The sequence below is a fragment of the Euprymna scolopes genome, chromosome 6 (assembly GCF_053919585.1).
Source record: "Euprymna scolopes isolate OS-2025 chromosome 6, ASM5391958v1, whole genome shotgun sequence".
In the NCBI taxonomy this organism is placed as follows: Eukaryota; Metazoa; Mollusca; class Cephalopoda; order Sepiida; family Sepiolidae; genus Euprymna; species Euprymna scolopes.
Window position 1 is genome coordinate 11,656,225 of NC_136487.1, and position 125,560 is coordinate 11,781,784.

The 125,560-nt window shown below is 34.5% G+C and overlaps 1 protein-coding gene and 1 pseudogene across 3 annotated transcripts; both read right to left on the reverse strand.

Moving 5' to 3' along the window:
* Nucleotides 1–483: 483 nt before the first annotated feature.
* On the reverse strand, nt 484–89,367 carry LOC145277510 (retinoic acid receptor RXR-alpha-B-like). Of its 3 annotated transcripts, none has more exons than XM_080128932.1 (7): nt 89,077–89,367; nt 54,736–55,353; nt 19,701–19,874; nt 14,912–15,022; nt 8,562–8,646; nt 4,694–4,881; nt 484–1,037 (listed from the first exon to the last, which is right to left on the reverse strand). In XM_080128932.1, the coding sequence occupies exons 2-7, from the start codon at nt 55,340–55,342 to the stop codon at nt 802–804; spliced, it is 1,401 nt and encodes a 466-aa protein (XP_079985058.1). In that variant the 5' UTR covers nt 55,343–55,353; nt 89,077–89,367; the 3' UTR covers nt 484–801. The 3 variants fall into 3 exon arrangements, with proteins under 3 accessions (XP_079985058.1, XP_079985059.1, XP_079985060.1); XM_080128933.1 differs by lacking the exon at nt 89,077–89,367 and adding an exon at nt 88,067–88,328; XM_080128934.1 differs by lacking the exon at nt 89,077–89,367 and adding an exon at nt 76,458–76,596.
* A 30,025-nt stretch (nt 89,368–119,392) lies between these two features.
* On the reverse strand, nt 119,393–119,505 carry LOC145278550 (U2 spliceosomal RNA; annotated as a pseudogene).
* Nucleotides 119,506–125,560: the final 6,055 nt, after the last annotated feature.

Below are 125,560 nucleotides of genomic sequence, written 5' to 3' on the forward strand. Positions count from 1 at the left end.
AACCTGTTTCTTTCAATTTTTAAACATAAGTGATGTACAAACATTTTTTTTTATATGATTATATTTATTTATTTATATTTAAAAAAAAAAAACAAACAAACAAAAAAACTCTGTTTTTGTTATTTAACATTTTCAGGAGTAAATATAGTTCTTGCCCATATTAAAAAAACAAAAATAAAGAAAACTCTGTATGATGAAATGAAAATATTACATTCAAAAAATCAATTCTTTTATTTTTAAATAAGAAAATCAAATTTTGCAAATAACCAAAGAGCAGGTATCTTATTCACCATTTTGAAAATAATTAAAAACATTTAAAACTTGGGAGATTTATGTTGCAATGCCTATAAATTCCCATTAATCACTTAAAAATGATTTTTTTTTTTTTATGTAAGGAGAATTCTGTACAACTGTATATCGGATACTAATTTAAAAACTGAATGCAGAAAACACCATGAGAAATAAAATAAAAGAAGAAAAAAATAACATTTCATTTTGTGGCTTTTATTTTTGCCTTTGTAATTTTTTTACAATTTATTTTTTCAGTGAATTTTAACACGAAATACAACAAACAGATATATTAAATGATAATCCAGTGGCGACTAATGATAACAGATCACAGTAGACAAAATGTGTACAAATTTCATCAACTTTTCTTGCGATCGGTTTTCAGTTTCAGCTGAATATTCAGTCCAGGTTTGTTTTTTTAGTGTTTTGTGATAAAAAAAAAAAAAATTTTTTTATGTATATAATAATAATAAAAAAATTCAAGACCCTGCCGTAACTAGACATTGTTTGAGATCAACTGATCATTTGTGTGACAAGTTCATTTAATTGAGAACAGCCATCTAACGTCAACGACATAAATCGTTCAGCTGCTTTGGCACTGAGGGTACGAAGTGCAGGCAATCGTAGAAGCATTTTGCCGTATCGTTGGAGATCATTGGGAAATTTCTGGGCAACATAACGACGAAGGGAATCCAAAATTTGAGTCTGCATGTTAGCGACCTTCTGTTTGTCTTGGACTCCAGAGGCATCTGCAATGTGAAAGAAACACAGGCATTAGTATGATAAGAAAATAAATAAATATATAAATATATATATATATATATATATATATATATATATATATATACACACACACACATATATATACAGAGTGTCCCAAAAGAAGCTGATGGTTTAAAAAAAAAAAAAATAAAAAAAAATAACTTTCTTAATTTTTTATATTTTTCTTTTATTTTTTCAGATCATCTAAAGTAACCCTTCCAAGGTGATCATGAGTCGTTACACTACTGAGGAGCGAATATTTATCGTAGAGTCGTATTTTTGGTTGAATGAGTCAATATCAGAAACTGAAAGAGAATTTCGACGAAACTTCAACACAATGCAATAAAAGCTATGATGGCTCGATTTCATGAGCAAGGGTCTGTATGTGACCTCCCTAAATCTGGTAGACCCCGTACAGCAAGAAGTGATGAGAATCGTCAAAAATTAGCAGAGAGTGTGGCCAAGGATCCATCAATATCAGTAAGAAGGAGATCAAGTCAAATTGGGGTCTCTTGATCATCTCTTCACACAATGCTTCATGAAGAGGGCAAATTTCCATATAAAATTCAATTGGTGCAAGATCTTCAGCCAATGACAATGGCCAATGCTATGCAGAAAGCACAAGAGTGTGAAAATGAAAATGGTGGACATTTGAGTAACATCATTTTTCATAACTAAAATTAGACCTTGTGAAAAACATACCCTAGATTAAGTTGTGTAAATAAAATTAGAATAAGTAGACTATGATATCTTACTATATCTCAAAACATCACGGAGAGGTTCATCTACCTACATATGAAAATTGATAAGCATAACTTAAATATTGAGGAAGTTAATCAAATTTAAAATCCGTCAACTTCTTTTGGGACACCCTTCTTTTGGGATTTCTGTGGAAATATATTTTCTTATAATATATACCAATCCTTATTTAAGAAGCTCAATGTAATTACAGAACAATATACAGAATAAATGACAAAAGACTATATTCCAAAATTCATGATGTTGACAATTTTATAATTTATTCCTTTAATTCAGTTGACACTGTAAATTGTAAATGTCAACTGAATTAAAGGAATAAATTATAAGATGGTCAACATCATGAACTTTGGAATATAGTCTTTTGTCATTTATTCACTATTATATATATATATATATATATATATATATATATATATTTAAAAGAGTGTAGCCATCAACAATTGTGGGTTTTTTTAAAGGTTTTCATCATATTTTTATTTTAAAATATTTTAAAATAAAAATATGATGAAAACCTTAAAAAAAAACCCACAATTGTTGATGGCTACACTCTTTTAAATATACATTTTTTCTCTCGTTGGAACTACACAACCATCACTTTAAATATATATATATATATGTGGACAAAACAGTAAAAAAGGGTTGATTGCTGTTGAAGAGTTATATGCTATATTTATTACTCAAATTTACGTATTCTATGATGTTGATTTTATCCTTTCTTCAGCAAAAATGCAGGTAATTAGGAAAAACAAACAAAATTCAAGAGAATTTAAGTAGAATCTTTTGCTATTAAAGTTATAATATTCTTAAGGCGGATTGTTAGAATGTTATAACAAGTTAAGAGAACCATCAGATTATGTTATTTTTTCATTATTTTTCTTTTATCGCAAAATATCAGAATATTTGAATTTCATTTTAAGACGTATAGTTAATTTTATTAATAAACTAGTTTTTTTTTTGTTTTTTTTTACATAAGAGTTACCACTTATCAAGGCCAGGAGGCCACTCGAGGATAAGGGTTAACGAGTGTACAGTAGTCAATGGGACAATATTGTAATAACTGGTAGCAGTGGAAATTTGGTAAATTGGATTACTTAAGGGGACGGCTCACGAAGAATTTGTTTACATTGGACTTGAAGACGACCAAATTCTGGTCAGCTGGAAAGCAGGAAAACAAAAGAGAGTTCCACAGGTGTGCAGTTCTAAGAAAAAAGCTTTGTTCATGGAATCTATGTTTAGGTTTAGGCACAGATAAAGTGTGGGGGGAATTATTGATAGTGTTTTCAGCTAGATGAGTGTTTTTCATGAAAGATTGGTGAGGGGGTCCATAGATTGGAGCTCAGATGGGCACCTGCCATGAAAATAACAATAAAGCAGAGACAGGTTTGCAACATCTCTTTTGTGGGAAAGAGATTGCAGGGAAGAGAAAAGGGCATCCCCAACTAGGTTACAAAATCTATTTTGAATTGTCAAGACAGGATAAAGTCTTTCTAGCAGCTCCTGTCCAGATGTGGTAACAGTACTCCATCCTTGGATGTACCTGGCTTTTATATAGGTAGAGAATTGCATAATCAGGTAGATATCTACTGGAGCGGTAGAAGGATCCCACCATTTTTCCAGTCACCTTGGCAACGGATTTGATGTACGTGTTCCATTTCAGATCAGGAGTAAAGGTCAAGCCCAGAAGCTTGTAAAAACATGGAGCCTCCCCAACACAAGAGCCATTCATTTCAATTGATGCCAGATGGGGACCAGAGCATTGATGATGTAAAGATAGAAGCTTGGTTTTAGATGCATTAAAAGTAACCAGTCACCTCTTTCCCATTGCACCACGTGCTCAAGATCAGAGGAGAGAGAATCAGAGAGAACTTGGTCACTTACGACCTTTGATGTGCTGCCATAGATGGTAGTGTCGTCAACATAAATGTCTACGAATGATCTTAGGATGTGATTTGGAATTGGAGGATCATTGATGTAAATCAGAGAGAGCGAGTTGGACCCCTGAGGGACTTCAGCATTAATACTGTGAGCTTCCGATTTCTGCCCATCAACCACTATTCTTATGAACCTATCAGAGAGAAATGGTTTAATAATTGAGAAAACATTTCCAGCTATACTGTAACTGGAGATTTTGTGAAGTAGACCTTTATGCCATACTCTATCAAAGGCCTTTGATATGTCAAGAGTAATTATCCTAGAAAGGAAGCCTCCATCGAGAGATTTGCTAATTCTAGGAGATATAACCATTAGCATATCTGCTGTAGATCTAGGAGAATGGAAACCATATTGCATGTCACTAGAAAGGTTATTTTTGCTGAGGTAGTTGACTACTTCTCTATTTAACACAGATTCCAGCAACTTACTCATGACACACAGGAAACTTATTGGTCTGTACTGAGAGAGAGATGACCGATCACCTGAATTCTTAAAGACAGGGCATACTTATGAGACTTATACAGAAAACAAAAAAGTTTTAGCTGTAAGGAAGACAAGTCATTTTTATATTCTTCAAATAAAAAAAAAAAACATGTTACTCCCCTTTGTCAATTTTGAGCTTTTGATCATATTCAAAAATGTTTATGGATTACCAGTCATCCAGGCAGGACTATATCGTTAAAAAAAAATATAATGGAGTACGTTATTATAGTGTCAATAACATGGTACAATAATAACAAATGAAAATTTGCTAGTCAGAATCAACGTTTGATAGCTCAGTTTAAATTCTATTTGGGTCTAACTATAAAATTGTCATAAATAAACTTTACATGTTAAGGATTTTTTCAGAAGACCATTACGATTGAAGACCATACTTGTTTTGTTATTTTTATATATAATGTGTGCGTGTGTGTTACTCTTTGCAAAATAATGACATTCTTTTACTTCTTACCTGGATACGTGAGGACAAGGGCATTGAGGATACAAAATTCGGAATGGTCAAGTTGAATACTTCGCAAACGGAGACAAAACTCAAGTGAAGCATTAATCAATTCATTACCCAACCCAACGTTGGTGTCAAAGTTTGTAGGCACCAATAATCCATTTGCAAATTTTATCACATTTTCAAGGCCCATTGATCTGCGTAAAAAAAAAAAAAAAAATACACATGCAAATAAACAAAAATAGCATCAACTAGGATTGTATAATCCAAAGCTTATAAATTCTATCCAGTGTTTGTCTAGCTCTTAACTTGACTTAAAAAAACAAATCCAATTCAAAAAATTCTAAATATTTTTCAGATCAATAAAACAAATGTTACTTTTCGAAATGTATTTCAAGGAATTACATAATTTGCTTTTTAGAACAATTCATTTTAAAATGGGTTCATTCGGAATTTTTTTTACCTTATCGATATCAGATTAATCACTATCATTGCTGATCGGACAATCTTTATTTTCCAATGTGAAAGATAATATACATACGAACCTGAAATACGATAGCGAATAATCTATTAAATTAAGTACATTAACTATATTAAAACAAATTCGTTAAACATTACTAAACTATTTTGGTTAGATGAAAGCTTTGAACTTAAAGTCACAATCTGAGGCTAGGGTTAATCTGAAAAATGTACCTAAGCCTATTAATAACCTGGAACAAATTGTTTTAATAACTTTTAAAACTAATTCAGGTTGTTATTATTAAATTTATTTCATTAAGTTTATAAATAAATATAACAAAGTTAAATAGAAAATTGTTTGACTTAGTTTTTATCTGTTAACTTCAAAAATTCAGTTGTAATAAATATAATTACAGAAATACTGATTTTATTATTTGAAAAATGTGAAAAAAAATGTTTAAATTGCTAATTTGTAATCTAAAAAGAAATAAAAATGCTGTTATATTTTAAATCCATATATAAAATAAACACTAATTTTATTTTCATAATGGTTGGTTCGTTGGTTGTTCGGTTTATTGGCCTATCAATAGCTGCATGGTCATTTAAGGCCAAATAAGTGTGTTTTTTTTTTTTTTTTATTGAAGTTTGTCTTAGTATTTTCCAGTATATCGAGGTAAGTTTGGAAGCAGTTTTGTAAAGGATTTGGGTTGAAAATTTTTTGTTTTTTTATATATAAGGTAGATTTACATTTTAGAGTAATTTCAAATAATTTAGAATTTTTTTTCATTTATATTTTCAAAGAGATCTTTAATGTCGTTAGTGCTGTAATGTTTTTGTCGTAAGGGAGCTAGGTCAATGCAGTTTTATTAGAAAATGTTTAACTGTTTAGTTTTCTTAGCAAGGTATGCATTCAGGTGTGTTTTCTCCTTTTAATAGGAATAAATGAGTGATATTTGTCTGCCCTGTTCTTATTCTTGTAATGGCCACCTTCTTTCCGGTTTAGTTTGGATTTGGGACTCCATTCTCCAAGTATATTTTCATAATAGAAAAAATTAAAAATTTTGTAAAATATATTTTACCACAAAAATCAGAAGACAATTTTTTGGTTTTACTCAAGTATGTTTTTAAGATGAACAATTTGTTTTAAAAATTTATTAAAATAAATTATTTCAAGTTATTTTATTAAGAAAACAGAAAAACAAATTACTATTTGCCAACCTTTGTAAGATTGGGTACATTTTTTTTTATTAACACTGGCTTCAAATTGCTGACGTACATTCAGACGTCATAGGTAGGTTTGAAATTTCTATATAACCATTAGTTTTTATTATTATTAACTAGTTGTATCGACCCAATGTTGACTGCTAGTTGTTGTTGCAATGGTGTTCACACAGGTTGGGTTGAGCATACACCACATCACGAATCATGCACAGTGGTCTTGAGCAAGGTTGCACAAGATGGCTACCCAAACATGATTCCATTGTTAAAGACTGACTACCCGTGGAGGAGGCTTTGACAATGACTACTTCCTGTGCATCTTGCATTGCTAACAAGCTGATCGTATCCAAACTCCATCAATATCTTAATTTTAAGTCTCTGACATTTGTCCTGTTGCAGCAACGTCTTCGATGGTTTGAGCATACAGCTCATTGCACAGAGGGAGAGCTAATCAAATAATATCACCCTCCCTACCTTCGTGATTGTGTGGCGCAAGAGAGTCTGAATAGTTGAGGACAGCAAACATCAAGGAAGACTTGCCAGCCCAGTAAATGGTGTTTTTACTTACTTTTTTTTCCCAAAAATATTCTTTTTATAGTTCAACAGATTGCATCCATATAAAAATAATTCTGGTCCAGTCAAAGTATTTTGTGGAAGGAATTAAATTGAATTACATTTTGTTGTCTTAACAATATGCTGCAATGATCAACAAGACAAACTAAATTCAAATTTTGCTTTTTAGGAAAAGAACTAGTGATGTAAAATCGAGAAAGGGACTGACTTTACTTTATATATTAGATCAAATAACCTAATATTGACTCTTAGACAAGTATTAGTAACAAAGTTTGACAAAAGATTTCATTTGTCAAAGCAATTTTCATTTGTGGGTCATCTAGTGGTAAGACAATATATATTGTAAACAATTTATTATAAACTATCTGCACCCATGATGTCCTGGTGTTACCTGGGAAAAATTGAGGAAATCAAGAATTGCAACTCTCAGAAGCAAATTGACTGTAAAGACTCTTTTCATCCAAAATGCTAAGCATTTATCCACATAAAAAACATACATATATGCATTGTAAAAAAATATATACATATGCATTATAAAAAAATGTGTATATATATATATATATATATATATATATATATATATAACCTCCTCAGTGATATGCAATATGGTTTTCATTCTTCTAGATCTACAGATGTGCTAATGGTTATATCTCCTAGAATTAGCAAATCTCTCGACGGAGGCTTCCTTTCTAGGGTAATTACTCTTGACATATCAAAGGCCATTGATAAGGTATGGCATAAAGGTTTACTTCACAAAATCTCCAGCTACAGTATAGCTGAAAATGTTTTCTCTCTGATAGGTTCATAAGAATAGTGGTTGATGGGTATATGCATAATATACATATATGTGTACATGTAATATAAATATATATGCATTGTAATATATATATATATATATATATATATATATATATATACATACATACACATTGTAAAAATATATAGATGCACTGTAATATATATATATATATATATATATATATATATACACACACATTGTAAAAAATATATAGATGTATTGTATCAATAAAAGGTGAATCTGCATAATTCATTCCACCTTTATATCTTAATTTTTTTCAGTTTATTTTGATTCATTACACCTCTGCATTACATTGCCTTCTATAAATTACCTTTACATAAAAACTAGTCTGGATGCCCGGTGTTGCCCGGGTGTTAGGCTGTGTATGTTGAGCAAAAAAAAAAAAAGAGTGGTAGTAGGTAGGCTCGAACCCATACCATGGAGGACAAAAAGAATGTGAAAAAAAAAATTTCTTTGCTGTTGCGTCCATTGCCAAACTGGAAGTGACAAAGATTTAAATTAAGGCTAGTCAATCAAAAACAGGGGACGACTTTCGGAAATATCGGCAAACAAAAGCGACCCCTCCCTGTAGAAAAGTGCCCAGTGGAGGATGAAGGAATTAATGTTTTTAGCTAATTTTTTGATATTTGTCGTCCAAAGGGTTGAACTTCAAAACGATATCAATCTTGTGAAAATCGGTCGCCTCTGTCAAAAGTTTTAGATATACAAACATACATACATCCATACATTTAAACAGACAGGTGAGATTTATATTACAGATAATTTTGTTCTTCATCTCACATTGACCAAAACCCACATAATACATACCTGTATGATAACCGAAGAACACTCAGTTCCATAAACGAAGATTTCAACAATGAAGTTTGGTCCACAACGTTCAATTCTTGAAACCCTGTCAAACAAATAAACACATGAGTTTACTTATCTTTGTTAAAATTAAAAAAAAAAAAGATTTGTCATGAATCTTAGCAAGTAAGCAGCCATTTTGAATATCTGAGAATCTTATTTTGCACACGACTTAAATCGCCAACCAATCATAAAGGACTTTATTTTACATGTTTGTAAACAAGGTTAATTCACTTAGCAGTGAATCAATTGAAACAAAATTCTTCTAGCGCCACCTAATAACTAAAAATTAATATAAACCTTTTAATTAATACAATACGTTCAAAAGAATATTTGGTGGTTATTTAGAATTACACTTGATTAAAATAAACGAAAATACACAAAACTCGTTATGAAGTACATACTTGTCACAAAACTAAGATGTCATATTCCAAAAATCATGTAAATTGATCAAGTAGTTTGTTTTTTTAAGAAAATAAAAATTTACGATTTTTAGCAATTTTAATACTAAAAGCTGATTTTGATCTCAGTAGTTCTAATTGAGTTGTCTCACCTTTATTTATGCTGGATCAAAAAACATGGCCAACCAAAAATCCGAGTCTCTCTGAGTCATAAAATTTTATTTTTTTAGTTACAAACAAAAAAAAAACTTTATGAATTTATATGATTTTTGGAATATGACATCTTTGTTCCATGGCAAGTACATATGTCAAAGATTTTTCTATATTTTTTTTTTGGGGGGGGGGAAATAAGTAATTCTAAATAAGCACTGAATATTCAATCAATTTAAAAATTGTCAAAGAAGCATGAGGAATCATTTCAACCAATCAGATGGGACCTTACTGCAGTCTCTCTTCCATCAGTGATTAAGCTTGTGCAGTATGCAACTTTTATATTCATTAAGACAATTCACCTTTTTAATTTTTAGTTAACATTTTTTTTTTGTTAATACAAAATGTCTGCCCAATAATCATCAAAATCATTTTATTTATTTTTTTGAAGATTTGGATTCTTTAAATTACTGTTCTCATCTTTAGTGTATTTTCACGTTTCGGTTAATGTAACCCCAGACCTTCATCAGGTGTATCTTGTCAAACTCTAGAACGTGCATGAAACTCTTCATTTAATCTAAGAGAATAGCAGGCTACTTGTTCCATCAGCCATGAATGGGTAGGAGTCTTAAGTAATGCACAATTATATTCTTAGTATCGTCTGCATTTAGGATTAAACCATCAACCTCTAACTGAATTTTAGTTAGTACTTTATCTATTACACCGAGATACATGCAAGTTATATCAATTGAAAAGTTGTGGAAAATAACACTAAAAATGAGAACATAATTCTGTTTTCATATCTTTTTTTAGCTCAGGAATTTTATTGTAATGAAAAACTTCCAAAAATTTTGCAGGCAATTGTTTTTAATTCATTCTTAAGAGAAGAATTAAGTAAAAGAGAGAGGGATCGTAATAAGCGAAAAAGTGAGATAATCACCAGTTTCACATGTTGGCATGTGTTGAACGTGAGAGACTATAAACCAAAGAATGAGGAAAAGAGAGAAATATTTAAAATTTATGTCTTTGTTTAGGAGATTGTAGATAGGATTGAGTGAATATCTCACTATATATATATATATATATATATATATAGTGAATAAATTACAAAAAAACTTTCGTAGCGCAAAATCAATCAATTATTATATCAATCAGTGAATCTATTATGCCCTTAACTCATCGGAAGAAATAGCAACAATCAATCCGTCAAAAGGAAATAAAGTGCGATTTGACATGATTAAAATCCGAAAATTGGAAGAGAAGCTGCTTATACCTTTTAATATGTTTCCATTGCGCCATTTTTTGAGTTTCTTAAATAAGGATTGGTATATATTATAAGAAAATATATTTCTAAGAAATATATATATATATATATATATATATATTTCAACAGGGGACTCATTCATATGTAATATATTGATGTTGGCATTCTATAGATGTTCAGTGTAAATGAAGATGCTGATATTGTAGTTTTTTTGTTAAAACTGCTGCAAAAGTGTTTATCTAAACTAGTAGGGACGCCCAGTGTGGCCTGGTTGTAAATTGCACTTGAATATATTTTAATTCTTGCAGATTTCGTATATATTACTATAATGTTCTATCGATTTTTATATATATTATAAAGTTCCGATTTCAAAAATAAAAAAATATATCCATATGATTTTGGTACATCAACCTGAATTGAAAGCAAAACTTATGAAAAAAATATATGTATAACTTGAGTTCCTTAAGCTATAATCAAAACCAAAACTTAAGAATTCTTGATAAAATTATGTTAACAAAAAATGACTTCAGTGCTATCAGCTATAATCAAAACCGAAACCAAAACTTAATTCTTGGTAAAATTATTCATTACATACATGAAAGTCCATAACAAGTAAATGACAGTCACTCAGATGTAAGTGTGACACACAAAAGAAATAACACACACGCTATCTTATTAATATATAGATTATTATTATAATTATTATTTTTATTATTACTATTATTTTCAGCATACTAAGCATTCTATTTGCCCTATTTATATTATAGTACATCCATTTATGTATATTTATATCTATTTATACATCTTTCGCTTCATATCTTTACTTGTTCACTCACTTTATTTTATGTATGGATTAGGATTAGTATATTTGTTTGATAATATGAGTAAATAGCAAGGTAGGTTATCTCAATATTCCGTAAGAATCTTCCCCTTAGTGATACAAGCAGAAAGTGAAAGATTGTTTCAGCAATCTGACCCACTAATGCACCTAAGAAGCTGATGGGCTAACTAAAACTCAATAGAATGTGCATATATAAAAATGCAATACAACCACAACTCGTCACATAAGCCTGACGAATCCTAGCATGGATGAAATGCAGAATATTCTGTGTAGCTTAATTGCTATATATATTTTATAACTTATTACCTAGCTCTACCTATGTATTGAGCACTGTTGAAGTAAATACTTCAAGTTTACGCAAAAAATTATACTTTCGTATGTTAATTTGTGATTAAATGAAGTAATCATATATATATATATAAAGGGTGACCCCAAAAAAACAAAAGAGGCCATCTAGAACATATGCTGTAGAACGGAGAAAAAAAGAAAAAAAGGCCAAAGACCCTAGTGTTTTGATGTGATGCTTTGAATATAATAAACTAGTTATGACCAAAGTTTCATTTTATTCAGACAAAACACTAAGAAACGGGGCTTAATTAGAGCTGGGTCTCGTTTTTTATTTTTTATGGGTCACCCGGTATATATATATATATATATGTGTGTCTGTATATGATTATATGTGTGTATGTATATATATGTTGTGTGTTAAAAAAAACGAATCATCATCATCATGTTGTGTGTAAATGTGTGTATGTATATGTAATAACTTCAAGGTTGATTGTTCGCTTGATTTGCTTCAAGTATCATTTGTATTTATGTGTGTGTGTGTGCATATATATGTATGTGTGTATATCTATGTACATTTATGTATATGTATATGTATGCTGATATGGATACACATGCATAGATTTAAGTGTAGGCTTTATGGTACTTGTGCACAATTTAAACAGACGTAGCTAACTGGTCGCTCGGCTTTGTTCGAAATGTCAACTGCCGGCTTTCGCAGAGTGTCGCTGACTATTAAAGTGTAACAACGCTACTCAAAGAAAATACTGAGGAAAACATTTGAATGTGATAGGATCACCAGATAAAGAAATACAATGGGAATAAAGGAGGAAACAAAGACTTGCCGTGACAATTTCTTTTTTATTCGTGTAACAATTTCTTTTTTGAGTAGGAAGGGTGGACAAGCAAGTTTTTTTTTTTTTTTTTTTTTTTGCAGCCATTTTTTTTTTGTCAACCAGGATTGATAAGAAAAACATTTTTTGTTTTCCATATTTGTTGGGTGTTTTTGAAAAGGCACTTTTTTTTATGTTTTTCATGCATTTTTTTTTTTTTTTTAAATTTTTTCTTTATTTTTTTGTAACTAATGTAAGGTAACTTGTTTTCATGAACAATTTTTTTTCTGTGAGGTGTAGCTGGGCAGCCATTTTTTTTTTTTTTTTAATTAAATTAAAGCAGTCGGATGTTTCCTTTGGATTGGGTGGACTTTTCCACAGTTACATTTTTTCTTAATCATTTTATTTGGCAATATGAAATGACATCTTCCGGCGTCTGCAACTCTAAAGTGGATATAAGGTTGTTAGGAACAGCCATTTGAGGGTGTGTTGTTTTTAAGCAATAAATTGTAAAAAAAGAATACAACTTGCTTTTTCTTTTGTTTTTCCCAGTAAGAAAAAAAAAAAAAATTATATATTTATTGCATAAAAATGAAACAGAAATTGTTACAGTGGGTTGTTATTTCTTTTTTGTTTCAATGTTTTTTTTTTCTGTTGATTTTGTTATATTTGGTTGTTTCTTTCAGTGTTGTTTTGAGTAGCATTTTATAATCAGTGACACTTAGCAAATGCCGGCGATTGATGTCGTGTTCTGGGCAAGGCCGATTGGACGTTGAGTTGCGTCCGGTTCAAGTTGAGCACAAGAACCAGCTTTACTATTAGACGCGTTAAAATACTTAATATTATTTTTATTATTATTTATGTATGTATATATATATATATATGTGCGTGTGTTTCTGTGATGTATATTTCTGTATGTGTATGGCATATACATGTTGATATGTATGTATTTGTGCAACCTCACATGCTCATGTAAATTTCCAGATTTTTTTCAACGTCTCATTTTGATTTTGATACTTCTTTGTTAACAAGAGCGGAGGACCGCTTGAAATAGAAAAAAGTAAAATATTATACAAAAAAAAAAAAAAAAAATCATTTTCATGCTTCAAAAACCTCCTCATAACCTTGAAATCAATATATATATTATAGAAGTCACTCCAGACAAGGCATGAAGCCACTTGATGTAAGGAGCTAAAAAAAAAAAAACTACTTAAAAGGTAAAAAAAATTGCCAACGATAAGTATTAGATGGAATACATTCTGAGTCAGGAAACAGCAATTCTTTCCACTTTGTCAGAAACATTGCTCATGAAATACAAGGACTAAAGAATATATATATATATATATATATATATATACACCATTTCATATATACAGGGTAGAAAGATAAAATTATCGCCCTAAAAAAAACAACACTACAGCTTTATTTTTAAACTTATTGAAAAAAATCAATTCAGGTAACTTGATTATGTAGTAGAACTGACATCTATTCAATGTAGCCGTCTTCAGCCTCAATCACCGCCTCGATACAGGTCTGGAACTGGGAGCATGCCTTTTCTACAAGCGCCGGCAGGAGTTTAGCAGATGGCATTGATTAAGCTGGCTTTGATGTTGTAGGAGGTCATGTTGATAATGTTCTCAATGTATGACCAAACAAAGTAGTCCAGAGGGTTCAGGTCGGGGGGGGGGGCAGTGAGAGAAGAGTACAAAGTTCTAGCACTGCTTCTGAAGCCAAGCCTGGATCTCTTTGGACTTGTGGGTTGGCGCTGAGTCCTGCTACTACATTCAGGGTCTGCCAGCAGCCACCTGCATCAGAGGATCACCACACTCTTCAATACATTCAGATACCCTCTGGTGTTGACTTTCAAGTTGACTTTGAAGGTGTGAGGTGGCATGATGTGGCCCTCACTTGAAACCACACCAAAGACCATAACCGTCGCCAGAAACTTTGTTTTCATCACCCTGGACACATCCGTTATTCGTGGCAATCCAGCGATGCATTTTGAGGGTACTGGCAATGGTTCTGTTGTCATAACTTAGATTGATAGAGAGCATGAGTTTTACAGTGGTGCATCTCCGATCTCACTTGTTGAACATTGTGTCACTTTCAGACATGACAGAAGGCTCCTGTCATTCTTGGGATTTGTACACAACTGACCAATTAGTAACAAAAAAAAAAAAAAAGTAAACTGGTTTTCATTAAATGGAAATGGAATGATGTCTTTTCTAGGGCGACAATTTTATCTTTCCACCAGATACACACACACACACATTAATATATATATATATATATACACATATTAATATACGCACACACACACACACTAATAAACTAATACTTCAACAGTGTTCACAACATGAAAAGAGTTTAGTAATAGAAGTATAAAAATATACTGATGGCAAGTAAGCTACACAGAAACGTTTATAATTCATTCCCCAAAGAAATCATCAGGTTAAATGCCAGGGAATGAAACACAAATGTTCTTGCCATAAGTCTATTTCTATACTTTTATACTATAGATATATATCTATACTTACCTGGTACCTTTTTGGCCCAATCAATGATGTATTTCAATTCCAAATAACTGCACTGAAGTAATTCATTTCCCGTTATGTTATTTAAAACCATCGTTGAACCACCTAGGATTTCTGAAAGATTTAAAATTTGTTTTTTTTAATTAGGATAAAAAACATGAAACTGCAAACTCATCTTCATGACACACCATAAGTTTATAAAAAAATAAAATTAGGTGATTTGGAAATACCAGGCGCTGTATGTAGGAAGACATTGATACCTTCCCGCAAGAATTGCAAAAACCTAACATCTCATCTGATGAAGATATACATGCGACTGGGTAACGCTTGTGAATTTTATATTTCTATGAAACTTCCTCCTTTGGAAGAGGCCTGTTCAATTTGCCTAGTGTGAACACTGCTTGGGTACGACATTTTGAGATAACGAATGGTTATTCATGAAATCAAGTTGCTAGTTCCACCCTTAAGATTGTTATTTCAGAGAACAAATTTACATCAAACTATGCTAAATGATTCCTGCAAACTTTGGCAATATACGGAGCAGAATGTTAGGTCTTGAAGAAAGTCGACAAGAGGAAAATTGCTGCTTTTGAATTGTGGTGCTATTGTAGACTTCTTTGGTCAGAACAAATGGTCTAACAAAAGATCTGCTCTTTGGTACAACAACTGGCAAAAGAGGACATGGAGGACAAAAAACAAGAATGTCAGACAACGTGACGGACATTAGCATGGCTGAGTTGCTCAGAATTGAGCAGAAAAGGCCAATAAGTCTCCTGTGCGTCATGAGTAAGTTGCTGGAATCTGTGTTAAATTCAGAAGTAATCAACCATCTCAACAAAAATAACCTTCTTAGTGACACTCAATATGGTTTCCGTTCTGCTAGATCTACAGCAGATGTGCTTACAGTTATATCTCATAGGATTAGCAAATCTCTCGACGGAGGCAACCTTTCTAGGGCAATTGCTCTTGACATATCAAAGGCCTTTGATAGGGTATGGCATAAAGGTTTACTTCATAAGATCTCTAGCTATGGTATAGCTGGAAATGTCTTCTCAATTATTAAATCATTTCTTTCTGATAGGTTCATAAGAGTAGTAGTTGATGGGCAAAAATCAGAAGCCCACAGTATTAATGCCGGTGTCCCTCAGGGGTCCATCCTGGGCCCAACTCTTTTCCTGATCTACATTAATGATCTTCCAAATCACATCCTTACATCATTTGTAGACATTTATGCTGACGACACTACCATTTATGGTAGTACATCTAAGACAGTAAACGACCAAGTTCTCTCCAATTCTCTCTCCTCTGATCTTGAGCACGTAGTACAATGGGGAAAGGAGTGGCTGGTTACTTTTAATGCATCTAAAACCAAGCTCCTCTCTTTACATCATCAACATTCTGATCCACATCTGGCATCAATTGAAATGAATGGCTCTCGTCTTCAGGAGGCCTCAAGTTTTGACAAGCTTCTGGGATTGACCATTACTCCTGATCTTAAATGGAACACGTACATCAAATCTGTTGCCAAGGCCGCTGGAAAAATGGTGGGATCTTTCTATCGATCCAGTAGATATCTCACTGCTGATGCAATTCTCTATCTATATAAGAGCCAGGTACGTCCAAGGATGGAATACTGTTGCCACATCTGGGCAGGAGCTGCTAGAAAGGACTTGGCCTGCCTTGATAGAGTTCAAAATAGACTTCGTAGCCTCGTAGGAGATGTCCTTTTCTCTTCCTTGCAACCTCTATCTCACAGAAGAGATGTTGCGAGTTTGTCTCTTATGTATCGTTATTTTCATGGAAAATGTTCGACTGAGCTTCAATCTATGGTCCCCCCTCGCAAAACTTTCACAAGAAACACTTGTCTAGCTGTAAACACTATCAATAATTCCCCCCACTCTTTATCTGTGCCTAAACCTAAACGTAGATTCCATGAACAAAGCTTTTTTATTAGAACTGCACGCCTGTGGAATTGTCTTCCGTTTTCCTGCTTTCCGGCTGACTACAATATGTTTGTCTTCAAGTCTAACGTAAATAAGTTCTTGATGAGCCGTTCCATATAAGTTATCAAATTTAACAAATTTTCATTACTAATGATTATTATATTGTCCAATTTCTACTGTACACTCTTTAACCCTTATCCTTCAGTTGCCTCTTTGACCTTGATAATGAGTTGATACCTATGAAAAAAAAAAAAAAAAGAAAAAGTCCAATGTGAACAAGTTCTAATTGAATCGTCCCCCTAAGTAATCCAAGTTTCAAAATTCCCACTGTTTACTATGCTAAAATCACAATGACTAATGTATACCTATTAACCCTTATCCTTGAGTGGCCTCTGGGCCTTGATAAGTGGTGACACCCTTGTAAAAAAAAAAAAAAAAAAAAAAAAAAGAACTGGAGTCAATGGTGATGATTCATGAAGAGTGCCATAGTTGGTCAGTAATGACCATTCCGAGAAAGAAAGAGAAAGAGAGAAATGAAAAGAATGTTAAATAAAATGATAATTTCAAGAAACACCCATGACGACGTTGGATAATTGTGTCATAAAACATTACTGTTACTACTGTCGTCTTCCTCTACCTCTCCATCAGAGAGAGAAAGAGATACCATTGGAAAAATAGTTGGAATCATTCTACCATTCCAACTGTCTATTCGTCGGAACGACGAAGACCATCTAATCATCCTGGAGGGGTGATGGATGACACATACTGAATTATGAAGCAAAGATTGCACAATCTCTAACCACTTCTGTTCTGAGTCGGCACTGCTTAATTCCAGTGCCAAGGAGAAGTCCTGGATGACTGAAAACAATGCCGAGATAAACGTAGAGCACATACAGCATTTGGTATTCTCGAATTGTCACGATTTTAGTATTAACCAGACTCAATGATGCTTAACTTTGGTGATCTAATGGTAGCTAATGTGTTGATGTGATTATACTGTATCTACCCCGGAAAGTACCTGACTTCTGATACAATCCTTTGTACATATGAGAATCAGATGCGTTTTAAGATGGCATATTTCGTCCTAATCTGAGGAGGTGTCCCCAGAACACTTTCTTGCCTTGATAGAGTAAATCGACTTTGCAATCTAGTTGAAGATAATCTCTTATATTCTCTACAACCCCATTTTCAGAAAAGAAACTCACTAGTCTTTCTTTATTCTTATTTTCAGGTGTTCTAATCTCCTTGATATCTGATATCCACAGTAAGAACTTTTCTTTCTACCACAACTGAAAAGAATTTTCCTTTCTTCCTGTGTGTAACTAGTAGAAATAAAGAACTTCCATGAACAGAGTTTCTTTCCAAGGACTTTCCATCGGTGGAGGATGTTACTACAGAACTACTTCCCTGCAAACTACAACAAATCGTCTTCAAATCCAATGTCACCAAATACTCGTCATAAACCTTTCTCATAAGAAATAAATTTTTTATATTCCATTCATCATTTTCAATCTTCTCATAATATTTTTCATCATTCAACTGACAATCCATCAGATTAATTCTATTGACATTATAGAATATTCCCACCACCCATAGTCATGAACTGTTAATGAACGGAGGGTCAAGGTAAAGAATTTGGAAAGATGGAAAATAAATGACAACACATCAAAGGCTGTAAATGACAAAGTTCTCTGATTCTTTCTCCTCTGATCTTGAGCGCGTGGGGGAAGAGGTGGTTGGTCACTTTTAATGCATCCAAAACCAAGCTTCTATCTTTACATCATCAACACTCTGATCCCCATCTGGCATCAATTGAAATGGATGGCTCTCGTCTGGGGGAGGCTCCACGTTTTGACAAGCTTCTAGGTTTGACCTTTACTCCTGATCTGAAATGGAACAAGTACATCAGGTCTGTTGCCAAGGACACTGGGAAAATGGTGGGATCCTTCTACCGCTCCAGAAGATATCTCACTACTGATGCAATTCTCTATCTGTATAAAAGCCAAGTACGTCCAAGGATGGAGTACTGCTACCACATCTGGGTAGGAGCTGCTAAAAACAGCCTATACTGCCTTGACAGAGTACAAAATAGACTTCGTGGATTAGTGAAGGATGCCCTTTTCTCTTCCCTGCAGCCTCTCTCCCACAGAAGAGACATTTCGAGCCTGTTTTTGTTTTATCGTTATTTCCATGGCAAGTGCTCGTCAGAGCTCCAATCTCTGGTCCCTCGCCAATCTTTCATGAGAAACACCTGTCTGGCTGAAACTACTGTCAATAATTTTTCCCACTCTTTATCTATGCCTAAATCCAAACGTAGATTCCATGAGCAGAGCGTCTTTCTCAGAAGTGCACGACTGTGGAACTCTCTTCTGTTTGCCTGCTTCCCACCTGACTACAACTTGGATGTCTTCAAGTCCAACATAAACAAATTCTTGACAAACCGCCCCCTTAAGTAAGACACTATCAAATCTCCAATACTAATTATTACTACAATACTATCTCATTGATTACTGTACACGCAATAACCATTATCCCTGAGTGGCCTCCGGGCTTTGATAAGTGGTGACCCCCATGTAAAAAAAAAAAAAAAAAATTGCAATGAAACGGACAGTTGTTTTTAGTTAACGTATTGATGAGTACCATTATTTTGTTTTAAGTTATCAATCGCTTGATTATTTTGTTGGAAAAAAAAAAAGATAATATTCATTCAAATCCTAACGCTGTACCATTACCCCCCCCCCCCCGCACATGTACGCATGCCATGCCAGCATTCTCGTGGTACACAAACATGTTGAGATACTGCAGTAGAGAATTAGTTATGATAAAAATATTTTTGAAAATAGCTTTACCTTCTGTTTTTGGGACCCTGTCTGGTGCTGCATTCACAAGTCCTTCTAATAAACTATCTGTCGTTTGATCACTTGCTACGCATCGTATTGGTCCATCAGAACTATTGCTGAATTCCTCAATTCTCCGTCTTTTATGCCGATGTTTGCCACCAGGTGTACGATCTTCTCGAACAGCTGAAATAAATAAGAATCAAATGAAAAATTTCAATATATTTTGTAAACGAAGCACATATGAGTCTGTGCTGATGATCTTTACATTTCAGTGTCAAAAATAAAAAAGTGTAAACTGTGCACGTCTTGTTGCACATACATTCGCTTGAATTAGCAAAAACATCCTAAGCCAATCAGATGCATTTATTTGAATTAGCAAAAACATTCTAAGCCAATCAGATGCATTTATTTGAATTAGCAAAAACATTCTAAGCCAATCAGATGCATTTATCTGAATTTATAAAAAAGATAAAAATTGCCGTTTTCGATCCATATGCATAAAAAGCCAGATTTTTCTTCTATAAACCGTTAAGCTAAAATCCATGACAGATCCAAGATCGACATTGCCTCAGCTCCCCTCCACCCGTGTTGAGCCTTTAAGCTGCTGCTAAGACAACTCCCTCATATGATTCTCTACTCTGATAGCTTTGTTCTGCCTTTGGAATTTCCTTCTTGTTCTCCTGACAAATACCAACATGCAGAAATTTAAATGTAATGTGAACAAACATCTTACTGCTCAACTTCCAACCCACATTGCCGCCTATAAATCTGGTCCCTATCACAATAATTATGCTTCAGTGGCAATATGTCTTGTTAGGGATAAAAAAAGCAAAAAGCAAAAAAAAAAAAGATGACATTATAAACTTAGATTACGACATTTTAAACATATGGCATAATTGCATTGACAGTGTTCCTGTCAGATCACCAAAGTTAAGCAACATTATTAATGGGTGACCATTTGGGAATAACAGTTGCTGTATGTGCTCTCCACTTATCTTGGCATTATTTGCAGTTGTCCTGGACTTTTCCTTGTCATTGGAATGAAGCAGTGCCAATTCAGGACGCGAGTCATATAATAGGCCGATCATAGAGGGAGTGACAGTTGTGGCCAGTGCAATATATAGAATTAGAAATTGGAGCTCATTATTTTTAGATTAGAAGTTGTTAGCACAGGCGGTCGTTTGTTTTTAAAAAAGTGTCATACCAAAATTAGAATTAGCGAGATGAGTGGAACAGGCAGAGCAATCGTTGACAAGGTGTGATGCGAATCACCATGTCATAGAATGATTCATGGAACGCGATTTTAGGGGAAAATTGATACGGGTTAGAAAAGTGTTTGTTTTGGAGAGAGAGAGAGAGAGAGAGAGGAGGCAGATCAGAAAAAGTCCGTCTTTGATTCTCTGAGAACATGGATCGGCAGTCACCTTGTGGAGGCGACAAGATAGAAATAAATGGCAGCTAAAACTATAACAAAATAGGGACCTTTTTTTTTTAATATAGGCATCACCACTAATCAAAGCCAAGAGGCCGCTCGAAGATAAGAGTTAAAGAGTGTACATGAAAACCATAGTGACTGAATAAAACCCATTTGTACAGGAAGAAATGAGACTTGCATCTGTTGCTAGGCATTGACAGAGCTTTTGTTCTGGATGCGATGAACACCGGGACACAAACCACTCAGGCACACGGCTAAGGGGCACGAGAGCAGGATATAAAAGGTACTCCACTTTCGTTTTTATTATCCCCCCCCCAAAAAAAAATGGTTGATGTGCCATAATTGTGAACACTGATGCAATGCGACATGCATGGTTGGTAATTGTGCAATCCTTGCTTCACAATGACATGCACAGCTACCCTTACAGTGGTTATCCATTGTCTCTCAAGACTGAATGGAGGCCGTGAATAATGACAGGTTAAAGGATAGAATCATAGAGCACGGATTGTGAAAGTTATTACATCAGTATGTACTAAGCTTGTTTCCTTCAATAACTACAAGAAACCTTCTCTACCACCAATAGCAATGGCCAAGAACACATTGCCTGAAAGTACTTCTTTTAAACTCCTCGGCCTAACGTTTACAGGGAATATGAACTGGAATAGATACATTGAGAGCATTGCCAAGGCTGCTGCAAGGAAGGTTGGCTCCCTCTATCGTGCTAGAAAACTACTAACGCCTGACAGTATCCTATACCTCTATAAGGCAACCATTTGCCCATGTATGGAGTACTGTTGTCACATCTGGGCTGGTGCATCTGCTGCTTGTCTCTCGCTCCTGGACAGGGTTCAAAAGAGAGTCGCCAACCTGATAGGTCCTGAACTGTCATCTAGGCTTCAGCCTCTGTCCCATCGACGAGATGTTGCATCCCTCTGCCTGTTCTACAAATACTTTAATGGTGAATGCTCTGACGAACTGCAAACACTTGTACCTCCCCAACGTAACTACCCCCGACAAACCCGACAAGCTACTAAGTCTCATCCCTTTACAGTAGAGATCCCTAGGTGCAAGAAAGCCTTTTACTCCAATAGTTTCTTCCCCAGAACTGCGGGTCTTTGGAACTCCCTTCCGGGATTCTGCTTTCCCAACTGCAATGATATGCAGAAGTTCAAGTGTAATGTTAACAAACATCTTTCTACGCATCTCCCTTCATAATGACCCTGCTAATTAAGTCCCTAATAGTAGCCCCCTGCTTCAAAGTGGCACTGTGCCTTGTTTGGGATGAAAATTGAATTAAAAAAAAAAAAAAGTTTATTCATTAAATCTTTTTTCTTTTTCATTAATTTCTTTCACACACACACACACGCTCATAAAAACAGAAAAACAAAAGAAAAAAGAAAAAAAAATTCTCAAAGTCAAGTTCAAGTGGTTGTTCTTATCAAAAGCAGCTAAAAGAAATATACATAAAAAATATGAAGGTCATTTCAAAAGTAAAACCTCCTTTTTTTTTTAAACTCAAAAAGTTGAAGAGCTAAAGAGTGGGAATGATACCATTAAGACGAGTGACATTTTTTGCTCCAGAATTTATTTTTCTACATAGTCACTACAATTCTCAATGCATTTTGCCAAGAATTTAATGACACATCTTTACTTCTGACATACGTCTGTGACAGGAATTGTTTTCTTAGAGTCTCACACCATCAATATCTGCAACAGAGATGAAACTTTCAGGTCATGAATGCATAAGCTTAGTCATCATAGCAATGCAATTTGCAATCCTCTTGGAAGTATTCAGGTAAAATAAAAAAGAAGAGATTTCTTTTGGAATAGTAACATTTATTGGATCATATGTTGTTTAATTTTTGAACTGAATAAATGCTTTAAAATAAGTCAAAACACTAAAACTTTTAAGTAGAAGAGTAATTTATCTTGCCTTTGATAACATTTGTTTTAAACACCTTTACGTTTTGTTGTCTATAGTAAAACATGCCTGTGATTTTTCAGAATCCTATCAACATGAAACCTCCTGAAAATTCCTACATTTTTACTTCCGTTACAGTCCTGAAAAGATTTCCATTCAAAAACTGCCAGTGTGTGTTTTTTTTTTTTACAATTATGCTTTTGAATAGTTTTTAATTTGCTTTTTTTAGTTGCACTGGTCTTCATAGGATTAACTATCTACGTGGATAATAATTCTTACTTAGTTTCATGGTCTATGACATTTTTTTTTGAAGATGTTTAAGTTTAATCGTCTTGTAATGGAATTGAAAAAAAGAATTAAAAAAAATTGTCTATCGTCTGATCAGATGTGGAAAACAAAGATATTTTTATAATGTTCAAGGGAAAAGAATTTGACGGTGATCATGTAATGACACGCACATATGTATGCGCGCATAGATAGATAGACAGACAGATAGATAGACAGACAGATAGATAGACAGGCAAATAGATAGACAGGCAGACGGACAGACAGATAGACGGACAGACAGATAGACGGACAGACAGATAGACGGACAGACAGATAGACGGACAGACAGACAGATAGATAGGCAGACAGACAGATAGATAGGCAGACAGACAGATAGATAGGCAGACAGACAGATAGATAGATAGAAAGGGTTTTAATGGAAAGAGATAATTTCATAGATAAGTTGATGTGTTATTTGGATGAGATGTGTGTGGTCAGTCAGTTGTTGACAGGCGATAACTTAATCAGGTGGCAGGGCAAAAACATGATCAGCAATCACATGGTAAGCATGATGAAAATGCGAAGCACATAAACAAAAATTTAATTATGGCCATTTCTGCTTTTGTTTCTAACTTGCCCAACAACCACAAAACAAGAATGGATCCATTCTTAAGATATGGCATTCAATCTGCACATTTAGTGTTGAAAATGCCATTTTAAATGTAAGCAGGACAAACCAATTGATTAAATTAAAATTAATGAGTGCTGAAATCAACACTAAATGAATGTTGGTATATATATATATATATATATATATATATATATAGATGGCCTAATGGTTATCGTACTTGACTCACTGTCTTTACGTTTTGGTTTCAATCTCATTTGGAGTATATTTTTTTTTAACTTACAAGTGAACTAGTTAGAAAAAAACATAATACTCGCATGCATTTTTCCCCAGTTTCGATTTTGTTACTTCATTTTTTGTTAAAGGAATTTAACGTTACATTTAATACCTATGGTATTTCTGTTTATAATGAATAAGAAATCTGCATTAATCAAAATATAATATTTATACATATTTTATGACAGGGCTACTTGCTAGTATATATATATTGCCCGGGATTGAAAGAGGATCAATGAATCTTTCATTTTATTGTTATCGAAATGGTGAAATAGTGGCTTGAGGTACTAGAAGCAGATTCCAAAGATCATTTGAAAATTTTTTAATCTACCTCTATTGCGTTTTTTTTTTTTTTTTTGTTTTTTTTACATAGGCATCACCACATTATCAAGGCCAAGAGGCCACTCAAGGATAAGGGTTAAAGAGTGTACAGTAGAAATTGGAAACTATAGTAATCATTAGTAATGAAAATTTGGTAAATTTGATAACTTATATGGAACGGCTCATCAAGAACTTATTTACGTTAGACTTGAAGACAACCATATTGTAGTCAGCCGGAAAGCAGGAAAACGGAAGACAATTCCACAGGTGTGCAGTTCAAAAACCTTTGTACTGACAGAATGGAAAAACTGTTAAATCTCTTTGGGGAACTTTAACCACCTCCCTTCTGTTTTTTGTTCCTCCTGCACTGTGCCATTTTAATAGTCTTATACTCGTTTATTGAATTAAATTCTTTATTTCAATCGTCTTTTGACACTTTAAAAATATATAAAAGGATCCTCCATTGCTCTTTATTTTCGCAATTATTTTTTTTTTCATTGCTATTGATTTTTATTCTGATGATATGATAATCGAAAGAGCTCTAGAGAGATTTCTGCTAATAGTCAAATGTGTTCATATATTTTCTATCTCCAAACACACACCTGTGTGTGTGTGTGTGTGTGTGTATATGTGTGTGTGTGTTTGCATTTTATGGAAAATCATTACATGAGTTTATTAATAAACAGGGCCAATTCTTTATCAAATGACCAATTTCGATTTAGTTCTTAATCGATATCTTGGTCGTTCATGCTGTCTGGATAGAACGTAGGCGTGATTTGGGGTTAGGGTTGAGGTATTATAAAATTTCAGTGATCCCCCACCTCCCTACCAGAGTTACAATAGCCACCAGATCCTGTTAAATCTGCCAATTTCTATTGCTTTGAAAAAGGATTAAAAAAAAAAATTATTTTATCGTTTGAAAATTGCATCCTTGTTTTAGTTTCAATTTGTAATATAAAATATTCAAATAAATCCTTTTTCAAAACTAATATGCAAATTAGTTAATCTTGCTATTTCTATCACATATAAACATTAAAAAGATGCTGCATATATTGTGTAGAGTTGAATTTCTATTTATGTGTCTCCTTACGACGGCAGAGTTAGGCATAAAGTCAGTTTTTAAAGAAGAAAATCAAGCTTCCCAAGAGGAGTACTTCGGATTGGAACAAAAATAAAAATTGCACAGTCTAGAAGGCTTTCTCCTTCATTGACTGAAGACAGAAAATTGTAGCATCAGAACAGATACTACACTTTGCTCTTATTATTATAAAGCTGATGATATGCACAAACACACTACATTCGTTAGAGTTTCAGCAAGAAAAACTAATTCAAAATACAGAAACCTTAAAAAATCTAAAATTACTTCTGGATAATAACTAAAATACGTTATAAAAGTAGTTACATAAAAAAAAAAACATGGCAGACATCTTTATCACAACAAAACAACAGCATACAAATATCAACTAAAATTAAACAATTTTATAATGTGAAAAAAAAAATGCTACTAAATAATAGGTTCATCACTTAGATGAAAGAATAACTATTTACAGAAGGAACCGTGTTACTTTAAATCAAATCAACTTTGAAAACACGTGACTACCGGAAATATCTTGCTTTTCACAGTTCAAGGACTGCGATTCAAGTTGAAAAACTTGTTGACCGATCTGTTTACTGTTCACACCATAAACATGGTAATGACCATGAACCTTTGTTCACTTTTGGCCAAGATTTATTTTTTCAGTCCAAACAAAGAAACTATAAACAAAATATGATGAATGGTTTATTATTATCCCGACAACCATAAAATCTCTTGAATTTTATAAAAACCTATAAAATCTCTGGAATTTTATTTTAAAGAATGGAAAGAAAGATCATATCTTTTTATGGAAATCGCTCCAGACAAAGCATGAAGCCACTCGATATAATGAGCTAACCAGAACAAAAAATGATTATCACAAAGACAGGAGATGCCTATTGGATTTGAAAACAAGGTTATATAGGTAGGAAGAAAAGAGTTAACAGGAATATAGTTCCACAAGCTTGTAGTTCTTGGAAAGAAGCTACTGGAATAGGAAGGCATATTACAATAAGGTATCAAAACAGCGACAAATGAGTCGGAATAAAAGAAGTACCAAATAGATCAGACAATTCTCAAGAACAGATGCCATAATAGCATTTATAGAAAAAACTGAGACCAGTAATATCACACCTGCAAGAGAAGAAAGGATAGGGCTAATCAAATTACAGATAGATTTTTGCACATTATCAAGGACCGTCAAATGGGACAGATTCACCAGCCCAAATATGACAAAAAATATTCCAGACATTTAAATCAATAAGAATTAAAAAAATTATTTGGTTGTGGCAAACTTTTTTGAGCTGTTTCTATTTTCACAGAGATTTCCATTCTGTGTGATATTTGTGTTAGCTTTATCTAACAAAAGACCCAACAATTAAATGGAATGATGAGCTGGACATTTGGATCAACTAAAAAAATTTAAATCAAACACTTAAAAGTTGTCTTTTTCAGTAGACTAGGGATTTTTATCCTCGACTCCCAAAATCAAGAGTCGACCATTCCAGTAATAATCCGGTCCCTGTTGATTTTGTGATGAGAGTTTAATTCTGTACAGTTCTAGGAGGTCCACCCTCCAAGGCCTTACCTGCTCTCTTTGAAAAGGAGTTAGTTTATTGCTAATCAGCCAAGGCGCTCTTATCAGGAAATGCAGACAGGGCTGCCTAGGCATTTTTTGCAAGTCAGAGTGCCCCTCAAATAAACTTATGGCTGGTTGGTTGTTGCGGCGTTCACTCTGAATCGGTTGAGCCGGCTCCATCCAACAAGCTCACCACATTCCATATAACAGCTGACCAGGCGCGGCAGTCAGAGGCTGTTTCCGCTACAAGTGTAAGCCATTTGTGGTTCTATCGGTGGAGCCCATAGAGGCGGGGGCCAAGGATCCTTTCAGTATCCTGTTTTACCATCCTGAGCCAGGTTTTGAGTTAACCACTGCAGTGTTTCTTCCAGTCTGGTAGTAATACTGGGTTGCTGGCTTCACGAATGAGGTCACCTGGATTTTGGTGACGCGCATGGTTGAACCAGTGAAGGCGTTTGGCTAGGAGAGATTGTTGAAAGGAGCGTACCTTGCAACGCGCCCAGACCATGTTGTTGGAGATAAATTGTTGCCGACGGACATGTAGGATGCAGTGCAGGCAGTGATGGTCAAATACCTCCAGTTTGTGAAGGTTACTTGCACACATAGGCCAGGTTTTGCAGCCATAAAGCAGAATAGTGCCTGGTAGATCCTGATTCTTGTGTTGAGCTTTATCTCCTTCTTTAGATATTTATATAGATTGACCTCTTCGAGGGTTTCTGTGTCAAGGACAACCGGCTGTCTTTCAGTTGGAGAAAAACCCGCAGTCAGAAGCTTAAAGGAAGGAAGGTAGAAGAGTCTTGCCTTTGGTAACACTTGTCGAATATTTCTTCTTTATTGTTAGGTATAGTAAAAAATGCCCGAATCTTTTTCTTTTTTAAATGAGGGGTTTAAGTTTGAATGTAGATATGATTTCCGTTTTAGTTCGGAAAATTTCTAAAAGTTTTCCTTTTATGTATTTAATCCAAGTTTTCGATAAACTTATTGTGAGTAAACTCTGAGAATCAATGGTAAAACTGGAAGTGGGATTTATAACCCATTCTGTAGCCATGAGTTTCATGTTGTAAATGAACTTCTAATAAATTTGTATTTATTTCATGTTTTATTGTCAAGAAAAAAATTGAAAGAATCATTTAGGAATTGGAAAGTAGGCTCATAATTTCCAGATACCTTCAAAAGTTAAGATTTTTCCAATTCACAATTAATCCTCTCAACTCTAATATATGTGTGTGTGTGTGTGTGTGTTTTATGTACATACACTTATAAAAGAATATTTTTTTTTCAGTATTTACTTCAGTGCTCAATACTAGCACCATTATAAAAATATACTTTTAGCAAGTAATACAGAAACACTTGTATTTTATTCCTAAGGAAAATTGTCAGATTAATTGTATCTTACTTGCCATAAGTACATTTTTCGCTACATATATAAATATTACACAGGGTTTCATACCTCTAAGAACCAATCATCAGATGTTGATTTATTTCTTACAAATATTTTAACCTAATCATCGAAACAATTGTGTTAAAATAATTCAAATAAACCACAACAGAAGAAACATTTGAACTCAGCACCTTTGGGTAACTGTAAACTTTGATACAACGTCTAGGACCACTCGGCCATATGTCACTAGGACAATTCTTAGTTGGTTTTTGTTAATGTTAAACCTATGTTGTTATTCAAGGTTTTCTCTCTCTATCAGAGGTGTCCAAATTGCATTCAGCTCTATGCTTGGTTTGCTCAGTAGGTTGTTATGTCCGAGCATGTGAGCTGTTTCTTTAAGTTTTCTCACTTTCCAACATATGGCCGAGTGGTCCTAGACGTTGTATCAAAGTTTACAGTTACCCAAAGGTGCTGAGTTCAATCCTGGACGAAGGCAGTGAAAAAGTAACATTGAAAACAGAGAATCTGCAACTATGTCCCAAAGCCTAGCTGGAGTCCAAACACGGTACCCCCGTAATAATAATAAAGGGTTGGGTTCGAGACTCCTAACAAACGGTTCCCCAGTTCGATACAAAATACCTGACGAAGGCCAGAGGGCAAAACGGCCGAAACATTGTGACAATAACAACCAAGATGAGGAAGTCAGTCCGACAATCTCAATCAGTATCAATAATGTTCAGAAAAAAATACTTCCATAAAAATATCCTTGTTATCCAAACAATCTTTAAATAAATAAAAAAAGTCACCTTTTTATTTTAATTCTAACAATATCTTCCATCTGTTTATTGAAGATTGATCATTCTTATTATTTGGATTCTTCGGACTACTGTTCTCATTTTGAGTGTTATTTTCACAACGTTTCGGTGAATGTAAACTTTGACCTTCTTGTTGAACTCCAAGAACCTTTCTGTCGAATGCAGGAATCTACATGGAATTTCAAACGGAACTCTGTATTTAATCCATGGAGGTAACATATTCATTTCGCCAGCTATGACTGGGTAGAAGTCCAAGCAATTTGGGTTCGTGGCGTAGTGGATAGAGTATTTGGTAAAATTCAATTATAAAGTTGAGATTGTAGGTTCAGTCCTCAATGTTGGTGACTACGATTGCAAATTACTTCAGATTTCTATTCAGTCATGGTTGATGGAATGAGAGCATGTTATCTCTGTGGATTAAATAAATGGTTCTGTTCCAAATTCTCAAATTTGACAGAAAGATTTCAAAGTTTAATAAGATACACCGGAAGAAGGCCAGAGATTACAATCAACCGAAACATTGCGAAAATAACACTGAAGATGAGATCAGTAATCCGAAGAATTCAAATAATATGAATAATCAATCCTCACCATAAAAATTTAGAAACGTAATAAGAATTATCACTTATTAGCATAAAAAAAACGCTTTTTTTTTCTTTTTTTTTTAAATAAAATCCTTTTATGATGTGGCACCATAAAAAAAGCACCAAATAAAATTGAGATTGATAGCAAAAGTTGGTTCAGAAATGAAACAGCTGTAAATGGCAACAGATGGTTTTTCTGAAGTAGTATTTACCAAAATATTGAGTTGATGACCAAGTGGGATAGTTTACTTATCTTCATCAGAATCATATATATATAAGTAAGTAAGTTATGAAAATATATATGGCAATTAAACTACACAGAATATTCCGCATTTCATCTTTGTGAGAATTCGTCAGGCATAAGCCTGACGAATTCTCACGAGGATGAAACGGATGTCTGATGAATTCTCACAAGGATTAAACACAGAATATTCTGAGTAGCTTAATTGCCATAAATATTTTCATAACTTACTACCTAGCTCTACTTATGTATTGAGCACTGTTGAATACTGAAAATTTTCACATAAAATTATATCTTCGTATATTAATTTATGTGATTAAATGAAGCAGTCATATATATATATATATATATATATATATATATATATATATATATTAGTTATCCACAGAAAGACTACTTTGCTATATCACAGCACTTCAGTGCAGCTAAACTAGCACTCATTTCAAATCAGGGATCAAATCTACAGCCATCTAGTTGGCTTATGGAATTGGTGATTGCAAATGATCTCATGAAATGTCTACTTAAATAAACATTTGACCATTACTTCTATAGTGCTTGAGTTTTTTTTATTTATTTACAAAGTGTTTTGCTTTAGGCTAATAAAGTAGCAGGCGAATAGCACTTTATCATAGTTGACATTGTTTATATAAACGATGAGATTTTCCTTCACCATGGTACAGTGGATCAAAGCTCAGTCTCAAAAATAATCAGATATCAATCTCTGTGAATGACTATGTATGAAATATGATACCATAACACGAATAGGCTTGCAAGATGATAATAGAGTGGAACGATAAAATTATTGCCCTAGAAAAGATGACATGATTCCATTTCTGTTTGATGAAAATCAGTTTTCTTTTTTTTGTTGCAAACCATCTACTAGTTGGCCATTGTATACAAATCTCAAGAGCGATAGAAGCCTTCTATCATGTCTGAAAGTGACACAATGTTCAACAAACGAGATCGGAGATGCGCCACTATACAACTCATGCTCTCTACCGATCTAAGTAGATCATTGCTAGCACCCTCAAAATGCATCACTGGATTGCCACGTATAATAGGGATGTGCTCAGGATCATGAAAAAGTTTCTGGTGATGGTTATGGTCTTTGGTGTGGTTGTAAGTAAGGGCCACATTTTGCCACCTCACATAAGTCGGCTTGAAAGTCAACACCAAAATGTATCTGAATGTGCTGAAGAGTGTGGTGATTCCTTGGTGCAATCAGGTGACCGCTGGCCAACCCTGGGTGTGTCAGCAGAACTCTGTGCCAACCCAAAGTCCAAAGAGACCCAGACTTGACTTCAGAAGGAATGCTACGACTTTGTACCCTTCTCTGACTGCCCCCTCCTCCCCCGACTTGAACCTGCTGGACTACTTTGTTTGGTTATATACGTCAAGAACATCACCAACATTACCTCCTACAACACCAAAGCCAGCCTAATCGCACCCATCTGCTGAGTATTCGCTGAGCTCCCACCAGTGCTTGTGGAAAAAGCATGCTCTCAGTTCTGAACCTGTATCCAGGTGGTGATTGAGGTGGAAGGTGGCTACATTGAATAGATATCAGCTCTACTACATAATCAAGTTACTTGAATTGATTTTTTTCAATAAAAGTTTTAAAATAAAGTTACAGGGTTGTTTTCTTTATCGTTTCACCTTGTATAACCCAAAGAGCTTGCCAGACAATAATATAACCCCAATGGGCTTAGAGGATAATAATATAATGCCAATGGGCTTGCCCAGATGATAATACAACCCCAATGGGTTTACCCAGACGATAATATAACCCCAATACTCTAAAATGGATGAAGCAGCAGAGTTGTAAAAGTTATGCTGCTTGTGTATGGTTGACATAGCTTTTCAAGTGAAAATGTCTTTTTACTAATATGTGCTGTACTAAATTGTGATGGAGGATGCATGGAAGTGCCCAAAAAAAAACAGTGTGTGCGTGTTATTATTAGACACCCCTTGAGATACAGAAATGCACTCGCCCAGAGCAATATAAAGACAACACTAGTAATTGCTCAGTGGCTTCATAGGTCACTCTTAGTTCATATTGGCATTACTGGTCGAGTTTATGTTAACGTTATCATTGGAGTTCATATTGACGTTGCTTTTGGAGGAGATTATTCAGTTTTCTTGCATTTTTGTTTTCGACACATAAATAGTATCAGCTATACCTAATTTATAAATAACAGATTCTACACGGCTGCCGTTGATTATAATTGTTTTCATCTTGAAAATGTGAAGGTCAACAGATGGCATTTGTGATTCTGAAGCGAGATCGAAATAACTTAAGAGGTTAATCCAAATTGCACATGGATTAAGCTTTTAATCAAACAAGTTGCGGAGATAAAATATTAATCACCTTTCATACCAATAAATTCGTTAAAACAATGGACAACTTTTGGAAGGTGCATGCAGCAAGATTTTAGCATTTCTTTTTCAATTAATATCTACAAATAATTTATTTCCTAAAATAATCTCAAGAGTTCTCTGAGAGTGTAAACCTCCACTGCAGCTATACCTGACTTAATTAATCAGTCAAGTTTCAATCTTTGCTCAATTTTTTTTCATATTTTGCACTTTAATATTTTTTCAACACTTCCTTAGGCCAAAAGCAACTCATGGATGATGGTTAGTGAGTTTTTCAGTTGGATGATGAAAAAGAACTTTGATAAATTCATAGGATGACATATATGTTTTTATTTTTTAAAGTCAGGTCCATACTGATTTGATATAGTGCTTCTGTATTTTTGAGATGAGGATTGATAATTTGTATTATTTGGATTGTTCAGACTACTGTTCTCATCTTTGTTGTTATTCTCACAACGTTTCAGCCAATGAAAATTTTCTTTTTTTTTTTTCAACAAACCATTCTTTCCATCATTCACGAATAAATAAAACATATCTGTGTGTCTAAAAATATTTCATCAATAAATTCTAAAACTACTGGTTACATAACACTGAAATTAATAGGAAATAGTAATCATACACCAAGGATGGATTATAACAAGTCAAATCTTTGTTTGGATGGATGAATAACACGTACAGAAATATGTCGGTAAGTTGAAATGTAAAATGTTCATTTCAATTTGCCGACATTTTTCTATTACTTTTCTGCGAATTCATTCATAGCTTGAAGTGGTTTAATTTTAAATCTTTCTTATCTATCTGTTGATAGCTCAAACAGTAGGCATCGCTGCTGGAGTGCTAAATGTTTTGGTTTCGGTTCTAGCTGATGGAACCCAAATCATTGTTGTTTTTGTAGTCTTTTGAAATCAGTATTATGAATTAGGTACAATATAATATTCAATAGAGAATTGACTATAATAAATACAAAATCTGCATAAATTAAAATTTATTTAAGTGTATTTTACGAATGGGCAACGTCACCAATAAAAGCCACTGTTAAGATACACTTGAAGAAGGTCAAAGGTTACATTGGCTGAAATAACAATCAAGATAAAAACAATAATAGTTCAAACAAATCAAATAATGTATATATTTTTAAAAAATTTTTTTATTTATTTTTTACATGGAGGTCACCACTTATCAAGGCCCAGAAGCCACTCGGGGCTAAGGGTTATTGCGTGTACAGTAGTCAATGGGATAGTGTTGTAGTATTTGTTAGTTTTGGAGATTTGATAAAGTGTCATTACTTAAGGGGGCGGTTAATCAGGAATTTGTTTATGTTGGACTTGAAGACATCCAAGTTGTAGTCAGGTGGGAAACAGGCAAGTGGTAGAGAGTTCCACAGGCGTACAGTTCTAAGAAAGAAGCTTTGTTCATGGAATCTACGTTTTGATAAAGAGTGGGGAAAATTATTGATAGTGGTTTCAGCTAGACGGGTGTTTATCGTGAAAGATTGGCAAGAGGGGACTAGAGATTGGAGCTCAGACGAGCACTTGCCATGGAAATAACGATAAAACAAAGACTCACAACGCAATATTATCAATCCTCATTCTCAAAATTTTAGAAATGTTGTAATCTTCGACATTCTTTAAGGGCATCTTTTTAAACTCTTGAATCTTTATGTCACATTCAAGAAGGAATGTGATATCCCTAACTAAATCTTCTATTTAATTGACAGGAGTATATTGTTCTCGTTCAGTCAACCATAATCAGGTAGAAGTGTTAAGTCATTTTTATTATATTTTATTTATTTGCGGACTATTATCCTCATCTTTATAGTTGTTGTTTCATGACGTTTCGGCCAACTATTCCTATGGCCTTCGTCAGGTGCTTAAACACAACAAGGAATAGTTGGCCAAAACGTTGTGAAAACAACAACTATAAAGATGAGGATAATAGTCCGCAAATAAATAAAATATACAAATTACTCATCTCAAAAGAATTCCAATAATTTTTATTTTATTCTTATCTATTACTGCCTGTAACGAGGATTGAACTTTGAGCCTCTAGAAGACTTTCACTCAGAATTAATTCTTACTCAACGCCATCCATTACGGCAGAAGTTCGGTACAAAGATTGTTAAGTTTGAAAAAGGTGAAGCTGAAGAAGGTCAGAGATTACATCCCCTGAAATATTATGAAAATAACAACCACAATGTGAATAGTCGTCTGAATAATCCAAACTATGGATTTTCATCTAAAAAATTTTAAAACAAAGTGAATTTCATAGAAAGTTATTTATTTTTTTACTTGATAGTCACCACTTATCAAGGCCTGAAGGCCACTCAAGGATAATGGTTAATGAATGTAAGGTGGTAGTGCAGTAATTGTTGATGGTGGAAATTGGGTAGAATTTTATTATTTATGGGGTTGGCTTAACAGGATCTTTACATTGGATTTGAAGGTTACCATGTTGTACACAACCAGGAAGCATGCCAGCAGAACAGTGTTCCAAAGGCGGGCAGTTCTGGGAAAGAAGCTTTGTTCATGGAATCTGCATTTACATTTAGGCACCGTTGGTCATGAATTAGGATTGTGAGTGTATGTATGCATGCCGGAGGCATACACCATAGGTGGGTTTAACGGGCTTTCTCCAAAAGAGAAAGTGTCAAGGGAAGATTAAATTCACAAGACTTCCCTAGTCGCATGTATATCTCTGTTAGAGAAGATGACAACTTTACATTTTTGCAGTTCTGATAGTAGGGAGGTATTGACGTCCTCCTACATACAGTGCCTGGTATTTCCAAATGGCCACCAAGGCTCAACGTTGCTTAACTTTGCTGATCTAACGAGAACTGGTGTGTTAATGTGATTATGCAGTATAAATTGATTTGAATAATAGGTACTTGTACAGTTTAATCAAGACATTAAAAATGAAAATATTGAAAAAAAAAAAAAATTGTATGTGTGTACGTATCCATTATGGAATAAAGTTATCCGAAAAAAAAATTTCATCTAGTTTTTTTCTTACAGCGAAAAAACAATTTATGATACTGAGTAAAAGGTTCGACTTTTAGGAAGAAAAGCTAGTATTGAAGATGGGGAGGGAGTGTCAGTGCTTTAAACCGAGTTATCTCCCCGTGGCATGTTAAAAAAAAAAAAAAAAAAAAAAAAAAAAAAAAATCATGTTTGCAATAATAGCAAACAATTATGGCAATTATGTTATGGTTTTAGGATCAAAGTAAAGGTTTGCTACCTAGAGTTTTTTTTCTCCATGTAACACATGTCCTCAACTCTGACTGGCTAGGCTTCATTTTGATGCATCACACTGTACAGATGTCTGATAGACTCTTGGTCAACAGTGGTACTAGTGTTATACTGGTTAGTAATTGTAGAAGTTCCCTGAACGTGCTCATTCACTCCTAACTATTAATGCATGTCACACCACCATCACCACCTGCTCTATCCTCTGCTCCAATCCTATCACCAAGGTAACAAAACTTTGACGACCTCAACAGCTTTGCCATTCAGATATACGTTGTCCACACACAAAATTATCTTTGTAAAGTTCAGTATGAATACAAATCCCAACATTATAAAAATAGTGTCCCTCACTAGCAACTAAGCTCCGACCTCTGTCCCATCATAATAATGTTGCATCTCTCTCTGCCTGTTTTACAAGTACTTTAATGGAATGTGCACCAACAAACTTGTAGCACTTGTGTCCCCTTGATATAAATACCAACTAACCTGACACGCAGCAACATCCCATTGCTTCAATGTAGAGGAACCCAGATACCATAAAGCCTCCCAAACTTCTAGACTTTAGAATTCCCTCCTTTTTTTCCTGCTTCCCTGACTTTACTAACATGTTGAAATTCAAATGTAATGCAACCAGACTTCTCAATTTCCTACATATTGTCTCTACAGATAGATATGATCCCAAATAATAGCCCCTTATGTCCAATAATTAACATTATTTCCCGTCCATATTTCTAGAGTCACACTATTTTTTTTAATTTAAAGATTTTAATCTGAGTCCAACAAAATGGCTTCTTTGATGTTATTTCTTTTACTTTTCGCTACGAGTCGATCAAGGTAAAATTTGCATAGCCTACTATGTCAGTCTCTGAGTCATGGCTTGTCTGAATACCAAATTTGGATGAAATCTAATCAGTATTTTCTGAGGCCACAGTGAACAAACAGGATCCTCTATTTTATTCATAGAGATAAAGGAAATAAAAGATAAAAAAAAAAAATACAAAATGTGAAAATGTAGTCGATAGTGCATAAGCGTTCTGATATGAAAATACCTAACACAGAAGAACATAAAAGAGAACTAAAGATGTACTTGACCCAACATTTAACTGGGATGAAAGATGAAAAGTGAATAACAAAACACGGATATTGCAAGTAAAAAGAAAAAGATCTAAAAAGGACATTTTTATATCTTTGTGCTTTGAAAGCCATTTTTTACCAGGAAATCATTCTTTCAGTCAGCATTCACAGGCAAACTCAATTTCAGCTTTCTTTACAATTATGATACTACTACTACTACTACTAATAATAATAATAATACAATAATTCAATAATGACTGCAGAGTTAAGGTCAGATAAAATGCCAATGTAAAAAAATTTAAAAAAAAACCCCACCTTTTTCAAATGTGTACCTGCTTGATTAGGTTCAGCATAGCTCAGTAGTAATAGAATATGACTGAAGGGCAAAGGATAAAAACATTCTTTTCACTCTTTCTGTTGATAATTTTCATTTGCTGATAAAAACTATTCTAAACTCAGTCCAAATGTTTTGTATTTACTTCAATGCAAGTGTGTGTGCAATCCAGTACCACCTGTTGCATGATAAGGTCATCGGTGACAAAACAGTTGTTGCGATCATACGTTTTGCTGGTCTTTGCTTGTAATCAGAGTTGCGGAGTCGGATGGTGAAAGTCCGACTCCGATTCCTAGAATTATGACTCCTTTGATATCTTCGACTCCGACTCCCAATTCCTTGACCCCTATGTGGAAATCTATTCTGCAGATTCATATATCAGCCTCCCACATCTATTCAACAAGAATTTTATGATTACTTTTCACGTATATCATTTTTTACGTTTAACATTCACTTGTATGATAAATATACTCACATATAAACTCAACCAGCTTTATAGAATAAGTTTAGATAACAAAGGGATGAAAAATTTACAATTAAATTTCATTATGCTATCAGTTCAAAAGGGAATACAATATTTACGGATAAGGAAACCTCTTTAGGCCATGGCATTTCGAAGCCAAACGCTTCTCATCAGAAGACACATACAGTGAAGAAATATTTTAAAAGATAATATTGACTTTATGAAAAGAGGATTAAAGGAAAAACAGGTAAAAGCTATAAAGGGCTATAGTAGCATGGGTTTCTTCTTATTGAAATACCATTATTTTATTGGTATTCCAATATATATATATATATATATATACTAGTAGTTCAGCCCGGCTTTGCTTGGGCTCTACGTACTGTACATAACTTGCCTTACGTGTGAATACACTTTATGTAAGATTTCAAATGTTTAGACCAAAATTGGCTGAGTAGTTTGCTAGGCACCGCAAAGGTAAAATTTTCTGAACTTTGACCCCTGCCAGCTCAAATTTTCGACCCAAACCGATTAAAAAGCTCGCTCTATCTCTGAATACCTTTATGTAAAATTTCAAATATTTAGACCAAAAATTGACTGAGTAATTTGGTAGAGACCGCAGAGGTAAATTTTTTTTAATTTTGACCCCAAATTAAATTAACAAGTTTGATCCATGTTCAAGTAACCTACATTTAAAATTTCAAGTGTTTAGACCCAAAATTGGCAGAGGAGTTTGGTAGAGTTTTCAAAGGTAAAATCATTGAACGTTGGCTCCTTGACAGCCAAATTTTTTGCCGAAAACTGATTAAACAGATTTTCCCATATCTCAATACCCCTTATGTCAAATCTCAAGTCTCTAGACTGAAAATTGACAGAGTTATTTGGTAGAGAAATGTACACAGACATTTTCACACACACACACACATATATATATATATATATATATATATATATAAAATATATAATGGTATTATTTATGCTCATGATCATTTACCAGCCTATGAGCACTTTCAAATCTGCCATGGCAGAGTTGCCACTTCAAGCTATATATTTTGTTGTTCCTTTGTCCCCTCCTCTACCCCCCCCCCCCAAAAAAAAAAAAAACATCTGTTACTGGTATTGCATTTGCCCATTCTCATAAATCTTCTATCACAATATTAGGAGAAAAAAACTCAAATCTATAAAAATTTCTTATTTGTAAACATCAAAAAATAGGCTTTATTCATAACTATAGAACTTATAGACTACTCAATTGAAAGTTGCAAAGAAAAAATTTAATAATTTGCTCTCAAAATCAAGATGGCTTCAGTAAGTTTCTCTTTCATTGCAGCCCTTTGGTCTGTCCTGATTAGCCTTAGTGCAGAAAACAGACGTTCATCGCTGCTGCCAACATTGCAGATCCTTTCACTATCTCAGGGTACTGCTTTATAGCTTCATGAACATTTAACTTTTTCTATCTATTTGTTCTACTTGCTGTAATGCAGAATGAAAGTTTAGCTTGAAACTTGCTAAGGCTTTATTCACTAAACGTGGAGTTTTAGCTGTTTCATGTAGCTTATGCTGTTTTAATCTTACTTTATGATCTTGATCCAAAAGCTTTCCAAAATCCTCTTCATTGCAGGTTCCCTCCAAGTCTGTGGTTGAAATAGTGTCTGGATCTTTAGTAAATGCCTTTGCATTTAAGCACAAATTCCTCACGTCCAGGCCACAAAGTGCCGATTTTGCTTTATCTTTCTGAGTTTCAGATAACAACACTATTCACTGGGTTTACATATACTCCAACCAGTAGAATTTTATTATTAACCAGCTGTACTTCTCTTTGATACATTAACTCGCACATTGTTCCTGCAAGCAAACCACCATGCCTGGATAAGGAATGCTCTAACATTTACAATTCTTTCAAGAACATTCCAGGAGTGAGAGCTGCTCTTTGAAGCTTTTTTGTCACTTGAAAAGGAAGATTAAGAAGGCCTTTGGGTTTTACAAGTTACTCATGCAGAATCTCACAGATTTTCAAAGCTCTGTGAAGTGGGAAAATACTTTGAACAGTCTGCAACTGGACATGCATATTTTGAGTTAAGTTTAATGTCTTCACATGACACAAAAAAAAAAAAGTAAGCACTTATTTCATCTGCTGGTGTTAATTGAAGAATAACAGGTAACATTTGTCTGAAATCTCCTGCAAGCAATATTACTGCATTTCCAAATGGTCTGACATTGCCACGCAAATCTTGCAAGGATCGACCAAGAGCCTCAAGTGATTTTTTGTGTACCATTGTGCATTCATCCTAAACAATAAGTTTGCATTTCTGTAATATTTTTCCCCATATTGGATGTTTTGGAGATTTCGAACATGAGATTTTTGAAAAATTGAATGTTTCAAAGTAGAATAAATAATTCTTCTACTTGGCAAGGTCACAGGTATTCCTCATGCAGCAAGGGCTCAGGCTATGTCATTTTGTTACCGAATGGCTGCCAAATGAATTTAATTAGAAAGGTTTTACCAGTTACTTCTGGTGCTGTTTTGACAATGCCTTATTCACTGTAATTAATTTAGGAGACTAAAATAGGATGAGGGATTAGAGATGGACAGATAGGAAGATATATAGATGGAAAAGAGAAAGTGAGAGGAAAATAGAGAAAGAGAAGGAGATAGAGAGAGATAAAGGGATTGATAAACAGAAAGAGGGGGAGAGTTAGAAACAGAGAGAGCGAGACAGAGGAAAGGAGAGAGAGATAAAGGGAGTCAGAGAAAGGGGCTCAAAGAGAGATGGAGAGGGTGATATAGAGAGAAAGATAGATTGAGAGAGGGAAAGATGGATAGAGAGAGATATTAAGAGAGGAAGAGAGAGGGGGGAAAGAAACAGAAGGTGAACTACACTTCAGTTTTTTTCCTCGTTCAGTAGAGAAGAAATCTTTCGAGACTGAGGCAATTTTAATTTTTTGTTACTATCCAGAGTATCCTTTTTTTTTTTTTTTCGGGAGCTGGATTTTCCACACATTAGAAACCGACCGGGTTATCTGTACTTTCACCTAACAAATTAATAAAAGAAAAAGATATTGTAAAATTTGAATTTAGCGTGAAAATACTATTTAAAAACATAGCACGATAACATAAGTGTATAAGTGCCACTTTAGGTACTCCTTGGGCGTTGAGTTCCATGGCGACCAGCATATTTAATGGTCGCTCCCTTAGCCCCCCCACAGTGGGCCCAGAGGGGGGGTCAAGCGGACATTTCACTATAAATTAGAAAAAACTACTTCATTTATAGCCATAAGGGCTTTTTAGAACTTTATGAGGGAGTAGAGGACAGGAAAAAACATTTCCCAAAAATTTTTGAAATTTTGGGGGGTCAAGGGGGCCGAAAGCCTGGATTTTAGGCAATCTGGCCAAAATCCAAAAAAACGAGTTTCTTGACAGAACTCGTCAAATAATATCGATGTAGGGGCCATTTAGGGTTTGTTAGAACCGAATGAGGGAGTAGAAGACAGAAAAAAACATTTCTCTAAAATTTTTGAAATTTTGGGGGGTCAAAGGGGCCAAAACCCCTGATTTTGGGCGATCTGGCCAAAATCCAAAAAAACACGTTTTTTGACAGAACTTGTTAAATAATACTGATACGGAGGCCATTTTGGGCTTGTTAGAACCGGACAAGGCGTGGAATGTAGAGAAGTCAATTTTACATGTATAATTTTCAAATTTTTGGGAGTCTGGGTGCCTCAACCCCTAATTTTGGGAAATCGGGTCAACATTCCGGGAAACAGGTTTTTCGACGTAAAAGGCCTAAGAATGCGTTTTTGAACAGAATTTGCAAGAAAGTTCATAATAAATCCGCAGCTATGTAATAACTATTCGATACGCACTGTAATTCAATATTGAAAAACATAATGAACTATGAATAGAATGATCAATAACGTAACAAAATAGACCCTAAATAAAAAGAATCAGTAAGACAAGAAGGCAACTAGTGCTTCATATTCGCTGTTGTATTGATGAAGTGCTTCCTTCAACTCATCACAGCTTCGTATTGTGTGACCTGCTCCTTTACAATGAGTGCACTGTAGTCGTTCACATACTTTCAACACCATAGGGTCGCTTTTATCCCACAGTCTATTAATACAATCGGATAAATTGTCAAATTGACTTGTTTTCCGTGCATAGTTCATTCGGTACTGCCTCAGGAATTTGTTATTTGCTTCGATGCCACACTCCGTAAAGTTCAGCAAACCTTTGCCGTCGTTCTGTTCAATAAGTTCCGCACTGTGACCAAGAACAACGTGTGCACTTGGACTGATTTGAATCCACGATATCTTATTGACAAGAAGGTATGTTTCACGGCAAAACTCCTGAAATTCAGCAACCCTGACGTTCTTGTTAGAGTTGTTTATCGTTAGAATAACCGCCATACGAAGTATAATGCGGTCAATCTTTAACTTCAATTCGGTGTTATCAATTCCATCAGTCAACAACCTTCTGTTGCTAGTATTGAGCATAAGTGACGCCACATTTCCTGTCGTAGACGTACCCCCGTGACCTGTTGGATCAGGTTTCTCCATGGTGATTGATGTCTCTTCCTTTACCTTGGTCTGGATCTGTTCCTTCGCTTGTTTTAGAAATGCCAATGCTCTAGCGATACGGTTGGATACGTCCATCTTTGCTTCTGACCATGAATAATGTCCTGCAGTGGCATGATAACAAATCTTGAAGATCCATCCAAAGCATCTCAACAAATTATGGAGAGGATGCAAGTTGTTGATATCTTTGATGGTAATAGGATCCTGGGTGATACCTTTGCGATCATCATAATCACCAACCTTTCGGTTTTCTGGAAGATGGATTCCTTTCTCACAGAGGGCTAGTGTTTGTTCCAAGGAACGATCAATTTTGAAACCAGTGGTGATACAGACAGAATCATGACATTGTTCTTTACTGTATGTACACAAGCAACAAAATGCCCCACCCAAACCAGATATAAGACTATGCATCTTACCATCAATCATAGACATAGTTGCATCGACCTTGATATTCACCGGTTTGCTGTGATGTTGGACAATGAATTCACAATCCTTTCTCTCTTTCTGGATGTCTGTAACGATATCAAGGTTCTCTCTGTTTTCGTTTCCCATCAGTAGCATCACGGGGCGACAAGACGAGGAAGATGCATGCAAGGATTCTCCCATACCAATTCACCATTTGATGTTTTCAAATTTTCAATTCGAAACATGTACATGATAATGTTATTGGTTTCAGTGGAATCTTTTGAACTGCTCCAGTTTCTTGTATGTAGGTAGAACGTCTTTACCAGCCTCTTTTAGGAGCAAACGAATTTCTGTGTATACACGCTTGGTCATCTTACCAGTTGAATAAATGGCTGAGGCGACTTGAAGCGATACATGTGAAGGTGATACTGATTGCCCGTTGTCGAACACAGTCTTTCCAATCGTTGCAACCGTCTTGTCCTTCAGATATTTATGCTTCAAACCGAAAGCAAACATTTTGCAGGGGGAGGTGTTTTCCGATTCAGCGGCAGCTTTGGATGATTCCATGAAATCGCTCATTCGACGGCGTTGCTGACGATCACCAACTTCTTCAAGAGGACGTTTAACTTTGGGAACATAGTTTCGACGGAATAGAACTATCTTTTTATCCATGGTACGGGCAGAACTTGTCACAGAACGATTTTTGCTTTGATGTTGAATGAATTCTGAGAATACAACTTTGATGTCAGCCATGAGTTTATCTGTGGGTGGGACATCTAGTTTTGAAGAAACTTCGTTAAGGACTTGGTCAAAGTCGGGTTCTTTCTCAAAACGTGATTTCTTGCAATTTTTGAAGATTTCATAGAGGTCAAGATTGGTCATTTCATTCATCATGATTCTATCTGGAATAAAAATTGAAATTGAAAAACAATAAATCATAGAACTGTAGGTTACCAATTAAACTGCAGGCTACTAACGAATATTTGACGAAAAATAGCTCAAAAAGTGCTAGAATTTGGATTTATCATGAAAACAGTTAAGTTTCAGGTGTTTTAAAGGCCAGATTTGGATTCTACACCCCAAAAACATAGGAAAAGTGGTATGGGTCATATATGTGGAAAAAAATTTGATTAGTTATATGAATATACGCGTTTGACAATTTTTGCTGGATACAAAAAATTACAATAATTGGGTATCCTCAATATTTTTTATTACGTCAGAATTAATATGGTGCCCGAGAGTGAATTTTTTTGTCTGATTGGATTATGATAGTGTTATTTGTCTAGATTCTTATATGTGAAGCATAAATTTTTTTATCTCGGGCTTTTTTTGCAATCGTCGGTGAAAGTGTACAGATCGGGGTCAAATTTCGGGCTTTTTTTAAGGAAAAAACTGTTAATCGGTGTCATAAATTTTCCGGAAAATCCCACAAAAGAGGCCCAATAGTTGACCATAGATCCAACTTTTCGCATTTAATTCAATTTTAGACATCTGGCCTTATATTTCGGGGACTTATGGGACATGTACAGAGGTTTTGGAAGAAATTTTTGACAATTACTCAGGTACACCCAAAGTTGCTGCTTGGTAATTTTTATGTTATCGCAAGGTTGTGAACGATCAAAATTCGCAAGCTTCCAGCTGGCATATCTTGATCAATAATCATTTTTAGAAGATAAATAATACCATTTTTTGATACTACAGAAACTGAACTTTGCACTTTTCTAAGTTTTATAGTAATTTGGGGAAGTTGCAAAAATTCCATATGTCCGCTTGCGAACTCACTGTGCCCCCCCCAGTCAAGGCTAATGCATGCGCACATAATATTTTTTTATTTACTGACATTGGCTTAGTAACTAACTTAGTAAAGGATTTATTGATAATTTCGTAACCCTTAAACGCATGCCGGAAGATTTAAATTGGTTCATTATTGTTGTAATGAAAAAAAAAAGTTTCATTCAACACAAAACCAAAAACACATATTAATGATAAATGATTTATTATTCTATTCATTGAAATTTACTAATTTTTAAATAAAAAAGTAAAAAAAAAAGTTAAAAAATAGTTGCTTATGTGTGCATGTAAAAATGTTTGTAAAAGTGAGAAATTATTTTAATAATTTAAAAACTCATTATTTTTTTTTTTAGATTAGGTCCACCTTATAATCACCTCCAACCTCCTCATCTTAAGAACAGCTTCCGGAATAAACACCATTTTTGGAGGGGAGGGGGGTAAAAAAATATTTGCAAAATTTAACTGATATTTGTTGTCAGCATACCCACCCGAAAATACTATTTAAAAAAAAATAAAAATAAAAAAAAAGGGGTTCAGTACCCGTTGCAGAGAAGTAGATTTATTTATCAATAAAAGTCGTCATTTAAAAAAGAACATTGTGGAGGTGGACCTAAATGTAAATATTTACCCAAAAAATTATCCACTCATGTAAATTAAAAATGTCTGTAAAAGTGAGAAATTATCAATACATGGTTTAGTTATTTTTTTTTAATATTCATGAAAAGAGTTAAGCCAACGTAAGCAAATACATGAATTACAAATGTTTGTAAAAGTGAGAAATTATTAATAAACGTTTAGTAACTTTTTTTCTTTTAATATTCATAAAGAGTAAAATTCTTTTTACAATATTCATGAAAAGAGTTGAGCCAACGTAAATAAATAAATGTTTGTAAAAGTGACAAATTCAGGTTTAGTTACTTTTTTTATTCATAAAAAGAGTTAAGCCAACGTAAATAAATGTTTGTAAAAGTGCGAAAGGCAACGTAATTAAATAAATGATAAATGTTACGTGCGCATGCGCTAGCCTTGACTAAGTGGGGGGGGCTAAGGGAGCAACCATTAAATAATTCTACTAGTCGCCATGGACTCAACGCCCAAGGAGTACTCCACTTTATTTTAAATATTTATTTTCCAAAGGACTGTTTGAATAAATCAACAATGAATAAAATGGTGCTTCTACCCTTTATTGCCGAAATTGGAGATGCCATTTTTTTTCATGCACTTGCTATCCAAATCTAGGGGAGACATTATATGGTCGAACGATTGCTTCCGGAAAGGGAAAGAATAAATTTACCAAAATTAACATTTATTATTTCCGGAAACGTTAAATTAAACTAAAATTATCATTTATTACTTTCAGAAACTTGGTAAACCGATATTACTGGAGAAAATGAATCTTGACAATTCAAAAGAATGTTTAAAATTATTTATTTGGTCGTAAAAAAAAAAAAAAATAAATAAAAATTAAACTTCCGGAAAGAACTATGAAAAAAAGTAAATAAAGAAAGTGAAAAAGAACATATATCCATAATTGTTTAATTGGAAATGTTTCGATTTAATTAATGAAAACGGGAAAGTTTTTCATGGAACATTTTTTTTTTTATTAAAAACAGAAAATTGGAATGACATAATAGTTTAAACTGGGCGAGCGCCATTTGAAAACCAAAACATTTATTAGTTTTTTTTTTGTTTGTTTATTTTTTCGTGTGTGTGTGTGTGTGTGTGTATGTGTGTGTTTTTCGAACAAATAAATGATTTTATACGTTTTTTTTTTTTTAATTAAAGCAACTTTGAAAGGCCAACAACAAATTAATTTAAATGATTGTTTTGGTTTTTTTAAACGGAGAAGTGGGTTGTTTTTTTATTTTTATTTTTTTTACTGGGAATCGAAATATAATTGTAAAAACATTGATTGAAAAGTTTGCGTAAAAAAATATAATTTTAAGAAAACAATTTTGAAATGAAAGCAACATTGGACTTTTATAAAATAGTTTTTTTGTTCTTTTTCGAACAAATAAATAATTTTAAACATTCTTTTGAATTGTCAAGATTTTTTTGTCAAATAAATAAATTCCAAGAAATTTTTGCAGTAAATAATAAATAGCAACTTCGTTAATTTTACGACTCGCCCCAGCATATTATAAACACTCTAACCTCCCCATGTTAAAACGGCTTTCGGAATGAACACCCCTAACCTCCCCATGTTAAGAATGGCTTTCGAGGTTTGTGGAAGGACGTGTTTAATTTGAAAGCAGGTTTTTTTTTTTTTTTTTTTTTTTTTTTTCTTAACCTCTCCGCTCGTATTCCATATCACTACCAAATATTCTAAAACAATAATAATTTTCAGACTTATGACCCTTGAAAATGTTTGTCTGAACGAAAAGCGCTTTGGGTATATTTTAACGATATTTTTTTTAATCGACTTATTTATTTTATTTAATTGTACATATAACTTGCCCCATTATATATATAATTTTTTTTTTTCTTTTCCTCACCCCGGTTTCCATTTTTTAGTTGATTGAATTTACGATATGGTTCACTTTTTTATAATTATTCTAAAATTTTGCCAATCGAATAAAGATATATATATATATATATATATATATATATATATATATATATATATATATATATATATATTTATTACTTTGTTGGCACTTTCAGGGGCTAAGAAAAACTGCTAACTATTGACTGACTAACTGACTGACAAGCATTGAAACAAAGCAACCTGCTCTCAACCGGAGTCATACCCCAAAAGGGTTTGGCATCTCTTTTATTGTATCCCTTCGCCTACTTGAGTGCACCTTACTTTAATTTCTAAATTATATAGAGCATAAAACAAGTACTAATTATCTTATTTATATATGTTTATGCCATCATTATGCTATTCTCTAGCTAGACTTGTATTTTTCTTAAACTTTTTACCTTATCTTTGGGACCTATTTTATGGGGACGGATTTTAGCTAGGATTTATTTGGCTTTGATATTTGGCATTGTGTGATGCAAAGGGCCAAAATAATAAAGCCCGTTTATTCTATGAAAAGATGTATCTGGCAATAGCAAAACCTTGTCTAATTTTGCAGGTTGACATTGTTTGATAACACCATTATCTTAGCAGAATCCTAAATTATTTCACAATTTAAAGTCATTTCCTTAAATATTGACAATATTGTGATCACTTTTTTCTAGTAATTTGCAACTCCCCAGCTCTGTTTCCATTCCAAAATCGACCTACCCTAACCCTAACCAGTATATCACTGTTTGTCTTTACCAAAGTCACATTACACAATGTACAAGATTTGGCCAAGATATTTTCTTTTTACTATTAAAATTATTGGTTAATGCATAAATATCTGGTACACTTAGGTCTAATTTGCAATTTTCTTTATAACACAATCCATTTTTAATTAGATTAAGATGATTCGTGAATTTCTTTACTTTGATTCTTATTTTTCATTGCTTCACTTGTAGACTTATCATATTCACTAGTAACCCCTGTTTTCTATTTCGTATTTTTCAAACCACTTTCTTTAATAAATGTATGGTTTTATATTCTGAAATAGCTTTATCATAATCTAGCATATTTCTAATAAAGAAAAATGTGACAAATACCAAAAATGAAGGAAAAGAAAAATCACTGGGAGACACTGCTTCAGTCAGAATCAGCCGTTTTTTTGTTTAGATTACTTAGTCATACATAATGCCGTCACATGGTGGCAGCACAAATTTATTTAGGCAAATTTTTTTTGGATAAGATTATAATTCCGGATCAATCCTGGACTAATCCATTTGACAAATTCCATTTGATTCAGGAACTGGATAACTTTTGGATTACAATCTGATTGTTATCCGATGTAATCCACAGTGATCTCACTTACTTAAAGACAGAATTTTCACTGATCCTGTGTGACGTCACAACAAAAACGAAAACAGCTGTCCAGACAGGATTTGAAGTGATCGTATAAACTGAAATATGTTGATGAAGTAGTACAGTACAAAATGTTATATTTCCAAAAATAAAAGCAAAACTATACAAAAACTGCTAAATTGTGCAACTGGTAAAACCAAACAGGAAACCATGTAAAAAAAATAAATTTATTGGATTAAGGAGTCAGATATAAAATTTGGATTCCAACCGACTCCTAGTACTCTTAGAAATCTGACTTCGACTCTAGCTAAAACGTCCTACTCCGACACCCTGCTTGTAATATATACACATCTCGTATTGATAATTTTTAGGGATATTTATTTTCAACATGTTTATATATAAGAGAGAGCAAGAAAGATATATATATTTATATATATATTTAAACTTTTAATACAAGGTAGATAATTAACTCTTTAAAATAATTCTGACTAAGAAAAAAATATACAAAAAAAGACGTTTTATATATATTTTTTTAAATCAAGTCACTGCATCAAGAAACAGAAGTTGCCAGTTGAGATATTAACGAAGGTGTAATTACCTTTTATTCTTTTCAAATTACAATATTAAGCAGAATTTTTCACTTTTATTTTTCTGTACTTTATATAATTTGTGGAAATTTGAACTCCTGGTGACACCGAGTACCACTGCAAGTACATATATAAATATGTAAAAGTTTTTGATATTTAATAAAATTACAATTGCTTCAAAAGATGACTAAAGTTAGTCGAAAACCCAAAAATAAAGGAAAAATAAAGTTGAAGACACGACATTTGGAAAATATTTACTTTATAGTCTGACTTGCGTAAGTTTGTTAAGATATTAAAAAGAATTGTATTATTTTAGTCGATGGGATGACATAGATCATTTGGAACAAGTTTTGTTTTTACCTTAATAACATCAGATAAAACACTAATGTCTTTGCTGATTGGACGATCTCATTTTTTTAAATGCAGGTGTGAAAAAGTGATAATGTATATATGTATGAACACGAAACATCAAACCTACTATGACATATGAGTTGTATTCAAGTTGATATGTAATACAATATTTCCAGTAATTTTGACATTTGTTTAATAAATTCTAATTGCAATCAAACAACGAACATAAATAACATGATGATAATGAACCTGACAAAAAAAAAAAAGAAATGCTTGGATACAAAGCATACAAAGAAGCTATCATCAAATTACAATACTTGCACTTGAAATACTGTCTATCTTATCAATATTTGCAGTGATTTGAGATTAAAGTTTGCAATAATAATAAGAAAAAGAACAACACTAATAATAAACAGGGCTGTGACAAGAGAATGCTCTTATTGTTTTGACTCAATTATATATCCGACACAGAAACAGATAATCACTCGAGAACCAGATCACTATCTAAAAACATAAAATATTAACCGATATATACTCGAGAGTCAAAATAACAAAAAAAAAAAAAAAAAAAAAAAAAAAAAAATTCTCTTGTCATAGCCCATGACCTACAGACACAAACAGGACACACAGAAAATGCTACAGGCATAAAACACAAAGTAACATCACATGGAATCATGAAAACTAAAATTGTTTGATTGTAAGTTAACCCCCTCCGCTCCTACTTTTCACCCCATTAATTTTTTTTGTGTATGTCACCAAAAACTGACGCCACACCAAATAAGCAAAGAGAGTCGAGGAGAATGGAAAGATCGAGAAGAGAAAGCACTAGTCAGACCTCTGTTGGAGGAGTGCAAGGAGGACTGGAACCTTGGGGAATCGTTTTCCTACTCGAATTCCAGTGAAGACCAATGGTCACCGCCAATGAGAAATCAATGGTAAGCAGCTGTTATGATAACACAAATTCATCTGCAATGGTATTCGAAAGAGCTGGAGAGTATTGAAAATCTGGGGAGATTTGTTGTCACTCAAACTCCAGAGAATGTCACAAATAAATTTTTTTTTAACCTGTTAAATTAAAATTTTTTTTTTTTTTAAGAATTGATTTAAAAAGTTTAAATTTTTTTTTCAATGAAAATTCAAACATTTTTGATTTTGCTTTTTTTTTTTTTCTGAATAATTTTTAATATAAATTATAAAGGAACAGATATCAATTCATTTGCACATTGTTTCTTTTGTTTTAAATTTTAAAAAGAATCTTTGGATTTGTATTACTCTACACATAGATTCGAAAAAGTTGTCAAAAAAATAAATACATAACAAATAAATGTTATCAAAGGCAAGATAAGTTACTTTTCTACCTAACTGGATAATTTTCTAGTTTTTTTTATTTAATGTAACATGTTTATTCAGCTTGAAAAACATACAGTGTTTACCAATGTATTGGAAAGTAAAAAATGGCAGCCGATTCTATCATTTACACGGTAAGTTTGGGAAAAGCAGTTAAAAATAAAAACTAGACAAAATACTGTTAGAAACCCACTCTATATATGTTACCGTAACATAGGCTGACATATGTTCGGTGAGTTTTTAACAGTATTTTGTCTACTTTTTATTTTTAACTCCTTTTCCCAAACTTACCGTGTCAAAGAGAGAGTCGGCTGCCATTTTAAATTTTCCAATACATCGGTAAACACTATGTTTTTCGAGCTGAATAAACATTTTACATTAAATAAAAACACTAAAAACATATCCAGTTAGGTAGAAAAGTAATTTAACTTGCCTTTGATAACATTTATTTGTTATATATTTGTTTTTTGACAACTTTTTCGAATCTATGTGTACAGTAATACAAACCCGAATCTTTAATCAAAAAAGACTTACAGTCTCCTCTCAACATGACTTTTTAAAAAAATTACAAAATAAAATAACCAATTTGAAACCGTAAACAGACAACACTTTTTTTTTTTCTGTTTTAAAAAATTTTGGAGAGGAAATGGTTTTAATGATTTTCAACTGAAAGGGAGGTAATTCGTTTCTCATAATTGTGATGTTTTGTTTTTGTAACATTGGACAAGTAAATAAATATTTAAATAATAAAAATAATATCACTGCTGAAAAAAATTGTCCATCACATGACTCACAAGAATGCAAGACCTAAAAAAACGTAATATTGCATCCATAACATTAACTATTAAATTTACAATATTGCATAACACAGATCAATAGCTATTACCTAATAAACAATATAAAAGTAAATTTTCAGATGAGAGTTGATAATTTGGATTATCAAGTTATATATCATTTTCACAATGTTTTGGATGATGAAACCTCTACTCTTCTTCAAGCTGAACTCTGGAATCTATATAAAAATTTTAACGGAACCTTTTATTTAATCCATTAGGGTGAGATTGTTTTTGTTCTATCAGCCATGAGAAGCAAAAATCTTAAATTTTGATTTTATTCTTAGTTTGCACTTTAATACCATGTGCCCCTTGCTCGACAGCTCACTGACCCCAAGGTTGTTGCTATGGATTTATTCTCCATAATCTTATCTTTTTATGGCGGTATTGTCATCGTCTATCACACTAGCAGCAGTCAAGGGAAGCGCATGAGTTCACACGTATAAAAATAAAATCAAACATAGGGAAACAAAAGAAAACACAGACTCAGATATTTTCTGTGAATATTCATTGTACTCTGGGTGTATGTGTGACACCATTGACTCTCTAAATGATAAAGTCTACACATGTACGTTCTACTGTCAAGGCCGTGTTTGTTGCCAGCAGTTCATCTCCATCTCCCAAAGCTCTCACAACCTGACTGTCATCAACTGTTGCAAAATGCTCCCAATCGTCATCAACCGGGTGTTGTAGTAAAAAGGTTGCAAATCTCTAGCCATTGTTTGCTTCTTTTGTTACAGTCATTGCTCCACCCTGACCAACAATCCCATGTCAAGTTTCTTTTGTCCACCCCAGTAAACAGCTTTCTATCTGTTGTCTACTGATAAACCTTTCCTATTTCTTTCATTTTATTTTTGTTCTTTTTTTCTTTTCTTCCCAACAGGGGCGCCTATAGTAGTAGTGAGAAGTGAACCTTCAACCACCAAACGACTGTCACTTAGAATTGATTTTTTGCTTAAAACCCTTATCCATTATGTCACAAACTTGACAAAATAGTTAGAGGTTACATCAGTCGAAATATAGTGAGAACAATATGCAAGGGGAAAGCAGTAGTCCGCAAAATCCAAATAATCTTCATCTCAAATTCACAAGCAAAATTTCTATAAAATATTGTAAATAGATGCTCGTAGGATTAGTAAGTTATATTAGACATGAGTTGGACACAATACACCTTACGAAGGTTGGAAGTTACATTGATTGAAACATAAGAATTGCACTCAAAATGACAAAAGTAGTCCAAAGAATCCAAATATGAACAATCAATCTTCATCTGAAAAATTGTTCATTCATTTCAACAGCTAATACATTGAATCTTCTTAATATGATTCATAAAACATTAGAAATCAAGCTAGATTTTCTTTTAAAAGTTAATGAATGAAAATAAATCAGATTTGGATAATGTAAAAATAAACACATAATTTAATAATAGGGTGAAAATTTTATGCACTAAAGTTTTAACTTGGATTTTTATTTCTGTGATAGACAGCTTAAAATCATAATGAGGAGTCCTCTTTTATTAAGATGTGACTTTTTATATGCATAGAGATACACAATATCATGCACATTCAGGGCTCTATGGACATATTTATTTTTAGTTAACCTTTGACAACTAAATGTTTTCGTTTACTAGCCAAACCCACATGATTTTTAGAATGTGACATGTTCGTTCTGTGACAAGTATGTACATGATACAAAAAATTTTTTTTTTTAATAAGTGTAATTTCAAATACACACCGAATTTTATGTTGATACTTGAAGGTATAAACATTTGAATTTACTCAGATGTTTTTAAACTTAAAAAACGTATATTGTTTTGTTAAACCTTTTATTGTTTAAATATTTTGACTTTGCTCGTTTTATTAAAAAAAAAAAAAAAAAAAAAAAAAAGGTGAAAAGATATTTTTCACTCAGGATTGGAAGATTGTCGGTGAAAGAAATACAATTGCCAAAAAATAAGTGTTCCATCAGTTCTAGTTGCCACTTTGAAAAAATCACTCGCAAATGCGACTGTTTTACTCGCCCTGACATTATGTTGAAAAACAGCAACATTAAAAATATAATAACCTGACTGGGTAATGTGAAAAAAAAACTTAATGACACAAGAAAGAATTGTACATTTATATGAAAAGAAAAGATAACATTTTTTTACATCCAAATGTTATCTAAATAAGCATAAAAACTAAACATGTTGTTACAAGTTGCAATTGGAGAAATATTCACCATATCAACAGACAGTTTGATATTAGATACTTTAAAATAAGGAATCAGATTCAAAGATTTTGGAATCTTAGAAATCAGGATTTTTAAAATAATAGGTGTTGGAAACTCCAAAATCCTGAAGGTTTACATGAAATAAAAAAGAAAAGGAAAATAAGGTTAACCTATTTATCTCAAATTTTTATTTGAATTTAAAATTAAGTGATTTCATCGAAACCTAAAAATCTATTATGCATTCATTGTACATACATTTTACATATATGTAACACCTCAGGTGATTAACAATAAAACTAACCACTTTACAAAAAGAGAAGGCAAAACCTGAGAGTGTGAATCCTCTAAAACTGCAAAGGACCAACAACATACCACAGTCAACAGGAGAAATGCTTATCTCAGAAATGGTCTTGACTGTTGATTTTTGGTGCCAAGAGCAAAAATACTGCGGCTTTATGTGTTGCGTGTATATATACTATGTGTTGTTTATACATGATAAGCCTAGTGTCTATATATGGCTATGTTCATAATGCCATATCGTCTAGTTAGTATGTGACCTATCTTTTTTCTGCTTCTTGACTTTGTCGCTTATAGCTGCAAAGGGAACCGCAGGCACAAAATAAGTTGAAGGCGTCTTTTAATTAATGCTTGGTTTTATTCTTTCTCAGTCTTGGTGGTTCGCATTCTTTCTTATTGGTTGTTCAGAACTCTTTTTGCATTTCTTTCTCCATCACATCTTAACGCGCCAATCTTAACACATCTGCTCTGTGCAACATCAGAAACCAGACTGACTTGCATGCAATAGAAAAGATATCTTCTCTTTCTTTCACACTCTTTCTCTCCTTACACGTTCTCTTTCACACATACCCAATTGACCTATTTCAGGTGTTATCGTTGACTCCAACTGCAGAGTTTAACATACATCAGCAACTTAACCTTTGAATTCTTCTTGCACTAACCAACCTTCACAGCAAAATCATAATTTTCAACATGCCAATATAACCCGGGATAGGTTACATATCATAATGTAACATTAATATACAAAATAGATAAAAAGATTAACTGACCTTCTCTCTTCATTCCAACCTGCAGGCAACGTTCGAACCGACAATGCTGGCAACTGTTCCTTGTAAATTTATTTATTACACAGTTTGACGTCTCCTTGCATCGATATGAAAGATTTTTTTGCACAGTTCTTTTAAAGAATCCTTTGCAGCCTTCACAAGAGAAGGCAGAATAATGGTAGCCGGAACCAAAATCCCCACATACCAAGCAGATCCCCACAGTTGTTGAGTCAATGTTCACAGAGTGAGAGTTTTGGTCCATTATCGATCCATTCGAAATTTCAAATTGGATCTCTTCTGTTGCACTCGGGATCTGCGATACAGCTGGCGAGGGCATTGTAATAATAAAGTTGCTTTTGGAATCTGAGGGACAAGAGTTTGAGGAAATGACTTGATTTTCAACAATGTTGCTGTTGTTGTTATTGCTGTTGCTGCTGTCACTGCAATCAGGAGATACTGAGGCAACTTGGGAGTTTTTTGGGTGCATATTGGCTTTGATGGCAAGATCCTTTTCAGAATTCAGAGCGTTTCCCTCAAATGGCGAGGGTAGCATAGAGGTTTTATTTGCATCAGCAATTGTAAAATTATCACTTTTCACGTCGCTGGCCATTTACAGGAAGTCTGCAAGTAAAAAAAAAACAATAATAACAAAAAGAAATAAAACACACATGTACCAGCATTACTGGTACCACACAAAATGGTTGTCAAAGGTCAAGGAGGATGGAAAGACCCAGAAGAGAAGGCATCAAGGAGATCTCAACTGACAAGTGCTGGAACCTTGACGACGTTTATTGATACTAAAATTTCAGAGGTCAATAAACGTTGTTAGAAATCAATAGTGAAAGATTGTTGTGGTAATGTAAAATGTTCTGCAGAAGTTATCAAAAAAGGTAAAGTGCTGGAAACCTGGGGAAACTTGCCATTCAGGTTATAGGAAAAAGCATTTGTTATTGCCAGTGAGCAATCACTTATTATAACCTGTGTGAAATCTCCTTGTGAGTAAACAATAATAATAATAAACTTTTGCTGATACGACAGCAAATAAGTGTGAAAGGTCAAGGAGGATGAAAAGATCAAAGAGGGGAAAGCAATATCCAAACCTCCACAGGACGAATGCAAAGAGGACTGGAACCTTAGGGAGGCTTATTGTCACTCAAATTCTAATGAAAACCAATGGTTATTGCCAGTGAGAAATCAATGGTAAGTTGTGGCTGCGATAATGCAAAGTCATTTGCAAAAGTTATCAAAAGAGGTGGAGAATACTGGAAATGTGAGGAAACTTGCTGTCACCTAGATTACAGGTAACAACACAGATTATGATAAGTGAACAATCTCTGATGATTGTCTGTGTGATAACTTCTAGTGAGTACAAATGATACTACTACTACGACTACTACTACTAATAACGATAATGATACTACTACGACTACTACTAATAATAATGATACTAATACTAATTACAGAAATAATAATAATAATCATCATCAACTGGTGTCCTCCCTAGTACAGGCATTGACAGCTGTGGCTCTCCATCTCTCTCAAGGCATTCATGAATTCATTGTTGCTCATCATTTTTGATGTTGCTCAGGTATTCAGACTGTCAACGTATGTTTCTCGCTGTCGTCCTCTGCTTCTTCTACCCACGATCTTTCCTGTGAAACTAATATGTTCTATTCCGCTTTTACTGTAGACATGGCTCATGAATCTCATTTGTCTTTTTGTACTATTCTTATTAGAGACCTTTCTGTGTTTGCCATTTCTAATACCTCCTGGTTTGTTTTCTTTTATGTCTACCATATCTTCAAAATTCTCCTCAGGAACCAGGTTTTAGTTGCCTCTAGTTTTTTCCTTGTGGTGATTGTCCAGCACTCACAACCATATAATAATAATAAAAATAATGATAATAATAATGAATAATAACGAATAATAACAACAATAATAACCGAACAACAATAATAATAATAAATGAATTAACAAGGAAGAAGATTACGCTTGTTCTAAATAAATTTTTAAAAAATATGGTAATTTTCTAGGTAAAAGAGCAAAATATGACGATACAATTGTGAGGATTAGTTGGATGATATAATTGCAAAACAATGCCAATCTCTTGTGGTCACATTTTTGTAATGCGAAGGAAGGCAAACAGAAATGGACAAGAACGGGAAGAGGAAGTGACAGGAGAAAAAAAAAAGCAACCTATACTGATAGAAGAAGGAAACTAATAAAGCTATAAATATCATCACCATCATCAATAAAGCTATAAATATCATCACCATCATCAATAAAGCTATAAATATCATCACCATCATCAATAAAGCTATAAATATCATCACCATCATCAATAAAGCTATAAATATCATCACCATCATCAATAAAGCTATAAATATCATCACCATCATCAATAAAGCTATAAATATCATCACCATCATCAATAAAGCTATAAATATCATCACCATCATCAATAAAGCTATAAATATCATCACCATCATCAATAAAGCTATAAATATCATCACCATCATCAATAAAGCTATAAATATCATCACCATCATCAATAAAGCTATAAATATCATCACCATCATCAAATTTAATTAACACCAGTTTTACAAGCTGGCATGTGTTGGACAACTTTTAGAAATTGACTTCCAAACTAGCCTATCTCTGGCCAGGTTTATATTTATCGCTGTTTCTCTAGAGTCCATCATTTTCTCCCACGTTTTCCTGTGAACTGAACTTTCTAACTCAACAACTAGTCGAAGAACTCTCATCCATTCTTTCAATGTGACCATACTATAAAAGTCTCCTATTTTGCAAAGATCTCCCTATACTGTTCACAATTAATCTTCCTAGGAAATTATCAAATCTAAGTTAGTCTTTAAAACTCATATAATACATCTATCATGCATGTCCACAACCCAACATTAATCTTCTTTAAAAAAAAAGCAGTTTGATATTGCGTTCATCTAGACATATGTGCTTTTTTTACAAGTACTTTAATGAAATATACTCTCATGAACTCATAACATTTGTGCCTCCTCAGCTTACATACTGCAGACTAACCCACCAAGAAGTAAAATCCCACCCCTGCACTGTTAAGGTCCCTAGATGATAGAACGTCTTCTACTTTAATAGTTTCTTCATCAGGCGACTTTTAAAAGTTCAAATCCTCACCAAAGATGGAATAAACAAATTCCACAAACATTGCATTTTAAAAAGTCAATCAAAAAAAAATCAAAGAAAAACAAAACAATACAAAGGAAAAACAAAACGAGAAGAAAAAGTAGTATACATCTAATACATTCACACAAACTCAGACTGTTAGACTTTGGAATTCCCTCCCTATTTTCTGCTTCTCTGACAACAAACATGCAGAAGTTTAAATGTTATGTGAACAGACATCTTGCGTTGTTTGGGGGTGAAAAAAGAGTAAAAAAGAAAATTCTTTTAAAATGTCAATAGCACACTCAAAACAACAAATGGATGAGAGAAGTGATGCGCGTAATTGTCCAAGCAGCCATCGAAAACTTATTAAAAAAAAATGTTTTTTTCCTTCTTTATCTAAAATTTCGTGTAGCATCAAATGCTAGACTGTCAATGGACGAAGTAAATAAACTGTTAATAACATGTTAGACCAGTGGTTCTCAACCTTTTTTTACTCATGGACCCCTTTTCATCTTGGTGGACCCCTTCATAACTATTGGTCATAAGACAATCTTCTATTTTTCACTCATATAAATTTTGAGGTTTTAATAATCAAAGAAATATTATATAATTAAGATTTATTTTTAAATGAAAACTAATTTAATGTAAATAAAGTATTCTACAACAACTATGATAATTATGATAATAAGTTTTGTTATGTTTTGCTATGTTTTGCCTGTGGACCCCCAGAAATATTCCATGAACCCCAGATGAGAACCTCTGTGTTAGACGAAAAAAAAAAAACGTCAGTGTTGGAACTTCTCCACAATTAAATTTGCCGCACCACAACTTCTCGTATCGTAATTCGCCACACGTGCAATGAGTAATCTACCATACTACTCCCGAAAGAGTCACAAGTCATCCTTATACTGCACCTGGGTGAGTGCCTTCTAGTATGCCAAGGAATGCCAAGCAAGAGCATGCACACACCATTCTCAAGTTCTTCTGCGCACGACCATCACATATCAGTAATGGATTTATTAAAATAAAGAGTAGTTTATCCTATTATTAATTTTTACACTGTGTGTGTGTGTGTGTGTGATGCGGTTTGTCTCAGCCTACAGGCAACCCACCCAGGCAAGTTAGGTACCGAAATGAAGCTTATGACCCAGCGGATGTTTTAGTGATATTTATATCCATGTTTGGTGTATGGAAATGCAAAAAAATAACGATTTACTAAATAACGTTTTATTTACTGGATACTTTTCCGGTATTCACCGGAAGTTATTATCTCCCTTAGTAAGTTCGATTTACTGTGTGTGTCAGTGAGTGTGTGATTGAGAGAGAGAGAGACAGACAGGCGATTCGAAATGAAGTGGATGCTTTATTGATATTAAAAATAAGTAAATAAAAAAAAACGTATTTACTGGATATTTTTCTGGTACAAGGACTCAAGTTTTCCCAGCTGGGCAAACATGGGTGCTTGTGATGACAAAAAACACTCGTGTGTTGCCTACGTCATACTGTAATAAGTAACAGTAATCGGTAACGGTATAAAAGAAGAGACTCACCCCACCCCCAAATAATGTTTATGGTGACACCGTGCATGTGTAGGTTTGAAACAGTAGTAATAGGCAGCATGAATTCCAAAGTCGACTACAGACACTAGTGTTTCATGCTTACGCAATTATCAGTGCAGGAGATGACGATCAATGCTGATTGAAGGATCCGAACCCAGTCATGAAGACACCTTTGACTTTATTAGCAAAGAAAATACTCCAAGGCCAATGTTCACTGGCCACAAAATTAGGAAAACTAACATTAATAAAGCTTAACGTTTAATACAGACGTAATAGAAAGTCATGATCTTGCACACAAAGCCTGTTGAGAGATTTGCAATTTCCTCAACTAAGAATTTTTATTAATTTCAATAATTATAATATTTACATATGTGTGTGCGTGTTTACATAAAAAAAATGCTGTGTTATAAAATTTTCAGAGTAAAAGATCTGCTCTTTTTTTTTTCTATTCTTTTCTTTGTCTAAATCTGAAACTTGGATTCTGCAATTATTTTAGAATTTCACTCTCTTAGGATGGACCTGATATGGTCCGAAATTAAGAAATGTTTTAAATTAAAAAAAAAAAAAAAAAAATTGGATAGTGTTTTATTGTTTCAAATTTTTTAATAAATTTTTTGCATCTTAATGTGTTCTACAAACAGTTTTATCTGCTATTCAGTTTATATATATATATATATATATATATATATATATATATATATATATATATATATAGATAGATATAGATATATATATAGATATAGATATATACATGTAATATATATGTAGATATAAAAAACAATCAAAGCTGTACTTTTTATAGATTTATCAAGTAGGAAATCATGTTATGTCACGGTTGAATAGAACAACATGAAAACGTATTGTGACATTCAATGGTGTTGTTTGTTGCAAGCAGACATTAAGAACAAACAAGATGAACTTTCTAGCAATCCGATTACAGGAATCCAAAGAAAGGATCTAAAGATGTTTATCATCAACAGAACATGCAAACCATGTTGAAACAAATATTTAAAAGAATACAGTTTAACCATGTGGTAGGTTGGCAAAATGTATATTAACAAACAGTGGATACTTAAACTGGGTTAAAATCAGAAAGCATCACAAAATGCTCTGAAGTTCTGTTAAATCCTGTATTGATTAAAACGCATCGTTTTAAAAAGAATCCCTGTTTACTTGCTTCCTTATGACGGCAGAGTTAGACATAAGGCCAGTTTTAATGGGGGGGAAATCCAGCTCCACAAAATGGGTCAAAGATTAAAATCTTCTCAGTCTAGAAAGATTTTTTTCTTCATTGGCCAAAGATAGAAAAGATGAATTGTTTAATCAAAACATTCTGCCCACGAAAAGGTCAAGGGTTAAAAGATATTCATGTAGCAAACAACAAATAAATGTTGACCAACTTTTGAATCTGAATAATAAAAAAAAACGATTTTGATTAAAAAAAAAATGTTTTGCATGTGTGTGAATGTTGAGAAAATGAAAGAGTGAAACAAAATATAAAGTGTTTTGATAAAACTAGCCCAAATACCAGGCAAAGGGCTCCTAGAGTTTGTTTCTTTTTTTAAAACATAATTAGAGGCTGTTTTTTTTTTTTATCATGGTATCCTTATGCCAAATTTGTTGCTATTTCATTCAATAGTTTTTGGAGGTTATACATTCGTTTATTACTAATGGAGAGTTGCTTTCTTCATACCTTATATGCATATATGGTATATCAAGGAGGAGAATCTATCAGGCATGTGTCTGCAGTGTTATGATGTATAAGAGCCTAGCTAGTCATGGTTGAGGACATGTGTTGCATGGAGAGAAATGATTTGAGAATGATACAATAAATGTGTAATGTTAATTTAAAAAAAACAAGCTTTGATTTGAGGACTTCAGGGGAAGATCAAATCTGAACAGTATAGAGATATGTTTGCGGAATAGGAGACTTTGTTGGTATGGCCACATTGAAGTGGGTGAGAGTTTTGAGGTTAGTAGATGTAAAACAATTGAGATAGCAGGGTTAGTTGGCAGAGAAAGGACAAGAAAAAGATGTGAGGAAGTGATCAAGATGGACTTAAGATAAAGAAAGACCTGGCCAAAGATAAGTTAGTGTGGATTGGTTGGTTGTTTTTGTTTTACGGCATATCAACCTTTTTCAGGTTATTTAATGCCGAATCTAGTTATTTTGAGGAACGATTTTTGATGGAGTATATTTGTTTTTTTAAGTCGGATTCCATTTAACCCATAGTTGGGACCCTAACCGATACTACCACTCCGGGTCAGAGTGGACCTGGGAGCAATGGCAATTAAAGGGTGGCTCCACACTCCCCAAGGCCCGCAGGGTGGGGCCTCACCATCGGATATAGTTTTAGATCATATCCAGGACCAAGTTAGTGTGGAAGTAAGGTTCTAAAAGCCGTCCAACACATGCCAGCCTGTAAAATTGACGTTAGTCCAAATATGTTGATGAGTAGTAGTATGTCCCCAACAGTACGATTCTCACTCTCCTCCTAAAAAATCTCTCCTTACTAGATGTCTTCGTTGGTTCAGCCACATCCTTCGTCAACACCCAAGTGACTTCATCCGTGAAGTCATCAACCCAGCACAACTCCCAGGCTGGAAATAACATCACGATAGTCAACTAAAAACCTTGCTCAGGACAGTGAAGCAGGATGCTGAACTAATTCTTGGCCCTTCACCTTTACGAGGTTTGTCGTTGTGACCACGAATGGTTTGCACTTATAACGGAAGCAGCCTTGGTCAGCCAATGTTTGTGATCTGGTGAACTTGTTAGAAAGAACTGGCCCAACCGACCCAAGGTGAATGCCACAACCATGACCATAGTAGTAGTATGTTAGTTTTTACCCCCTCTGACATAGGCAACATTGCATGAGCTTTTCATGTTTAATCGTCCCATCACTATATATATGAAATACTTTTAATATTGCATTGTATTCTTACTTACATCAGTGTGGTATGACGGAATTTCCACGCATAACTTATTCCACCGTTACATGTTTTAATTTACTTCAGTTTGTGCCGATCCGCTACAACCTCTGCTTTGTATAAATTACCTTTTGCCTTCTATAAATTTCTTTCATGTACACACTAAACAATGCGTCAAAGAAACTACATTAACTTCTTAGCTTTACTGAAATCATGTGACAAATCCCATTAAAATCATGTGACAAATCCCATTAAAACTATGAATGAGAACATTACTAATTATCAGCAGAGATTATAAAAGTAAAAACCTGAAAAACTTGCAATAAATCAACTACAAAAAAACAAAAAAAAAAAACAACAAAAAAAACGCAGCAATAAAAAGTTTCTGATCAAATGATGGCCGTTGATATAATAAATGCCAACTATTCACGTGACTTGAATTTACATACGTCTTACTACAATGCTTATCTGTTCTGCCATCAGAACCTTTGTACTTAGGACAAAGAATTTGTACTTGAAGTAATGGAGACAAATTTAGATGAATAAAAGTTTTTTTTTGTTGTTTGTTCACTTCAAATACACAATTGCTTATGAACTAATTAACCCCTGCACTACAACTGTGCAATTTAAGGTAATTATTAAGTTAATAAATTATTTAGCAGCCGAGAAGGGATTTTTCTTCAATTCCAAAGCAAGAGTCTTAATCATTCTTGTAATGAAATCTTCCCTGTTGATTGCCATATGAAGCTGATCCTATGCAGTTCTAGGAGGTCTTGTGTCTAACTCTGCCCTTGTGGGGAGGCAAGTAAATAGAAATATGATGACTGAAAAACGTTTTTCGACCACCATAAAGGCATTACAATAAACCCTGAAGAATTTCCGCCATCCGCCCTTGTTGTTCTAAGTTAACTAGCCACTACTTCTGTTTCAAACTTAAAAAAAAAAAAGAAAGCGTTTTAAAATAGTAAAAACACTAAAGCTTTTTTCATTCTGGAAGGGGAGTTTCAGGCGCCCCTATTATCCCAAAGAACCAGCTATGTAAAACACTTTACAATATTTTTCAATAATTATTTTTTTAAAAATGTTTACAATCAATTTTTATTTAAAATTAAGAAATTATTTTCTAAAATATTTTGTTTATACATGTTTAAATTTTGTTTTTAAGTAAAATTAAGAAATTAATTTTAAAAAAATATTGTTTATATCCATCTTCATTCAAAAGGATTACTTTTCGGTAGCTTCACCGATTTTTAACCTAAATTTTCCGAATGTTAGAACGAGGCTCGTCAACTGGACCTACTTATCTCAGCTTCACCTAAATGTTATCAAAGGCAAGATAAGTTACTTTTCTACCCAACTTGATATTTTTTTTTTAATGTAACATGCTTATTCAGCTCAAAAAATATACAATGTTTAACGATGTATTGGAAAATTTTAAATAGCGGCAGACTCTATTGAACACGGTAAATTTGGGAAAATGAGTTGAATAAACATGTGACATTAAATAAAAACACTAAACAATTACCCAGTTAAGTAGAAAAGTAACTTATCTTGCCTTTGATAACATTTAACTGCTTATATATTTGTTTTTTTTTTTAATAACTTTTTCGAATCTATATATACAGTAATACAAACCCTATCTTTTTTTAATGTATTTTCGGTGAATCAGAAGAACAGATGACTTGAAGTCCACAGCAAACAATATCAAAAATGTAAAAAAAATTCGCATTATACTTAATCATTTTTTGCATAAAATAAAAATTTTATTGTTTCACTGTTTTGAATTTGTTTTTAGTATTATCACAAATATATTACTTCATGAAATATTTTTTTTTCTTTTTTGCTGTGGGCTTAGAGTCATTTGTTTTTCTAATTCACCATATTTTTGTATTAAGTGCTTTCAGCCAGAAAATAATTTAAAAAGAATGCAAAAAGAAAGTCAGATATATAATTTAGCATTTAAAAAACACTTTAAACCAATAATCTGTATTACTTGTTTTGATTGGACTATTGTTCTCATATTGAGAACAATAGTCCAATCAAAACAAGTAATACAAACAATCAGCTCTCATCTCAAAAATTCAGAATTGCAATAAATAATCTGTTAGTTGCTTTTTTTTTTTTACACAGTGATCACCACTTATCAAGACCCGGAAGCCACTCAGGGATAAGGGTTATTGTAAGTACATTACATTAGTGTGGAGATTTGATGAAGTGTTTAATTAAGGGGGCGGTTCATTAGGAATTTGTTAACATTGGACTTGAAGACATCCAAGTTGTAGTCCGGAGGGAAGCAGGCAGACGGAACAGAGTTCCACAGGCGTGCAGTTCTAAGAAAGAAGCTTTGTTCATGGAATCTACGTTTTGATTTAGGCAGAGATATAGAGTGGGGGAAATTTTTCACAGTGGATTCAGCTAGACGGGTGTTTTTCGTGAAAGATTGGCGAGGAGGGACCAGAGATTGGAGTTCAGACGAGCACCTGCCATGAAAATAACGATAAAACAAGGATAGGCTCACAACGTCTTTTCTGTGGGAGAGAGGTTGCAGGGTAGAGAAAAGGGCATCCCCCACTAAGCCACGGTCTATTTTGTACTCTGTCAAGGCAGGATAGGCTGTTTTTAGCAGCTCCTGCCCAGATATTGTAGTTACTGATGATGCAATCTGTGTTTATAACATGAATCAATCAAAACCCCAGTTTATGTTATGTGTTTATCAGCGAACATTCATTTCAAAATTTAGTTAAATTTTAAACACATTAAAAAGTTAAGGTAAACATTCACTTTGTTGCTTCTTTATTCTAAACTAGCCTGGATGCCCGGCGTTGCCCGGATGTTTGGAGGTGTGTGTTCAGCAAAAAGTGATAGTAGGCAAGCGGGCTCGAACCCGCGCCGTGAAGGCGGAAAAGAAAGTGAAAGAAAATCTGACGTTTGAATCTATCTCCATGACGTGACCGAAAGTCAAAAGCGTTAAAATTAACCAAAATCAATCCAACTGTGACGATGACTTGCTAAAATGTCGGCGAAAAAAAATCGACCCCATTCTTGTACAAAACGGTCGAGTTTAGGGTGAAGGAATTAATATTTTTGGCCAATTTTTAAATATTTGTTGTCCCAGACGTCGAACTTCAAAATGATACCGATTTTGTCAGGATTCGTCGCATCTGTCAAAAGTTTTTGCGAGAGATTCAAGCATACATACATACATTTAAACAGACAGGTGAGATTTATGTTATAGATAATCTCTTTCAATTGTCAAATATAAAAAGTATTTTGTGGAAAATCAGAAAGTTTGATCAAATATTCTGCTGAGAGCAAGCTCCAAGCATTCCATCAAATAATGGTGAGCTAGAGATACTCGTAGAGCCAAAACAAGTAACTTCTACTGTTATTTTTATCCATAGTTGGAGGGGGGGGGGCGTGCATTTGTACTTTTCTAAGCATGTTAATTACTATTTCAGATCTGATGAGATTTAAAGTTGGTTTTCAAGTTTACAGTCATTGCCAATGGCCTTAATATGACACGCATTTTCACCTTTGGCTTAGTATAAGTAAATCAATAATATTAGTTCAATAATGAATGTTTACAACATGTGTTGGAAAGAACAGATAGTTGAGATGAGGGTGGAGAAGGATTACTTGGAAATTAAAAATCAAAACTTAGAAATGGCACATCCAACAAGTTTTTTTTTTTTATAAAATAAGTAAAACAAAACATTTTGAAGCAATGTCAGAAATAATTTATTAGTTTTTTTGTGGAAAGGTTAAGCTTACTTAGCTAATACTTATGAATGGGGTGAACTGAGGAGATTTAGTTTATTTGTATACTAGCAAGACTGGTGTCCCAGTGTTGCCGGGAAAACAGAGGAAACCAAGAAGCTCCTACTCCTACCCCTGAACCCCATTTTAATATTTTCTTACTTAATAAAATAGGTAAAAAAGTCTGTGGTAAATATGAAATAAAAATTAAAAACAAAAAACTGGCATGTTATTAACGACAATAGAGATAAAACAAAATATTTCCTGTAATAGAATCATAGGTGGAAGTCAACAATATCATCAAGAGCATCACAAGTTTATTATGTTCTATTATATAAAGGAGAGATGTGTGTGTTTGTATGTCCGCTAAAGACTTTAAAAGTCGATTCATTTCTTTATTATATAATGGAAAGTTTTCTGTATGTGGGTGTGTGTATGTTTAGAGAGGAATGGGTGGAGAAAAGAAAAAGAGGAGGGATGAAGGAGGGGAAAATGAGAAGAGATGGATAAAAAGAGGTATAGAAATAGAAGTTTTAACAGAATTTTGTTACATTTTTGTCTCTGGTAACATTAGGTAGCCCTGCTAGTATTTACTAAAATAGAAGGTGAAAGCCCTTCATAAGAATTCAGATATTTGTGATATTTTAACAATAGGTATTAGACATCAATTTCCAAAATGTCATTTCCTTTAGAGTATTTTAAATGGCTTTTAGGGGTCACATATGGATAAAATCTTCCATTGGAAAATTCAAAGAGGACATTGACTTGAGACATTGTAATGCAAGTCTACCATGTTGTACAAGGCAGTTGTCAATATTGTAGAAAACTTTGATAATCACTAAGTGCGAAACGTCTCTCATTTCAGTTAAGTTAATTAAATAATTAGATAAGAGAATGTTAGTCTCTCTCTCATGAGTAGATTCTCTCCCTCAAAAATAAAACCTTTAAGAAACTGTCAGGAATGTCTTGTGTTTCTTTCTTTGAGCAATGAAAATAAGTGAAATCGTGTAAAAAAAACAAAAAAACACTGTATAGAGATTGTATATAGAATTATTTGATTTTTGTTACTGAAAATATAACAATAGTACAAATAAAAATAGTTAAAGATAATTGTTGTAATGTGATAATGAAACTAAACATTGAAATAAATTCTAAGAGACAACCCGGTGTGAAACAAAAAAAAAAAAAAAAAAATACCTTACATCTAATTTATAATAAAAATTTTTTAAAACTCTACGAAATTCCTATGAAAAAAATAAACAAAAGTTTGACTGGCGATTATTTTGAAGTTTTGGAAATTTAGATAAGAAAAGTCTTTTGTGGAAATGAATAAAATGCGGTTTGAAATAATTTAAGGAATGTTTGTGACGTAGATTGATATGAAAAAATATACAAAGAAACAGTTGGAAATAAAAACTAATTTGCTTAGAGAAAGAAAGAATCAGTTATTGGAGAGTAACGAGTTATGCACATTGAGATATGAAAAATATTACAGTTAACAGTGTCATTCAACAGATTTTTAAACAGCAAACAACTGATAAGAGCACTTTTTTTAAAAAAATGTTCTTAAACCAACAGCTCAAAAATAAACATTTATATGCATTTGTTTTGTATTATTTCGATTCATCAGACTACTGTTCTCATCTTGAGTATGATTTTCAAAACGTTTTGGTCGATGTAACCTTTGACCTTCTTCAGTTATATCTTGTCGAACTCAGAAATTTGGACGGAATTTCAAATGGAACCCTTTTTTTACTTCACAGAGGTAGCTTGCTCTTGTTCTGTCAATTGGCCAGTTGTGTACACATCTCAAAAGGGATAGTAGCCTTCCATCATGTCTAATAGTGACACAATATTCAACAAATGAGATCGGAGATGCGCCACTCATGCTCTCTACCGATCCTAGTTATGACAACAGGACCACTGCCAGCACCCTCAAAATGCAAATCCAAACGGTTTAACACTTGAAGGCACAGCTCAATGCAGCGAATGACCCACAATTATGGTCTTTGGTGTGGTTTCAAGTGAGAACTACATCATACGATCTCACATCTTCGAAGTTTAATTGAAAATCAACACCGCCACACAAAAGTGTGTATATAGTCAGGAATCATGTTTTTTTGATATCCATTCCAGTGTTCGTCAAGGCTGTGTTTTTCACCCACAATCTTCAATTACACAATCGATTGGATCAGATCCAAGGTCTTGCCCAATTTTTCCGGCATAACTGTGATTTCCAATTTTCAGACCTTGACTATGCCGATGATATCGCCATTCTGGGTGAAAGCTTCGCTGACATACAATCAGCCATAAACTTACGCATCAGTGATCGGCATGAAGATTAAGCTTCTGCCTGCTTGTTTCTCTCCAACTGAGAGACAGCCAGTTGTCCTCGATACGGAAACCCTCGAAGAGGTCAATCGATTTAAATACCTTGGATCCATCATCAGCGCAACAGGCCAAGGGAAAGAAGATATCCACAACCGCATCAGCAATGCTCGTCTCGCCTTCTGTCACCTGCGATTGCAGCTCTGATCCTGGAAGGAGATGAGGCTCAACACAAAGATCAGGATTTACCAGGCCTCAGTCTGCACTATTCTGCTTTATGGCTGCGAAACCTGGCCTATGTGTGCAAGTAACCTTTGCAAACTGGAGGTATTTGACCAACATTGCCTACGCCACATCCTACGTGTCTGCTGGCAATGATTTATCTCTAACAATGTGGTCCAGGCATGCTGCAAGATATGCTCCCTTCAACAATCCCTCCTTGCCAAATGCCTTCATTGGTTCAGCTATGCGCTTCGTCAAAACCCAGGTGACCTCATTCGTGAAGCTATCAACCCAGCACCACCATCAAACTGGAAGAAACGCTGCGGTGGCCAACTCAAAACCTGGCTCAGGATGGTGAAACAGGATGCTGAAATGATCTTTGGGTCCCGGTTCTACGGGCTCCGCTGAAGGAACCATGAGTGGCTTATGCTTGTAGTAGAAACAGCTTCGGACTGTCGCACTTGGTCGGCTGTTATACAAGATGTGGTGAACTTGTTGGATGGAGCTGATTCAACCAATCCAGGGTGAACGCCACAACAAAAGTAAAGTGTACCTGGATGTGCTGAAGAGTGTGGTGATCCCCTGGTGCAATCAGGTGACCGCTGGCAGACCCTGAGTATGCCAGCAGGACTTGGCACCAGCCCACAAGTCCAAAGAGACCCAGGCTTGGTTTCAGAAGTGCCTTCTTTCACTGCTCCCCCTTCCTCCCCCGACCTGAACCTGCTGGACTACTTTGTTTGGTCATATGTCGAGAACATCACCAACATGACTTCCCACAACACCAAAGTCAGCCTGATTGCCGTCATCCGCTGAGTATTCACCAAGCTCCCACCAGTGCTTGTGAAAAAGGCATGCTCTCAGTTCTGGACCCATTTCGAGGAGGTGATTGAAGCTGAAGGCAGCTACATTGAATAGATGCCAGCTCTACTATATAATCAAGTTACCCAAATTGATTTTTTCAATAAAATATTTTAAATAAAGCTGTAGTTCGGTTTTCTTTCGGGCAACAACTTTATCATTCCATCCTGTACTAACCAAAGAACTCTTCATTCTTTCAACAAGGTAATGCTATCAAAGTCTACTGCACACATCTCTTTATACTGTCCAAATTTGACCTTCTGAGATCAGGATAAACTTTCATTTACTACATAAATTTAACACCAAAGCATCAAATTATAAAAAAAACTCTTAATATTACTGTTTGTATTTTAGAGGGATGTTTGGTTTTCTATGTACGTTAAATATAAAATGGTCACACCTGCTTGAAATTCAGAAAAAGCATTTGTAAATAGGATTTTTCAGCTAAACATTGGTCAAAAACGGGAGCAGTGAAAACTACATTAAACTTACATAGAAATTGAACGCCTTGCTAAAAACTTTTAAAACTTGATGGTTAATAGTATACTGGAGAATTAAAAAAAAAAAATTTAGTAAAAAATTTTTTTAAAAAGTGGGACGTCATGTACATGTTCATCAATTTATAATGTAGATGGCAGTCACAGGAGAGAAACTATTTGGCCGCAATAAACAGAACTGAAAGTTTCCATGTTGTACATTTCCAAAGTGATGGCCTTAGGCAAGGTGTAAAATTCATTGCCAACATCACCGCTTAAGCACACGTCAAACCATTATTAAATAAGATCCTGAATCTGATAAAGGTCTACTATAAGACAAATGCGGTTAAGAAATTCCTGTACGATCACATATCCATAGAGAGTGTTGCCTATCTTCGAATTACTCCATCAAAGTTTGGAGGAAAGTAGGAGGGGTGGGGACTGTTTAACAGCCCTCTAGAAGACATGGTTTCACCAGCACTTTGGGTTCCTTAGTTTTTTTTTTTTTTTTTTTTTTTTTGCTTAAAAAGTCACTTTCAACATGCAATGTGCAGATTCTTCAATTTGACCCCAACGTTTTTTGTTTTTTTTTTAAATACCAAACAAGGCATATTGACACTTCAAACATAAGAGGATACTATTCGGGACAATGTCTACAGGGGCACTATGTAGGGAGTTGAGAAACAAGCGGTCTTTTAACACGTTAGTATAATCAGGGAAGCAGGAAACACAAAGGGAATTCCAAAGTCTAGCAGTATGAGGGAAGAAACTATTAGAGTTGAAGGCTTTCCAGCATCAAAAGACCTCTACAGTGAAGGGGTGGAATTTTGCTGCCTATTGGTATATATGTTGAGGGGACACCAGTGCTAGGAATTCGTCAGCGAGCATTTCATAAAATACTTGTAAAACAAGCACACAGATGCAATATTACAGTGATGGGACAGGGGTTGGAGCTTGGTTAACAGTGCATGACTTATTAAATTGGCGATTCTATTTTGAATCCTGCCTAAAAGGGAGAGACTAGCGATAGATGAACCAGCCCAGATGTGTCAAATACTTTATGCATGGGCAAATGATGGTTTGGTTAGATGCAAATAATTTTCTAGCATAGTAGAGGGTGTCCACCTTCTTTGCAGCAGTCTTGGCAATGTCTTCAATGTATTTGTTCTAATTCATGTTGCCTGTGAATGTTCAACCTATGAGTTTGACAGATGAGCTCTCAGGTGGAGTGTTATTAATCAGTGATTGAGAAGTTTTTTTTTGTAATTGTTAAAAAAAAAAAACCCAAAAAACTTAGTTTTAACTTAAATCCAATCAAACTTCTACATATTCAATGATGAGTACATTTCAATTTCTTATCTTTACTTGTATATAAAAATATACTTTGCATGCGTGTGTATGAGTGTGTGCACGAGTTTGTTCCTTATGGACTCCGAAATGACTGGGCTGATTATTTTGAAATTCTACACAAAATGTACTTGATGTGTCTGGGAGTGTTCTTATACAAGTTTTGCATTGAAATGCCTCTGATAAGTATCGAAAATCGAAAAAGTCCGATTAAAGAAGGGTCTGATTTTGACCAAAGTTAACACTTTTATACAGCCTAACATGACAAGTCGATTTGAGAAGTTTTAGCACTGCACAAGCAGAAAGGCCAAGCCTATAAAATCAACTGTAGATTCTTTTACAAGAGAGGGGCACATTCGAAATGAATGTTTCTGTTTAGTGTACAATTGAACCATGGTGCTTAACTTTTGAATTTTAAACTTTAGTTCAAGTTATTACATAAAATAATTTTATAAAATCAACACTGCAATGTAGACTACAATATATCATGGACTAAGTCAGTGCAGAGAGGCATATGAAATTTCCTCATGGTACATCGCGTTGGGTTCTCGACTAGAGCAGGTAATCGATTTGATTAAAAAATTGGCAATTTCATAGATTTCAATAACAATAAAATTATGGGAGGGTGAAACATTCATTCATCATCATTCAATCCGGGGCAACGTCGGGTCTCCCTGCTAGAATACTAAAACTTTGTGGATCTTACTTGTCCCCAGGCACATTGGATAACCTTATTAAAATGATGTTAACCATCAAATCAGAGAGTGAGAGAAGGAAGGAAATAAGAGAGAGCATCTTCCATGTAGTCATCTACAAAACAAACTTTAAACGAGGATTCAGTTAAATATATAATTTTCTTGAAAAAATTAAAAAAAAAACTGCTGGAAATTTTTATTAAACTTTGTAATTCTCTCATTTTTGGTGACTGATAAAAAAAAAAAAATATTAAACTTTGTTTACAATGAATGTGTGTGTGTGAGGTGTATAAACTTCTAGCACTAGCATTATGAACATAATATTAAAAAAAAAAAACTGCATTTTTGTAATAACTAGTGAGGGGTACCCGGCGTTGCCCGGGTGTTTGGAGGTGTGTGTGTGGAAACTCCGGGGTTGGGAGTGGGGTTAAAAAAAAAAAAAGTAAGTATGAGGATCGAACCCGAACCGTTGAGGCAAAGTCGTAAATTAAAGTGTGAAAAAAAGAAACGTGCGACGTTAACCATTGCCCCAACGCGAGATGCTAATGGAAACACGTTTGAATTTATTTAATTACTTAGATTTGGCAGGTGCCCGTTTTAATGAGTTAATGAGGTCAAGTTTGACTGCGGGATTTTTATTTTCCCAAGATGTTATAGGAAAAAGACTAACCCACATGAGGCGAGCGACAAATGTTGAATATTTATCTTCCCGAAATCAAGCAAATTAAATGGACAGGTGAGCTTCGTTGTTAACTGTGAGATATTACGATTTATATGTGATATAAAAAGTTTTAAAAAGTTGTGAAGCGACCGACCGCTTCTCTGAAAAAAGCCTTTTGTAGACATACAGAAAAAGCGAACATACATACATTTTCGCTTTTATATTTAGATATTTTAAGATAGATGAATTCAGATTATGAAAAACTGACTATCAACAGATTTCGTTTGATAAACTAAAAAGTTTAATATAATTGATACAACTACATGTAGCTGCAGTAATCGCTGCCATTATGTGTACCACTTTGAAATATTTATTGGCATAAAATATAAAAATACAATATGAACAAATTAGGCACAAGGACATTCAAGTGTGGGGATAATGAGTGTCGTTGGTCATGCTTGGTTTCAAATATTTAAAATTGTCTATCCTACTCTTAACTAGAAATATCTGTCACCACAATACCATATTCACTCCAGGGGCTGTCCTACTTAAGTTTAACCCAAATTTGAAAAATTTTTATTGCATTATTTACAGTAATAACATTTCATTGGCAAGGAAACTGGGAATAAGAAGCAATAAAAATTGGTTAGTAAGGTCCTTCTAACCCTTTCTAAATAATAGACCACCCACTGTTTTTGATTTGCTGAAAACAAGCAGGTCAATTTCTAAGTAGGAGTGGGATCTAAGTGTGGGTGAAAAGAAAAAGGTGGAGGAGTTATGTGTTCAACTTTGATTATGTTTGAAAAATCACTAATTGTGATTTATTTCATATTATTTGGATTATTCGACCTACTGTTCTTATCTTTTGTGTTATTTTCACATTTCGGTCGATATGACCTCCGAACTTCTTCAGGTGTATCTTGTCAACCCCAAGAATATTCTGTGGGAAAATAACACTAACAGTAGCTTTTTATTTTTTTTTTTTTTACCCCAAACAAGGCAGAGTGCTACTTTGAAGTAAGGGACTACTATTTCTTGTGATTTCATAAGTAATTAGCGGAGAGGGTGGTGCGCCCAGCGTTGCCCGGTTGTAAAATATGGTTAAATATGATATTTTAATTCATGGAGATTTCATATATATTATAATAGAGTCAATTTAAAAAAAAAAACAAAAAAACTAAGGTGTGTGTTGCAGGCTCGAATCCGTGATGCAAAGGCGGAAAAGAAAGTGGAGGTGTGTTTAAGGGTGTTGGTTGAGCAAAAAAAGAAAAAGAAAAATTTAAGAGGAGTAAGTAGGCTCGAACCCGTAACATGCCAGAGAAAAAAAAGAGGTGAAGAAAAACAAATAGTCTTATCGATGCGTCCGCCATGATTGTGACGTCACAGGCGGTCGAAATAACGTCTTTTTATGCAACGCCGAGGCTTGAAGGACTTGAAAAAATGTCATATCGACCCCTCCTTATAGGAAAGTGCCCAGTTTAAGGTGAAGGAATTAATGTTTTTAGCCAATTTTTTCATATTTGTCGTTCGAAGGTTTGAGCTTCAAAACAATACCGATCTTGTAAAAATCAGTCACCTCTGTCGAAAGTTTAAGGCAGATATACAAACATACATACATTTAAACAGATAGGTGAGATTTATATAATAGATTAACCTGGGTGCCCGGCGTTGCCCGGGTGTTTGGAGGTGTGTGTTGAGCAAAAATAAAAAGTGGTAGTAGGCAGGCTCGAACCCGTACAGTGAAGGAGGAAAACAATGTGAAAAAAAAACAAAAAAAAAACAAAAAAAAAACGTGACGTCTTTACTGTTGCGCGTCCATCGCACAACCGGAAGTGACAAAGGTTTACATTAAGGCTAGTCATTCGAAGAGAGGGGAATGACTTTCAAAAATATCGTCGAAAAAAGCGACCCCTCTGTGTAGAAAATTCAACAGTTGAGAGTGATGGAATTAATGTTTGTAGCCAATTTTTCGATATTTATCGTCTGAAGAGTCGAGCTTTAAAACGATACCAATCTCGTGAAAATCTGTCGCCTCTAACGAAAGTTTAAGGCAAACATACATACATTTAAACAGGCAGGTGAGATTTATATTATAGATAGGCCTCCTGCTGAGATTTATTATTTCAAATTCTTAAAAAATTTTATGAATGTAAATATTGTTTATTATTTAAATTCATTCATTATATTGATTTGAAGTGTGTATATTTAACCAGTCCAGACAGAGGGGTAATTCTTGTGTTTTTAAAAGTTATGTTTTTATCCTCGAGTGGCCCCCGGGCCTTGATAAGCGGTGACTCCAATGTAAAAAAAATAAAATAAAGTGTCCAGAGACAATGATGGTAGGGGGAACAATTCGTGTGGGGAGGAAGATTTTTACAGGTCGCACTTGTACAGGGGTCTTTTTCAGGAGACATAACAAACTGATGTAGTTTCTATGGGTCCTTCTTACAATGGAGGAGTTGGAGGACCCACAGATTTTTTTTTTTCGACCAAGTGGCTTCATGCTTTGTCTTTAAGCGATTTCTATTAAACAAAAAAAGTGTCTAAAGAAAACTCTAAAATAACATTAATCTTTCTACTTATTCCGGAAATGCTTTTAGTTGTTCTGGAATTCTTGCCAGTTCGGAGAGGCTCTCCGAACTGGCAAGCACCTCTCCGACGGAGAGGTGCTTGTTGATGATTGTATTCACTGTAGACTCTCCATGCAGACACCCTTACAAGAGGAATTCATGGTTTCTTGAGACTGAAAGGAGGCTTGTTGCAATAAGGCTTATTAAATTAGCTCAATATCGTCTTGGATAGAGCTATATACATAATAAATTGTTTGTATCCTTCGAACAACATCTGAAGTGTTATTTTTACAACGTTTCGACCTTTTTAAAAAAGTGTATCTTGTCGAACTCAGAAAATTCCCGCGTTCGACAAGATTACACCTGAAGAAGCTGAGAGGTTACATCAAGCGAAACATTGTCAAAATTACACTGAAGATGAGAACAGTAGTCTGAAAGATACAAATAAAACGAATAATCAATCATCTCAAAAATTTAAAAACAATAAACTGTACTTCAGTTTCTGCAATTTCATGGCGTTCTCAAAGTGTCCATATGTAAAAAAAAAAATAGAAATAAAAAATAAAACTACTTTCAATTTATGTGATTTTTGGAATATGACATTTCCGTTTGTGACGAGTATATTATGAAGATTTTTAGCGGACCTGAAGAATCTTGTCCTTTTTTTTTTTTTTTCATCTTATTTTAAAAAGAATTTTCAGAGGATTATTATCGAATGGACATTAGTTTATTAGATTATTAAAAAAAAAAAAAATGGGAAAAGTCAATATTTAAATATTTGTAGGGGCTCAGTCAGTGCTCACTGCTCAGTTTATAATGCAACGTCCTATTAAATCGATTATCCATTTTAAAACAACTCAACGTTTTTATGTCAAATTTCGCGAATTTGGCCTTTTTAAAGCAGTTTAGCCTTTTTAAAAGATTATTTTAAAAAATGAATTTTTTTAGTTCTTTTTATTATTAGGTTGAATCTAAATAAGAACAATCAATACTAAAAAATATGCGTACAATTTTGAAAATAAGTTAACATTTGATATGCCGTAAAAACAAAAACGAGAGCGCAGGCAGCAATAAGAGAAATATTAAAAAATAAAAATCACGACTTTTTTTTTTTTAAATTTAAAAAAAAAAGTGCGAAAAAATAAAAGAATGGTATAACATACAGTTTTTGTTTCTTTTTCTTTTCGGTTCTTTGGATAAACTCGCTTAGAAGAATCGCGAATCAGAGCGATAGAGAATAAACAGTGGAATAAAGCAACCGGGTTTTATCTTCTGGTACGTCAGCACTGAATGTCAACATTGCGAGAATAGAAAGTCGGGCACTAAAATGTGACAAGCAACGCACATGCCTTCTTTCAAACAACGGCTAATGAGAATAATAGCAGCAGCAGCAGCAACCAAAGTTAACTAGTGCGCGGATTCTGAAGTTGCGCCGTTTCAAAGTTAAAACCTGACCGACTAAAGAAATCGAGTTTCAAAAGTAGTTTAAAAACGTTTGAAAACCAAATTATAGGCAATTAAACTTAATAGACTATTTCTCGTGTATCTGTGTATCTCGTATCCACGTAACTTAGGCATTGTTTGTTTTTACCTTTGAAAAAAAAAAAATTGCAGTAGAGTAAAATGTTAAAACAAATCTTATTAAAAAAAAAAAATTTTTTTAAATAGGGTATATTTTACAATCCGCAGAGATTCGGAAAAGTGGTAAAAAAAAATTCCGAAATGCAACAAATAAAGATAAGTTACTCTTCTGCAAATCTGGAAACGTTTTTAGTTTTCCGAAAAGGAAAGAAGTTTGGCGTTGTCAGAAATTTCGTGAAAATAGCGAATAATTCCACCCCATCTTTCCAAGCTTATAACTCCTCGAAAAATGCAATTCAAGCCCTAATTTTTTTTCAATTAAAGGAGCAAGGACCAAGATTTCATTAAAGAAAGGAAAAAAAAAAAAAAAAAAAAAACGTGTTTTTTTTTAAAAAGGTTTTAAACTTCGGACTTTACAGGTAAATTTCTAAAAAACAGTATATTTTTTTTGTTTTAAATTTGAATATATTATGTATTGACCTTTTCTCTTCAATTTGTGAGTAAATAATTATGTACTTATCGGGGTCTAAATTAATTATTATTAGACATTTACAAAATGGGAGGCGTGAATTATTCGACCCCCTGTCTTTCCAAGCTTATAACTCCTCGAAAAATGTAATTCAAGCCCTAATTTTTTTTTTTTTTCAATTAAAGGAGCAAGGACCAAGGTTCCATTAAAAAAAAAAAAAAAAAGAAAAAACAAATAACGTGGTTTAAAAAAAAGGTTTTAAACTTCAAACTTTACAGGTAAAATTCTAAAAGAACACTATGTTTTTTTTTTTAAATTTGAATATATTATGTATTGACCTTTTTTTTTTTTTAACAGTGATCACCACTTATCAAGGCCCGGAAGCCACTCAGGGATAAGGGTTATTGCAAGTACATTACGTTAGTGAGGAGATTTGATGAAGTGTTTAATTAGGGGGGCGGTTCATTAGGAATTTGTTAACATTAGACTTGAAGACATCCAAGTTTTAGTCCGGATTTTGTTAACGTTGGACTTGAACACATCCAAGTTGTAGTCAGGTGAGAAGCAGGCAGACGGAACAGAGTTCCACAGGCGTGCAGTTCTAAGAAAGAAGCTTTGTTCATGAAATCCGCGTTTTGATTTAGGCACGGATATAGAGTGGGGGAAATTTTTCACAGTGGATTCAGCTAGACGGGTGTTTTTCGTGAAAGATTGGCGAGGGGGGACCAGGGATTGGAGTTCAGACGAGCACCTGCCATGGCAGAAACACTAGATGAAGACCTCCAATCTGTAGTGGAATGGGGACAAAAGTGGTTGGTCGCGTTCAATGCTGCCAAGACTAAACTAGTTTCATTCAATAATTACAAGAAACCCTCTCTACCACCCATAGCAATGGCCAACGACTCTTTATCTGAGAGTCCATCTTTCAAACTCCTTGGCCTAACGTTCACAGGAAACATGAGTTGGAACAATTACATTGAAGGCATTGCCAGGGCCACTGCAAGAAAGGTAGGCTCTCTCTACCGTGCTAGAAAACTACTAACACCCGAAAGTATCCTGTACCTCTATAAGGCCACCATTCGCCCATGTATGGAGTATTGCTGCCACATCTGGGCTGGTGCATCTGCTACTAGTCTCTCGCTCCTTGACAAGGTTCAAAAGAGAGTCGCAAACCTGATAGGCCCTGAACTGGCATCTAAGCTTCAGCCTCTGTCCCATCGACGAAATGTTGCATCCCTCTGCCTTTTCTACAAGTATTTTAGTGGTGAATGCTCTGACGAACTGCAATCACTTGTGCCCCCACGACGCGAGCACCCTCGACAAACCCGACAGGCTACTAGATCCCACCCCCACACTGTAGAGATCCCTAGATGTAAAAGATCTTTTTACTCCAATAGTTTCTTCCCCAGAACCGCTAGACTCTGGAATTCCATTCCAGGTCCCTGCTTCCCCAACAGTACTGACGTGCAGAAGTTCAAGTGTAACGTGAACCGACACCTTGCTGCCCAAATCCCTACATAGTACCCCAGTAGTTGTTTCCCCTGATAGTAGCCCCCTACACCAAAGTGGCAATTTGCCTTGTTTGGGGTGAAAATGTAATAAAAAAAAAAAAAAAAAAAAAAAAAAAAAAAAAAAAAAGGCTCGCAACGTCTCTTCTGTGGGAGAGGGGTTGCAGGGTAGAGAAAAGGGCATCTCCCACTAAGCCACGAAGTCTATTTTGTACTCTGTCAAGGCATGATAGGCTGTTTTTGGCAGCTCCTGCCCAGATATGGCAACAGTATTCCATCCTTGGCCGTACTTGGCTTTTATATAGATAGAGAATTGCATCAGTAGTGAGATATCTTCTGGAGCGGTAGAAGGACCCCACCATCTTTCCAACGACCTTGGCAACAGACTTGATATACGTGTTCCATTTCAGATCAGGAGTAAAGGTCAAACCCAGAAGCTTGTCAAAACACGGGGCCTCACCCAGACGAGAGCCATCCATCAAAATTGATGCTAGCTGGGGATCAGAGCGTTGATGATGTAAGGATAGGAGTTTGGTTTTGGATGCATTAAAGATAACCAGCCACAGCTTCCCCCACTGAACCACGCGCTCGAGATCAGAGGAGAGAGAATCCGAGATTTTTATATTGTATTCGCAGTTTCGTGTTAAGGGTGTCAAAAATTCCTACAAAAATTCTGATACTGCTAGATTGCTTGAATTTTGCGCTTTTCGGATTATTTTGTTTTGTTTTTTTGGTGGGGGGTACTTTTTTGGCCGTGTTTTTATGGATATTTGGGGGGGGGGGGCATGTCCTTTTTTTGTTTGGCCGTTTTTTTTGGGGGGGGGGGAGGGGTTGCTGGAAATTATAGTTATAAGTAATTATTAACAGGAAAATTGGTGCAAGTCCAGATTAGCACTTGTAGCGATAAACAAAAACCTTTATGAGTGGGAACAAATAAATTCGACGAAATCCTATGCTGCCGTGTGCATTTATTCTACATAAAAAAAAAACATTTAAAAAAAAAATTAATTTAATTGTTTAAATTATTTTTCACGTTTTCTTTCGTTTTTTGTTGTTGTTGCATTTATTCTACATAAGTATTTGTTTAAATTGTTTTTGTTTTTTTTTAGAATTTCCGAGTTGTCAATTTGGTCTCATTTCGTTTTCCGGTATGCTCGATCTGACTTTTTGATCACCCCAACGTCGACCATATTTCATATTCTTCATTAGATATTTACACGAGACACACATTTTAATGATTTTCTCTAGTTCAGATGGGTGCAGTAAATAAACTTTTAACTCGAAATGACCCTTAATATACTAATGTATAACATAAGGAACAGAAAAGAAACATTTGTAACGCGTACACAGCTTTATTCTCTCATATAACCACAATACGCTTTGAAGGGATTTTACCCGCGAATTGACACTTAAATATTTGAAAATGACTTAAAAATAGAAAATTATACAACATACTGTTAGAAACCCAACCAATATATGTCAAAGTAACATTCTGGGTTAGGAGAAGCGTGCTTGATGAATACTTTACGATAAATGCAGCAATCCAATACATCGCTTTGAATGCCGACTAAATTTTAAGACAAAACTAGATGTAGTGATTTGATAGGCCATGATAAGAGGGAGACAACTCAATTCAAGCTATCGAAATCAAAACCAACCTTATAATAAACTAGCTAACTGCCCAGCGTTGCTCGGTCATACAATACGCTTAAACAGGATATTTCAATTTATGCAGAATGCATATGTATTATTATATAGAATCAATCCTCTAGTTATTATTATTAGGGCTATGACAACAGCGTATTCTTTTCCTTATTTTGATTCTCAGGTATATATCCGTTAATATCTTATGTTGGTACTAGTGCAGAGAGTGATCCAAACGTAAATAATGTTATTATTTAAAAAGTCATTCTTAACATGGGGAGGGTGTTTTGTACCTATTCTATACTTCAACCTTACAATTGAGTTAAAAAATATATCATCAAACTTTAATTAAACTTGGAAATACAATTTAAAAAATAGCGCGGATCACTCTCTTCACTAGCACCCTTACGTTTTTATGTAGAGTGATGGGATTCTCGGTTTATTAATTGTGTCTGTGTCGGATATATATACTCAAGAGTCAAAACAATGAAAAGAATATAGCCCTAATTATTATACATTACGAAGATTAATTTACCCGGTGGGTGGACTAATTTGCAAAAAAATCTTTTTAAATAATAATTGATAATGTCGTACACACGGGCTTGAACACAAGATCATTCGATCTGTAGTCGAATGCTCTACCACTAAGCTATATCTCCAGATTATAATAAATCTTTTTTCTTTTAGAGAAGAAATGATTTGCTGAAATTTTATTATCTTCTTTGCCGGTGTAATGTCAAATATTCCCCTGTAAAAATTATTCTTTTTATAGATTATAAGAGTGAAAAGCTATTTTAAGATCGGACAGTTGAGAAAGCAGAATCCCCGAAGGGAGTTCCAAAGTCTAGCAGTTCTGGTGAAGAAACTATTGGAGTAGAAGGCTTTCTTACACCTGGGGATCTCTACAGTGAAGGAGTAGAATTTCGCTGCTTGTTGGGTTTGTTGCGGTATTTACGTCAAGAGGGTACAAGTGTCTGCAGTTCGTCAGAGCATTCACCATTAAAATACTTGTAGAACAGGCAGAGGGATGCAACATTTCATCGATGGGACAGAGGCTGAAACCTAGATGACAGTTCAGGACCTATCAGGTTGGCGACTCTCTTTTGAACCCCGTCCAAGAGCGAGAGACTAATAGCAGATGCACCAGCCCAAATGTGACAACAGTACTCCATACATGGGCGAATGGTGGTCTTATAGATGTACAGGATACTTTCAGGCAAAAGTAGTTTTCTAGCATGGTAGAGAGAGCTCACCTTCTTCGTAGCAGCCTTGGCAATGCTCTCAATGTATCTATTTCAGTTCATGTTCCCTGTAAACCTTAAGCCAAGGAATTTAAAGGAAGTACTTTTGGGTAATGTGCTCTTGGCCATTGCTATTGGTGGTAGAGAAGGTTTCTTGTAGTTATTGAAGGAAACAAGCTTAGTCTTGGCAGCATTGAATGTGACCATCCATTTTTGTCCCCATTCACTACAGATTGGAGGTCATTCTCTAGTGTTTCTGCCATTTCCTTAGATATGTGTTCATTTGGTTTCCCCTACTACCTTTTATAGAGAGTGGGGTCATCAGCAAATATACCCATCTCAGAAATTTTACCAGGGAGGTCATGAATAATGAAGGTCCAAGGATAAACCCTTGAGGTATTTCCACATTTATATCATATTGTTTAGATGTACGACCATCAAGGATAACCTGGATTTTTCTCTTGGATTTAATTACATTATGTATTCTTCCAGTGATACCATATGATCTAATTTTCCTTAGAAGACCATCGTGCCATACCCTGTCAAAAGCCTTAGATATATCGAGGGCTACTGCTCTACCCTCCCCTGTTTTATCCAGTGAATGGTATATACGTTCAGAGATTACACTTAGGATATCTGCTGTGGAACGGGTTTGCCTAAATCCATATTGATTGGTCAGGAGTTTAACAGTTGTAAGATGGACAAGAGCTTGATTATATAAGGACTCAAATACTTGGTGAAAAGCAGGTGAAAACTAATGGTGTGATAATTTAATGGGTCAGTTCTTTCACCAGAATTCTTGAAAACTGGTACCACAGAAATGGTTTTCCAGCAGTCAGGAAAGCAATTATGCTATATTATAGCAAGTTTTGTTTTACCTTACTAAATTACCACTTCCGATTCTTTATAAATCTTTAATTTTAGAGTCATTTTTTTCACGATTACTGTAAAAAAAAAAAAAAAAAAAATTGTTAAACCTGCAAATATTTTCTCAAGTGTAAAAATACACTTGTGGGGGATGATCTATAAATTTTACTTTTATTGATAATTTAAAATCAATAATTTTTTTTTTTTTTCTTACTAACAACAGTGGAAAATTTTGTTTTGAACAAAATCAAATAAAAGAAAAATTTAAAGAACCGTTTTTTGCTTCAGAAAAGAGGCACAAATTTTTCCGATTCCAATATCCCCACAAATTCTGATTTTTCCGATTTTTGATTAATTGTTCCAACACTAATCTATGTATATATGTGACTTGAACTTTGTGGTGTTTCTCATTATTGCATTAATTATACCTATTTAAAATGCCTCCCCACGGGACAGAGTTAGACACCAGGGTAGTTTTTTTAACGTGGAGAAAAGGTACAAAAATAAAAAATTGTCTCAGTCGTGGAGGACTGCTCCTCTACCGAAAGAGAACAAGAAATGGGAGTGCAGCATCTGAAGAACAGATACTACACTTTGATCTTGACCAAAAGGCCAAGCGTTATTGCATTAATTGTAGTTTATTTTAATCATTTAACAAAGCAAACTCATAAAATAATTTCTATTTTACAAGATAATTTGATCACAAAATTAAAATTGTCAAAATAATATAAATATCGACAGCGAATGATCTTAAATTCGCCATAATTTTACATTGTCCACCCTTAAAAGTTTGGCGAGGAAAGTGAGCCAATCTTTATTAGAGTCCCCACCCCCTTTGCAACCAATTTTTTTTCCACAAATATGAAACAACCATAAAATAGCAACTAACTCAAAGAATAAGGAAATATCTACGGAGCCAGTAACTTTTCTCTTTTCTTTTCCAAAAAACAACCAACATGCCTGAAGATGGTCGAAGGCAAATCTGACCGAAACGTTGCATAAATAACACTCACGATGAGAACAATAGTTTGATCAATACAAGTAATATAATCAGCCCTCATCTCACAAATTCAGAACTTTAATATAATTTTACTTTTTCTAAATTTAATCGTACTTGTTCTTAAGAACTCATAACCTAAGAAAACTTTTAAAGGGTTATAACAAAACCGCCATTTTTTCGTTCTAACTCAGACTTAACACTATTTTGGTTTCAAATTGAATAAACAATTTAAAATAAACTAAATACACAAAAAATATTCAAGTAGGTAGAAGATTAACTTATCTTGCCCTTTGTAACATTGTTGTGGATGTATTTTATTTCATCTTCGTTTTGTTGGCTATTATAAAATATTCGGGCGGACGTGTACAAAGGGTACCCCCTTACAATATTTTATTTTCGTGTTTTTTGCAATTTTTTCAGCGGATTATTATCGATTGGACTGTAATCTCTACCTGATTATCAAAACCAAACAAGTCGATATTTAGACATTAGAAATGGGTGTTCAGTTTTTAATTACAACGTTCTAGTAAATCAATCCAAAACATGTTATGTGGGAGTTTTTATTTTTTAATTTGCTGGAACTTAGTGAAAATTATTTTTGAAAAGAGCAAGTTTTTTTTTTTTTTTTTCACCATTGGGTCACCATTGGAGAGTCACGTTCGCGCAAAGAAAACTTTTCTTTTAGATGTTATATTTTGGGGTGGGATGTGAGGAATGGCGGCCGCAGCCACCGTACCTTACCTATCCCAAAAAATTAAATTATAAATGAGAGCAAAAAAAAAAAAAAGGGGGGGTATGACTTTTTTTTTCTTTTCTCGTCGAGTATTCCCAATTTGAAGGATCGATTTATTAGAATGTTGTAATTAAAAACGGAACACCCCTTTCAAATGTTTAAATATTGACTTTTTGCTTTAATCTAATAGATTAGTGTCCAATAATCCGCTGAAAAAATTAAGTACATGCATACTTTCAAACTCGGAAATCTATCAGGAATTTCGAAATGAATGCTACCACGAAGTAGATTGCTTTCGTTACGTAATTTTTTGTTCTAATTTTGGTGCTAGTGCAAAGAGTGATCCGCGCTATTTTTTTTACATCGTATTTCCAAGTTTAATTAAAGTTTATGATACGTTTTGGGTTTGTCCGTACACATAGATTCGAAAAAGTTGTCAAAAAACAAATATATAACAAATAAATGTTATCAAAGGCAAGATAAGTTACTTTTCTGCCAAACTGGATATATTTTTTGTGTTTTTATTCAATGTAACATATTTATTCAGCTCGAAAACCAGTGTTTACCGATGTAATGTATTGGAACATTCAAGATGGCGTCTTATTCTCTCTTTAACACGGTAAGTGTGGGAAAAGATGTTATAAATAAAAAACCGGATAAAATACTATTAAAAACTCGCTCAATATATGTTACCGTGACATAGGTTGACATATATTCGGCGGGTTTTTAATAGTATTTTGTATAGTTTTTTTTATTTATAACACCTTTTTCCATACTTACGGTGTTAAAGAGGGTGTGAGACGCCATCTTGAATTTTCGAATACATCGGTAAACACTGTATGTTTTTCGAGCTGAATAAATATGTTACATTGAATAAAAACACAAAAAATATATCCAGTTTGGCAGAAAAGTAACTTATCTTGCCTTTGATAACATTTATTTGTTATATATTTGTTTTTGACAACTTTTTCGAATCTATGATTTTTTTTATTCAATTGTAAGGTTGAAGTATAGAATAGGTACAAAACACTCTCCCCATGTTAATAATGGCTTTTTAAATAATAACATTATTTACGTCCGGATCACTCTCTGCACTAGTACTCTACTTTTTAATAATTGACTGTAGTTCAACCTTCAAATGATTGTTACTTAATTTGATTGGACTTAACATTGTGCCACGGGTTCAAAGAAAATGTGTAGCGAGCGCCTTATCCGATCGACTGTCAAGGTTAAGGACAAGGTTACGTTGACCCCCACCGAACCAATAATAACGAGGAGGCGATATCTGTATATAATGCATAATAAAATAAATAATAGTTCTAAAGTTAATATTGAGGTTGCTTCTTAACAAAAAAAAAAAAAAAAAAATAGTCAACGGATTGAAACAAAACAATGGTCACGTTCCAATTTTTGTTTCATTAACCAAAATCATTTAGTTTCATAACGGGAGGAAGAAACCACATTCAGTACTCATAGAACCAGAAGCTCGAGTGGGGAGCTGTATCTCCCCATTGGGGAGTAATAAATGAAGTGGTAGTTTTTTTTTTTTTTTTAACTCCCTAAAATAGGAAGCAAATTTGTGCGGTAATGTTTACGTTAGTTGTACAGTACACACGCGTGCGAGGTCCTATTAAACTTGACCTTTGTGTCAATCCTGAGTCTCTAATCTCGCGGAGAGATGACCAAGTTCAATACCAAATAATCACTTATGTTTTGTGTGCAGTGTGCATATATATTTGAACTCAGATAAGAATGAAATATCGTTCAGTTCGATCCTAAGGAAGAGGGACGAATCTTCCCAGGCATTACTTCTCCGTTTTGGAGGAGGTGGCATATTTTTGTTTGCTAATGCTTGCTCCACTCGCCTTTACCGGAGAATTTAAATGTGAACAAACATATCGCTGCACTGCAGCTGCACAACTCCCCACTTAGAATGCCCCCTGTAAGTCTGGCTCCTAATCAGTATGGCTTGTTTGAGGGTGAACAAAAGTGGCTATTCAGAAGCATAAGCTACCTTAACTGCGGTGCCAGGTGGAAATCTAGCCTCGATGTGAAAAATGTTTTGCTTACCAAACCGAACTTCCTGTTTTAGTTTAAAATAAGCAAATTACAAGAAAGAAAAATGTTAAACTTTTAAACACTTTTTTTTTTTTTTTGGTGAAAGTGCACTGGGGGACCACCCGAAGATTTACCTTTAAAAAGTTGATTACGAGGAGGTTGAAAATGAGAAAATGCCTTTCGGAATAAACACCCCCAACCTCCCCATGTTAAGAACGGCTTTCGGAATAAACACCCTTTGCAGATTGAACAACCAGTGCGAGTGCGGCAACCGTGCAATTGATCGTCTTCGGGTGGTCCCCCACTCCCCCAGTGCACTTTCACCTTTTTTTTTTTTTTTTTTTTTTAACAGGAAGTCCGGTTTGGTAATCGGAATATTTTCTCATCGAGGCTAAGTTTTCACCTGACACCGGTATGGTTGCACTTAGGGTCAACTATGCTTCCGAATCGCCACAAAAGTATATAAATAAAAACGACAAATTTGGCATCAATCTAAAGTACTCCCTTTAGGGGAAAGCTAGCTAGACTTATGAGATTTAACAGACCTTGTGTCACATCGACATTTTTTAGGGAAGGGGAGAGTAAATAAATACTCTTGGTGCTAATGCAGTTACTGATCCGCGCTATTTTATTAATCGTATTTCCAAGTTTAATTAAAGTTTTATGTTGTTTTTTTTTTATTCAATTGTAAGGTTAGTACAGGTACAAAACACCCTCCCCTCCCCATGTTAAGAATGGCTTTTTTCTTTAAATAATAATGTTATTATTTCAGCACGGATTAATAAGTGCATGACTGAGTACCTACTTATACCCACACATCTATAAGCTGAACAAATTGACTCGGGGGGGGGGGGGAACAAAAAAAAAACAGTGTTTAATGTTTAATTCAAGTAATCATTTTTTACAGGAAAAAAAATCGGTAAATTTATACAAATACCGTGACAGCGAATTAGTAGAAAAAAATGTACCCTAACCCTAACCCTAACCCAGTTTTCAGATTCGTGTTCAGCACACCGAAACGTAACAGAATACTACGTAAAAGATTTTACTAATTCGCTGTCACGGTGTTTGTATAATAATACCAAAAAATCAATATACTATAATTTTAGTCAATGTGTGGGAGGAAATGCGCCGAATTGCAGTACTTATAAGTATACTTATATAATTTAAAGTGTCTTTTCTATGCGAGTTTTCTTTCTTTAAAGCGATTTTTAACATACACCTCATAAAAACATGGAAAAGTCGTTTGTGGGGTAACCCAAACATTTTCGGGAAAGCCCATAAGTGACGTCGAAAATCACAACCACACACACAAAAAAATGGTTAGTATTATTTCGATTATTCAGAACCGCTATTCTTGGTTGTTATATTCACAACGTTTCGACTAATGCAATCTCCGACCTTCTTCAATTGAATCTTTTTCGAACTTGGAGATATCACTATGTAAAAATTCCGTGCGTACAGATTCCCAAGTTCGACTAGAAGATTCCTGAATTCAAAAAGATGCATTTGAAAAAAGTTGGAGATTTAATCGACCGAAACGTTGTGAACAATCAAGGTGAGACCACTAGTCCGAATAAAAATTAATCAATGGTCGTCTCAAATTCCGGAAATAAAAAAAAAAAAATATATATATATATATATATATATATATATATATATTTTACTTACCAACATTAAGATGGGAATCTCGCCAATAATAATGAATGAGATGAAGAAATGTGAAAATAAAACCAAGACTTTTCTTCTCATTCCAGATTCTTCCTTTTATATTTTAATCCATGGTGTCGGCATTGTTGGAATATATGATTTTTGTTGCTGTAGAAATAATGTAAATTCCTTTCCCTCTATTTTTGCCTTTCATTTATATATACTTTCTTTTTTGTGTTACGATAAAATTTACAAGTTCGATCATTCAATGTTAATTTAAATTCCAATTGATTTCGATTATTTATTTTAGTCTTGAGTTTTTATTTTTAACAATCTGTAGAAACAACATCAAATGATTTTTCCACATTTTCTTGCGTAACTTATGGTCGGTATGATTCGATTACAAATAAACAAATGCAATTAACGAATACCAGTAAAAAAATAATTAGAATAATGTTAACATTTTAACACGTGCGCGAATGTGGAATTGGTATATTGCAGTACTATTGCACTCTCTATACTTATTTAAAAAGTAAACAATACACGGAAATGATATTAAAATAAATAATACTTAACAAAAATGTGTTCACAGGTTATATATATATATATATATATATATATATTCGTAATATGCTTGCAGCAATGTTTTTATCCTACTACTTAGCGCTATTTTATATATATATATATATATATTGAGGAGCACTATTGAAACAAATATATATATATGTATATAAGTTTTGGAAATATATATGGCAAATAAGCTAGATAGAATTTCCCGCGTTTAATTCTCGTAAAGATTCACCAGGCTATATATATATAAATATATAACAGTAGTAGGAATATATTCAATTATATTCGAATAATCGCTGTGTAGACTTTTTAAGACTACACCTGGGATTTAGCGAAATACGGCGAAAAAAGTCCAAAGATTCAACTACTTTAAAGTCCTTACTACATATATTGTATGTTATTTTTATTTTAACTGAAATTGATGAGTAATAATTTAGATAAAAAGCGTACAGTTTACTTACTAGCATTTTGTTTGCCCTTGTAAACACAGCGTGTCAATGTTTTGTTATAAATGGAGTTTTGTCTTTTTTTTTTCTTTCTTCTAACTAAAAATCTACAATGTAGTCCACAGATATTGACTCCTTCAAACATTCCGACCAGATGTGCCACAAAAAAGACAGTAACTAATGACCATCGTAAACAAAAATATAGACGATCTTAACGCGTAAATAAGGAGTCAAAATAAGATAAGATGAAGAGGAGTCGGCCGGGTATTTTTTTTTACTTTTTCGAAACGAGTTTTTCGCTCGTCCGACGGGCGCTAGGGGGCAGCACTAACTTTCTACGTCATCACAGAGAAAGAAAGGGAGGGGTAACTAGGAAGAGGGAGAGGGAAGAGAGGAAGACCAAATACGTTTTGACAGGGGGTAGGGTGGCAATATGAGCAAGTAAGTGAGGAGAAAGAAACGGAAATGGACAGAAAAGAAGAGAGGAAGAACTACTATGATTTGAGAAAGGGTAGTGGAGGAATATGAGCAACTAAGTGTAAAGAGAGAAACAGAGAGAGAGAGAGAGAGAGACAGACAGACAGACAGACAGGCAGACAGAATGATCACGGATGAAAGTTAAATGACGCAAAAAGCAGCAGACGAATCTAAAACCGTCTTACAAGATCTCCTGTGTGTTTACGTAACTTTGAAATATTTATTTGCACAAAAAATTACACTTGAACAAATTTGGCACAAGGCCATTCAAAAGTGCAGGAAATGGATGTCGATGGTGATTTTGGTCACGATCTTCACTAGAATCACCATAGTAAAGCAACTGGCCCTGATGGCATCCCAATTATAGTGTTAAAAAAGCTTCAACCAGAACTTGCTCGCATACTTCCGAAACTATTTAAGCGCTGCCTTAAGAAGTGCTTTCCGACTCCCTGGAAGACCTCATCAGTTTGCCCTGTATTTAAGAATTCAGGTGATAAGTCATCTCCCTCTCAGTACAGGCCAATAAGTCTCCTGTGTGACTATTTCTCTATTTAATATGGATTCCAGCAACTTATGAGTAAGTTGCTGGAATCCATATTAAATAGAGAAATAGTCAACCACCTCAGCAGGAACAACCTTCTTAGTGACACATAACATGGTTTCCGCTCTGCAAGATCTACCGCAGATGTGCTGACGGTTATATCCCACAGGATTAGTGAATCTCTTGACAAAGGCTTCCTTTCTAAGGCAATTGCTCTTGACATATCAAAGGCCTTCCATAAGGTATGGCATAAGGGTCTACTTCACAAGATTTCCAGCTACGGTATAACTGGAAATGTTTTCTCAATCATTAAATCATTTCTCTCCGATAGGCTCATAAGAGTAGTGGTAGATGGACAAAAATCAGAGGCCTGCAATATAAATGCTGGAGTCCCTCAGGGGTCAATCCTGGGCCCAACTCTCTTCCTGATCTACATCAATGACCTCCCTAAACACATACTTAAATCATTCGTTGACATCTTTGCTGATGACACGACCATCTACGGCAACACATCAAAGGCTGTAAATGACAAAGTTCTCTCTGATTCTCTCTCCTCTGATCTTGAGTGCGTGGTTCAGTGGGGGAAGACGTGGCTGGTTACCTTTAATGCATCCAAAACCAAACTCCTATCCTTACATCATCAACGCTCTGATCCCCATCTGGCATCAATTGTGATGGATGGCTCTCGTCTGGGTGAGGCCCCGTGTTTTGACAAGCTTCTGGGTTTGACCTTTACTCCTGATCTGAAATGGAACACGTACATCAAGTCTGTTGCCAAGGTCGCTGGAAAGATGGTGGGATCCTTCTACCGCTCCAGAAGATATCTCACTACTGATGCAATTCTCTATCTATATAAAAGCCAAGTACGTCCAAGTACGTGTTGCAATATCTGGGCAGGAGCTGCTAAAAACAGCATATCCTGCCTTGACAGAGTACAAAATAGACTTCGTAGCTTAGTGGGGGATGCCCTTTTCTCTACCCTGCAACCTCTCTCCCACAGAAGAAACGTTGCGAGCCTATCCCTGTTTTATCGTTATTTCCATGGCAGGTGCTCATCTGAACTCCAATCTCTGGTCCTCACTCGCCAATCTTTCAAGAAAAACACCCGTCTAGATGAATCCACTGTGAAAAATTTCCCCCACTCTATATCTGTGCCTAAATCAAAACGTGGATTCCATGAACAAAGCTTCTTTCTTAGAACTGCACACCTGTGGAACTCTGTTCCGTCTGCCTGCTTCCCACCGGACTACAACTTGGATGTCTTTAAGTCCAACGTTAACAAATTCCTAATGAACCGCCCCCTTAAGTAAACACTTCATCAAATCTCCACACTAACATAATGTACTTGCAATAACCCTTATCCCTGAGTGGCTTCCGGCCCTTGATAAGTGGTGATCACTGTGTAAAAAAAAAAAATTAAAAAAAAATTTACTCCAGGGGCTGTAGGTATATCAGAATTTTTGACACCCCTAACAAAAAACTGCGAATAAAATATAAAAAACTCGTAATTTGTCTTTTTAAAGTGGGTTGTTTATTTTCTTTATGGAATATACTTCCAAAATAAACTGTTAAAGTTGTTTAAAAAGTAATAAAAATATTATTTTTTCTATTTAAAAAAAAACAACAGTATTTACAAAGTGCTGGCGCACGTTCATGAAGCCATTTTTTTTACGTAATGAAATCAATTGAATTTTACGAGTTAAATTTTTTTCAATTTTTAAACTTTAAAAATCTATCAACATTTTTTTTATTGGTTCAATTTTTAAGATATTTTCAGGTTCAATGTGAAATTTTATGCTCTTTCCAATAAACCGAATATAATATGCTAGACAAGCGTTTTTTTACCCCCCCCCCATTTTTAAATGTCTATTAAAATGAAAATAATTAATTTTCCCACCTCAAATTTATATATCACAAATCGAAGATAAAAGATCAATAAATAAAATAAGCTAATTTAAAACAAAAAAAGAACAGTTACATGCAGATTTGCCTGTAAAGTCCAAAGTTTAAAACTTTTTTTTTTAAACCACATTGAATTTTTTTAAGTGAAACCTTATAATCTTGTTATATTGTTCAGAAAATTTCGTACAATTACGACAATTTTTTCTATTTCATTCAATGTTTTTTTTTTTTAGATATTTAAAAAATAAATCACTCCATAAAGAAGAAATAAAATATATTAAATCAAAAACTCATGTATTTCTTTAAGAGAATAATAAAAATAAAAATAAAAAATCGGTAGAGTGAGTTTTTTTTAACGGCAAAAACTGATAAGTGGAATGTGATAATTTTTCAAATACAGTGGCCCATATTTACTAACTTTTGTTTACAGCACGCAATAGAAAGAGACATTAATTTTGGCGCTTAAAGCCACCGAAGATGTCAACTGAAAGAAAAGCAGACATTTGTCTCCCTTTATTTCAACTGTGAAGAACATCTGATGTTGCATTTTTTTTTAATCCTTGCTTAAAAAAAGTATTTTATTTAAAAAGGATATGGAATATAAAATATAAATATGGATAAATTCTTAACAATGAAGAATGGAAGTACCCATTGATTAGTATTTTTTATAAGTAAGTGATTTTTTGGAATGTATATATATATATATATATATATATATATATATATATATATATATATATATACATTCCAAAACATCACTTACTTATAAAAAATACTATTTATATATATATATATATATATATATATATATATATATATATATATATATATTATTGAAGTAAGTTAAAATTCGGTGATTTTCTTAAAATCTTTTTTTAAAGAAAACCGATTTAAAAAAACAAATATTGCATAATTTGCTATTAAACCTGTTATTATTTTTTTAAATTTGGTCTTTGCTCCTATAATTGAAAAAAAAAATTAAGGCTTGAATTACATTTTTGCAAGTAGTTATAAGCTTCGAAAGATAGTAAGTCGAATTATTCAAGTTTTTATCACGCATTTTTAATTGCGATTTCTGACACTGCTACAGGGGCTGTCCTACTTAAAATGTCCCATTGATTATTTTATTTTATTTATTTATTTATTTTACTTTTAATCGAATATTTAATTATTGAGCACTTCTGTAGTTTACAGGCCGCATTATTTTTTTAATTATTTTGTTATGATAAGATTTTTCAGTTAAATTCAATTTTTAGAGTATCTTTTGGTTTCTGTACAATTTAAATAAGTCGCTTTTCTAAAAAAAAACAAACAAAAACAGATAAATAAATAAAAATATTTTTTAAAAAAAGTTCTAGTCTCCTTAAAGTAAAGTCTTAAAAACCAACCTACACTAGGTTCTCTTTGCAGATACAACCACTCATGGTCGATCTCATTCAAAATCCTTGCAGCATCTGTCCAGAACCCGACAGCTTCCAGGTCGTCCTGTCCCTGTGTCTGTGAATATTTCACGAGAAACAGGATACTCCAAAGAGTAGGAATTGGGACCCTTCCCTCAAATATATTCCATTGACACTTCCTCTATGGATACAACTAACGAATTACGAATGATGCTAAGACGTATGCTACTTGTAAAACTGACACGCTGGTCTTCAGGTCGACAGAGCCGGTGACAAATATGCAGGCCACCATTTTTCTGAGTACAAAAGAAGTTGTTAGAACCGCTTGTTAGAATGTACGCATGCTGTATGATGAAGGAACTAAATCTCTCACCATGAAATAATTAGAATTGGTGTGGCCTTTCTTTTGGAGGTTTGCCCCCCCCCCGAGAGCGGCTACAATCAGATCAAAGTGGTAGGAATGGAAAGCTTTTATCATCTCTACTTGCAAATGTTAGCGTCATCTCTGTATACGCACTGATACTCAATGCGACTGAAGAGGAAAAGGACACCTTTTATATGACCTTCAGTCTGTTGTCGACCATACATCAACCTCGGATCTCTTTCTGGTAGCCAGGTATTAGACAAGCAGATCTGAAATACACCCCTTCTCAGGTGCATATCATAAAGACCCTAGACACCTCAAAAGCATGTGAACCCGATCTCATCTCAGTTGTGCTATTAAAAATATGCTCTGCTGAGGTTGTTCCAGTCCTCTCCAAACTTTACAACAAATGCCTTAACAAATCTTGCTTTCCTGACTCCTGGAAACCTGCTTCTGTGGTACCAGTTTACAAGTATTCTGGCAAAAGAACCGACCCATTAAATTATCGCCCCATTAGCCTCCTCCCGCTTTTCGGCAAAACATTTTAGTCCATAATTAACCAAGCTCTAGTCCATCACCTTACAGTTGCTAAACTTCTGACTGAAGAACAATATGAATTTAGGCAAGCCTATTCTACAGCAGATATCCCAACTGTAATCTCTGAACATATATACATATACATTGGACAAAGCAGGGGAGAGTAGAGCGATAGCCCTAGATATATCTAAGGCTTTTGATAGGGTATGGCACAATGTTCTTCTCAGGGAAATAAGATCACTAGAGGAAGACCTCCAATCTGTAGTGGAATGGAGACATAAATGGATGGTCATATTCAATGCTGCCAAGACTAAGCTTGTTTACTTCAATAATTACAAAAAACCTTCTCAACTATCAATAGCTATGCCCTTGTACCCCCTCAACGTAAATACGTTACCTGAAAGTACTTCTTTTAAACTCCTTGGTTTATTGTTCACAGGGAACATGAGTTGGAACAGATGCATTGAGAGTATTGCCAGGACCATTGCAAGGAAGGTGGGCTCTCTATACCATGCTAGAAAGTTACTTACGCATGAAAGTATCCCATACCTCTACAAGGCTACCATTCGCCCATGTATGGAGTATTGTTGTCACATTTGGGCTGGTGCATCTGCTATTAGTCTCTCGCTCCTGGACAGGGTTCAAAAGAGAGTCACCAATCTGATAGGTCCTGAACTGTCATCTAAGCTTCGGCTTCTGTCCCATCGACGAAATGTTGCATCCCTTTGCCTGTTCTACAAGTAATTTAATGGTGGATGCTCTTACGAACTACAAGCCCTTGTACCCCCGCGACGTAAATACCCCTGACAAACCCAACAAGCAGCTAAATTCCACCCCTACACAGTAGAGATCCCTAGACGTAAGAAGGTCTTCTACTCTAATAGTTTCTTCCCCAGAACTGCTAGACTTTGGAACTCCCTTTCGGGTTCCTGCTTTCTCAACTGAACTGACATGCAGAAGTTCAAGTGTAATGTGAACAGACATCTTGCTTCTTAACTCCCTACATAGTATCCTTGCAACTCATGTCCCCAATATTAGCTCTCTACATCAAAGTGGCACTGTGCCTTGTTTGGGGTGAAAATAGAATTTAAAAAAATTAAAAGAAAACAACAAAAAAAAAACCCAGACATGTTTTCAGTTACTTTGCTCTTAGTACAAGATGTTATAATCGTGATCGGCTAGTGAACTTAGCAACCACTAATCGTCTTGTGATAATCAACACTGCTTCCAGCACCTTCATCATTACTGTATTATTTGTCATTCCAATGACATCCACATGGCCAATCAGATAGATTATATCTTGGTGCATTGGACAAGCTCTGTGCTTGACTCCCATGCTTTTCAAGGCATGGTTACTGGTATTGAATTTAGCTCAAACCACACACTTCAGGTGAGGTGAATGACCAAGTAGCCAAAGTGGATCAACATCTCTAATTTGAAGTTGGACGCTGGCGCTCAATTCAGGGTAGAACTTCATAAATGGTTCTCTCTTTTGCAAACCAATCAGAGAATGTCAACCAAAGACAGAATGGCAGGTCCTTAAATCTGCTACCATTAACTTGGCACACAAGGACCTTGGTGTTACAAACAGCTGTCATCTGGACTGGATAACAAAATAGACTCTTTACCTCACAGAGCACATGAAGCGTAGGTGACAAGTACACTGAACTCTCATGATCTGTGATGTTGTGTTGCTCAGTTAATGCACAATGACAGAAATGTGTATTGTCAAAAGTTTGCAGAAAGAAACAGAGCGTGCAGCAGCCTTTGGAGACTCCTGTAAACTTTAACGGATGATGAAGCAGTGTTAGGCGTTAGTAAAACACTTTGTTTGCATGGCGACAATATCATTATTAACCTGGGTGAATAATTGAAGTGTTAGAAAGAGCACTTTGATGAGCTGCTTAATCACCCTGCCCCTGCAGATATGGACGTGCCTCCTACACTGAATGAAGTAAGAGATGTATTGTGCCACCTGAAAAACAACAAGGCTCCTGGTAAGGGTGGATATAGCTTGTTTGTGTATTACAACATAAAAAGCACGAAATAGAAACTCCATTTAACACAAGACAAACTATGAACATTTAAGATTCGAATAGCTTTTATCATCAACAAAAGACTAGATTGAATGTGTGTGTCCAAAAATGTTCATTTTCATATGTCATCACCTTTCAAAATAATACAAAGTAAGGTGGAATAAACGGAGGAAAAAAAGAAGAATATTCATAAAAAGTATTTATGCCGTTTCTTTCAAAATAATACAAAGTAAGGTGGAATAAATGGAAGAAAAAAAGAAGAATATTCATAAAAAGTATTTATGCCGTTTCTTTTTGTTGGTCGAGTAGCAGTCACAAAGAGGTGTGTTTGCCAGCTTTTATCAGTGAAAGAGGGTGGCTTCTCACTTGACTGCATCTGTGTCTTGTTTCCTTGGTATCTTGTTTTCCTTTTCTCTTGTTTACAAAAGTCCTGGGTTTTTATCTCTTTCTAATGGCTCTCATAGACACGTTGGTTATTAAATTTTATTTTCATCATGCCTCGGTCCCATAAGCTAATTCATTTTTTTTTTTTTTTACCAAAAGGGTGCGTCGAGCCTATACATAGCGATGCGTTTACACACTTTGTCTGTGATGCGTAAACATCCAGTTGGGAGTTTATTACTTTCTCCATGAATCCCCACAGATACCAGCGAAAGTCTGCAATGTCATGCCTGAGGTGCTTGCACCGTTGGGTGCTATGAGTCTTTGAGCTGAATCCTTAGAAAATGTTCTCCAGATTGTAGTGGGATGAGGACATAAATGGATAGCAACATTTAATGCTAGTAAGACTAAGCTTCTCTCCTTTAACAATTACAAGACGTCTCTCCAACCATCGATATTCATGACAAATAACTCCCTACCTGAGAATTCTTCCTTAAAATTCACAGGCAATATGAACTTGAAAAAATACATTGAAGACATTGTGAAGGCTGTTGCAAGGAAGGTGGGCTCCTTCTATCATGCTAGAAAACTACTCACACCTGAATGTATCCTGTACCTCTACAAGGCCACCAGTCGCCCATGCATGGAGTATTGTTGCCACAGCTGGGCTGGTGCATCTACCACTAGTCTCTCCCTAGGGTCCAAAAAAGGGTCGCCAATCTAATAGGTCCTACTTTGTCAGGTAGGCTCTAACCCCTGTCCCATCACTGCAATGTTGCATCTCTGTGCCTGTTTTACAAGTATTTTAATGGAAACTCATTGCAATTTGTGCCCCCTCAACGTACATATCCCTTACAAACCTGCTTAGCAACAAAATTAAACCAACATCTTGTCAATCTTTCTTAGCCATGGTCCAAATTAGTAACCCCTTAAGTCCAAGTGGCAATATGCCTCGTTTGGGGTGAGTAAAAAAAAAAAAAATTGGCACACTGTAATGTTCCCTTCTGATTGAAGTGAGGCAATTTTCTCCTATTCTTCAAAAAAGCGACAGGAAAAGCTGCTCAAATAAGCTTTAGGCCTTTGCCATTCTCCTGCTATGTAAATTCCATAGTGTCTGCAACTCTCATACAAGTCCTTTTCAAGGTTGCTTTTGACTAGGCAGGAATTGTACCAATCAGATCTTCAACCTTTGGCGCATCTTTTGACTTTGCAGCTGCCTTCAATTCCTTTGATCAAGGCTTGCTCTGGCAAATCATATAGGCAGATGGTATATCAGCCAAACTTTTGAGGATCGTTGAAAGCTATGAGGACCCGGGTACAGACCTACAATGAAGAGTCAGATGTTCGGAGTGAGGTCAGGCATTCAACAGAGAACTGTCCTTTCTCTCACCTTTTCAACTATATGATCGATTATATTCTCAACAAAGCCCTTGAAAGTCATGAGGAGGTTGCGGTTGGGACAAATGTGACAGTGGCTGACCTTGTTTACGCAGATGATATTGTCTTGCTTGGATCGACTGAGGAAGAGATGCAAACTATGCTCAACCAACTGCGGACTGTCACTTGCAAATTAGGGATGTGCATCAATGCCTCCAAAACAAAGGTCATGTCCTCACTGATTGATCAGGGTACCTGCCAGCCATTTACAAAAGATGGAATTCACACCTAGATAATGTGGATTCCTTAGTCTATCTTGCCTCTACTATCATGCCGACTGAAATTCTGTGTAGATTCCCAGGTTCGACAAAATGCACCTGAAGAAGATCACAGGTTACATCGACCAAAGCTTTGATGAGAACAATTGTCTGCAGAATTTGAACAATACAAATAATCAATCCTTATTAAAAAAATTCAGAATTGTAAAAATTTTTAAAATTCTATTGTCTTTTTTTTTAATAAAGAAGTATTTAATTGTGGATGCTCTGATGAACTACAAGCCCTTGTGCTCCCTTTACAGAAAATACACTCGACAAACCCGACAAGCAGCAAAATCTCACCCCTACACAGTAGAAATTCCTAGATGTAAGAAAGCCTTCTACTCTAATAGTTTCTTCCTTCGGACTGCTAGACTTTCGAATTCCCTTCCAGGTTTCTGCATCCCTGACTGTACTGACATGCATAAGTTTAAGTGTAATGTAAACAGGCATCTTGCTGCTCAACTCCCTACTTAGTATCCCTACAAATTATATGCCAGATAGTAGCTCCCTACATCAAAGTGGCACTGTGTCTTGTTCGGGGTGAAAATACAAATAAAAAAATGCACATGTGACATTGCCTGGGAATGAATGAAGACAACATATTTCTGCTCCAAGCCCTGAACCTCACATGACCATGGAACTTCTTAGGTTAGTAGATGAAGAACAGTGTAGTAGCAAATTTAGTGCATAGGGGAAGGGTGGATTTGAGGGAAAGAGGGATAAAAAAAAACTGATCAGAGAGTTTGGAAATTAACTTCTTAAAGCCATCCAACACATGCCAGCATGTAAACTGAACGTTAAACTGAATATGTTGATGAGTTTAAGTAAATTAATTTAAATAAATTTAATGAAAGTAAAAAGTGGATTTGGGGTATAAATTTGTCATCTGTATAACTCTCACTTCCTTTATTTTATCCTTTCATATTTCAAGAGTGATGTTTCTGACAAAGCGGAAAGAATTGCTGTTTTTTGGGTCATAATCTATTCCATCTAACACATATCGTTGGCAAGTGTTTTACCTTAAAGTATTTTATTTTTTAGCTTCTTACATCACTTGGCTCCATGTCTTGTTTGGAGCAATTTTCATTAAAAAAAAAAAAATTAAAATGCTATTCAATTTATATTTTTGAATCCAATGTGATAAATGTTAAACAGCAAAAAATCGTGATGTAACAAAAGGACAAAATAAATGGCATTTAAACAAGAAGAAAATATAGATAGGCTTTACTTGAAACGTGTCTATTCAGAAAGCTGAGAGATCCACCCATTTAATATAATCCTAAAGTTAATTCGTTAATCCAGAACTAAAGTCAGTAGTACTAAGAAGTTGGCGAGTGACCAACATTTCAAAATATACTATCTAAATATAAATATGTTGTATAAATATAAAAGCAAAAAATATATTTTACAGTAATCTGCATATTTCGTAATCCAAATGCTATTTAAAATTTCCAGACCTACAAAAATGCTATTTAAAATTTTCAGACCTACAAAAATGCTATTTAAAATTTCCAGACCACCAAATTAGCTATTTCAAATATAAGCATGACAGATCAAAGAAAATACTATTTAAAACTTAACCAGAACAGACCAATGAGAATGCTATTTCAAATCTAAGCATGACAGACCAATGAAAATATTATTTTAAATTTAAGCTGAGTAGACAAAAGAAAATGATATTTCAAATTTAAGAATGGCAGACCAATTAAAATGTTATTTAAAATTTAAGTATGACAGACCAATGAAAATACTATTTCAAATTCAAGTATGATAGATCAATGAAAATGCTATTTCAAATTTAAGAATGGTAGACCAATTAAAATGTTATTAAAAATTTAAGTATGACAGACCAATGAAAATGCTATTTCAAATTTAAGCATGATGGACCAAAGAAAATACTATTTCAAATTTAAGCATGGTGAAAATTCTATTATAAGATAAAGCTTCACAGATCAGGAAAAATGCTATTTCAAACTTGAGCATGAGACCTACAAAAATGTTATTTAATATTTCCAGACTACCAAAATAGCTATTTCAAATAAAAGCATGACAGATCAAAGAAAATACTATTTAAAACTTAACCAGAATAGACCAATGAGAATGCTATTTGAAATCTATGTATGACAGACCAATGAAAATGTTATTTTAAATTTAAGCAGAGTAGACAAAAGAAATTGCTATTTCAAATTTAAGCATGATTGGCAAAAGAAAATGAAATTTCAAATTTAAGCATGATAGATCAACGAAAATGCTATTTTAAATTTAAGCATGATAGACAAAAGAAAATGCTATTTCAAATTTATGCATGATAGACCAATGAAAATGCTATTTTAAATTTAAGTATAATAGACAAAAGAAAATGAAATTTCTAATTTAAACATGATAGATCAACGAAAATGCTATTTCTAATTTAAGCATGATAGGCAAAATAAAATGCTATTTCAAATTAAAGTATGATAGACCAATGAAAATGCTATTTCAAATTTAAGTATTACAGACAAACGAAAATGCTATTTCAAATTTAAGCTTGATAGACCAATGAAAATGCTATTTCAAATTTAAGTATGATAGACAAAAGAAAATGCTATTTCAAATTTAAGCTTGATAGATCAATGAAAATGCTATTTCTAATTTAAGCATGATAGACAAAAGAAAATGCTATTTCAAATTTAAGCATGATAGACAAAAGAAAATGTTATTTCAAATTTAAGCTTGATAGATCAATGAAAATGCTATTTCAAATTTAAGCTTGATAGATCAATGAAAATGCTATTTAAAATTTAAGCATGATAGACAAAAGAAAATGCTATTTCAAATTTAAGCTTGATAGACCAATGAAAATGCTATTTCAAATTTAAGTATGATAGACCAATGAAAATGCTATTTCATATTTAAGTATTACAGACAAACGAAAATGCTATTTCAAATTTAAGCTTGATAGACCAATGAAAATGCTATTTCAAATTTAAGCATGATAGACAAAAGAAAATGCTATTTCAAATTTAAGCTTGATAGATCAATGAAAATGCTATTTCAAATTTAAGCATGATAGACAAAAGAAAATGCTATTTCAAATTTAAGCTTGATAGATCAATGAAAATGCTATTTCAAATTTAAGCATGATAGACAAAAGAAAATGCTATTTCAAATTAAACATGACAGACCCATGAAAATGTTATTTCAAATTTAAGCATGACAGACCAATGAAAATGCTATTTCAAAATTAACATGATGAAAATTCTATTTCAAGATTAAGCTTGACAGATCAAGAAATATACTATTTCAAACTTGAGCATGAGACTCTTACAAAAATGATATTTTATATATTAAATATGAGGGACGTTCAATAAATAATTCCCCTGGCTCACTTATCATAGTAGTAAAACAACAAAACTTCACACATTTATTAATCTTTCTTTATATAAGAACCACCAAGTGCTATGCATTTTCCCCAGCATCATTTTTATAGAACACTCTAGGTTGGTTCTCTAATCACAACATGACTTTAGAAATCAAAATCATCTGAGAAACACTTTTCTTTCCAAAACAACTTCAGGGCAATAAGGGATAGACACGTGCTTGTGCATCAGATCAAGTAACATGCACATTGTGAACTGGGATGCTGTATTGCTAATTTTGCTCCACCTCTTGATTTTAATAGCTTCTCTTAATTTCCTCAAAAGTGAAGCATAATAGACTCCTGCAATTGTGGTACTCAATCTTTGTTCCAGAAGACTGAGTGTGACCTTGCCTTCTTTGGAGGTGGTGAGTCTAAATGCTTCTACTACATTGACTGCGCTTTGGCCCTGGATCATAGTGATAGATCCAGGTTTCATTCTGTGTGATCAGTCTTTTAAAAAACTGCATCTCATCTTGGCACATCTCAAAATTCATCCTCATTCTGATACGTTCTCATTTCTGGAAAACTATTAGCAACCTTGGAATTCATCTGGCAGACACTTTATGCCTATGTAAATGGGCATGAATCATAGTTTCCACAGACCCTTTACTAATCTTGACGTTTTCGGCTATTTAGTGAATAGTCATGCATCAGTCTTCCAAAATCGTAGCCTCAACTGACAGATGCCTCATCAGTGACAGAAGTGGGGAGACCATGCTTGGGAGCTGTTTCTACAAATTTCGGGCTGTGTTTGATTTTATGATGTGCCTCCTTTCAAATACAAAAGCCAGATCACTGCGTAAAATTCAACAGACACGTCTGACTTAATTCAAGCACCTGTAAATCAGAAATTACTTAGTTCAGAGTTGCAATTTTTTACATAACACATAGAGATATAAATCATTCCATATGCAAAATTTCAGCTAGAGCAGACAACTTGAAGTGGGTGAAGGGCATTACTTCTTGAACACTTCTCATATCCCTGATAATAATCTATAAAAATATTGATCGCTGAAGATAGGAAAACAAGGCCATTCTATAAACAAATTTATTTATATCACTGGCAGAAGTGGGACGACCATGTCTCGGAGCTGATTCTACAGATTTTTCATGTTTGAGTTTATGATACCAGTGTTTTACGATGCCATATGATGGGGCATCATTATTTAAAGTTTTCTTTCATTTCATTAAAAGTCTCCTGTGGTGTGGATCTTTTCAAATACAAAATCGGATCACTGCACAACATTCAACAAGCTCCATTTCACACCTGACTCAGTTCTAACATTTGTAAATTAGAAACCCTAATTACTTAGAGCTGTAATTTGTCACATAACCCATAGAGGTATAAATCATTGTACATGAAACATTTCAGTTAAATCAGACACCCAGAGTACAACTGGTATCTACAGAATGTGTTGAAGTTTGTGTTTGGAGTTGTTTTATTTTTTATGCTTGTAAGCCACTGTGTGCGCCTTTGATAATTGCCAATGTGAGCGAAGATGTAACGACCAGCGATTGTTGTCGAGACAAGAGAGTACATGTATAAAGTCGTCCTTGTTGGTTGCAGCTATTCATTAACTAGTAAAATTGTAGGCTTTTATCCCTAAAGCAGAAAGAGTCAAAAGTTGCATACAAAGTCGGGGAAGGTTTGACTTAAGACACATAAAGGAACAGTGTACAAAAACAATGTTGGCAACCTTATTTCATTGATTTATGGTTCCACACTGGATGCGTAAATAAAATAGAACGGTCTATCCTGATGCTGACTCCTCGTGAATGTTCACCAGAGCTTTGTTAGTTGGGTTGCTGCCCTAATTAGTGCGAAACCTGTTTACCATGTTTATGTTAAAAATACAATTCATCTCTTGTCTTACTCATCCATCATGTTAAATAAAAGTATGATGGTAAAGTGTGAGTTAAACATTATTTTTTAAAAATTAATTAAAATTCAAACATTTTAGACATCAATCAAGAAGTTCTTGGGAAATGTCAATTCCAGGGAGGTGTGTATCATAATCATCATCATCATTATCGCCATCGTTGTCATCATCATCATCATTATTATTGTCGTCATTTTTGTGGTCATCGTAATCATTGTCATCGTCATTATCATCATCATCATCATTGTTGTGGTCATGATCATCATCATAATCATCATCATTGCCATCGTCATTATCATCATCGTTGTCGTCATTATCATCATTGTTGTGGTCATCGTCATCATTATCATCATCATCATCGTTATTATCATCATCATCATCATTGTTGTGGTCATCGTCATCATTATCATCATCATCATCGTTATTATCATCATCATCATCATTGTTGTGGTCATCGTCATCATTATCATCATCATCATCGTTATTATCATCATCATCATCATTGTTGTGGTCAGCATCTTTATCATCATAGTCTTCATTGCCATCACCATCATCATTATCATTGTTGTCATCATCGTCATCATCATCATCATCATCATCATCATCATCATCATCATTGTCATAGTCATCATCATCATCATCATCATCATCATCGTTGTTGTGGTCATCATCATCATCATCATCATTGTCATCGTTATTATCAACTGACTACAACATGGTCGTCTTCAAATCTGATTTATAAAACTCATTATGTTTGTCTGTTTGTCTCCATATTTTCAAACTTTATCTCTTCTGAAATTAAAAATTGCAGAGCAGCACTTTGGGCGTCAAGTGATTGAATTTTTATGGACCATTATTTTATGGGTCTTTAACTGGATGAAATACTTTTTAAGGGATCAAAAATGTTCAAAATTGGAAAAATCGTTATACATTTTGTACATTCATCTTAGTTTATTTTTAATTTTTAATTAATTAATCAGTTCACGACTCTATAATAATATATATGAAATCCGAACAAATTAAAATATCATATTTAAGCATATTTTACACTTGGGCAAAGCACCCCCTTGTCTCCGCTAGTCGATAATCAAAAAATAAATAAAAGAATTTTTTTTTAAATGATAGTAATGTTACAAGGAAAGGCTGTACCCTTTCCATGTAAATACGAAGAACATTAGATAAGTGAAAATGAGATTAGGATAAGCCGAGACTCGAACCTTGTAAGCAAGGTTCAGAAATAGAATGTTAGAATTTAGCTATTGTTAAATTCTATTGGAAATAGTAGATATTGTTTGTATTGTAAAAAGAATTGATTGTTCGTTCTTTTATGAAAACTGAATTAAAAATGTCAGCTAAAAAAGAATGAACAATACAAATTAAAAATATATTGTAAAAATAGGTTAGTTGAAAAATAGGTTACTTGAGAATTCTTTGTTTGCAGAAGTGTGTTTTGGACAAACGTGTGCTTAGCCACGTGAGTTGGGCACGTATTGGAACCACACATCTAACGTCATAGCAAAAAGGGAATTCTCAATATAGGAGCTAGAATTAGTCAGATTAGGGCAGTCGAGCAGTTGAGTTTGAGCAGTCAGCAGAGTCGGGCGGAAAGAGCTGACATGGTCAGAGGAGGGTCCCCTTAGAGGCGAAGGGGTAGAAGTTTAACCATGTAGAACAAATGTGAATTCCTGACGTCATCATCATTCGATCGGTCCAATGCAATAAAGAATCACCATCGATTTTTGTAACTGTTTGTCTTCGTGTCGTCATTCCACAAATTGAAGGTAATGTGTTAATCCTCTTAATATGAACTTTATGTAACCCTTAAAAGAAATGTATCCCTCCTCCTCCTCTCTAATATGTGTTATAAGAAATATAAGAATGTGCATCTATCATCCTATCACCCTCGCTAATATATATTATAAGAATCCACAGAACTGTATAAATATCTCCCTCTCTCTGTCGCCCTCATCATTACGTCTGTATTACATGTCCTCATTATCTCTTCAATATGAGTTCCTTACAACAGTAAGTGTGGGGTGATGCAAGTGGTGGTTATATTCCACACTACCACCACCACCAAATATAAGAACACCAAAAAATGATCAGTGGGAATGAAAAAATTGTCCCGATAAATTGGAAGTTTTACATTTCTGAGTTTTTGACTTTTTGAGATAGAGTTCAAAATAGACTTCGTAGCCTCGTAGGAGATGTCCTTTTCTCTTCCTTGCAACCTCTATCTCACAGAAGAGATGTTGCAAGTTTGTCTCTGATGTATCGTTATTTTCATGGAAAGTGTTCGACTGAGCTTCAATCTATGGTCCCCCCTCGCAAAACTTTCACAAGAAACACTCGTCTAGCTGTAAACACTATCAATAATTCCCCCCACTCTTTATCTGTGCCTAAACCTAAACGTAGATTCCATGAACAAAGCTTCTTTTTTAGAACTGCACGCCTGTGGAATTGTCTTCTGTTTTCCTGCTTTCCGGCTGACTACAATATGGTTGTGTTCAAGTCTAACGTAAATAAGTTCTTGATGAGCCGTTCCATATAAGTTATCAAATTTAACAAATTTTCATTACTAATGATTATTATATTGTCCAATTTCTACTGTACACTCTTTAACCCTTATCCTTGAGTGGCCTCTTGGCCTTGATAATGAGTTAATACCTATGAAAAAAAAAAAAAAAAGAAAAAGTCCAATGTGAACAAGTTCTAATTGAATCGTCCCCCTAAGTAATCCAAGTTTCAAAATTCCCACTGTTTACTATGCTAAAATCACAATGACTAATGTATACCTATTAACCCTTATCCTCGAGTGGCCTCTGGGCCTTGATAAGTGGTGACACCCTTGTAAAAAAAAAAAAAGAAAAAGAAAAAAGGATTTGTTAGTTTTATTTGGATTTTTCAAACTACTCTTCACATCCTGAGTGTTATTTTCACAACAATTTTCACGTCTATCTTGTCAAACTCTGGAATCTGCATGAAATTTCAAACAGAGCCCTTTATTTAATCAATAGGAGTAGCATGCTCTCGTTCTGTCAACCATAACTGGATAGAAATCTTAAATACTTCGCAATTGTATTTTCAGTCGCCTACACCGAGGATTGAACCTTCAACCTTCAGAAGAATACCACTTTTACAACTGAATTTTTTCAAGTACTCTAACCATGTGGCACAGTGGTTAGAGTACTTTTCATGCAGATTCCAAAGTTTGACAAGATACACCTGAAGACGTTCGATGGTATATATCGACCAAACATTGTTAAAAGATAAGATAAGAACAGTAGTCTGAAGAATCAAAATATGTAATTTTTAGACTTTTGTTATTGCAGTTGTGATAAAAAAAAATAGCAATTGATTTCACGTTTGATACATTGATAATGCAATTGAACTAAGGTGACTGCTAGTGTCACTTTATCTTAAATGGAATTAGTATGTACGTTAGAGTAAAGGTTTATTTTGTCAAGGATTTATCAGGAGAGTAACAACTGTTTGTTAATGTCACCGTGTTAAGAAAAAAAAATTTTAAATGAAGAAACATAAATAACTGTTATGAAACTTTTATTTGGATAAAAATAAAAGACAAGAATTTGAAAAGTTTGATCACTTTGGTTAAAATATGAAATTATCTCAAAAAGTGTGATCAACAACACAGCCAGACACAGCAACACTGTGATACATGGACGATTAAGTTAGACCTTGATACACTTCCAAACAAAGCTAGACTTGATATACGGCCAGACACAGCTAGCTCTCGATAAACATCCAAACACAACTAGCCCTCGTCAGACAAACTTAGACCCTGATATACAGCCAGCCACAGCTGCACCTTGATACATGGCCAGCCCTCAGTAAACGGTCAGACACAGACCTTGCAACACAGCCATACTAGTTAGACTTTAATACATAACCAGAAATAGCTAGCCCTTGATACACGGCCAAACATTTAGCCTTCAATACAGAGCCAGACACAGATAATCCTCAACACACAGCCAGAGACAGTTAGACATTCATACAGAGCCAGACACAGTAAGACCATGGCCAGAAACAGATTAGCCTTGATACACTACCAGACACATTTAGATCATGATGCACTGCCAAACACAGTTTAGACTCAATACACAGCCAGACACAGCTAGCTTTCAATACACGGCCAATCACAGTTAAACCTTGATACACTGTCAGACACAGGCTTTAATATAAGGCCAGATACAGCTAAACCTTGATACACAGTCAGTCATACTTAGAGCTTGATACAGCATACAGCCAAACATAACTATCTCTTGATCCACAACTAGACACAATTAGTACTCGAAACACGGTAAAAAATAGCTAGCCCATGATAAAATCCTGACATAGACCTAGATATATGGCCAGAAACAGCTTAGCCTCAATACACAGCCAGACACAGCTAGACGTTCATACATGGCCAAACACAGCTAGCCCTCGACACAGCCAGACACAATTAGACTTTGATACACGATTAGATAACCAGACAAAACTAGCTCTTGATGCATGTCTAGACACAGTTAGACCATGATACACGACTAGATACCACTAGCCACAGTTAACCCTTACACACAACTAGACAACTATCTCTTGATCCATAGCTAGACACAGTTAGTACTGTATATCAACTGTATATCAAGGTCTAACAGTGTCTGGCAATGTGTCAAGGTCTGTGTCTGTCCCGTATCAAAGGCTATCTCTGCTACGCATCCAGAAACAGCTAGCCCGCAGTTAGCTTTGATGCAGTTAGCCTTGATGCACGGCCAGACATAGCTTAGCTTTGATACATCCAGGCAGAAATCGCCTTTGATACAGGACAGCTACAGACCTTGATATATGGCCAAACACAGTTAGACATTGATACATGGGCAGACACAGTTAGACCTTGATATACAGTTAGACACAGCTAGCCCTCAACACACAGCCAGACAAAACTAGCTGTGGACTGGACACATGGATAGTCACAGATAAACCAATATACAATTAATACACGCCCCTCAATACACAAACTGGCCATCAATATACAGCAAGACACAGTAAGACCTTGATACACGGTCAGATATAATGAAGGCTCAATACACAGCTAGACACAGCAAGTATTTGATACATGGCTAAACACAGACCTTTATTCACGGTCAGACATAACTGAGCTTCAATACACAGAGAGGATTCGATACACAGCCAAACACAGTTAGACTTTGAGACATGGTTAATCACAGCCACACACAAGCTTTTGATCAACGGCTGAGCACAGTTAGAACTTGATGCATAACTAGAAATAGCTAGCCCTAGATATGGTCAGACCCAGTTAGACTTTACACAGCCAGACATAGCTGAGCTTCAATACACAGCCAGCTATTGATATACAGCCAGATACAGTTAGATGAAGATACTCGGCCAGACACAGACTTGATTACTTGGCCAGACACAGCTAAACCTTTATACACAGCCAGACCTACTTAGACCTTGACACACGGTTTGACACGACTACCACTCAACACACAGTCAGACACAACTAACTCTACATCCATTTCTAGACACAGTTAGAACTTGATACATGTTCAGAAAGAGCTAGCCTTTGATTAACTGCCACAGTTAGACTTTTACACACAGTTAGTGACAGCTAGCCTTGATCACACGACCAGTCACAGTTAGACCTTGATATATGGCCTTGATATATGCTTTCCCTGCACAGTCGTGTCTGTTGTCACATTCTTTATGGCCAGATACAGCTAAGCTAAGCTAGCTGTCACTAACTGTGTATAATGGTCTAACTGTGGCAGTTAATCAAAGGCTAGCTCATATATGAAGGTCTAACTATAATACACACAATACACACTCAATCTTCAATCCATGGCTAGACACAGTTAGACTTTGATACACGGGCAGATATACTTAGATCTTGATACACAGTTTAACACAGTTAGTCCCCAGAACACAGCTAGACACAACTATCTTTCAATCCATGGCTAGACACAGTTAAAACTTGTTACACAGGCAGAAACAACTAGCATTTGATTCACAGCCAGACACAGACCTTGATACACAGCCTGACAAAGTTAGACTTTGATACACAGTCAGATACAGCTTATCCTTGATACACAGCTAGGCTTAAGTACATGGCCAGACACAGTTAGAATTTGATATATGGTCAGACACACTTGAGCTTCAATACACAGCTAGCTTGCAATACATAGCCAGACACAGCTCGCCTTCAATACACGGCCAGACACAGCTTAGCCCTGATACACACAGCTAGACACAGCTAGCATTCGATACATGGCTAGACAAAGTTAGACCTTGATACACAGCTAGACATTGATAGCCCCTGATACATGGTCTGACACAACCTGCCTTTGAGACACAGCCAGACAAATCTAGGCCTTGATACACAGTCCAACACAGAACTATATACACTGCTAGATACAGCTTAACCTCAGTACACAGCCAGACACGGCTATCCCTCGACACACAGCCAGACATAACTAGCTCTTGATACATGACTAGTCACAGCTACCCCTCGATACACGGCCAGACACAGCTAGCCCTTGTTACACTGTCTGATGCAGTTAGACCTTTGATACATTCCAGACACATCAAGACCTTGATACACAGCCAGACACAGTTAATCTTTATACAGTTATACATAATTAAATCTTAATATGCAGTTAGACACACATCTTTATACAGTTATACATAATTAAAGCTTAATATACAGTTATACATAATTAAATCTTAATATGCAGCTAGACACAGCTAGCTCTCAATACATGATGATGATTTTCAAAACTCTAACTCTTGAATGTATTTAAAATTCTCCATAACATGTTGCCAACAATTTTCATTTTGTGCCTTATACCATTGTAGCTATATAGATGATTAATAAGAATGACCAGAGGAGAACATCACAAAAACATCTGAACATGGTTAATAAAACAACACTTGAACAGAAAAATGGAATCGTTATTGACAGCACCACAGACTAATGTGATTAGAACTAACTACATAAAGCTCAAATAAACAAAATTATAACAGTGGACAAAAAGACGAAAATGTAAACTACATTTTAAATGAATGCAACAGACTAGCCTCAAAAGAATATGAGAACAGACACGACTGTTCAAGGAAAGCAACTGAGAACTACGCAAATGAAATGGTACAGACATACTGGAAAATGAAAACCACAAATGTTGGGGGGCATGAAATACAAACTGATAAAGCAAGAAGACCGGATATTATAACAATTAAAAAGGAAAAACATCATAGATCTTGCCATCCCCACAGACACAGACCACAGGGTCAAGATCAAAGAGACAGAAAAACGAAACAAATACACAGAACTTGCCAAAAAACTGAAAGGAATATTGAACATGAAGAATGTCAGTCTAATACCAATAATTATAGGAGCACTATGACCATTCCAGAAAAACATGGAAAAAAACCTAGAAGTTGGAATCAAGGGGAAGACTGAGCTCATACAACAAACAGTAATGATGAAAATATCTGAAATCTTAAGGAAAACCCTCCTTGATTTTTCTATCCCTCCAGACATTCCAGCGGCACTTTATGTGGTATCATCTAATGTTAGTTCCTTTATCTTTTTCGGGGGTGGGGGGAGGGGAGATTGCGAAATTTTTAATTTTGATTTCAAATGATGTATTTTCAAATAAGTTTTCGTTATAATACTTTTAATTTATATATCATTTTAAAGAACGTTGTTGCTCTTTCTAATCATTTAAATTACAATCGTTTTAAAACAATTATGTCTTCTTTTCAGAACCTTGAATACAAGATGGAAAAAAAAGCAAGTTCGCACATTTTTTTTTTAAATTTCAATTCAAACTAGGCTAAAAAGCTGCTGAAACAGCTTGCGATACCAACAAAACGTTTGGCCCAGGAACCACTACTGAATGCTTAGCACAATGGTGGTTTAAGAAATTTCATGCCGGCAACAAAAGTCTTGAAGATGATGAGCATAGTGGTCAGTCATCAGATTTAACAACAATCAATTAAGAGCCTTAGCCGAAGCCAATCCATGCACAACTGTTTGAGAACTTCTGAATTAGATGTAATGTATACAACGGTTTCCAACCACTTGAGAGAGATTGGAAAGACAAAAGAACTTGATAAATGGGTGCCTCATGAATTGAATGAGAACCGAAAGAAATGCCATTATGAAGTGTCATTTTCCATTCTTTTACACAACAAGAACGACCCGTTTCTTGACCGGATTGTGACTTGTGATGAAAAGTATGTTCTTTATGATAACTGGCAATGTGAAGCTCCACGACACTTCCCAAAGTCAAAGTTGCAGCAAAAGGAGTTCATGCTAATGTTTGGTGGTCTACGACTGGTCTCATCCATTACAGTTTTCTGAATGCAGGCAAAATCATTACGGCGAAGTACTGGCAACAAATGGATGAAATACATCAGAAACTTCGATAACAACTCCCGGCATTAGTCAACAAAAAAGGCCCAATTCTCCTCTATGACAATTCCCAACCACACATACATTGCTAAACCGATTCTACAGAAGTTGAACGAATTGGGCTACAAAACTCTGCCTCATCTGTCATACTCTCCAGACCTCTCACCTATCGACTACCACTCTTGACAACTTTCTGCCTGAGAAATGCATTTTAAACTTAAGCGATATCAAAAACACTTCAGCAACTTCATCGCCATCAGAACACAATATTTTACATTACTGGCATAAATACACTTGTTTTGCGTTTGTAAAAGTGTGTGGATTCTGATGGTGCTGATTCTGGTGGTGCTTATTTCGATCAATAAATTTTTGTTTGAGCTGAGATATGTTCATCTGAATTTAAAAGTTAAAAACCACAAGAACTTTCTTGTCAACCTTGTAAATTATCGTAATAATATATTGCTGGTCTTATGACGTTGTTAATTTTTTCTGTCCCCTTTAGCTTAACTCTGTGATTTACGATACGAAATCTACTATGTAGCTTCTTTTTTGTCTCATTCTTGTTGATCATTATTCGGATCTTCTTCCTTGGCTGAATTTGTATTTCAATTTCTCAGATTTTATGCTTTTCATCTTCTGATATTGGCTTGAATCTGTGCCTATACTATTTGTCTATACATGCCTGGTCGACGATGAGAGGTTCCCGTTCCCACTACACACTTTAATTTGAATGCAAAATCAAAATAAAGTTTTCAACCTTGCTGTATACGAAATATCTCTGACATAGACATTTGTGTGTGATGGATAGAGGTATGTCAGTTATTTAAAAAACATTATGGCATATCTCTGCGGTTAACAGTGCTGCCTAAATGTGTATACCGGAAGTATCAAAGGCAAAAGGTTGTATCGCAGGCTCGCAGCCAGCACGCAGCAGTACCTACAAAACATGAAAGTTATGGTTTGTTTTTCCGCGGTAGTCATTTTACTCGGCAGCAAATTATCGTAATAATATATTGCTGGTCTTATGACATGTACATTCTAATCAAACATGAAACTTGCATTGCGACCAATTCACACAATTGTTGACTGGTGCAATTTTCTTTGGGAAGAATGTGAAAATGGTTGGCCAATAATCTAGATGAAATTGGTGGTATAGATGCCAATGATCAATGAACTTGATGAATCGAAGTATTTTCACTGAAAATATCACACGAGACAGTGGAAATAAACATGTTTAAAAAAAACACAGCAAAAAACAGTTTACGAATATTTTTATTTATTATACTTAAAAACAATATCGAAATAAAATAAACAAGAAGTGGAACTTTTTTCCGTGAGAATGCCAAATCGGATGCCACCGTATATTTCCTATGAACTGTAACGGAGCAATGGCTTCAATGAGTTAATACACGTCATGACATGACCCCTCTTTCCTCGATCGAAACGCGACTTTATATAAATTATTTGAGTTTAAGAGTTTTCTCCCTTTATTAGTTTAAGAGTTTTCTCCCTTTGCCAGTATTTTAAGTCTCGATATTCATGAACAGAAGGTAGAGTTCGACATAAAGTCGTTTTTAATGTGAAAAAAATAAACAAAAAAAAAAGCCCCCCCCCCCAAAAAAAAATAAAAGCTCCTCCAAAAAGGACACTCTGGATTAGAATAAAAAATGTAATTGCCTTGGTCTAAAAGGATTTCTCCTTCTCTGACCGAGAACAAAACAAATATAACATTTTGATATTTTATGGTATTATTATCATACATTAACAGGGGTACTCATTAGAGGTCACCATTTCGGTAGGCTCCCACTTCGGGGTGCCTCCGATAACAGGGAGAACTGGGGCGAGTGGTGGAGCGCGCTGAAATAGAAAGAAATACTGGTAAAAGAAGACATTGTCTTATAAAAATGAGGACGTATAACGCGACTTTGTTATGAATTCATGAGGTTTTATATATATCTAATATATATGTGTGTTTTCCCGAAACTCGGGTTACAAAGAAAGACAGTGCATTTTGTAAAGTCTGTATTAATGTTCAATGCTCCTCTTCTTGGCTTCCTAACGGGAGCTGAGGAGTGAGGCGGCGTGTGTTCTGTCTCTAGTCGCCATGGAAGTAAGGATGTTTCCTTCACTCGAATGTCCCACGTCAACCGTTCTCGCTTTTCATTGACTGAAACCTCTGATGACGTAAAGAAGAAAGGAAGGAAAAGAGAAAAGAGTAGGGAGAAAGCGAGAACTAAGGTGAGAATACAGCCTAGTCTCGTAGTAGTAGCAGCTCGCTACAATTTCCTCTCTCTTTTTTTATTATTAATATTTCAGGTACATAAGAGGAAAAAAAAAAGGAAATATTTTGTAGTAAGGTTTACACAGATCCAGTAGAGCAAGTAGGTGAAGGTATAGGAGGGTGGATGTCTAACGCAAAGCTAACATGCGTCTTTTTATAACTTTTAGCATAGAATAAATAATTTTTCTGACAAAAAATACATTATTGATAATTTTTACTCTTTTCCTTGTAACCAGTATTTTTTTTTTAATCTTCCATTTTTTAGGATGATAAATTGTGACAAATGTGCACTTAATCACACACGTATATATATATATATATATATATATATATATATATATATATATATATATATATATATATATATATATATATATATATATATATATATATATATTTAATGAAATCAAAGGGATGTAGTGTTTACCTGATATACGCGATGGAAAACTTCAAACTAATATAAATAACAGTATTTATATATATATAAAATTTAATCCCAACCGAATAAAAAAAAGCTCAATACTCTCTCTCTCTCTCTCTCTCTCTCTCTCTCTATATATATATATATATATATATATATATATATATATATATATATATATATATATATAAATACCTTTACACATATATACATGTTGTAAGCAATAGCTGTAATATGGATGCATGTAAAAAGTTACTAATTTGCATAAGCTTCTCTCTTTCTTTCTCCATTCCTTTTGCTTACTCTTTCCTTTTCATTTTTTCCATTCTGTATCGCATTGAAACAAAAGAAAGTCAAATCAATGTGCCATTCTCTTTCTGTCTTCATTCGTTTAGCCAACTCTTTCATTTTTGCTATTCCTGAAATAAATAAAAACCTAATTTCACATGAATGTGTGAATTCGATATCTTCAACCAATGAAAATGATTCCCGTTTGTTAGAAACGATGTTTTTAATAAGCCGGTGTGAAATACCAAATTCTCATAAAAACAATAAACTTGACAACCAAAACCCCCAAAAGAACAGAAGAGAAAATTCAGTTAATAGAGACAAGACACCCAGCAAACACAACATCACGACCCTCTTAGTCTTTTGATGTCTGGAAAATTATGGTTATTCCACTTGCACACATACCTATAATCAGGCACTATCAAACGGCAACATAGTGGCCTCTGGGCCTTGATAAGTGGTGATTCCTTTGTAAAAAACAAAATATTCACACACTTACAAAGACTGTATATGCACAACTTTCTCCTCTCACACATATACTCACTGAAAGAAATTGAGATATTATAATAATAATAATAATAATAATAATAATAATAATAATAATAATAATAATAATAACTAGCAGGACCTGTGAAAATTCCACAGCAGCATTTTTCCTATGCAACATATTGTTGCTGGGCATGCTGTGAGCGTTCTATTCAGCATGAATGAAGGCACAATCATATTCTAGTTTTTTTTGTTAAAACTGTACTGCCCCCTTACTAAAATAATAACTTTGATATATTTCATGAGCTGATTATTTCATTACAAACACACCGGTCAATTAACTCATATTTTATCATTTTTCATAATTATTGAATATGTTACTATGTTCGACTATAATTTTGCATAATTTCAACCCACATTATCGCCTCTCCCTTTACTAAAATATTAAATTTGATATATTGTATCGACTGATTATTTTATATGAAAAAAAAAAACACAACTATTAATTAACTCACATTTCATCATTTTTATTTTTAATAATTCTTGGATATAGTACTAATTTTGACAATAATTTTTCATCATTTAAACTCACCATATCATACACCTTACTAAAATAATAACTTTGATATATTTTCTAGGCTGATTATTTCATTATAAACACATACATCAATCAACTCACATTTCATCATTTTTCGTAATTCTTGGATATGTTACTAATTTCGACAATATTTTTTTATAATTTAAACCAACGTTGTCGCCCAACCTTACTAAAATAATAACTGATACATTTGCTGGGCTGATTATTTCATTACACACACACTAATCAATTAACCTCCATTTCATCATTTTTCATAATTCTTGGGTTTGTTACTAATTTCGACAATCATTTTTCATAATTTATACCCACATTATCGCCCTCTCTTAATAAAATAATAACTTTGAAATATTGTCTGGGCTTATTATTTTATTACAAACACACTAATGCATGAAATCACATTTAATCATTTTTCATAATTCTTGGATATGTTACTTATTTCGACAATCATTTTTCATAATTTTAACCCACATTTTCGCCCTTCCCTCTTTACTAAATAATAACTTTGATATATTGTCTAGGCTGATTATTTCCTTACAAACTCACCAATCAATTAACTAATATTTCATCATTTTTCGTAATTCTTGGATATGTTACTAATTTCGACAATAATTTTTCATAATTTAAGCCATCCTTATCTTCTTCCCCTTTACTTATATAATAACTTTGATATATTGTCTAGGCTGATTATTTTATTATAAACACACCAATCAATTAAATCACATTTCGTCATTTTTCGTAATTATTGGATATCTTACTAATTTCGACAATAATTTTTTTATAATTTAAACCATCCTCGTCGCCCTCTCTTACTAAAAAAATACTTTGATATATTTTCTGGGCTGATTATTTCATAAAAAACATAACTATCAATTAACTCACACTTCATCATTTTTCTTAATTCTTTGATATGTTACACATTTCGACAGTTATTTTTAATATTTTTAACCCACATTATCATCCACCCACTGCAAACATAATAACTATGATATATTATCTGGGATTATTATTTCATTTCAAACACACCAAACAATTAACTAACATTTCATCATTATTCATAATTCTTGGATATGTTACTTAGGTCGACAATCATTTTTCATCATTTCAACCCACATCATCGCCCCACTTACTCAAATAATATCTTTGATATATTGTCTGGTCTGATTATTTCATTGCAAACACACTAATGCATTAAATAACATATCATTTTTCATAATTCTTGGATATGTTACTAATTTTGACAATTATTTTTCATAATTTAAACCATCCTTATCACTCTCTCTTACATAATTACTTTGATATATTTCCTGGGCTGATTATTTTATTATAAACACACACGCGATTAACTCATATTTAATCTTTGTTCATAATTCTGGATATGTTACTAATTTCGACAATATTTTTTATAATTAAAAACCCACATATGCCTCTCACTCCAACTTATATAATATATTTGATATATTGTCTGGGCTTATTATGTCATTACACACACACACAAATCAAGTAACTCACATTTCATCATTTTTCATAATTCTTGGATATGTTACTAATTTCGACAATAATTTTCATAACTTTAACCCACTATATCGCTCCCCCTTACTTAAATAATAACTTTGATATACTGCCTGGGCTGATTATTTCATTACAAACAAATAAATGCTGGGTATTCTCATAGTATATATGTTTCACCTATTTTATCCAATCCCGAGTGACGCCGCATATTCTGCTAATATATATCGTTCACCGATCTCATTCGATCCCGAGCGACGCTGGGTATTTTGCTACTATATGTTTTCCACCTATCTCATTCAATACTGGGCGACGCTTTCTGATAGTATATATTTGTACATCTCATTCAATACCTGGACTAACTTCATGTCCGCCACCCCACTGTTGAAAATATACACTAAATAAAGTAATGTTTTAATCGTAAACTGTTTCAGCCATTTCCGGGACCGACTTTATATCCCAAACCCACTGCTAAAAATATACATGAAATAATGTAATGTCTAAACAGTAAACTGTTTCAGCCATTTCCGGGTCCGACTTTATATCCCAAACCCATTGCTAAAAATATACATGAAATAATGTAATGTCTAAATCGTAAACTGTTTCAGCCATTTCCGAGATTGACTTTATATCCCCAACCCACTGCTAAAAATATACATGAAATAATGTAATGTCTAAATAATAAACTGTTTCAGCCATTTCCGGGACCGATTTTATATCCCAAACCCACTGCTAAAAATATACATGAAATAATGTAATGTCTAAATAGTAAACTGTTTCAGCCATTTCTGGAACTGACTTATAATCCCCACCCCGCTGTTGAAGATATACATGAAATAAAGTAATGTATAAATCGTAAACTTTTTCAGCCATTTCCGGGACCGACTTCTTATCTCCCATCCTTCTGTTAAAAATATTCATTAAATAAAGTAATGTTCAAGACGTGAATGGTTGCAGCCATTTCCGGAACCGACTTCATATTTCCCACCCCAATGTTAAAAATATACATTAAATAAAGCAATGTGTAATGCGTAAACGGGTTCACTCATTTTTGGGACTTATTTAATACCACCCACCCCACTGTTAAAAATATACATGAAATAAAGTAATGTTTAAATTGTAAACGGTTTGACTAATTTCTTGGACTGACTTCATATCCCGTAACCCACTGCTTAAAATATACTTGAAATAAAGTAATGTTTAAATCATAAACTGTTTCAGCAGCTTTTCGAAAGTTATACATAAAAACATTAACACGGTTAGGCATTAGGTAACCATTGCTTCAACATGAATGTTTACGTGTACTATCAGTTTCAGCATTCCAGTGACTTAAATCCCCCCATTTTTTGGTCTTGGTTAATGGAGGAGAAATCTTTCATTACTGATACAATTCTTATTTTTGTTATTGACCAGAGAGACCCTTTTGGGGAGCTGGTTTCCCCCATAATTTTTAACCGACCTCATGTCCAATTCCGCCCTTGTGGGGAGGCAAGTAAAAAAAAAAAAAAAAAAATCAGAACGGACATTTTCCAGGGCATTTTATAATTTATCAGGAGTAACACTTCCAGGGCATTTTGTAATTAAATAACTTTTTCCGGTTACTTTTTTAATATTAAAACTTTGTTACATTAAACATAGTACCTATTCACAATGCCTCCCCACGGCACAGAATTAGACACCAGGGGCGTTTTTTTAACGTAAACGTTTAGTCGTAAATGATTTCTCTTCCGCTGAGAGAGAAGAAATTGAAATGTAGCACCTGAAGAACAGATACTACACTTTGATCTTAGCCAAAAAGGCCAAGAAAGACAAATCATTTTTATTAGCTTTGTCTCAACAGCGACACCAATTTTTTTTTTGCTTTTAACGGGTGACTTTATTTGGAATATTTTATTCTCCACTTTCACTTTTAAGGAAGGAAATGCACAGCATGATAACGGACGGAGCGATAAGCGTAATAATATAATGATAATCAAACCCATCCAAGCAAGAAGACCAGATGTCGTAATAATTAACAAGAAAGAAAAATACTGTCAGAGACTTTGCTGTGCCAGCTGACCACAGGGTGAGTATGAAAGAAAAAGAGAAACGAAGCAAATACACAGAGCTAGCCAGAGAGTTAAAAGGGATTTGGATGATGACGAAAATCAAAATAGTACCGATAATAGTAGGAGTACTAGGAACAATTCCGAAAAACTTTGAAAAAAATGTCAGAAATTGGAATCAGAGGAATAGCTGCAAAAATACAACGACTAACGATAATAAAAACGGCTGAAATATTAAGGAAAACCCTTGAATGCGGAGAATAATACAAGAAGACAATATAACGAAGAAGCGTTACAGAGAATGAAGAACACCGAAGCTGCATATCTACAAGTTCTACACCTCCATCATGCATCCCCCCACATTGTCTCATCACCGTTCCTCCCAATAGAAAAGTGATACCAAAGAGCCGAGAAGGGTCAAGAAGGATTGAGGGACCATCCACACTTGTTCACACTTCATCAGGCACCTCCTCAAACCATTTCCCAGCACACTTCACCCCCAACCCTCTTACACACCTCCCAATATATCAGGAGTCCCATGCGATCGTGTCTTTTGCAGTACTCTCTTTGGCCGGTCCACTACACCCTGCTGTAAGGTGCGCAATTGAAAGAGACTGCCCTGTGCTTTCCCCTTCATTCCTTTTCATAGCAATCAATGTCATCATATGCTAATTAATGCCATATGTATATTAATAAACTGTCTATAGACAAAATTTTTTGTTCCTCTTTCTTTTCTTGATTCCATCACCCAACAGGATAGACAGAGGCGTCGTCACTCATGTAAGTTACATTTTGCATTATTTTTGCCACACTCACACATACTAACAAATGAAAGTATATACACACATTGATAGAAAGCAAATAAATACTGACTCACCTACACAAGTTCATACATATTCACACACTGATAAAACAAAGGCAAACAAATATACATGCAATGCCTTGATTACTCACGCATGCATATTCACACTGACAGAAAAACAAACACAAAGACATACACACTTCTAAAATTTGTGTCTTTTTCTTTACTGAACATTTGCAGCAGCAGCAGCAGCAGCAGCAGCAACACGGCTACAATGAACTACCTTTACGATTTTGAATCTGTGTTTAATTTATAAGCTCATCCATCATTGGTGAAAACATTAAACTTCCTTTCTAGCTGTCCCAATCAGAGACCATCTCTCAAGCGAGCTGAATACACAGCTGAAGATTATAAAAGGGACAACACACTGATTGCTTCCTTTTTCTGATTCACAACACAGCACTAGAAACAATGCATCACAGACGTGATGTTGTTAGTCTCAGTTTTTTCTACAAATACTATTATGGTATGTTTTCTTCAGAATTGTCTGATCTATTCCTTGCTTCATTTGTTCCATCTCGTTTGACTGGTTGATCTAGTGGTCTCCATCAATTCGTTCTTTTAATACCTCATTGTAATACAACTTTCTATTCCAATAGCTTCTTTTTCAAGGACTACAAGGTTGGGAACTCTCTTTCTAATCACTGTTTTCCTTCTACCTACAGCCCTGGTTTTCTCAAGACTAAGGTCAATAGGCATCTCCTGTCATTGCAATAATCAGCTTTCGTTTTTATTAGCTCCTTACATCAAGTGGCTTCATGCTTTGTCTCCAGCGATGTCCATATGAACACTTTTCCTCTTCTTTATTTTCTAATCCAAACTTATGGACGCATTCATTTACTTTCTATTTCATTTTATTTTACTTACATGATGACGAAGACGACTCAATAAAATTATTTTAAATATTAGAATGAGGTTTTCTCATTCCAATTCTGCAAACAAGAATTTTCAAATTTTCTAACAAACTATTCATTCACGGAAAATATCTTTTCTTTTTTTTTTTTTTTACATGGTAGTCACTACTTATCAAGGCACGGAAGCCACTCGGGGATAAGGGTTATTGCATGTACAGTAATCAATGGGATAATATCATAGCAATCATTAGTAATGGAGATTTGATAAAGTGTCTTACTTAAGGGGGCGGTTTATCAGGAATTTGTTTATGTTGGACTTGAAAACTTCCAAGTTGTAGTCAGGTGGGAAACAGGCAGACGGAAGAGAGTTCCACTGGTGTGCACTTCTAAGAAAGAAGCTTTGTTCATGGAATCTACGTTTTGGTTTTGGCACAGTTAAAGAGTGTGGAAAATTTTTGACAGTAGTTTCAGCTAGACGGGTGTTTTTCATGAAAGATTGGTGAGGGGGGACCAGAAATTGGAGCTCAGATGAGCACTTGCTATGGAAATAACGATAAAACAAAGACAGGCTCGCAACGTCTCTTCTGTGGGAGAGATGTTGCAGGGAAGAGAAAAGGGCATCCCCTACTAAGCCACGAAGTCTATTTTGTACTCTGTCAAGGCAGGATAGGCTGTTTTCAGCAGCTCCTGTCCAGATGTGGCAGCAGTACTCCATCCTTGGACATACTTAGCTTTTATATACATCTATTTATATATATTTATCTACATCTGAACTGTGAAATGTGTTAATATATAAATGTTTTAGTTATCCATTTATTTATTGCGGACTATTATCCTATTATAACAACAACTAAAAGATAAGGATAATAGTTTGCAATAAATAAAATGGATAAATAATGCAAATCACTCATTCCAATAAGAATTCTAATTAATTAAATAATGTATAAATGCTTTGTTTGTTAACCACGTTATCTTTTATTTACAGTCCATCGTTGGTTGGTTCATTAATCCTTGTCCTCAAGTGTCCTTTGAGCCTTGATGAGTAGTGTTTCCCTTTTAGAAAAAATAAAAAAATATTTTAACATTTGCTAAATGATGACCCTTTCATTCATTGTTTTCTTTTTATCCATCTTTCTCATTCGCCGTTTCTTGAATCATCGACTTTAATTCATTTCCAAAAAAAATCTTATTCAGGCCAGAATCACATGCTACATACACACACGCACACATACATACACACACAGAGTTATACACGCAGTCACACCACACACCGTCATACACAAAGTCACACACAGTTATACATACAGTCACACACAGTTATACATACACATAAACACAAATACACACCTAAGATGCTAAACAATAAGTGGTACACACACAACACGCATACATACACACAGATAGTGTATTTTTGATTTTAATTTAGTTTTATATTTTTTAATTTCAACAGTTTTAATATCGCCATTATTACTGACACGATATTTACACAATTAAAAGTGTAAGAGTTTTCTCCCTTTAACCTGGTTTTATCTTTCACTTTTGTAATATGGTTTGTGCTGTAATGATTATGAACTCGATGTTATGGCGCACCTGTAATAAAGGGAAACTACGACAAAATACAATATACGCATTTATATAACATGCTGAATGATATTGACAGTCATCATGGGTCACAAAATGTGTCTATTTTAAAAATATTTCATTGGAAAACCAACACACCCGACTTTCCCCATGGCCTTGTGCCTAATTATGTTTAAAATAAAAAAAAATGTTGTGTTGGCATTGACTGACACCACACTAAATAGTTTTGAAGAGTCAAGATGGATAGGAAGAGAAAGCACTAATCAGACTTCCACTAGATGAGTGCAAAGAAGGCTGGGAACCTTGGGGAGACTTATTATCACCCATATTCTAGTGAAGACCAATGGTCATTGTCAGCAAGGAGTCAATGGCAAGCGGCTGTTGCAATAATGCAAAATCATTTATGGTTTTCTATACAACAAGAGTAATGCAAAAATAAAAAATAAATAAATAAAGATAAAAAATCAAAGTCAAGCAAACAAACATGTAGACATTTTGAAGATAAAAAAGAAATTTTCTCGTCCACAATGTCTTCTCATTTGCATCATCAGATTATGATACAAGAATAAAACAATGAATGATACAAGAATAAAACAATGAATGATACAAGAATAAAACAATGAATGATACAAGAATAAAACAATGAATGATACAAGAATAAAACAAGCTTTGATCTTTAAAAAAATTTTTTTTATTACATTTTCACCCCACCTCGCAAAACTTTCACAAGAAACACTCGTCTAGCTGTAAACACTATCAATAATTCCCCCCACTCTTTATCTGTGCCTAAACCTAAACATAGATTCCATGAACAAAGCTTTTTTATTAGAACTGCACGCCTGTGGAATTGTCTTCCGTTTTCCTGCTTTCCGGCTGACTACAATATGGTTGTCTTCAAGTCTAACGTAAATAAGTTCTTGATGAGCCGTTCCATATAAGTTATCAAATTTAACAAATTTTCATTACTAATTTTTTTTTTTTATTTTTTTTTTTTTTATTACATTTTCACCCCAAACAAGGCACATTGCCACTTTGGTGTAGGGGGCTACTATCAGGGGAAACATCTACTGGGGTACTATGTAGGGATTAGGGCAGCGAGATGTTGGTTCACGTTGCACTTGAACTTATGCATGTCAGTACAATTGGGGAAGCAGTGACCCGGAATGGAATTCCAAAGTCTAGCAGTTCTGGGGAAGAAACTACTGGAGTAGAAGGATCTTTTACATCTAGGGATCTCTACAGTGTGGGGGTGGGATTTTGCAGCTTGTCGGGTCTGTCGAGGGTGTTCACGTCGTGGGGGCACAAGTGCTTGCAGTTCTTCAGAGCATTCACCATTATAATACTTGTAGAACAGGCAGAGGGATGCAACGTTTCGACGATGGGACAGAGGCTGAAGTTTTGATGCCAGTTTAGGGCCTATCAGATTTGCGACTCTCTTTTGAACCCTGTCAAGGAGCGAGAGACTAGTAGCCGATGCACCGGCCCAAATATGACAGCAATACTCCATACATGGGCGAATAGTGGCCTTATAGAGGTACAGGATACTTTCGGGTGTTAAAAGTTTTCTAGCACGGTAGAGAGAGCCCACCTTCCTTGCAGCGGCCCTGGCAATACCCTCGATGTAACTGTTCCAACTCATGTTTCCAGTGAACGTTAGGCCAAGGAGCTTGAGAGACGTACTCTCAGATAAAGAGTCGTTGGCCATTGCTATAGGTGGTAGAGAAGGTTTCTTGTAATTATTGAATGAAACCAGTTTTGTCTTGGTGGCATTGAACGTGACCATCCATTTTTGTCCCCATTCCACTACTGATTGGAGGTCATCCTCTAGTGTTTCTGCCATTACTTTAGATATATGTTCGTTTGTTTTCCTGTCGTGCCTGCTATAGAGTGTGGTGTCATCAGCATATATACCCATCTCAGAGGCAATCTTGTCGGGGAGGTCATTTATGAATAACAGGAACAGCAGAGGTCCCAGGATAGATCCTTGGGGCACTCCCGCATTTATATCATATTGTTTAGATGTACGACCGTCGACGACAACCTGGATTTTTCTCTTATCTAAGAAGGATTTAATTACGTTAAGTATTCTACCAGTGATACCGTAAGATCTAATCTTCCTGAGGAGACCCTCATGCCATACCCTGTCAAAAGCCTTAGATATATCTAGAGCTACCGCTCTTCCCTCTCCCGCTTTATCCAGTGAATGGTATATGCGTTCAGAGATTACAGTGAGGATGTCTGCCGTGGAACGGGCTTGTCTAAATCCATATTGACGGTCGGTCAGAAGTTTAGCATCTGTAAGGTGCTGGACTAGAGCATGGTTAATTAAGGTCTCAAATATTTTGGCAAAAAGTGGGAGGAGGCTAATAGGGCGATAATTTAATGGGTCAGTTCTTTCGCCAGAATTCTTGAATACTGGTACTACAGAAGCAGTTTTCCAACAGCTCGGAAAGCAAGATTCATTAAGGCATTTGTTGTAGAGTTTGGAGAGAACTGGAGCTACTTCGGCTGAGCACTTTTTTAAT

Bases quoted from the DNA above. Each gene is read 5' to 3' on its own strand.
- LOC145277510 (XM_080128932.1), bottom strand. From the start codon at position 55,342: ATGGCCAGCGACGTGAAAAGTGATAATTTTACAATTGCTGATGCAAAT. The intron at 19,875-54,735 runs GTCAGTTAATCT...TATTTATTTCAG, and splicing joins GGTTGGAATGAAGAGAGAAG to CTGTTCGAGAAGATCGTACA. The intron at 1,038-4,693 runs GTAAGAAGTAAA...TTCACATTGCAG, and splicing joins CCTTGTCCTCACGTATCCAG to ATGCCTCTGGAGTCCAAGAC.